A 144179-nucleotide genomic window follows, 5' to 3' on the forward strand; every position below is an offset into this window, starting at 1 on the left:
CTAAAATTGCTTAGATGCAAGGGAAAATTAAACATTATTGGAAAAAAGTATCAATATTCCTATCAGGTATTTTAGTTTGAGACAGAGCCAGCCAAATGCACATGCATAAAATCCCATATATTTATATCTAAAGCAAAAAGAACATTCAAGATTTATACACAGAAAAATAAAATATGAAACAAATAAATGTTTCATATTTTGAGGCACGAAAGCAATCAATGAAAACTTCCAGTAAGCTATATTCAGTACCTCTAAACCTCTCATTCCAAATGCCTCAATATTTTTTCTTTGCCATATTTCTAAATAATGAATGTGGTACTATATGTATTATCTAAGCTACTTTATAAGCTAATGCTCACCATTGTCCTTGTAACTAATATTCTACCTTTCTACTTACATACCAACCTCTACCTTGAACTTCTCATATTCAAATTGAATATTATCACCTCCATGAAAATTTTCCTGACTGCCCTCTGTCTATATCCTAATTCTTCATATTCTTAATGTATTTGTGGCTTTATTTTTCACTTCATTGTGCCTCCAAGTCACATTTTTGTTGAAATCATAAGATTTTCTTTGTCTGCCTTCATTTTATAAGTGTTTGCTGTTTCATCATTCATTACAAGTCTATCTTTCACCTGTGACGTTTTCAAGCATAAACAATATTTGTATTTTATGCATATGTAAGAATAAAAGAATAGCAGCCAGCTAAAGTATTAATATCTGTGGTTGGGTTCATTCATTAATTCATTGAATTGGTCTACCAAATAAACTTCAGTACTTTGTAATTCAAATGCAAATTTCATTAATCATAAAAATGGCACTATGTCATTAGCCAATCAGTTTGCTTATGAGTACTGGACACAGTAAACATTAAATTTGTCTGTTCCACTGTTCTATTTTACTTTCTTACTCTAGACAATGTATCTTACTTTTGTCTGTCTCCTTTCCAGCTTCTAGATGGTAAGGATTTATATGAGAAGCTATGAAATTTGCTGTTCCAAACTATATCCCATGAAAAGGTAAGATTGGCCCATATATGTATATTAACTATCATTGTTAATCATATTAATTATCCCAGTGGTAAAATAAGTGGCCACATAAACTCATTATAAAAATTATTTTATTTTCTATTAAAAATCTTTCTCCTGATTTATGTAATTAGCCAATGGATCATATTCATTGATAATGTTAACTATCATTGCTTTTCTACGTATTCATTTTAACTGGTTACAAATTGCACTTAATAAAGTGCACAAATCTTAGCATTATAATTCAATGAAATTTTACACATATAAAAAACCCTGTAAACTGTCATCCAGATGGACATATAGATCTTTCCCATCAGTCTATTATCTCTGCCTTCTAATTCCACACATATTAGACTTTTTTTTTTACTATGTCCCATTTCTCTTATCTTCCTTTCCCTCTGTGTTTATTTTTTTTAAGTTTTCATTTATTTATTATGAGGGAGAGAGTGAGGAGGGGAGAGGCAGAGAGAGAGAGAGAAGGAGAATCCCAAGCAGGCTCTGTGCTGCCAGCATAGAGCTCAATGTAGGGCTTGAACTCATGAACCATGAGATCATGACCTGAGCCATGAAATCAAGTCTGATACTTAAATGACTGAGCCACCCAGGCACCTCCCCTCTGTGTTTAGACATTTTTTATTGTTCAGTGTTGTGCTTACTACTCTTTATCCTCTGTAGTTAATCTGTTGTTGATTATATCCAATGAGTTCATAAAATTAAGAATATTATTTAATAGAATGTTTGAATAATTTTTGTAGATGTTAAACATCTGTTGAAATTCTCCATAAGTTAAGCTATTTGTGTCTCTCTTCCTCCCAGCAGCTATTCTCTGCTAGAACTCATTCCATTTTGTACCTTGACACCTCAGAATTCAGCTAAGTACTATGAAGTAAAGTTTTACACAGAATCGTGGGGCTCTTTAAATGTCTTTGCCTTTATTTGAGTGCCTTTCCCTACATATCTTTTCCTTCCTTCTCTTCTCAGTAAGGCTGGCACACTCTGCTTGGGATCCACATTTTTCTACTGCTGTTTGAAAATTGTCCCAAAGGAGAAGGCTGAGGTGAATGAGAGGGTCCTGTTGTATGTTTTCTTTCTCTCAAGTGTGAAAGCTTCCAAATGGTTGTTGTCCAATAGCTGTAAATTATTTGTTTTGTACATTTTGTGCAGCTTATATACATTAATGTTGGCCATTCTTAAGTCTAAATTGAATCATGCTAAGCATATGTTTTATGCACCTCTTCACTCTCTCATATATGTGTGTCAAGTACAGTTTGTTTATTCATCTCAAATTATGAATATGCCACAATTATTTCCACAGTTGTTATTATCAGATAATTTTTATCTAATTTTATAATACTGCCTAGGTTTAATTTATATTTTGGCTTTATTTTATATTTTCCTGTATATTATGATGAGGTTGATCATTTTTTATTTATGGGACATTACCTTACTCCCTTTGTGAAATGCTTAGTTAAGTCTCTTGCTCATTTTTCTCTTATACTATCTTTGTTCTCATAGATTGGCAAGAACTCATCACATGTCCTAGATATTTAGTGTTATTCAAACATCTTCTCAGTATCTACAACTTAATAGTGTCTTATAATAAACAGAATTTCTTAATTTTTAGGTAGTCTATTTTCTCAGTGTTTGAAGGGATTATAAGTCCTTTTTGTGTCCTATTTTTAAAATATTATATTTGCACACCATATATCTGATAAGGGGATAATCTCCAAAAACTATGAAGAACTTATACAATTCAATAACAAAATAAAACCAATATGATTAAAAAATTGGCAGAGGATCTGAATAGACATTTTTCCAAAGAGGACATACAGATAGCCAACAGGCACATGAAAAGTTGCTGAATTTACCAGTCATTATGTAAATGTAAATCAAACCTAATAAGATACCACTTCATATCTATTAGGATAGCTATTATCAAACAAAAAAACAAATTAAAAATAGCAAATGTTGTCAAGGATGTGGAGAAACTAGAATCTTTGCGTGCATTTGCTGGTGGGAATGTAAAATGATGTAGCACTATGGGAAAATTTTGGTTGTTTCTCAAATAGCTAAACATAGAATACCGTATGATTCAGCAATTTCACTCCTAGGTATATATCCAAAGGAATTGAAAGGAAGAACTTGAACATATATTTGCATGCCACTGTTCATTGCTGCATAATTCTCAATGGTTAAAAAGTGGAAACAACCTATGAATGAATACACAAAATGTGGTATATATAATATATAATGGGATATTAGCCTAATACATAGTACAACATGGATGAAGTTTGAAGACATTATGTTAAGTGAAGTAAATCAGACACAAAAAGACAAATATCCTATGATGCCACTTATATAAACTACATAAAAGGCAAATTCATAGAGATGGATTAGAGGTTACCACGGTTGTGGGGAGAAGGAATGTGGAGTAATTGCTTAATGATTAAAAAGTTTCTGAGAACACCATTTGAAAATAGACACTGGTGATGGTTGTAGAATATTGTGAATATAACTAATGCCACTAAATCGTCCAATTTAAAATGGTTAAAATGGTAAGCTTTATGTTATCCATATGTGACCACAATTAAAATACAAAAAAATATGTTGTCTGTGATATGCTGTATAATCACAATGAATCATCAAAATGAACCTCTATTTTCTAGAGCCACACCACTTAGGACAATGTCTTACTACCACTTTGTCTTTTTTCCTACTTAAGTCTTTTTCATTAGATTAGTTGCATCTTTCTTCACCAGCCAGACCTTGCTGATTCTAAATATCTGTCAGGCCACAGATCTTCAATAAAGGATTTTGATTCTCATTCTCCCTTTGTTTTCTTTAAACTGTATTATTCTTAATTTCAAAGTAGCCCTAAACTCTTCACTCAACTAACTTCTCCTCTCCTTGCTTATACCTGCTAATTTTTCTCTCCAACAAAATATGATCTTTGATTTATACTTATGAAAGCTAATATTAGTAAGAATACATATATATCTGCCACTTCTACAAGTTACTACTAAATGAAGGATGTGAGATATGAAACCAGATCTACCTGCTCCAAATCCTGTGCTCGTTTCAGGCTGTTTGATAGTCTCTAGAAAAATGTCTGAATATATCAAACTCTGTTCTTAATTGATTGACTTCATAATCTTTTCTTAAAATTAAGTAAACAAAATAACACTACCAAAGTTCTCTTCCTTATTTCACAAATTGTGTTTTTTTTTATTTTTTTATGGACCAAATACAAGCCTTGATTTTTCAACTATACTCTCCATTTAATTAGATGGTTTAAGTAACTTGTCATTCCAAAGTGTTTGCATGTTGGACTGGGAGCTTATTTTCCCAGTCCATCTCCTGACTTAACGTTTACCACTTCAAAAACCCACAGCCCTTCTCTGAACAACCCTGTGTCAGAATGAAATCAGATATTGGTTATTTCTAATATATTAAAATATGTATCAGTGATCACACTCTTCCAGTGTGGATGATTGGTGCTTTCAATGCTTGGTGAATTGAAGTCTTGTTTCATGGTTAAAAGAATTCCATGGATCAATGACCACATGGGAAAGCTTTGTGTCTTTATGTTCTCTATAGTCATATATTGGCTTATTTACTCTCTGGTGCTATCTGTGACATTGTGATTTAGAATTCATAGTTATTTTAATTTTTTATGTATATTTTGTCTTCAACCACAGTTCCTATCTCACCGCTCCCCAAACTCTTGGAATTTCCTGTGTTGAGAGTGTTAAAGCTGTTCAGAAGTAACAATGTTAACATTGTAACATTTGTTACATTGTAACTTTTGTTAACATTGTAACGATGTTACAGGAGAACCCACCACGAGAGTAGAGAGGTGGAACTTTCAGTAACAGATCTTCAGGGAGGGAGGGGGCTCTAGGTTGAATCAGGCTACAGCCAATGACTTAGTTAATCATAACTATGTAATAAAGACTCAATAAATGAACCCAAGAGGTTAGCTTTTTGATATTTTTGAAGAGCTTCCATTCTTGGGAAGCCAGAATGCTTCTACCTGCCACCAAGCCTCCAATGCTATCTCCAGATTGACACTGTCAGAATGGAGTTGAATTCTTGGACATTCTGCTGGTGTCTGAGAATTGCTTGGTTTTGTGTAGGTTACAAACCCTGAAACACTATACCACAACTATGTACCTCGATGTGAAAAAGAGTTTCTGTGTAAGAAATGGAGTTATCAGTCAAATATCCTTTTTTGTAAAATGGGAACTTAACTAAGTGATTTTTGGTTTTATATTCTTTGATTTTATGGTATTATTCCACAGCAAAGATCTCAGTAGTCTTTAGATTCATAATTATAATTTGTTTACATTAGTATTCTTATAAAAAAGGAAAGTAGAACTCTTATTTTCCAATGTCATTGAATGATTTAACCCAGGAAATTTGGCTAAATTCATTAACTTCTTGTACATAGTAAACCAATCTTTGTGTGACATTTAAAAGATATTTTTGAAGTGTTAATTCGATTTCAAATACTGAAATTTATATCAAACATATTTTTTTGAAATCAAGCATTATGCTCAAGGTTCCTTTGAACTTAATTATAAATGATATTAATTCAAACTCTAATAGTCTTAGTAAATGATTTATTGTAACATCTGATGCACTGTTTTCAGTGGTAGGATAATTTTCTAGTTCATTGCTGTCATTTGAAAATGACATAAAAGCTTGGTTTGCTTATAATATATCCTCTTATTAATAATGATACTGTTTGTTCTTCCTAGGTATTTCAATACCTAGTTATAAAATAATTAATAAAATTTTCTTTTTTATCACTACAGTTTAAAAACATTTTATAAATTTGGAGTCACTGCAGCAACTATTTGTATAAAAAGAATCATTTTTAATTGATATTTTTTGAAAAACCAAGATAACACATATAAAAAAAGATACATAGATAGATAAGATATATGGATATATAGATATTTAAATTAAGCATCTATTATGTATCTAACTATGTTCCATGTACTTCAAATATATAAGTGGACAAAATAAGATTCTTCACTTAAGGAGCTTAATTCTAACACATTAAAAATAAAAAGAATTTAATAGTTCTCATCCTTAAAAGTTCCCAGGGTTAGTGACAGTAAATTATTAAGTCATTTTAATATATGGAGCTAGAAGCTTATTTTACAACTCTTTTTATTACAACTTCCTTTGCAAGTCTTTATATATGTTAAGTCTGTCTTCAGATTTTCATGACCATTAGTGCTTTTCATTCTGCTTTTCAGTAGAAACTTGGTTTCTTATATATTAATCTTATATTTCTTATATTACAATGTAATATTTTATTATAATCCATATAACAGTATTATCTTATATTAAATCCAATCTGTACAAACTTCACAAAACTTCTTTCATGATACCTGTCTTAAATTGTATCCATGAAAAGTATGTGTCGTGAATATGCATGAGCAAGAATACAAGTTGCAGTTCTAAACACCTTTACACTCTTCCTTAAGATATGTACACTATACAGATTTTTAAAGCAATGTTAGAAAATATGCATACTTCTACCAATTGTGAATAATTACAACCAGAAAGTGGTTATGAAGCAATAGCTAACAGATAATTGCCTAAGAGATTTCATGTTTGAGATAATTGACCCTTTGGACATGCTTAGAATTCATTCATTTATTTATGTTCGGTTAACTTACTTTCCTAAAATTTGTTTTAATTAGAATATATGGAAACAAGATACCTAACTCTGCTTCTTGCAGAGATTTCTTTACCAAATCCCAAGTTTTCCTGAGCTATTCAGTCTTAATGGAAAGCCAATATGAGAATCTTAGATTATAAAAATTGTTTCTGAAACTGTTGCACATCTGTAGTTGCAGACATTAGCATTTAGATAAGAGCCCACATAATAAACGCCACTTTTGATTATGACTGGAAGAAGTTTGTTCATTCTGATAAACATATTTACTTTCTCTCATCACATAGAGAAAACTTACAAGGAAATATGTTTCCATTTAAGGGTTAGTCGCCAAGAGAGGCAGCAGCATTAACTCTTTGTTTAATGATAGTAACTACCAGAAATTAGGTAACAGTTTCATCTATGTCTTACTCCTTTTACCATTTTATTTTGTTTAACTTTCTTTTTAAAACATTTTAATGAGATATAATGGTCTTACAATAACCTGCACATTTAAAAATGTTTCAAATTTATAAACGTTCCTATATGTATACGCTTAAGAAAACATTACCACATTCAAGATTAAAGAATATATCCATCATCACCAGAGAGCTTCCTGGTTCCTATTTGTTATCCCTCTCCTTCTGCCATTAAGAGTGCTGCCATTCCCCTCCTCATCCTCAAATAACTGCCGATCTCTTTTACCACTGTACAGATTATTTTGAATTTTATACAATTTAATATTAATAGAATCATGTACTTTATAATCATTTTGTTGGTACACTTTCTTTCAGAATAATTATTTGAAGATTCACCAATATTGTAGCATATATCAATAATTAATACCTTCTTCCTGATGAGTAAGATTGCAACTGTATGGCTATACCTTAGTGTTTTCCTATTAACCTATTGGGGAATACTTGGATTTTTTTCTAGTTTTACACTATTACAAATAAGGCTAGTCTGACTATTATTACAAAAATCTTGGGGCATCTGGGTGGCTCAGTCTGTTAAGTGTCTGACTTCAGCTCAGGTCATGATCTCATAGTTCATGGGTTTGAGCCCCACTTCGGGTCTACACTGACAGCTCAGAGCCTGGAGCCTGCTTCAGATTATGTGTCTCCCTCTCTCTGCCCCTCCCCTTCTCTCTCACTCCGTCTCTCTCTCTCTCAAGAATAGATAAATTAAAAAAAAAAAAAACTTTAAAAGTCTTTGTATGAGCATATGTTTTTATTTCTCTTGGTTTTATATCTAAGCAGTAATGTTGTTTGTACTGGTATTACTGAATTTTGAATCACTTGTCTTTTATTTATTTTAATGTCTATTTATTTAGAGAGAGTGTGTGTGTGTGCAAGAAGTGGAGGGGCAGAGAGAGAGGGAGAGAGAGAGAATCCCCAAACAGGCTCCACACTTGGGGCAGAGCCTGATGCAGGACTCAGTCTCATGATTGCAAGATCATGACCTGATCCAAAGTCAAGAGTCAGAGGCTTAATGGACTGACCCATCCAGGCACCTTAAAGGCATTTTTTTTTTAAATGACATTTAAACTAGGCTTGAAAGATAAGAATGAGGGAATCATGTGATTGTTGAAAAAAAAAAAGACAGTATGAAGTACAGATGTCCTAGGCTGACAGTTTACATATCAAATTAATTCATTAAAATACCCCAAAATTGACTTTTTTTGCCTACCTAAACCACCATTTTATGATTCAACCTTACATGTTAAAGGGACTGTGAAAAGACCAATAAAGGTGAACAATGGTAAGTGAAGTGTTCAGAAATATAGGATTATGAAATAGATTATTTAGCACCTTGTAAATCCTGAGATGTGTGCTTGAGTTCACTCTGAGGGAATTGGGAAGCTATTAGAGGATTTGGAGGAAAGGAGTAACATCATATAATTTGGATTTTAAAAGGGTCACTGATACCACCATGTGAAATACAGGTTGGTAGAGGGATAAAGTGAAAGTAGGCCGACAAATTTTGTAAACTATAACAATAAAAATTCTTGGACTTTGGACCAGTGTCAGCACTGTAGACATGTTGAGAAGTATTTGGATTCTGTAAATATTTAGGAGGAATTGTCACCAATATTTTTGGACAGTATAATATGAATGTGAAAGAAAAGGGGAGTCAAGTAGGCCTCCAAAGTCTTCCACCTAAGCAAATTGAAGAATAGGAGCATTGGGAAATAGGGGGAAAACACAAGAGGACAAAGTTTAGTCTAGAAGCAGAAATCCAAGTTAAGACAATTCAGTTTTAGATAGTTTGGAGAAACCTCTTAGACAAATCTGTTAATCGTTTTAAGATAGCATCTGGATATATTATTCTAATTTAGGGGCTACATTTGGATGAGGTATGTAAATTAGGGACTCAGAAGCATATACAGAGCATTTAAATTCATAAAATTGTATGAAATCATCTGGGAAATGAACATACAAAGTAAACTGTACCAATACTATCAGCAGCAAATATATCTGGGTTTAACAGAATGGATTAAGTGCTCTAATTACCAGAAATAAAAAGAAAACACAATATCAGAATGAAGTATAATTTTATGCTGAAACAACCAGCTGAAGTTTCAGATCCTGATAGAGGCTCCAAAAGTTAGGGGCTGAATACGTGACATCCACATATGAATGTTAAATAGGTTGCTGGGTCCTCAGAGTAGAGGTAGTTGGAACTGACACTCTTGTATAAAGCTTGGTTTTCCAAAAAAGTTTCCATCTATGAAAAGAGAACTAGGAAAACTCTGTTCATATTTCCTGCAATATAACGAGTATATGCCATATGCCTCATCTCTTCACTGGGATAAGTTACACAGGAACAATAAAAATTCCATGCCCATAGATTATGAGATATTGGAAACTATAGGGCCTAGACAGAAAAAAAGGGGAACCTCCCTATTTGGACACTTGAAATTTCAAAGTACATAAATACTCCACTGGGCAAAGAAAATTGAACCCCATTAAAAGGCAGAGCTAGTATCCCTCTCAGGATCAAAGGGAAGATTTGCTTATAGTGCTGGAAGACAGAGATGGTGTGTCCTTACAGAATAAAAGATCAGCATGATCAGCATTCACTCAAATATGCTCATGTTCCCCCAAGTCAGTGTTCCTTTCCTGTAATGAAAACCTCTGTGTTTACAGGTATCATCAGGTTCTCTTTATTGAGTGAGGATTGAGGCTTGGACAGCCAGTGCAAAAATGTTGATAGTCTTGGCTACTGGTAATGCCGTGAATGAGAAATAGATCTTTGTCTGTGACTTTGTAGTTATATCTTATATCAACATCCATGAAACTATGGAAGGAAGGCTTATGTGTTACCTTACAGGGAGGGAACAATCTCATATTCCTCTCAATTCTTAACAATATTCTCACTCATTTTAAAATATATTCCGGTGCTCTTCTTTCTGCTTTCACTGTCTTCTGTGCTGTCACTTCTCTAAACCTAGGTTTATCAATAGTTAACTTCTCTTTGATCTTCAAAATTTACCTGAAGTATGATTTCCTGGAGAATAGTTCCCTGTCACCAATTTAATCTGCTTTCTTTATAACCCCGTAAAACCGCATTATCTTCCCCATCCCCCTTAGGCTCCTCTTGGCTAACTTTGACAGTTTCTCAAATTTGCCTTGCTTTTTTTCTTTTAAGTTATTGAGGTAAAATTGACATAGAACATTATATTAGTTTCAAGTGTACAACATAATGATTCAGTGTGTGTATGTATTATGAGATGATCACCACAATCAATCTAGTTAACATCTGTTCTCATAAATAGCTGTGTTAGCATTTTTTTTGAGAGAGACAGAGAGAAAGAGAGAGAGAGAGCGAGCGCAAGAGTGGGAAGGACAGTGAAAGAGAGTGAGAATCTTAAGCTCCACCCAGGGCATGATCTGAGCCTGGGCTCCACGCTGAGCGTGACCCTGAGATCATGACCTGAGCTGAAATCAAAAGTTGGATGATAACTGACTGAGCCATCCAGGAACCATAGCATCTTTCAAATATGCAATATAGTATATTAACTATAGTCACCACTCTGTGCACTACATCTCCATGACACTTATTTTTAATATCTTAATATTAGCTTCTTTTTGTCCCTACAAAGAAAGTTTTTTATTTCTTTTCCCATGGGTATTTGTCATCAAAGAGGTATAGATTTAGTGTCTCTAGAACCAAATCCATGTGGTCCAGCACATGAATCAATAAACAGGTTTTCACTGAATCAGTTAATGATACATCCTGGCCTACATTAGAATGGCCTGAGTATCTTTGCAGTTTTTTTCTCACACTCACTGAAATCATTTATTATTTATCACAAACAGCCAACTAATAGATTAACGGAATGATAGATTATTTAAATTTGACTTCTTACAAAACCTGGGTTCGTTGTCACATTGTCTTAGAAAAAAATGTTTTAACAAGGATAAAGTTACCCCCTTTTCATACATTTATTTTTTTTAATTTTTATTTATTTCTGAGAGAGAGAGAGAGAGAGACAGCGTGAGCAGGGGAGGGTCAGAGAGAGAGGGAGATACAGACTCTGAAACAGGCTCCAGGCTCTGAGCTGTCAGCACAGAGCCCGACGCGGGGCTCGAACCCACGAACCGCGAGATCATGACCTAAGCGAAAGTCGGACGCTTAACCGACTAAGCCACCCAGGCGCCCCTTCATACATTTATTATGATAGGAACTTTTTATTCCGTTTTCTGAAAGGTTTTTATTCCATTTTCTGAAAATTGTTAACTGGTTAGGACTTTTGCATTCCACTAAGCAAGCACCTAGAGATGATAGCCTTATTTTACCCCCTTATTTATCTTTATATTACGTAAATTTCTTCCATGGTGCAGCAGCTTGTATATTATAGGTTATAAATCTACCTTAACAGAAAATCCTCCTATCACCAGAAATATAGTTTACTCCTATGAAACAGCATGGCACAGCCTATCCTCATAGATTCCCTTGCCTTTCTTCTTGTATCAGTCTTGGATAATGACTTAAATGATACTTAGCAGTGTAGTACAGATTTCTGCCCCCAACACAGGTTACTGCCAATGCACAATACTAGATTTGGGGAGGAAGAATTATGTTTACTTTAATCATCCAATCAGATTGAACAACAACAAAATCCACAGTACAGATAAAACTTTGCTCTACATTTTAAAATAATTGAATAAAATAATAATGAAATACAACAGAACAAAATGCTGGGTATCAAAGTATGGCTTTTCACTGATCCTTCCCTTGGGTTCCTTTATGTGTTGGCCAGTTTTAAACATGGCTGTTTTCATATCTACTTTCTAGACTATATTCTTGTAAGAGTAACCATTTTTTCACATCCAGTTCTTGGTTGTTCAATTTTTGACAGTTCTAATTAGAATACTCTCATAGACACATTTAAGCTGTGCCAAGGCCAATTCAATTCCATTTAGTGATTAATTTTTCCAGCATCAGATAAAGATTCTCCATTGTTCTTTGTTGCAAAGACTGTACATACACACACACACACACACACACTTCAAGAATAAGTAAGATACATGAAACACTGTAAATATATATGCATATATATTTATACATAAATATACAATATATGTAAACATTACAGAAAACATTGTAGAAAAAAAATTTCTCCAAAAACACATCTACTACAGAATTTTAATTTTGTTGTATGCACATGGCTTTTTTTAAAAGATATTTTTAAATGTTTATTTAATTTTGGAGAGACAGACAGACAGACACGAACAGGGAAGGGGCAGAAAGAGAGGAAGACACAGAATCCAAAGCAGGATCCAGGCTCTGAGCTGTCAGCACAGAGCCCAACACAGGGCTTGAACTCACAAACTGTGAGATCATGACCTGAGCTGAAGTCAGACGTTCAACCAACTGAGCCACCTAGGTGACCTTCCACATGGCTTTGAAATAATCACATAACAATTTTCTTCTTTAAAGACCCACGTTATGACTCCATCATTTACTTTATTTCATGGTTCCTTGGGTGTTGAGTTATGACTCCTACTTTTTTACTTTGTAACAGGTTTTCCACACCAATTTCTGTAATTCCCATCAAGCTTTTAAAGATCATAAGGCCAAATTGCTGAGTTGTGAGCAGCCTATCATTCTTTCACACCTGCTATTTCTACAAAAGGAAGTTGTACCAGTCATTTGGTCTAGCTATAATAGATCAACTCTTCAGTTCCTTCCTCTCATATCACTTTCTTCAAAGACCTTTCCCCTGTGAAATTGATAACTGAGTTCTCTTTAAGTATCATACTATCTTACCTTAAGCTTGGTAAGAAAGCATATATAATATTTAAGTTATTTTTAATCATATTTTCTTTCATTAACAAAGTGAATGGTCAAGCACTTGGGTCTGCAGAGTTAGAAAGCTGGCTGGGATTCTCTATAGCTGTGGTAAAACTCTGGGATTTAGGGCAGGCTACCTTACCTATTTCTTCTTCAATTCCATCGTCTATAAAATGGTGACATTAAGGGCACTTGCCTTAAAATGTTTTTGTGATAAAAAAATGAAGTAATGCATATAAAGGATTATAATCCCTTGGCATAGAATTAACATTCAGTCAAATGACCTATTTTACTTTTGTGGTATCATGAAAACTTTACCATTTACAGATAAGAACTTCATAAATATCTCTGATGACTCCAAGGGTGACTTAGTGTACAGTAATCTCTAACTATGTTTACCAATCAGAAAGAAGTGTGTGTTGTGCATATTAAGGTTTTAAAATACAAGCAAGAACAAATTTGGTTACTTAGAGATTTTTTTAAATGAATCATTGGTAGGGTACAGCTGTGGTTTGAAGATTTTCAAACAATATACAGTAATTAGGATTTTATTCCACTTTCATTTACTGCAAATGAGACACACTAATTGATGGATTTCCCTTTGTGTACCAAAAGAAAGTCTCTCAGATACTTATTGAACACATCTAATGTGGTTTTAAAATTAAAGTAGAAAGACAAATATTTTAGCTTCAAGACAGATACCCCAAATATTTATCCTAGGGAACTAAGCCCTGTAAAATTAGATGTCTTATCATCTTGGCAGTAGGCATTAGCAAACACTTTACATTCCGCTAGAATTGACTCTCTTCCAATATACTACAATGGTGTTGGGTCCTAAACTTCTATCTCCTAAAATCTATAATTAGTACAATAAGCCAACTTTAAATTTGATTGAGTTCCTGCTAAATATTAAAATACCACAAATAGAAACTTTTTTATATAAGCATATACTTCTGACATTATGAAAACTTTAAGAAAAAAACATAATGTTCTGGTTAGATAAAGATAGATGAATCTAATTTTTTATTTAATCAATTTATATATATTATAAACTGAACATTCTTTGTCATTAAATTACATTAAATATGTCATCTGTCTATCATGTTAAACAGTTGGTAGTGTAAATCTATGTAGTTAATAATCACTTTATTTCATTAATGAAATAACTATTTTATGTAATAAATATCCTATTTTGTACATAAGAAAGCTAAGACTCAATCTGAAAGACCAGTAAGTGCTAGAGGATAAAATTGAAAGCCAGGTCTGTTGAACTCCAGAGTTCAAATGTCTCCATCAGCTGGCATGCACCTTCATCACTCATAAAACAACATAATGTAACTAAAACTGATGTAGTTTAGTAATTTTAGTTCACAAAAAATGTTTCAAATAAAATATCCTACAGTAATTTATTTTCCCTAGTTGATATGGGTACAGAGTATTACAAAATGTTTTATAAATCCACAAAACAGATTCAACTAAACTCAGAAGGCTAAGTATTATAACGACTTAAAAGTAGGGGCGCCTGGGTGGCTTAGTCGGTTAAGCATCCGACTTTCGCTTAGGTCATGATCTCGCGGTTCGTGGTTTCGGGCCCCGCGGCGGGCTCTCTGCTGACTGCCAACTCGGAGCCTGGAGCCTGTTNAGCTCACCTGCTCTTTAGACATAACTGATGTGATACCATATTTGTGTTGGAACTTGCTAATAGTAGGACAAGAAATATCTGAGCTTTCTGACTCACCTATCACTATTTTAAAGTGTAATTTATTTGGAATGAAGGAAAAAATAGGAAAATGAAAAATGAAATGACCTGTGTTTGTTTTGTTTTTATAATTGTTTTTTATAAATACCCCCAAGTATTTTAGAAGAAAAGTTGATCGTAGACAAATGTATAGAAATAATCAAATAAATATGGAAGCAAAGAAAGAAAAGAATCAGTGATACCTAACACTGAGATACCTAAAACTCCCTTGTTCACAATCATAAAATTATTTTAGAATTTTCTGTTTATTATTAAAATTTGAGTACCTCTACAATAAAAATATCATTATAGACTAAACCAACTTTCTTTGAATAGATTTGCTATCCTTGGGAATGCCAGTCATGACAAATACTACCATAGGTTAAAATACATAAAGCAAAGATTTTCAGAAATAAAAGAAATAGATCCTAAAGAATAATGAGATATTTTTAATATCTCTCTCTTAATATCTAATAAAACAAATTAACAAAAAATAGCAAATATATAGAAGGTTTGAACAATATGATTAATAATCAGTTGACAGGTATAGAATACTTAACCATCACAATATTCATTTTTAAAAATGCCCAGAGAAATTTTATTAAAAATACCAAATTCTGGGTTATGAGAAAAGTTCTAGCATTTTTGAATGCCTTAAATAATGCAAATTATATTCTCTGATACCAAGAGCAGCTAGGCTTGGTCTTTTAGCTTAAAATACTAAAGCAAAGAGAAGTCTTTCTCAGTGAATTCACAAAGGAGAACTAGTTTAGAACAAAATTTATAAACAAGAGTTATATGTTATGGAGAAAACATCAGAGCCATTGTTCAATCCATTAAGAATACCAGTAGATAGTTTCCTTGCCCTCCCACTAGCCTATTCTATGCATGCATATCATACATTAACTAAAATTTGAAAATATTTCTCTAAAGAAAATGGAGTACATCTCAGGAATGAGTCAGTTTTAGGTACTTAAGTCTGTCAGAGAAGTTGAGAGGACCTTGAGATAACCTTATCCCTTCACCGTAAACTGTGAGACATAAAATTAAAAATAAAATAGTGCCCAGGGTCATTTATTATAAATGACTTCCTCCCCTTCAACTAACACATTATATTAAATTCAGAAATACTACAGAATTCAGATTTATCCATCTAGAAGCTTAAAACTGGTTTAAAACTGTGATAAAGTCCACTTGCAGGAATTAACTATGTTAAACACACACACACACACACACACACACAACAAAAAGCAAGTATATGTTAAAGAATTATGCCTAAAGGTAATCATTACAATAATGCTAGAAATGAGAAATAGATATTTTAACAGTGAATTATTCACTTACCAAAAATAGTGTTTATGAAAAATAGTCACACTGGAGAGGATAATACATGACACCAATATGTTAGAATAGTTCTTTCTGTGCCAGAAATTATGCTAATATTCTTTATGATTCTATATTTCCCAAAATTTTATAAGGATAATTGACATATTTTGAAAAGGATTATTTTAATTTGTAAATAAAACATACTATAATCAGTCAAAATCAATGGACAATGTTAAGTAAAGTTGCATCAGATGGGAAATATTGAGACTCTCCAAGGCTACTCAGTGAAGACACAGAAAGCTGAAGGCTTTATTTTTGTACCAAAATTTTCAAAAGACATAAGTCAAAAGTAATGTGAGCATCACTAATGTTGAAAGGGATGATGATAAAGCACAGAGGATTTTTGTAGCAGTGAAACTATTCTGTATGATACTAAAATGATAAGTGTCACTATAAATTTGTCCAAACTCATAGTATGTATAACACCAAGAACAAAACCTAATATAAACTATGGATTTGGGGAGATAATGATATTTCAACACAGGTTCATCAATCACAACAAATGGTGAGGCTGTGAATGTGAGAAATCTCTGTACATTCCTGTCAATTTTGCTGTGAATCTAAAACTGCACTAATATATATATAAAAGAAAATGGTGATACATAAATGAAGGATATTAAGCAGGGTATCACAAATAGATCAATTTCAGACATAAGGCCATTGATAAGATCTAAGTTAGGGTGCCTGGGTGTCTCAGTCGGTTAAGCATCTGACTTCGGCTCAGGTCATAATCTCACGGTTTGTGGGTTCGAGCCCCTCGTCAGGCTCTGTGCTGACAGCTCAGAGCCTGGAGCCTGCTTCGGATTCTGTGTCTCCCTCTCTTTCTGGCCCTCCTCTGCTTATGCTGTCTCTCTCTCTCTCTCTCAGAAATAAGTAAAACATTAAAAAAAATTTTTTTAATTAAGAAAATGATATGAATCTAAGTATTTCAGAAGTCTGTTTTGGCTTTTGTTCATTTAATTGTGACATTATTGTTACTATGTCATACAAATTCTGATGAGTTATATTAATACTTTGTTACTACTGCAATCAAGTGCATGTAAAACAGCTTGATTGCTAGATGACAGTGTAAGTATCTTTGTTAACCAATAGCATTGGGGTGTTACTATATTCCTAATTTAATATGAAAAGCACAAAACTGGATGAAATGCAAATATGAGCCTTGTAATTGAACATACTGAACACAGGTCATGGAGAAAACATCTTTTATCTAGGACAAGCCTTATAGTTAAAAAAAAGATTTATGTTCAAAAAAAGAAAATTAAAAAAGACCTAGGTTCAGAAAGATTCATTGAGAAAATAAACTTGTTAGGCATTATATGATTTCTGCTTCAATACATATAATGATTATTTTATCAGTAACTTTAATATGTCTTCAGATATTATACCAATACCAAGTTCATAATAAGATACGACAAAAACCAAAACATAAGTGACGATTTTGTAGTCCTTCACATGAATATAATAAGGCAAAAATTCAATTTCAGAGTCAAAATGTAAGTACCCTACATAAATAAGTAGGGTACCTTACGTAAATAAATAAATTGAAAAGTCAAAAAGAAATAAAAATTAAAAGGTTTTTTTTAATATAGAGGAAAGGCCCTGCTAACAATAAATAAATACAGATTTATAAAAACAAGGACATGTTTTCTATGACAAGAGTAGAATTTAGGCAAATAAAATTTAAAGTGTGGAAATCATCGATGATATTTTAAGAAAAACTGAAGTACTTTTAACATAATTATCTTGAAGATTGAAGCAAAAATGTTAAGGCATTTATTGATTGATAATGTTCTTAATTTTCTTTTTTATCAAACTGAGAGAATATTTTGATTTCAACTCAAATTTTCCAATTTCAAATTCATTCCTGGGATGTCAGCCATAGAAACCTTCACTAATAATACTGGGAGTTTCTTGAAGTCATCAGGAAGAATACATATCAATATTTGAAAGATTTTGAAGGGGCTGGTTAAGGGGTTGGAGCGCTACTTAATCAATTTTGTCATTAAAAACCACTTATTATAGAATATCTAATAAGATAAATATGATTCAAAATAAGCAGAGGTCGGGGGAGGAGAGAAAATGGGAAAGCAGTCTGGAAACCCTCAGCTTGTCTCATCCCTGAAATGCGGGGTTTTGATACATCAGCACCAAACCATTTTGCACACCTAGGAAATTGATCTGAGGATTAACACAACAATCTGCATAACTTGAGCCACAGAACCCAGCTGGTATACAGTGTGGAGAGGTGAACTGGGGCAGAGAAAAGCCACAGAAGTTAGGGAGCTGTTATTGTGAAGAAAGGACAGAAAAAGGGGGAGAATGCTGCACACTGGAAGCGTGCAGGAAAAACACTCTCCCTGAAAGTAGCTGAAGAGGAAAAGAGAGAAAGAGTGGTAACACTTGCAGCTGACTGAATAAGAAATCTGTTCCCCAAAACCACTGATAAGAAGAAAGGAGAGGGTTTCAATACCATCAAGATTCTGAAGTTCCAGAGTTCAGTGCCTAGTGGTGCTCTGGTGAGGAAATAGGGTGAATTCCCAGGAACAGGCAGCAGGGTCTGAGGGGTCCATGTGCCACATGGGAAGAAGCACTACCCCTGTTTGGAGAACATTTCGTAGAAGCCATATGCCCTCCCCACAGGCAAAGTCCCAATGGACCCCAGAGAGCAGCCATGTTTGCTGGTATTCCAACAAAGATGCCAAAGTACAATGAAACCTGGCACTGGCTAGGTGTGATTTGCCATAATCTCTTAACCTCTGCCACTATGTGATCTTATGAACGTTTTTCTGGAGAAGCCAGCACCCGGTCATTTCTCAGTGAGACCTCCCCCAGAGAGTCAGCATGGGTCAAGTTGCAGGGGTCAAGCTGCAAGGGACACAATTCTATCTGAGATAAAGCTCTGGAGGAAGGTGCCACTTGATAAGCAGAAGGCTTGGACATGGACAGGGTAGAGGTGGGAAGTAGACAGAAACCTGAGACAAAGGAGGAGTACTTGGTAGTTGATGGGTGAGAACATAAGGTTCCTGTGCCAGAGACTAGGGAGCTGGGTGAAGGTGCTTCCACCTCTCCCACACACACATGTGTGCCACACTTATCCTACCCAGTAAGCTAAGCAGCACCACCTAGTGGAGAATGGAGCTGTTACACCAAATCTTACCCAACTACATCCTCCAAGTACATCACCTAGAAGACCAGCACAAGTCCATACACCTGCTTAGTGTACGAACTATAGAGTACTTCATAGTTTGAGTTCGAGGGGAAACTGGATATAACATAACATTCAGGTTTCATTCTGCTTGCTGGTCCATTTATTCATCTTTTTTTACTTCTGTTTTGTTTAAATTGTTTCTGCTTTTGTTTTTCTTTCTTTTTTTCTTGGATAAAGAGAAAATTTTATTTTTATATTCTTTTTTTACATATAAATTTCAATTGTTCATTGTTAGTGTACAGAGATGTAACTGATTTTTGTATGTTGATTTTGTATACTACAGCTTTACTGAATTAATTCATTATTTCTAACAGTATTTTTCATTTGAGTCTGAAGGGCTTTTTATATATACAATTGAGTCATCTGCAAAGAGAGACAAATATACTTCTTCCTTTACAATTCAGATGCCTTTTATTTATTTTTTTACCCAATTTCTCTAGCGATGACTACCAGTGCTATGTTCAATGGAACTTGCAGAAATAAGCAAACTTGTCTTAATGCTGATCTTAAAAGGAAAAACTTTTAACTTTTCCCCACTGAGTATGATATAGGTGAAGCTGTGGGCTTCTCATATATGGCATTTATTAGATTGAGGTACATTATTTTTATACCTAATTTGTTGAGAGTATTTAGTCATGAAAGATGTTGAATTCTGTCAGATACTTTCTGCATCCATCAAGATGATCATATAATTTTTATCCTTCACTTTGCTAGTGTGGTGTATAACGTTTATTGATTTATGTATGCTGAATAATACTGATCCTAGTGATAAATCTACTAGATCATGGTTTGTGATTCTTTTAATGCAGGGTCCATTCAGAAACATAAATCCCATCAATTATTATTTTTTAAGTTAATCTTAAAATTATTAATGACAATTGAATAAATGATACTTATGTAACTGAAAATGTAAAGAACACTAAGATGACATAGAGTTAGCAAGTGTAGGAGTCAGCTTCCACTCCTAGGGACAGTAAAAAAAAAAAAAGGGAGAAAACACTGGAATGATCATACTCAGAAGTTTGGAGGAGCCTCACAGAGCTGAGGCTAGAACAGCTGACAAGGTACAGAGCTCAGCTACTAATGATTTCCCCATGTTTAGGGGAGGAATCCTATTAGGACAAGGAAACCAAATTCTTTCGAGAATGTGCTGGCTGGCTAGGGCTGGTATCTCCTAGGGAGCATGAAATGGTTTTAATACAAAGTAGATTTAACTATTGTGATAGGTATAATCTGTCAGTGCCAGGGTGAAGAAACATTGCCAGAGTTATGCTTCCAGGAACAGAAAACAAACAGGAAGTCAACCAGAAGCAAACAAAAAAAAGAAGGTAATCTCTTCTTCACCTTTTCAGTTTCCTCTTATCTTCCCTATTGGCAAAGGCTAAGAGGACACAGCTGGCAAAGCAGAAAAGTGGTTTTCAGAGTTTCAGTTGCAAGCTCTCAAGATGAGTTAGAAAATTGTGTTTGGAAGCTATAATTTAATAACTAATATATCATAACCTTCTAAGTGACCTAATGCACACAAAAAAAACCCAGATAAAGTCCAAGAATCTGGTATGTCTGCATGCACTGAAATGGCAATTGCTTTCCTCTCCATCAGTGAGAGACTGAACACTGGAAATTTTGTCAGCACGCATTATAGCAAAGCGTGACAGATTGTGGAACTCAATCATCTCATCTACTCAAGGTCTGAGACTGAATCTCAACTTTACAAACCATAAGTAAATAATCCAAAGATAAAAATTTGAAAGATATGAGCTCTAGAGAATATCTCAAGTACAATTTAAATCAAAAGAATTAGTAAAATTGAATTTAGTAAGAGGTCATTTGTATTTGATGTGTTCTCCATGCTAATTCTGGAAGCTCTATTCTGAATTGTGTGGCAGTTGGTTAGGATTATAAACTGACCACATCAAGCTTACTCCATAATCAATAATTAACATATGGAATCATTCACATTTTCAAGCCTGGAAATTCTCAAGAACAAATTTGGTCTTCCCTACTTCTTTCAGGAAGGACATATATTGTGTCTCCATTTCAATTAATAACACACTTAACCCTTGGAAGGTTATGTAATTTGCCTGAGGTAGTAAATTAAAACATTAAGTTTTTTTCATAGATAATAAAAATTAAATCATTTTACTCATCCTTTTTCTTAACCAGCTTTAGTTTCCCTATTTTTTAATCAGATCAAGTATGTAAGTTATCAATTCATATTTCCATCCAAAAAATACACAGAATACTTACTATAGAATAGTATGCTAGAACCATCTCACAAGTGGCTTCCAACTTTAATGGCTATTGAATTTTCAGAAAATTTTCAGGACATGTTAAACTCGGCCATTATTAATGGCTAAATTATTTACACTTGCAATTAAATAAATTATAATAAAATTAAAGTAATAAACACTCAAAACTCACTACTTTATACCTCACTACATTTTATAATTATCTATGCCTTTGAAGTATTTATGTCTACTTTATATGTATGGTAGAATTATGGAAAAATGATATGCTCCTGCATAGCTCTTTCCAACTCTGTGTTTACTAATGTCAGGCTGATAGATGAACTCGGCTTAGGTGAGATAATTTACACCTCAGCCATTGGCAGAAACTATAAATCAGGGCTTGATTTATTGTCTTATTGACTGTCTAGAACAGAGGCCGACAAAAAAACTTTCTGTGGATCAGACCTTTCCCAGGGCCTCTTTTTGTATATAACTTTCTAGCACAGCCACACTCATTTACTTACATATTGGCTAGGGCTGCTTTGGAAATACAAAGAGTTAAATTAAAACTCTATGATATGCAAATACTTACTCTCTGGTCCTTTACAAAAAAAAATGTTTACCAACTTCTGGCACAAAGTTAACAAAGCAATGAAGAAAACATGAACAATGTAGATTAAAGAGAAAAAAAAGTGTGTCATGTCTATAGTGGTTATACAGCCCAATATAGATAGTCTAAAGCAGAAAAAATGAGGCAGTATTCTTCCAGTATTACTCAATTGAACAGAAAAAATGTCTCTCATCGTTAATGGATGAGTGAATTTCTACATATGTAGAAAGCTGAAAGACGTTTTAGTTTAATATAATTTCTATGATATTGAAAAATGGCTAAATAAGTAGATCATAACAGATCATGTAAGTTATGATCTGACAATAAATCTACTGAGAAAAGAGTCAGTTGATTGAACTACACTGATGTCAAATAAAGGTGGAGTTGCAACTAACACAGGTTGGTTAAGAGTAAGTTTAAGAGTAGGATGGTTAAGGGGTGCCTGGGTGGCTTAGTCGGTGAAACGTCCGACTTTCGCTTAGGTCATGATCTCGTGGTTCGTGGGTTCGAGCCGCGTGTCGGGCTCTGTGCTGACTGCCAGCTCAGAGCCTGGAGCCCGTTTCAGTCTGTGACTCCTTCTCTCTCTGACCCTCCCCTGCTCACGCTGTCTCTCTCTCTCTCTCTTAGAAATAAATAAAACATTAAAAAATTTTTTTTAAGAAAAAGAGTAGGATGGTTAAGATTGAGTATAGCAAAATCAGTGAAAACATTCTGTGGGAATCAATGGCTGTATGGAGTTTATGTTAAAAAGTATTGTATATTTTATTCATATTTATAAATTAAGTACTGAATATCCCTTAGATTAGTAAAATTTATAACAAATTTGTGTAAGTTTATATACACTATTTTTTTCCTCAGAGAGGAAACATTAACTAGTGCATCACTGTGTGAGATAAACATTTTTAAACCTTTCTTTTAAGACTATTGGCTACAAATTATAAAAATAAGAAACATGTTTAAGTAAATATTACCCATTAATTAAAAATTTATACACAATCTTTATACGAGGTTAATATGATATTCAAATACCAGCATTAAGGGCATCTCCTTGGGCTATCAATCATTTGAGAATGAAGCTATTCAGAAAAGATAGCATAAGGTAACCTTAAACACTTTTAAATCCAGAGAATCTTGAATAAACAGTGACCAAAATATTTCCATCCATTGACTTGGGTTATTAAAAATAATATCGTAAAACTTGATTTAATATGGAGATATCAAATTTAAATTTCAAAAGTGACACAGAGCACTTATAAGAATAATTTGCCACTCAAGAGTTTGGATCCACTCCAACCTAGGAAGACTCACAACCTTCTGGGAACTAAGCAGGACTAAGGAAAAATGAATTATCCAAAATGTATAACAAATCTTTGCCTATTTGCTCTAAAATTATATACCGGAAAACAAGACTCTCTGGTGAAATTCCTTTAGTTGCTCTTCCTAATGTTTAGAATAGTGTTTACTCCTTAATATGTGGGTCCTATATCTTTGTATTTCCCCCTTTATCCTAGCACTGCTAGCAACACTGGCTTCCTTGCTGTTTCTGGAAAATATCAGATATGCCTACTACCTAGGGGCGCTTACTCTTGCCTTTCTCTCATCTACATAATTTTGCCCTAGATTTTCATATTGTTATTCTTCATGTTACCCTGCTCAAATGTTACCTCCGAGGACTTTTTTCCTCAGAAGGAAAAGCTCCATAGATACTGCTAGTTTCCCTTATCTTTCTCTGTTCTATTTGTCTGACAATTTATTTGCATCATGCATAACAAACAGATATTATTTTATTTGTTAACTGTTCTCTATTTTTTTGTTCTCTCTAACTAGAATGTAAGCTCCACAGGAACTGAGCCTTTTATTTTGTTTTTCACAATATTCTTCATGCTTAATCAGTGCCTTGAAAGTAATAACTGCTGAACAATTTGTTGAAGCAAATTGTTGAAAAAGGAAAGAAGGAAGTTAGTTAGGAAGTTAGGAAGGTAGGAAGGAAGGAAGGAAAGAAGGAAGGAAATTTTTCTTTCCTCAAGTATAATCTGCAAATAGTTTGTAACCAAAAAATATATATTATTTTGGAGAGAATCCAAACACATTCTGACCCACCCTTATTAATCCTCATTTGCACATATATGTCTCTCAGGCTGGGCATCTTGTGATTTTTTTTTTACTCTTGAAGCAATTAAGATGTTTTTATAATCTCTGTTTTCAATGGGAAAATTAACTTCCTGTCTAAGTTGAAAGTTAAAACAAAAACAAACACCAAAAAAAAAAAAACCTCTCATTTATCTGCTAATCCTCATATATTAGATTAAAAAATACTCTAAAATAATTCCATATGATACAATAGATTACTATTTTTGAGTGCAGCCAACTATATTTTCCTGTTATTTTTTAGACTTATTCTCCTGAGACTTTTGTGGTATTGAATTTAAAACACAATACAGTGTCAATACAGACAGTGATTATTACTAAAAGAATAATTCAATGGCTTTAGATATTGAGATTTACCTACTTGAAAGCCAAAGTTTATACCCAAAGTTTAATCACTAAAGCCCTTCTGCTCCAGGGATTCTAATTTCTTGTCAACATCTGTGTTTCAGTTTATTATCTAGTGTCAGAAGGATGCCCATATCTGTGACAAATTTCACATTTAAATAATTATCCTAGATAGATTTCCATCCTTTTACATTAGATTAGAAAATGCAAAGATGTGGACATTGATTTATTTATCCCCCAGGTAGGTTTAATGTTAAATTTTTGTAACACAACCTAACAAATTTATATTGAGTTCCTAATATTAGGGGTTTTATTAGACACTGGAGTAGTATTATGGTGACTAAGGCACAAAACTAATAGCCAAATTTTATTGAATATTTACTACATGCCAGTTACCTTTCTAAGTGCTTTGCTTCTTCCTATTAATTGATGTGATCCTCACAAGGAAAGGAAGCTCCTTCTTGCTTCCTTCTAAATTTTCTAAATAAGCTAAAATAAACTAAATTTTCCTCTTCTTTTTTTTAAATTTTTTTAATGTTTTATTTATTTCTAGGAAAGAGAGAGAGAGAGACAGCGTGAGCAGGGGAGGGGCAGAGAGAGAGGGAGTCACAGACTCTGAAACAGCCTCCAGGCTCTGAGCTGGCAGTCAGCAAAGAGCCCGCCGCGGGGCTCGAACCTAGGAACCGCGAGATCATGACCTAAGCGAAAGTCAGACGCTTAACCGACTAAGCCACCCAGGCGCCCCTAAATTTACCTCTTCTAAGTTTTCAGTTATCTACCTCAAAATTCAATGTTATTCACCATCCAAATTATTCTCCTTATATTAAGTATCAGAAAAAACACAAATGAACACACTTCCTGCTTTCAACATTATATATTGTTGTTTTGCAGGAATTGCTCCCTTAACGTCTTCCAGATTATTAAAATCTGATGGTATCACTAACTAGTATTAAAATTCTGTTATTACCTTCATTAACCAAGCTGTGTAAGGAAATCAAGGCCTAAAGAGGAAGGTTAGAGTAATAGCTACAACTATATAGCACTTAATATGCTCTAACCACGATTCTCTATCTGTCACATATATTAACGCAGTGAATAAACTCATGTGAATCTCAAAGAAACTGTGTAAGGCAATTACTATCATTGTCATCCCCATTTTAGAGATGATGAAACGGGACTGCAGAGAAGCAAAGTAATTTGCCTGAGGTCACTCAACAAGCAAAGGGCAGAGCAGATTGTTGAAGACAGATAGTTTAGCTCCAGGATGAATTGCTTAAAGGAGTTTTTAAAAAATACAGATAATGAGAATTTATGATGGTAAGGCAGAAAGATACAAGAGTTTAGTGTTACACACACATTGACTTGAATCTCACTGAGGCACTTTTAAACCGTGAACTATCCAGCAAGTCAATTAAGCAAGACAAGTCTTAATATCTTCACATGTAAAAGAGTGATAATTGAAGGTTGTGTGAGAATTAGAAATCACATCTGATGATCCAATGTTTGACACAAATCAGGGTTGTACCCAGAGCTATTTTTATTAACAACTTTCCTTTTGGATACCTGAAGGCCTTAATGTTCCCGTAGTAAGACAATGTTATTTTATTTCTCTTGGCATTAGCCTGTGTTAAAGACAAGACAGTAGGCCCAAATCAAGTCACTTACATGCTAAGTCCCATATCACTGAACTGAGATTTAACTTTATTACAGTTGGACTCTCCCAAAAATGGAATATTAAACCAAGCACTCAGGAATGGCCTGATCATCCTTAGTAAGGTAATCTGCCTGATCTCAGCCATCCCTTTAAGGAAAGTAACCATGAAGTAACAGATCTGCTTTTTGCCTTGAATACAATGCTTGTTCCTGTTCCTTTCTGCCTATAAAGCTTCCTGCCTTGTGTACTTCTTTGGAGGACATTTTTATCTGAGGATTTGTTGCTGTCTGATTCAAAATTAATCAAATAAAGCTAATTAAGACCTTTAACATTTACTCAGTTGAATTTTATTTAACACTAATAAAGAGCTTTTGGCTAGAAAAAAGTTGATAAGCTCAAGTTCCTGCAGCTATTTAAAAGGCAAATAAATAGTTTCAGAATTATTTTTATATTTCTCCTCAGCCCTCTTCATTCTTTTTCAGGAGTGAGAAACACACTGTGATATCCTTTGTGAATATTATGAATAGTCATATTTTTCCATATTAGTGATGACTGTCACAAAAATATTTAGCAGAATCTAATCACCCTGTTACTTATATTTGTTATCAAATAAGTTTTTTGTAATAGACCTCTGTGGATTTTTCTTTAAAGAAGATTTATATTATAACACTATACAGGGCTTTTCTTTTTTATTTATCTTTAGCTATTTTTAAAAGATTAAAAACAAACAAGACTTTAAAAAATTTTTTTAATGTTTATTTGGGGGATAGAGAAAGATTATCAGCAGGGGAGGGACAGAGGGCGAGGGAGATGCAGAATCCTTAGAAGGCTCTAGCCTGTCAGCACACAGCCCAACTCAGGGCTTGAACCCATGAACCATGAAATCAAAGCTGAAGTAGGACACTTAACCAACTGAACCCCCAGGCACCGCAGGACTTTTTAATAATCAGTTATAAGTGAGAACACAGAGGTGGCATATTAGCTACCAATATTAATAGAGTTAAAAAATGTGAAGAACTCAGAATACTTTTTAATTATGAACCAATGTTTCTTTCTTTCTTTTTTTTTTTTTTTTGAGTTTTTGAGAGAGTGAGAGTGCACGTGTGGAAGGTAAAGTGAGGGAAAGGGAGAGAATCTTGTGCAGGCTCCTGACCAGTGCGGCTGGCTCAGGGCTTGATCTCACAACTGTGAGATCATGACCTGAGCCAAAATTCAGAATCTGACACTTAACCAAGTGAGCCACCTAGGTGATCCTATAAAAGCTTAACAACAGTTAAGCTTTGAGAAAACTTTGTAATTTTCTCTTTTTAGGTGTTGTTTCCCAATGTGAATAATATTGACATAGCCAGCCTTAGAACTCATTTGGAAAAATTCAAATTGATTAAGAGTCACAGCAATTACTTCGACTTTTGTACAAATATCTATTCTTGCCAACATGCAATTCCTTTTCACAGAATACTGAGAATTAACTCCAAGCAGTTTAAGCAGACAAGAGAGAAGGGGTGGGGAGAAGTGAAAGAGGGATTGAGAAATATTGGATAAGCTCAGTCATGGTGTTTAAAGGAGTGTGAAGCTATAGAAGAACCAAAAAAAAGAAGAGGAAAGAAAGAAAAAAGCATAGGGAGATGATGTCTGCTATGTATTTAATCCCAGTTAATTTAACAGAGAAAGTGTTCAGTTTTTTTGTCATCTTCTGTAGTGGTGGAAATTTAGAACATGTTTTGTGTCACATTTTCATTTCCCATAATTGCTTTCATATCTGAAGATAATGCAAAGTGAATTTCTCAACTTGTGTACCCAGCATGGGGTGGTATGCATCGTCCACCTCATTGCATTCAGATTGTTTGCCTCTACTTCACATAATGTGACATGATGAAATCAGTTATAATATAAGAAATATTAACAATATCTATCATAATATAGAATAGTTTTATATTGTCAAAGAAAAAATTTATTCATGACACTTGTAGAAGATTGGTAAGGCTGACTTTATTCAGGACTATGGTGATAGGTATAGAGACCATTGCAATGGGGTTTTGGAGTAAGAGAGAAAGACTGGGCTCAGCTATGAAAACAAGGGAAAATTATAACCAGGGTATAGGGTGGAGAAGGTTGGTGGATGGAAAATTACTAAGAGGAAACATCATGGGTGAGAGGGAATTCTGACTAAACTGACCTAACAGAATTCTTGGTGAGGGCATGCCAGGGTGATCAGATATCACCCTTGGGAGATAGTGGCGGGGAGGGATTTGTTCAGATATTGAGGATGATTAGATATGAAGGGTGAGAGATTCTGGCTAAACCAACTTGGCAGAATTCTTGCTAAAAGTGAACATGCCCAATGATAGGGCTTAAAAGAAAAAGAGCTCAGAGGAGCCTGACTAGATTTGGTCAAAGAAAGAATTTTGTCACCATAAGTGTTCCAAAATTTTTAGTTTGCTTTTTCTAGGGTAAAAACAAAAGAAAACAAAAAATACTTATCTTAGCATTAGCAATAAAATGCTATTAAAAATACACTGTATAACTTAAATTTCTTTTAAGTTTCTTTTAAATGTAAGATTATTAAGTGTAAGTCAATCTTTTTTACTCAGGGTCATGTTTTTGAATTTTCACCATTGCTCTGTTTAGCTGGACAATTTTCAAAAAATTTAGGATCAGCATAGTCTAATGACCTTGTCTGTTACTAATTGGCTCAGGTTAAATCTTATGTGTATTTCATTTAGATATTTTCTCCAAAACTTTGAACAATTCAGCCCAGCATAGATAAAATGAGTGCAAATACTTGTTCCAACTTCCAAATAAGTCAAGTACTTTTATAGATACTGGCTAATCAAAAGAAAGCTGGAAGAGTAATATTAATAGCTAACGAAGTATCCTCTGAATAAGAAATATTACTAGAGATAAAGAGGACCATTATAATGGTAAATTAGAGGTCAATTATCCAAGAAGCTAGATAACCTGAATCACACTATCAACCACTTTGACCTAATGGACATTTATAGGCTTCTCATACCATCATTAGCAGAAAACACATTCTTCTCAAGTGTAAACAGAATATTCACCATAATGGATCATATTCTGAAACATTAAAAAAATGCTAGTAAATTTAAAAGAATAGATATAACAAAAAGTATGCTCCTGGACTACAAAGGAATTAAACTAGAAATCTATAACGGAAAGGCATTTGAAAAATCTCCAAGTTTCTGAATGTCAAACACATTTCTAAATAATCTGAGTCCAAGTGGGAATACAAAGGAAACATATATATATTCATTATACATATATATTCATTATATATGTTGAACTAAATAAAAATGAAAATACAACATGCCAAATTTTGTAAGGGGCTGCTAAAACAGATCTTTGGGGGAAAGCTATAGTATTAAATGCATACATTAGAAAAAACATAAAATCAGTAACATCAGTTTCCACATTACAAAACTAGAGAAACTATAAGCAAAGGTATACTTTAATACCTCATTCCCACTAATCCATATGCTAGAATAATTTTATTTGCTATTTTTGCAAATCCCAACTCTGAACCTGTCCTGGACCAGCTCCCACCTAAAAATATACCTGTTATGTATCTCTGCTTGAAGACTAGAAGTTCTAATATACTATATTTGAAAGTAATCAACAGATCTACTGCTATTCATTTTTGAGGATTGTAAAATAGCTTCCTTATTATTAATTTTCTTGATACATTCCTGTATTCCCAATGGACATTTCACCCCTGTCTAAAGAACAAAAATAATATAATGTAATGATTTTACTTTCTTTTTTTTTTTTAATAGTTTATTGTCAAATTAGTTTCCACATAACACTCAGTGCTCATCCCCACAAGTGTCCTCAATGCCCATNCTGATTTTACTTTCTAGATATTTCTTAATATTTCTCGGTCTTCCCCAATAGCTTCCTTATCTCTCAAAGAACATTTTGGGCAGAAAAAATGTAGTAGTAATTTCCTGTCTAAATTCACTTAACACAGTGTTACCTCCAATTACTAGCTTCATGAAAACAGCTTGAAATACAATAACATTTTTCTGAAGATGGACAGCAAAAGCTTCTCAGCATGAAAGGTTCAGTGCACTTTGAACATTCATACACATATTAAATGATAATGAAAGTGTCACCTGACTTCAGAATTTTAAGTTACCATAGAAGGCAAGAAGGATGTTTCAATATGAGTTTGGCATGACAGCATATGATTTATTATAAAATGCTCAAGATATAAGTCAGTTTCCCTACTGTTGATGGAGGAATCAGAAGTATAAGATTAAAAATATGGAGTTTTCCTCAGGTTCATGACTGTATTTCTTTTTGCCCTTCCATCTTTCAAGCAGCCCCCTCAAGTCTAAATTTAGAAAAGCAGCTGGGTGATACTTTGTGTCAATAATCCCATTTTATCTATGNAGACAAATTTTGAAGTTTCAAAGTTTATTTACCAGATGTCAACTGAACTGTTTAACAAATCCAAATTCTGAGATCACAAAAATGAATTAAGATTTAGGGGTGGACAGTTTTCCACGAATTAATGATGACAATCACAAGCATTTTGACATATTCATAGATTTAATATGATGTTTGTAGCTGCCATTCAATAGAAGCTCACGTGCTGGGAAATCATGAGCCTCATGCTAGAACATGCACATTTTCTAAGATTAAGGCAAAGCTCTGGATTGTGTCTAATTCATCATTCTACCATCTGTTTAACGTGGATTTATCACTAGTTACTGGCTTGGAGTAAATAATCCTTAAAATCTCTATGCAGTCTGAACAGTGATCTGTAAAGTTTCATCCATAGAGCCTCGGCAGGACTCCCAAACTCATCCAGCAACATACTTGATACAAATTCAAAGCAAAAACAAAAAAAAAAGATTTATATCCAGCTGGGGCCAAATTGTAGCTTATTGCTTTAACTTGTCCTTCCACGAATCCAAATATTGAAAAGAGAACAGCTGCATGGGCAACGCTACACTTTCCTTATTAACCATGCTCAGTTAAAAACAGCCAGAAAGGAGGTTTTTATCTTAAAGGGATGTTTGTCTACAGCACTGAGGTTAATTTACTTAAACTGCAAACCCTGCTTATAGCAATGGATCCCTACTAGTCTGATAATAATATCTAAATTATTGTTGATATTCCCGGAGGGTATCATCCCTAATAGCCCAAACAGTTACAAAGTTCTAGGATGCTATAATTAAATTATATTTGTATTTTCCTCTATTATATTTTACTTTGTGGTATGCACACATGAAACGACAGGCTTTCACTTGTCATAAAGCCCATTTTATATATATATATGTCTATATTTGTCTATATTTGTATCTAAGACTATATCTTTCCTGTACATATTATATATAGGTGTTCAAATTATCTCTGAACATGTGAACTCATTTGTTTCTAGGCTAAGCAAAGTTGAAAAGCAAAGCAAAAACATTTACAGTAATAGAATTAATATACTTGATAATAGGGGCACCTGGGTGGCTCAATCAGTTGAGTGTCCAACCCTTGGTTTTAGTTCAGGTGCGCACTAAAGTAATATATATATGTATGTATGTATATTTGATGATAGACCTTTCATGGGACATACAGAGTGATAAAAATCAAACCGGGTAGTAAAAGGCATGGAAGAGATTATTTTTCAGAGGAGACATGATTAGATAGAAGTTAAATGTAAAAAGGCAAAACTGAAAGAGGTCAGGTTTGAAGTTTAGAAAATAATAAAAGAAATAGGTATATTGGTTAACCAAATTCTAGTAAATAAAAAGAGGAGATCACTTGGAATTAGAGGCGAGGAGAAGCAAATTTAATGACTCGTGTTTTACAGAATATAAAATATAATTGGTTTCTAAAGACACTGATGGACTCACATGTCATAGATATATCTTGAACAATTTAGGAAAGATATGAGGACTTAATATTTTATTATCTCAGGAAAGAACTTTTCAACCATTAAAAACCCCTTATTCCTTTTGATCTACCAGTTTGTCTGTCAAGGTACCCAGTCAAAGTCAGTTTATAGTGTATATGTTAAAAGGATATTTCTATTTCTATGTTAGGATTACTTTCATTGAATGCAGAGATAGTTTAGTAAATTGGGGAATTTCTTAGAAGGTTGCTGGTTTTTCTCAAAAGACATGCTCAATTAAGGAAACGACATTGGTTCCCAAAAATGGGAAAATATAAGTGGGAATAAATGCCCCAAATCTTTCATGATTGAGGATATAAAAAGTGAAATAAAGTGATGTATCACTTTTCAATTGGAGATTTTAAAATTTTGTGATACTTCTTGGAAGTGAGGGTCTTGAGAAACCTGCACTCTGATATAATATTTTGGGAGATATATTTTGATTCAACTCTCTGGAGGACACTTACTCTTAGAATCCAAAACGTACTGCTAAAATGTATCTTTTAGACAAACTAGCAAATTGTCAGGATATTTTAACGAGAGTTACATTGTATGCAAAAGAAAAAAACTGGAAGCAACAAAATAGTGGATTAGTAAAATAAATTTTGATAGGCTCATATCCTGGAATATCATACAATAAAAAGGAGTGGTTCCTTTTACTAATAATAAGAAAGGACAATGGAGGGAAAGAGATTAACTCCTTAATCACAAAAAATATTTGTTACTGTGATAACCCCCCAGACCTTGCTTTCTCCCCCAAATCTATAGCCTGTCTGAAGAGATTTCAAGCTCCCATTTTTCTGATCAGCATCTCACTCTTCTCTGTAATGTTCCCTTGACAACAATTAACCTTATTGGGACTTCAGTCCCATTGGCTCCATATCCCTTTAGTATCCACCACTTTACTTTTGTTTTTATTTCTTACCAAGTTTATATTTCAGAGCACATGATTACAAACATGCCTTCACAAATATCCTCAACCATATTCTCTCTCCCTTTCTCTCTTTTCTCATCTCCCTCCTTTTATTCACAGAATGAAATTCCAATTCTGGATAACATTTTCTATGCATTCTCCATGAATTTGCCTTACAGAATGATCTTTGTGAAGTAATTCTGACAACTAGGGTCCAGTGATTTTATTTTAAATTCATTATCTCAATAACATCAAACCTCTGTTGGTTGCCTGATATGCTAACTTTCCTATTGTATATCTATGTTATAAGTTCTCCTTTTTAGTTTCAAATTTCTAGTTACATATATTTTTCCAATAACCTCTCCTCTCATTTGATTAATAGAAACTATCAGATAGACTTATCCATACACATATTCCTTATCCATCATGTGCAAAAACACCAAAAACTAAACCCAAAACCAAAACCAAAAAACAAACAAAAACAACACCTCCTTGTTTCTTTTCTGTTTCTCTGTCTTCCCTCTTGTTCCAAGGGGAAAGGCCTTTGAGCCTGATCTCACCCACTCCTATCCTCTCAGCATCTTCCCTTGGTGAGCTTCTCGGTCCCCACACATAGCCAACCTCTTCTCCTATACACCAACATTCTTATAAACATGTCATCATGCTCTATTAAATCTCATCCTGGAAAACAAAATAGAAAGGCTTCATCCCACATATCTCCTGTTATTTAGTCATTAATTTGGCTTCCATTCCAGACACATTTTCCAATAAATTTCAAATAAAGTGGCAGTCTCCACTTTTGCAGATACATTTATTGCTTCAAAAAGCACAAACTGGTATTTTTTCACCTGTTTTCACTAATATTCTCTATTCCAGATACACAAAAACTTACACAGTGCTAAATGTCTATATATTTAGAATTTTCTGCAGCTTTTACTATTAGTGACCACTTTTTTTTCATTCTATTGAAAGTCCTCTTCATTTTCTTTATAGCATTTATTTATTTTTGAGAGAGAGAGAGACAAAGAGAGAGAGAGCAAAAGCACAAGAGGGGAGGGACAGAGAGAGAGAGGGAGACACAGACTCCAAAGCAGGCTCCAGGCTATGAGCTGTCAGTACAAAGCCCAATGTAGGGCTCAAACCCACAAACTGTGAGATCATGAACTGAGCCAAAGTTGGACTCTTAACTGACTGAGCCATNTCTTTCATCAGGTCTTAATCCTGTATGCTGAACTCTTCACAATTATCCTGGCAACAATTCCTTTTGCTTTGTCTAAAACTTTTCCTTTATGATTACTACAAATGCCATAGCTTGAAATAGTGTTAAAAACTAGTATTTCTCAAATGCATCTTTAGACTCTCTCTTACTTTAGTTCCATGATTTTTTTAATCCAAATATCCATTTAATATCTACTTCTACTTGGAACTGTGAAGAAAATCGCAAAGGTAATATATACAAAACAATGTTCCTAGTTTCTGCAATTGAAAATGGCAAGGGGGTACCTGAGTGGCTCAGTAGGATCAGTGTCCAACTTTCAGCTCAGATCATGTTCTTACGGTCATGAGTTCAAGTCTGCATGGGGTTCTGTGCTAGCAGTGCTAATCCTGCTTGGGATTCTCTCTCTTCCTATGGCCCTCTCCTGTTCTCTCTCTCTCTGTCTCTCTAAATAAATAAATAAATAAATAAATAAATAAACTAATTAATTAATTAATACAAACTTTAAAAAATGGCAGTACCAACCCTCCTGACTCAGCTCATAAATACATTCTTTTTCCTCCCACCTCTACTTCTTTATAAAGTTCTGTACCTTCTATCTCCAGCATATATTTTGATTCTGACCATTTCTACTGATTTCCGCTGACATTAACTTTAATCCAAGCCACTATTATCTATTATTCCTCCAAATTTATCATTGTTCTTAGAAGTTATTTTATACTTCAAGTTATTTTATATTTCCTTATAATCTGATTTATACATTTTTCCCAAAACAATAGGGCTAATCTCTTAAAATAAAAACAACAAAACAAAATAAAAACACACTAGAAAACTTTTCAGTTATACTTGTCATTGTTAAAATCCAAACCCTTTATCATACATTATAAAATCCTGCTTGCATCATGTGGCAACATGCTTTCCAACCTCATGTGATCCCACATCTCTCTTTACCTGCTTATACTCTAACTCTGAGAGATACTCTTTTCTTTCAACATGCCAAGATGTTTTAGAATTTAGGGCATTTGCATACAGCTTCCTCTACTGCTATTATTCTTTTTCCAGCTCTTCACAGAATTGTCTCATTTTTCTTGTTAAAGTCTCTGGTATTTAATCTGTTCTCACTTGCCAATAATATAAACTGTATTCATAATGGCCTAGTAAAATAAGTAAATGTATTGGCCAATGTACTGGAAGTCCAGATGGAATGCACACTTCAGATAATCCAATGAATCAGCTTTGTTTTTCTGTGATTTCCTAAGGGTTACTTCTGTGAGGTGGCTTTGACCTCATAGTGTTTATGAATGGCTACAGCATATCCAGTTTTCATAGCTACATGCAATAGTATCACACATAAGAGAAAGTTAATTTCCTGTTACTTTTTTTTTTAATTTGAGTGAGAGTGCGAGGCGGGTAAAGAGACACAGGGAGAAAAACTTAACCAGGATCCGTGCTCAGCCTGGAGCCTGAAGCAAGGCTTAATCCTAAGAACCTAGAATCATGACCAGGGCTGAAATTAAGTCGGTGGCTCATCTGATTGAGCTACCTAAGTGCCCCTTTTCTGCTACTTCAATGTTAAGATGCAGGTATTCTTAATATATTGAGAAAAACAACTTTATTCTCCCAAACTAGAGTTCCCAATCTTTCCTGAATCAGTGCTTACAGAACATGAAATACCAGAAACTGTTTAATTAGTCCTGTATCATCTGCCAATTTCTAGGTGCTGTTAATATCCCTCAAAACATATGAATTATCATTATGCAAATACAAGTCAGAGCAGTTTTAAAGTGAGAGAGTGACTACCATATCCTCTGCAAGGACCCAGTTCAAATATCATATTTCCAAGATAACATCTAAGATGATCCTATCTATCTAAAACAGCTTCCTTCAGTGACTTTCTGTCCCATCATTAATGATTTCCTTCTCTATACTTATCAGTCTGTAATTATATGACATATTATATTTTTAACTTGTTGATTGCCTATCTGCCCCATTGCTATAGAAGATGCTTGTTTATTTCCATAACTGGAAAACAATTCAACCTGTCAAAAAAAGACAAGTTCTTTGTTAATTTTTAATTTTCTTTAAATCACAGACTTTAAATATTGTAAACCATATATCTGCTAAGAGGTTAATAACCAAAATAGTAAGTAACTCATATAACTCAATGGCAAAAAGACAATCTGATTTTTAAATGGAAAAAGACTTGCATAGATATTTCTCTAGAGAAGACATACAAATTACTCACAGGCACAGTAATAAATGCCCAACATTTATAATCAACAAGGGAAATACCACTCAAAACCATAATGAGATATCACCTCAAACCTATGAAGATGGCTAATATAAAAAAATGTACGCGTTAGCAAGGATGTGGAGGAGAACAAACCTTGGTATGCTGTTGGCAGGACTGTAAGTTGGGACACCAGCTATGGAAAATAGTATGGCGTTTCCTCAAAAATTAAAAATAGAAATGCCATAAGGTCCAACAATCCCACATCTATATATTTAAGCAAAGGAATTAAAATCAAGATCTTCAAAACTCCTATATTTATTGCAGCACTATTCACAATAGCCAAAATATGACAACTTTAATGTCCGTCACTAAATGAATAAATAAATGTGGTATACACATACAATGGAGTATTATTCAGTCTTAGAAAAGAATGAAATCCTGACATTTGTGACCACATGGAGAGATCAGAGGATGTTACACTGAGAAAAACAAGCCAGTCATAGAAGGACAAATACTGCATGATATCACATATATGAGGAATATAGAATAATCAAACTCAATGAAGCAGAAGTAGAATGGTGGCTGATAGGAGCTATTGGAGGGGGGAATGAGGTGATAGTTGAAGGGTACAAAGTTACATTTATGCAAAAGAAACAAATTCTGGAGATGTACTATATAGCATAGTGGCTATAGCTAACAATACTGCTTTGTATACTTTAATTTTGCCAAGAAAGTGGTTACTCTGTTAACTATTCTTACCTAACAATATTAATTATAGTTACAATAATAATAATAGTGATAGGAGGAAATGTGGAGAGGTGATGGATATGTCTATGGCTTTGATGGTAGTGATAGTTTCATGGATATATACTTATCCCCAAACTCACAAGTTTTGTATACATTATATATATACAACCTTTTTTACATTTCAATCATATTTCAATAAAATGGGTTTTAAAATAAGACAAAAAAAGAACTCCAGTAACTTGCAACAATGTAGTAACACTAATGAAAGATTTAAACCCTGAAGATTTTTATGTAGCATAATACACTTATAAAATTAGAAGCAGCTAAACACACACACACACACAAACACACACACAGTTTCGCATTTGGGGGGGAAATGAAGCAAAGGAATGGTGAACATAGAATTTAAGTCATCATTTACCTCAGGTCAGGAAATAAAGATATGGGATTAGGAAGCCACATAATTAGATTAATATTGTCTCACACTTAGTTTTTCATCTTAATTGATAAAAGTAAGCCTTGGGAGTTTGACACTATTAAAAATAACTAAATAACTTATTATATAAATAAAAGCAGACTAGGAATGTATTAGGGGCCCATGAATCAGGATATCATGATTACGTAATGAATTCATATAATACAAAATAGAAAAAAAAGAAACAAAAGCGAGGCAAATGTTTTCAGAACAATTTCCAATTCCTAATGAATATGGGCTTCTAGGATATATATCATACAACTGTATGAAACGTTAAAACTTTTTTCTAAAACAACTATTTTTCCTCTATCTTAAAAGCAAGCTCTGAAAGAATACATTAAACAGGTGAATTTTAAAGTAGAATAGAAACCTTTAAAAGTTGTAATTAAATTTTGGGATAAGGTGATTTGCTGAGAGTTAGCATCTAAGGAGATTTCCAGATGTCTAATAGATGACTTTAATTTGCTGTTTTTCCTATAATCTCTGATTCTCTGAACTCTCAGTAAGTCTGACACTCATAATTATAGTGACTTGGGGCATAGAGGTGTAAAGGAGTAAGAGAATGAGTGAATGATTCTGTATTCAGCTCTCTATTTCTGATGCTCATGCATATGTAGCATCCTTTTATCTACAGGGGAAGTGGATCCTGAAGGTTCAGTTTATGACCATCATCAAGGTGAAGAGTTATCTACCACTGAGCAAAAGCACTGTAAGGAAGGTGCAGTTTGGGAATAATTCAGGACATTACATGGGCTGGCCTCCTTTACTCAAATACATTGAGGAAAGTGAGTTTAGAAGAAGGGAAGCAGACATCTGGATCACAGTGATGTAACCATTTATTTGCAGATGAAAGATGATTTAATTATTCCAGGAATTCCTATCTGTATTGATCAGTCATGAAAATAAAAAACTTCTACTATATACTTAGAATGCCTACAAACAGAACTTTATTCAAATGAGGACAAGCGAAGTATAATCCACATGATGGGAGTATTAAATCATGCAGCCTTAGAGAGGTAATTTTGGCTGCAAGTAGCACTTTTTCCTGAGACTGAGGAGTTGCCACAAAATAGGAGGGAATGGGTGATGAAAGTAATATGAAGAGGAAAATATAAATTTGAGATTCAGTAAACAACCAAAGATGAGAAGCCTTTTGAGTCATGTTCTTCTACATGCAATAATCCATCTGTCAGATTATATTTTTTGTCACTTAAAGGCCAGCATGTTTAGGAATCCCACTGCCTTCCCTAAATGCCCCGTAATCTGTAGTAATGCCAGGCAATTTGCCAAGGGCACTTACAGGTAGAGGACATCTGAAGAACACATTTGTGTTCCAAAGTAGCACACAGAAAATCACATCATCTCAAATGCTAACCAATATACAAATATAAGCCACAACCCTTAAGATGAAAAAATTAACTAAACTGTTGCTCAGCTCTGAGCAAGGAAGTGAGAAAATCTCTGCATAGTAAGACTGATAGGACATAAAAGGGAAAACCCAGAATAATTAGGTTTAAATCCAATAGCAGAAAATACCAGATTAGAATGAAATGTAGGTGGGGCGCCTGGATGGCTCAGTCGGTTGGGCATCTGACTTGGGCTCAGGTCATGATCTCATGGTTCATGGGTTCAAGCCCTGCGTTGGGGTTTGTACTGATAGCTCAGAGCCTAGAGCCTCTTTTGGATTTCTGTCTCCTTCTCTCTCTCTGCCCTCGCCCCCCGCCCCGACTTTTTCCCTCTCACTTGCTCTCTCTGTCTCTCTCTCTCTAAAAAATAAATAAACTTAAAAAAAGAATTAAATGTAAGAGAGTAAGACAGTGTGTAATATAATGAGCATAGAGGCTTTAGTTAAGAATAGATACACTAACTTTTCTACATAAAGTTTTCTTCTCCAAGAGACACCAAGTATTAGTATCAGGAGCACATTATGCTATAACCTATACATGATTTGTATATTTCTGAACACAGTCATCTATAGTCTTTCTAGTCCAGAATATTTTTAAGTACTTTTACAAACATCATTTCAAATGGATAGACTAAATGGATTCTGAGCTCTCTTCTCCAAGTGAGCAGAATGCTATCTATCAATGCAAGAATTATTGCAATTTGCAGTCACCCTTTTTATATGTACATGGATACTGGCAAGGTATGAATAAAAAAACACAAAAGCATAAGACATTGTTTTCGATCTCTATATTTATTATTCTTTGGGTAAAAATGTTGTTTTTGGTGATCCTTACCCATTCCAGAGAATACTATGCACCAGGCTTTGTGTTAGTCTGACTATACTAAGGAAGGGGGCAAAAAAAGAGGGATCTTTAACAGCATTGATTAAATAAGGCTTTTTCATGGAGGTCACAGGACAAATCTTCCTGAAAAACAGTAGTAATCTAAGCAAAGAAATCATGGTCATCATTTTCAATGGCACTATGCCAGGATGTCAAACACACCATCCTTTATTCACACCCTCTGTAGCCGTGCCCACATTGATCTGGCCTTAGCTACATGTGATCAATGAGGTCTTAGCAATGTAATGTAACCAAAAGTTTATATGCTCTGTTTGGAAGTTTCTATCCCCATCCCAATTCATATGTAATCCTTAAACTTTCTCTCTCTGCATGCAAACACCAAGGAAAGGTCATCTGAGGATGGAGAAAGAATGCAGCCATTTGCAAACCAGGAAACAAGAGCTCTCAGCAGAAACTGCGACTAGAACCTTGATCTTGGACTTCAGGCCTCCAGAACTATAAGAAATAAATTTGTTTAAGCCACTCAGTCTGCACTCTTTAGTTATGGCAGTCCAAACTGACAAAGACATGCACTTTCTCACGATTTCGAATGTGAAATCTGGTATCCTGTCAGACTATTATGGAAGTCTGGACTATCCTCCCGTATGGAGAGGCTTCATGGAGAAGACTGGGGTGTGAGATACCAAATGAAGAAAGAGGGCCATGTGGAAGAAAACTGAGAAACCAGTTCTCCTCACCCCCATTTACCTGCAACCATAGGAATGACCCAGCTGATACATGGAGCAAAGGAATCATCAAATTTACACAAAAGAAATGTAATAAACATTAAATCATTGTAGTTTTAAACCACAGAGTTTTATGGTGGTTTGTTTTGCATCAGTTGTTAACTGAAATAGGCAATTAGGTTGGAAAGAATGTTGTGTTGGAAACATGCTAACAGTTCAAGAGTGGTGAAAAAATGAGGTATAGGGGAAGAGAGAGATTCACTTCATAGAAACACTGTCAAGAAGACAGTTTACAATGGAATTGATAGAATATTTAGTATAAGAACATATTATTAAACAAATAAATATAACTTCTTTCTGAATAAATACATGGCTCTGTGAATTTGCTGTGTTAGATTACAGTGAGAAACCAGATATACATAGCCTCTGGCTTTCAAGGAAATGCACAGGACATTTGATTGAAATGTGACTCCAGACCTTCTTAACTTCTCCCTATGTAGAAAACTAGAAAGAGTGTCTCTCCATTTCTAAGAGGAAAAAGTTGGATAATCTACATTATCATATGTCACAGAGCAACCAAGTTGTATGAAATTTTAAGGAAAGACAAATACGTCAAAAGGAGACAGATATGAGCACTGGCTGACCTGCAGCCACAGGATGACAATGGAGCAGGAAGGAAGAATTCAGCCAGAAACTTTACCAGATTGCTCAAGGCCAAGTATGGGTTTCTGTGTGAGTGTAAACTCCTAGGAGCTGCACAGCTGCACACAAAAGGTAAGTACACACACACACACACACACACGCACACGCACACACGAAAGCCTATGCTGTTTCCTCTATATTACGTCACCTTATTTTGATAAATGTGAACAGAATCCTTAGTAAATAAGTGGACTCTTAAATTCAATTTCTAAATGTATAAAGCTGAAGTTTTATACAGTGACAATGTCATATATCAGCCATCTGTTTCTTTCCAGCAAGGCTTGGTATACGGACTAATAATATATTGAACATATAAGCATATATCCCTCTCCACTTTCTGCAGGTAGTCAGGGTACAGCACCAATCCCAACACTTGTTTGAAACAGAGAATGCAGACTTGATTTCAACTTCATTAAATCTCATAGGGTGTGGTCCAGATATAAATGGGCATATGCAAGAGAAGAGTAGTTTGGTGGTACAATGCATGGTGAGAATGTAGGATGGTTGTGACTGAAATTTGATTCTTTGCTATTTGTGGAGATTTGCATATCCCATTTATGAGCTGCGACATTCTTAATTCAGAACAGTTTATAGCTGACCAAACAATCTATAGTCTTGTTTTGACATCCAATGAACAGCTTTAATGTTTTAATACAGACTTTCATGCTTATTAGCAGACAGAATTCAGTTTTACAGACTCTGGAACTCCATTTCCCAAGCCATGAAGTTTGACTTAGGGCTACTTATAACAGAAGTAAATAGTATCTTTTTTGAATAATTCACACACACACACACACACACACACACACACACACACACACACACACAATGTTCTCTATTCTTATTCTCCCTAAGAAGAGAGAAATTATACATAAGTAAGTGAGAATGATACATATCAAGGGATCACTAAGAACTGGTACTATGCTGCTTCATTTAACAGACATTTCAAAAAAGGTCTCTTTCAGAGAAAAGAAAATCACCATATAACACATCTCCCTTTTTTTAGGGCTATTGAAAAAATGGATTTTAGAAGTTCTAAAAGCAAAACCAAATGATTCTTTTTTCAATTTTATTTCTGAGAGAGAGAGAGAGAGAGACAGCATGAGCAGGGGAGGGTCAGAGAGAGAGGGAGATACAGAATCTGAAACAGGCTCCAGGCTCCGAGCTAGCTGTCAGCACAGAGCCCAATGTGGGGCTCAAACCCAGGAACCATGAGATCATGATCTGGACCGAAGTCGGACGCCCAACCGACTGAGCCACCCAGGCGCCCCAAAACTAAATGATTCTTGACATGTAATGACTCATTGTAAGACATATATTATATATTATTACCAAAATAACTAAAATACTTTTGCCTTTAAGTTTAGAATATAATCTATGGCTAATATATGTATACTATTTTTAATATTTTCTATTTTTCTTTTTGCTATAATAAGTTTTGATTAAAGATTATGAAGCAAGTAATTGAACAACCTTACCAAAACCCAAAACCAGCCCACAATAAAGGTTTCATAAATCTTCAGATTGAAGACACACACAAAGCTTCACCTCCAGGTTTTGTATACTATACAAATAAAATATTATTTTATTTATGTTTCTAGTAACAGAAAAACAAAAAGGCACATTACATAAAGAGGTAGTAAAAAAGTTCATTATGGGGCATCTGGGTGACTCAGTTAAGCGCCAATTCTTGGTGTTGGCTCAGGTCATGACTTCATGGTTTGTGGGATCAAGCCCCACATCAGGCTTTGCACTGACAGTGCAGACCTGCTTGGGATTCTCTCCCTCCTTCTCTCTCTCTGCGTCTCCCTCACTTATATTATTGTCTCTCTCAAAACACATTAATAAACATTTTAAAAAAATAAAAGAGGTCATTGTGGAATTGCCCCTCCAGTTCATTAATGGAATTGTCACACAAAATCTAGAACAATCATTTGTATTTATAACTTGAATCTGAAATGTATAAATTTAAAATATAAAGCAAGTATAAGACCTTTATGTTGGAATTTTTTGGTTTCATGAATTTTGTCTCGGTATTTACAGATTTTTAGTTAATTGTTCTATTTAGATTTTCAAGTCTATAATGAATTTATTCATAAAGGAGATCTCAATTTTGTTAAAGCAAAAATGCAGGTCACTGTTGTTCTAATTACTTTGTGTTTTGAAGAGCAGATTCATGGCAATATAATTTTGACTTGGGATTACTGGAATATTAGATGGTAAATGAGCCCTAAATTTGTTTATTGCAAAAATCATAGTAGAAGGATATCTACATTGCTTTGAGTTTCCAATTCAGGTTCTCAAATTTGAGCCAAAACTATAATACGAGCAGCTGGTAAACAATCCTGGTATCTCTGGTGATTATCAAAATAATGGTGAATTTGTGAAATAACAGGATAAATTACCAAAAATATTGATGTTAATTCTCTCACAGCACAGATTATGTTGAAGCAATAAGTTAACCTAGTTAAGAAGGTTTGTAGTAGCCAATTGACTAAATTACTACTCATCAAGCAAAAAAAGAAAGAAAGAAAAAGTACCAATTTAGAATATGAAAACCATGGTTTGAATCCTGACTCAGAAATTAGTTAGTTGTTTAGGATGAAGATAATTTTATATATCTCAATTTTCTCACTTACAGTAGAGTATTTTAAAGATGATATGAAATAAAACAAGTAAAGGACTCTGCACAGATCCTGGATCTGTAGAGCTGAATTATTGTTAGCTTGTCTTGTTATTGTGGAAGGAAAACATTTTCTCCCATTCCACTGTTTCTGGGAAGAGATATTTCTCTCTCTCTATACCTCAGGCCACTGGACCTGTACTTAACAACTACCTACCTCTCACACTTGCTAGGTGGAAGACAAACTTTAATAAAAAATGCTTAACTGGATGTTGTTAACCCATCAAATATTCTAAATCTGTAATATTATTTCTATTGACCTTCCTCATAAACTTAAATTTCCCCCTCAGGTGGCAGATTTGGGATTAAGCAAACTTATTCTCGTATTTTAGCCACCACAAAACTTACTTTTATCTTTATTAGTAAGAAAAGTGATACTGCACTTCTTTTTTTTTTTTTTAATGTTTTATTTATTTGTAGGAGAGAGACAGAGTGAGCAGGGGAGGGTCAGAGAGAGAGAAAGTCACAGACTGAAACAGGCTCCAGACTCTGAGCTGGCTGTCAGCACAGAGCCCGACGCGGGGCTCGAACCCACGAACCGTGAGATCATGACCTAAGCGAAAGACGGACGCTTAACCAACTAAGCCACCCAGGCGCCCCTAACCTCTTTTATGATCTTTCTCATCATGTGATCTGTCTCAACTAACTTAGAAACATTTGAAGAGAGGGGTTATTTATTTATTATTGGGATCCATAAGACCCCAATGATTATTGCCTGTCACATAGCACAATTTTGAGGGAAAAGGGATAAGTCACATAAAAGGGTATAGAACAAGGCATGGCAGATATTAAAAGCTGGTTATTTTAATTCTTAACATTTTTCAAAAAATTTTCAAACATTCTAAATAGCTAATTGAAATACAAAGGAAATCAAAAGTGTTTTATGGCCCCATCTATCATTTTAACTAATAACACATTGTGTAAATGTAAATAGTTTCCCAAATCAGGGCATATGTTAGAGTGCATTCCAACATATTTTATTCTTAAAAAAAGATTGCAGTTGTGTAAACATCACCTTCTCTCAAAATCACCTTCACTAGGGCACACTGTACTAGAAAATGTATTAGTGGAACAAAAATTTCAGGATAGGATTGGAGACAGATATGATTTCAATAATAAAATAAATTGATGATTCCATTTTTAGTGCTTGCATATACAAGCAGATTCTAACAAATAATATATTTTATTGTCTTTTGAAGAACATAAAAATATTCACATTACCATTTTGATCCCCACCTCATCTATTAAGTTTTTTAAAGTATTAGAAGATTGGCATAAGCATTTAGATATTAAGTAGACAGGAGAAAGCAGGTTGTATTTGGAACAGTTTTGCAGTTCATTTTACCATAAAGATAGACCTCAGTGATATCCTTTTGATGACTCTAGACCATGATTCAAGAATAAGTATCATATTAATTATGCTAAATCTTGAATGTGTCCTAAATTGATGGAATGTATTAAATCATGTTAGTAAAATCATACATATCTTATCTGAGATTTATCACAAAATGCGTAATACAAAGTGGAACATTATACCCTTTAAAGCAGTTTCATATCGATGAACTAACATTTTCATCAAACAACTCTTCAGGTAAGTATAATATTATTATTAGTCTACAACAGAAGAATAGAGACAAGAGAAGTAAAGAAATACCCCTAATTTGATAAAAGATTAATAGTAAGATTTAACTGTGTTTCATTGCCATCTATGTATCCCAACAATTTTCTCTTTTTAGCACATAGAGGAAGTATCTTTTTTTTTTTTTTTGGTACAAAACACTGAAATTAAAAGACCAAGATGTTCCCAATGCAGAAGCTACCAGCAGTGGGCCCCCTGCTATCCCAGCCAAGCTGTCCCCAATGGTAAAATTTTCAATTATCAACCTAATAATAAAATAGTGCAATATTTGAACAATGATTAGAAAGCTTTGATGCTATTTCACATGGTTAGATTTCCTGATGATGCCAAGTATATTATTGATTATGCATTGCTGTTCAATAAATTCAGCTCTTTATTACATATCACATAAAAATCATGTCAGGTATAGTGAAAGCTCTTTAAGTTGTCTTGTAGTGTGCTTTACTTAATAAACTAGTAATATTAAAAAGGAAACCTTTTCACCAACCATTCAGTTTTGTGAACACAAGCCTAAGAACGCATTTTGGATTATCACTGTCATTTGTTTTTACTTTGACTGAAATGTTTAATCAGAATTTTAAAACATGTCAAATAGCATTTTGTGAGCTATTAGATCAACCAGATTACAAAATCAGGAGATTTTTAAGGGTACACATAATACTAGAAATGCTGACAAGAAAGAGAGTTGTTAAACATGTAGTTGTACATATGGGGCATCATTCTAGATGCATTATTGCCCTGACACTGACTTTTGTAAATTATTCTACATTAAAAACACATGAATCATATATTTGACCCTCTGAACTTGCACAATAAAAATTAGTGCAAAAAAGTGACTTCAGAGCAAAAGGTTTATAAGATGGTGGATTATTGGCTATCACACTATGGAGTGTGAATTTATGGTAGAGACACTAGCTCTAAAGCAAAGCTTTTGACAATAAATTAATGTTCTCTGCTGATGTTTAATCAGATCATATATTTCTTTTAATGCATATGCTCAAAATACATAAAATTTTACTAAAATTTCGTTCAATAACTGTGAAGTTAATATATATATAATATATATTTTATCCTTTATAAACCAATTCAAACCCATCACACTTAAAAATATTTAAGAGACATTACATCATCCATTATTCTAATGACAATTTTAAAGAAGAGATTATATCTTTACATTTAAGGAAGCAAAATATAAAAACTGTAATATAGAAATGGGGTGTCCCTTTAAGTATATTTTATATACTTTAGGTTTTTATCAATGAAATTATTAACTTTAAGAAGACACTAATGGAAATGTGTTTACCCATGCTTGTCCTTAAAACAAAAACATTGTTTAAGGCCATGTCTAAGTAGAAAATTTGAAGGGTGCCAGGGTGGCTCTGTTAGTTAAGTATCTGGCTCTTGATTTCAGCTCAGGTCATGATCTCATGATTTGTGAGTTTGAACGCTGCCTGGGATTCTGTCTGTCTGTCTCTCTCTCTCTCTGTCTCTCTCTCTCTCAAAATAAATAAATAAATAAGATTAACTTTAAAAGAAGAAAAATATTTTGAAAGAGTCATTTCATGCAATTTGCCAAAATGTGTTGAACTAGTCATGAAGCGTAGTGAACTCAGAAATTCTAAGACATAACGGTTTATGTGAGATATGCCTTAAAATCAAAATTATTTGGAATTACAAAGACTAATCAAAGGCAGATTGTGTTTCTGTATTAGGAAATTCTTCTAAGAGAAGATCAGAGTAAATCTATAGTATTTATGAGAAAGAGTTAATGTTGTCTGCCTAGCAAACAAATTTGGTCTGTAATCTTGGTTAATAACTTCAATATACCTTTCATTATATTTTTTACATGCCATGTGTCTATTTTTCTAAATATATCTGAGGAAACTATTAAATCATAACATTTAACAAATATTCTTCACATTTCTATAACAAAATTGTATCATTCATTTCTGTATCATAATGGCATTACATTTTATTGTGAATCATATTATGAAGAGATTAGGAAAGATTTTATGAATCTCAGAAGAAAACTAAAGTACTTATTACCCACATTCTTATATTTTATTACACAAGATGTGCAATCTTAAAAAAAGCCCTTATTCCTTTAAATCAAAATATTATTTGAAAAAGCCAAGAATTCAGGTATTAGAGGAATCATAAATATAAGTCCAATCTGGATACTTAGAGAATAAAGAAATTTCCCAAAGCTACCATATTTTATAGAAATATTACTTTTACCAAATAAAACAGAAGGAACAGTTGTCTACTGACAGTTATGTTCACATGGCTCTAGTCAGCAGGAATGTTATGAGTCCCTGATGCCCATGCAAATCATCAAAACATGTTTTCATTGAGAAGAGAGTAATTAGGGAACTATTTTTATAAAATAAGTCATGTTCCTGTGGAAAGGCATCATGAGTTAGAAATTTTTGCAATCTAGCTTATGTTTATTTTTCTTTTACCTTCACTTTAAGTCAGAGATTAATTTGGTTTATTCTGACACTTAATGAATATAAATGATGTAAAAGTGCCTACTGAGCATGTTATATTTTAGATGGAATTTTATTACAGGAAGTCGATGTACTTATGTGCAGAATTGCAATCAAAGGCTTAGGTGGGTTTCGTTTGTTTGTTTTTTCCTTCCAAATATCTCTTTATCTATCCTCCGTGTTGAATTCATCCTCATACTGGTAATAAGGTGACTTTGGCAAAACAAGGCCTTATCACATCCAGGTGAAGAATTTAGACTATGTCTACCTGGAGAATTTGAAAGGATCAAGAGACCCTCCCATCAAATTTCCCCTCATATTTCATTGGTCAGGATGAAATGTGCCCATTACTGAAATGATCCCCAACAGCATAAATGGGATTTACCCTAAGGCGTAATAAGACAGTGACTAGGTTTTCAGCTTCACCCCAGTACAAGGCTGCAGTGGGGAGAGTTGTAGACATGGACAGTTTAGATTGTATAAGAAAGAGAGAAGGAAAGGATGCCAAATAGGAAACTAACAGTTCCTATCATTTAAGCTACACAACATAGACTAAAAATATTTATATATACCAATTTCTATAGAGCATAAATATATCAATGATATTCATTAAAACCAATGTCAATTACTTACCACCAGTGATTTAGGGCCTAAATATCTATGATAAAGTCTTCATATGGCCCAATGAAATAAGCCATGTAGACAGGGTATTCTGTTCACAGAGAATATTCTCCTAGTACTCTTAATTTTTTTCAGTGTTCTAATTAATTAAAATTAAGAACTTCCCCAGAATATTATATAAATCACTATTCATATCAATTATTCACCAACCACTGAATGTTTAATCATGCTATAGTGGGGTGAAAACAATGTAAGTATCATCATTGAGCTTATAGTTTAGGTGTTACTAAGCTGAAAGAAATTTTTTGAAACTAGGCAGAGAAATTTGATTTGATTTAAGATGCCATGTAAATAGTCAAATAACCTTTGGAAGAATACTGAACATTGGTCAAGAGGTCTAGAGGCAATTATCAAGTACTTTAAACATTCATACACAAACATGAATTGTTCTGTGAACAATTATATAGTGTGGTGCACTAAAAAAGTGTCTTTAAGAATCTTTGAGGAATGGACATGTACTTTTTTGTAGTCAAAAATAAACTATATTTCTTCTTATTTTTTAAACAAGTAATACTGCCATCTTCACCGTCCTGTCTGTTCTGCTTTATTATCATTTGTCTCAAGCATGTTTTTTTCCATGTATTATTGGGGTGACTCTGGTGGATTAGGATGCTGTAACTTTTACCACCAAAGCTTGCTTCTAGAGAAAAAAAAGATTAATTTTCTCTCCTCCAGCATCCATACCAATTTCTAAAAATGGTTTCTGTTGGCTAAACTGTATTCTTATACCTGTAGCAGGGAAGGTGAAACAAGTTGACATGCAGTGGGAAAGCTGTTTTCAAAAGGAAGAGATGCTAAGGCAATGAAAGTAGATATCTATTGCATGATATTAGAAAGAAAAAGAGAAACATTTTTATTCATAGCTTAGGTACAAATGGTAAAAGAGAGGGAACTGCCTTGAATGTTAAGATTTATATTGTTGTGGGAATGAAAACAATAGAGGTTTCACTGATAAAAAAGGGAAGATATAATCTTCATTTATAATCCAGAACACTTAATTAAGTAGCTGGCAAATGTTCAAAACAGGACTTAAGTGAATGAGTGAATCTATAGGTGAGTGAAAAAAAGGTAAACTTATTGAAATGATCATTCAAATACTTGTGTGTCAAGCCTTATATTGAAAATACAGAGAATAAAATGGCTTCATGTGTATCTTCAAGGATTTGAACCCTATTGGAAAAGATATTATATACTCATATAATTATGATTAAAATCTCATGGATAATGATTACCATATGAAACATGACAACAGAGTACTCTGGAAAGCAAGATGATTTACTTCAGGTGGTCTGAAAGGGTTGAAAAAGAATCACAGATCACTTTCTTAAGTGAAATTGTGTTTACTTTGGGCTTTGATGATAGAGAGTACATTCACTAAGTATTGGTAGTATTTAAGAATGGGATATATTCCATACATGACTTAATATGGATCAATGCAATCAACAAATAGTGGCATTCTCTTATGTGATGAACATTATTAAGCACCTAAATATGTCATCCAAAATGTTCTGAGAACCAGGGTTATAGAGATGAATCAATATTACTAGTAAATATTATTACATTATCAAATATTTTAATAATGCATTATTAATAATATTATTAACTATTAAATATTACTTAGTGGAGAGGGTTAAATAAAGGAAGGATAAAAAAGGAGCAAACAATACATATCAATAAATATACAAACATTATGAATATTCATTTTCTACTATACAGGTAACAGATTAAGACAAAAAGTAGTATTTCCTTGCAGCATAATCAGTTCCATAAGCAACATGAGTGATATAATAGCACTTTATAACCAGAGACTCAGTTTAACTGTGGTAATATAAGTCCTGGTGCAAATCAAACTGGCCAAAGAAATTTAACTTGACAATTCATCATCCCTCTATAAATTAGGATATTAAAAATCGTGCCAGGAGAATTGACTGAAATAGTTCTTAATTTATGGATGTTAGCTTCATACATTTTTATTATCCACATTATTGTCAATAATACCACTTGGGATTTCAAATAAATGATATCATTAAACTAAATACATTATGTGAGGCTCTTTAGTGAGCTGATAATATAAATAGTTGTGTAGTGTAGCTACACATTTAGAAAAAATTATATGTTACTGCTGAAAGCTATATATGTAGTTACATTTATTGTCTTAATAAGCACAATGTATTATATTGACCTTATTGATATATTTAAACCTAGATGATGTGAAATATTTTAATAAGAAATAAGAAATCAAGATATTTGATTGCAAACATAGCAGAGAAATATTTTGTCAACTTTTGAAACAAAAATTACAATATTGCAGTGTCAAACTAAGTCTTCCTTTTTACTTGGGAAGTGGCTTTTGGGATTTAAGAGAAAATAGTAAACTAATTTTACATAGTGGTTTAAAATATTGGATTAAATATTGATATGCTTTTGTTTATAATGAGGGTTATTCATTTATGAACTATTCTGATAATATAGAAAACATCAATGTAATAAATCGATTTATCCACCCAATTAATTAAGATTTTTCAGATAAACCTTTTATTTAAATTTTTAAATTTATTATTATTATTTTTGAGAGAGAGAGACAAAGACAGAGTGTGAGTGGGGACAGGACAGAAAGAGAGGAAGGAAGACAGAGAATCTGAGGCAGGTTCCAGGCTCTGGGTTGTCAGCATATAGCCCGACGTGGGGCTTGGACCCACGAACTATGAGATCATGTCCTTAGCCGAAGCTGGACGCTTAACCAATGGAGCCACCCAGGCGCCCCTCAAATAAAGCTTTTAAAAAGAAATCTCAGAATAGTTAAAATTTTCATAGTTGTTTTTTCCCCAACATTGTTATTGTTCCGAGTGTATTCAAATACATGTAGAGCAAGATTTATCAGACACCAGCTGGGTTCCCTGTGCAATGGTCCAGAGTGGCTTAGAGGAAATTCTCCTGGTGTTAATTGGCAGTTTGTTTTTCAGGGGACCACTGTGGCTAATTGATGTTCCTGGAGCTGTAAGAAGGAGAGAAATGAGAGAGAAACAATAAACTTACCCACTCCGATTACTTAATTCTAGAAAATTGCTGAAACAAATAACAAATATATATAATCTCCAAAAATCATTGCCCTCTATTCCCACTCAATTTTACATTCACTTCAGTTAACATGGATTCTGCTCACAGAATTTTATACCCCAATGAAATCTGTTTCTAAACAAATATTTTTCTCTTTCAGAAAGATGACATTGGCATCCTGCTGTAATAGTCTGGGAAAATTAATATCCTACCCTGAAAGAGACACATTGTTATATTAGGAAAACCAACATGTGCTTATTCATTGTCAAGGTGACAGGTATTATTTTAATAGGATCACAGCTTTAGTCTAAATTCCCATATGTATTTAAATAACCCACCACATATCTGTCATTTGACTCAGAAGATTAACTTGATCTTGTAAGAATATCCTTCTCAGCTCCCTTCCATCTTGATCTAAACAGTTACTTTAAAAATATCTTCTATAGAAACATTTAATGATCTGTGTTTTAGTTAATATTTTAGTATTTCTTCTGAAAATACTGTTTTTGATTAATGGGGTGCTTTTGTTTCTGCCTTAAGGGGAAAATTCGGGTCAAGTATAACATGATTAATTGAAAATATTGGAATGTGTGGGATATTTTTTCTTGGCATTTCCAGTCCACTAACAGTGCTTCAACTCTCCACAATTGTATTGGTTGTGGGCTTTTTTTTTTCATTTTATTCTGTTATTTTATTTTAATTTATACCACTTTATTGAGGTATGATTGACATATAAAAAGCTGTACATAGGTAATGTATATACCTCGATGTGTTTGAAAACTTCTATTTGAACTTCTACAAATACACAATCTGCTGTGAAGTATGAGCTAAGCTCTTTCTTCATTCATTATTTCATTTATACATCTTATTTACTTGTTCTCTGTTTAGCCTGTATGTAAAACTGTAGATTCCTTTTAATCCCAAGTAAGTGGCAACACAAAAGAAGGCTAACATCATGTATCCTCTACAGATGTGTAGCTATTCTCAAGAATTTGTTCCTTAGCCATTTTATTTCTCACAGTGTTTTATATTTCATCTACTCTAGTTCCAACTTATGTCTTGCATATTGATAACAACCATATCAACAATTTCAGCCTTGTCAATCTCCTGAATTCCAGAATATATTCATTATCTGTGGCACAGTTAACAGCTGTCCAAGATATGAAACTTCACATTCTCAAAACAGATTTTCACTTCCTGACTTTTCTGCATCAGTGTTGTTTCTAGCTTTAAATACTGGCATCACCAACTACTAATTTCTATAGTTACTCAAATGAAATTTTGCTTTTTAATTTAGCACAAAATCCTATTGTTTCTAAATCGAAATGCCTCCTGAATAAACCACTGCTTTCTATTTTCCATGTTCAGTATTATTCATTTCAGTTTCTCTCTGTACAATTGAAATAATCTCTTTCCTGCATCTATTGTCCCCTTACTAATATACCTCAATTTTGAACCCCACAACACTGTCCTATTAGCCTACACACACACACACAGACACACACACACACACAAATCTGATCATGTTGTGCTTCATATTAAAACAAAACAAAACAAAAACTTTGGTTATCTATTTGCTACCAAATGAAGTTCCAACTCTATAACTGTATATTTAGACCCTGAGATCCTGGTATTTTCAACCTCATCCCCTCTACCATGCCATCTCTAATATCTTATGTTCTGAGCTCAATAGCCTTCTTGATAATCTTATAGTTTACATATGCTTACATACAAGAAGTCTTACTGAACATCTTCCTTATACTCAGAATGCTCTTTTATATTTACTAATATATGAAAATTCCACTCATAAAGTCCAAATTAAATCTTGCCTGGCCTGTGGAGCTTTTGCACTGTATATTTAGTCAGAAAAAAAATGTCAAAAATTATTTTGTGTTAATATTATATATGGTATATTAAAATTAATATAACACTGCAATGGTGGATGTCCATCTTTTTCTATCCCCTAACATGGAGATATTTATTATTATTTAATTGTGTACTGTGACAGTGATTCTTAAGTGTTTGTGTGTGTGTGTGTGTGTGTGTGTGTGTGTACTTGCAAAGAAGCCTCATAATATATTTTTGGTTTTGCTTTTTTTCAGCTTTGCCTTTCTGAAGCAAGTTTTTTGTTTTGCTGAGTAAATCTAATTGCTATTTGCCAGTATTTGTTGACTGCAGATTAAATGAGTGATTTATTACCTTAAATCAGCACTTCTTGATTGGGGGTTGATTTCTCTCTAGGGGACATTTGGCAATATCTTGAGACACTTTTGGCAGTCAGACTGGGTGGAGAGAGCTACTAGCATCTTGTGGGCAGAGGCCAGGAGTACTGCTAAATATCCTGTAAATAAGACAGCTCTACCAAAAAAAAATTATCTGGTCCAAAATATCAGTGCCAAATTTGAGAAACTCAGCTGTAAATCTCACACCTAATGTAGTTTAACATAATTGAAATTCAATACATATTTTTAGAATTGAATTAAAAACTAGCCTGGTGGCCAATCTTTGTAGAAAGAACTGGCAATATCAAGAAATAATGCATTCTTTCAAAGGCAAAGAAATGTTTCTTTTCTGATAAAAATTACTAAACATCATTCCATAATTATATATCTTTGTATATGTAATCTCCCACCTCATTCCATTTGAATTTACTTTTCCATATTATTTGTTCAACATATCTACAGGAACACCCATATGTAGGTTTTAGAGAAACCATCAAAATGTTGGAATTTTTTAAAGCATAGTTTTGTTGGTCTCAAATATACTGATTTTGTAAATAATAATGACATCTTTTTAAGTGTTATCAATCAATTCATCAACTTTGTTAATTTGTAGTTTATCTAATATATCCAGTTAAATAATAAATTGAATAATCCATCACGTAAAATTTCTTAATCTTGCTTGCCCAAGTACAGCACCATAGAACTAAAGAAATTAATATTAAAATGGTATTGTGTAGCATTGTGCAGCTACATTTATTACATTTCCAAGGCTTTAATATAAAAGTTTCTTTGTTTGTAAATCAAAAATAACTTTCTTACTCTATCAGATAAGTTTAATTAAAATTTCCAAATAAAATCTTGTCTCATAACTCCCTTCACTCTCCAAAGCAATGAAATTCCCAAATTACTAAATGAGTTCAACTTGTTTTAGATCTCATTCAGCTGAATGCCTGTCATTACCGCAATGATATCAGAAAATGACTTCTTGGGGGTTACTATTCACATTCATGGACCATACCTGAAGAAAAAAGATATATTATTGAATCACAACAACTATATGTTTTAAAGGAAAACTTGTACTTTTTTTATGGGTTGGATGTGGGGATGACGGTGTCTCAGCTTATCTGTTTAATGACAGATTTTGACCATGTGTGAGGGAGGAAAGTCAGGAATCTAATTGCCTGATATAAAAGGAGTAAGGAAAGAAAATGAGACAGGAGAGAAGGAGTTTTGTGCATGTAATGCTACCACTCAGATTGACCTATGCTATAGCCTTGAAGGAGGCTACACAGGAAGAATTAAAAAAGTATTATTCTGTACTTAATTGTCTGTATGGCAATGAAAACCCAAGGCAACACAGTTTTACAAATTCAGGGAGTTTGGCTAAATGATTATTATCTTAATGGAGTTACTTTGAACCATGTCAGGGCATGGAATGGATAGGGTGGCCTAAGTATAAAAGCAGACAAAACCTTATTTAAGGTTGAAGAAGCCAGTTCTCAAGTAGAGGAACTAAGGCCTAGACAGGAAGTGAGAGATGCTACATAATCTCGGACATTTAGTTTAGGAACTTAAATGTACAATTGAATAGAATACATATTCAGAAAGTGAGAGAACACCTAACTAATGATGTTTGATTCATGCCAAATAATAACAACTTCAATTATAATTTTATTTTATTTATAAAATTTTTTTTGTTGTGTTATGGGAATCTATTCCCTAATTCTATTGCCTAATCTGCAGTTACACATTTTAGGAGTCCTTTAGACAGAAATTAAAATTGTCATCTCTCTAAATAGATAGATTTGTTATATATTTGGCAAATTTAATATGAGAAAATATAATAAGTACATATGAGTGCATGAATTCATATATATGAAACTTGATTTTCTTTATATAAGCATTTTTTTCTATCACTGGGATAGTTAACATTTCTTTCTATGGTGTTCTCTCTCAATATGCGTTTCATAATGAATAAGCAATAATTGAATATTTTTTTGAAAATTATATATAAAATAATTTAGAACAGATAAATAATTAATTGTACATATTTATCAGATTTTCTCTTTCTATAAGCAAAACACTTGAAATGAGTTAAATACCTCCAAAAACTGTGAAAATTTTAAGAAGGTATTTCCATCTTCAGGATATTCCAATGCCTGTTGACATTCTAGTTCAAATCTTTTACTGTAAAATAGCACTGTTTTCCACTTAAAGGAAAGAATTTCATTTACTGCCTTGTCCAAATTTTAAAACTCTATCACTGTGGCACTGTAAAATAAGTATTAGTATAGTGCAGTGGTGAGCAAATTATTTGGTCATGAAAAATTATATTCATAATAAATTTTCTCTGGCACCTGGCTCAGTTGGTTGAGTGTCCAACTTAGCTCAGGTCATGATCTCATGGTTTGTGAATTCAAGTCCTGTCGCCAGCTCGTTGCTATCAGTGTAGAGTCTACTATGGATCCTCTGTCCCCTTCTCTTTCTGCTCCTCCCCTGGTCATATATCACTCCCAAAAATAAATTAAAAAAGCACTTAAAATAAAGTAAAAAATAAATTTATATAATTCCTTGAGGAAAATAAAAAATACTTTAAGCCAAATTGCCTAATTTATAGAAGACTCCAATAGAAAAAAATTGCCATGTTTAGCAGTGCTATCAACAATAGCTAAATTACGGAAATAGCCCATATATCATCAACTGATGAATGGATAAAGAAGATGTAGCTTATATACAATGGAATACTACTTGGCAATGAGGAAGAATGAAATCTTACCATTTGCTACAACATGTATGGAACTGTAAGGTATTATGCTAAGTGAAATAAGTTCGTCAGAGAGATATCATATATTTTCACTCATATGTGGAAATTGAGAGATTTAGCAGAGGATTATGGGGAAAAAGAAGGAGAAAAAAATAGTTTCAAATAGAAGATGAGGCAAACCATAAGAGACTCTTAAATACAAAAAACAAACTGAGGGTTGGTGGGGAGTCGAGAGGGGAAAATGAGTGATGGGCATTGAGGAGGGCACTTGTTGGGATGAGCACTGGGTGTTGTATGTAAGTGATGAATCATAGGAATCTACTCTCGAAGCCAAGAGCACAGTATATACACTGTATGTTAGCTAACATGATAATAAGTTATACTTAAAAAGAGCATTAATATTTGAGGTTGTTGTATTTGTATACTATGTTAGAATTCACCAGATATGGTAACATATATCATCTGATTAAATACTCAAAAAATAACTAAAATAAATAGATTTGCCTTTAGAATAAATCTTTTTTTGTCATCGTAAAAAATTAAATGTTCAACTCAGAATTGTCACAAAGTTTTAATGAAGGGACTAGGATAATGGTATGGGGAGATTAAGTAAATAACAGAGGGTGACAAATCACCCAGATACCAGCAACAAGGAAAACCCATTCTGGCCAATAGAGTCCACAAAGGAAGTGGGTGGGTAATATATTCGCAGACCAGTGAGAAATGGAATCCTGGAGAAGATCCCCTGTGACAGGAGATGTGATCATTGATGAATTCAGTCACTTCTAAAAAAGGTGGTTCAAAGAGAGGGAAAAGTAGAGAGTAAGTACCTAGACATTCTCCCATTTTTCATTAGTAGGAAATCTCTGATTTTTAGCTTGGTCCATTGCTGCCAGAAGTAAAAATGAAATATTCCTACATCCCTTGCAATGAGTTGGCCATATAACTAAGTTCTGACCAATGGGACAAAAGTAGAAGTGTTGAGGACAACTTCTGAGCTGTGTCCTTAAAGGAAATGAGCATGTCTTCTTTCATTTCTGAAAGGATGACATTTGATCTTCAGTAAAGACCAGTCTTTTTTTTTTTTTTTTTTTTATGTTTCATTTATTTTTGAGAGACGACGCAAGCAAGGGAAGGTCAGAGAGAGAGGGAAACACAGAACCTGAAGAGAGGCTCCAGTCTCTGAGCTAGCTGTCAGCACAGAGCCTGACGTGGGGCTCTAACCCACGAACCGTTAGACCATGACCTGAGCCGAAGTTGGACACTTAACCAACTGAGCCACCCAGGCGCCCCTCTTCTTTCATTTCTGGAATACTTCCTGCTCAATGCAATGTAAATACATGGCTGCCACTTGAGAGTTCTCTTTGTGGCAGAAATAAGTTGAGGATAGCTGAGCTAGTATCTTCCCTATGCCCCTCCAGATTGATTCTCCATCTTTCTTTGTCATGTTTGCTCCCTGAGAAGGCTGATATGTATGGGCTTCTTTAACCTTAATCCACTCACTTGCACTCTGGTTTGCAATTGGATTTAGGCAACTGGAAACCTACTTAGAATATTAGAGAAAGAAACAAGCAGCTCAAGCTGTTACCCCTGGCTCCCTCTCCTTGAATCATCTTGTGCTAACAGTGCCCCTCAACTAAAAATCTCAACTCCTCTAAATGTGGCCTATCCCACAAGACTATCTTCTTTTGGGTTTAGGTAACTCTTTCCCCAATTCTATCCCCACTGACCTGTGGTCATTAATGACTCTGCTGTTACTACCCTTGTGTTTTCAGTGTATCTCAACCACACACTTTAATAATAATCATTTTACAAATAAACTGTTTGCACGTTATCCTAACGTGAGCTATCCCTGTGTTTCCTGTTGGAACTCTAAAGAGAATCGTGGGCAGCAAATTAGAAGGATGCTGGGACCCATGCCATCATTACTTCCCCATATTCCCACTGTTTTGTTGGTTGGTTGGTTTCTTGTACTTTCCAAATATATAGCTTGCACTCAAATTCTTGTCTCAGGGTCTGTTTCTAGGGGAACAAAACCTAAGGAATTTTATCTATTTCTAGATTTTTTCCATTTACTTCAGTTGAATGATTTTCTCCCCTTCTGTCAGAACCACGTATCTTAATTATAATAAACTTGAAATAAGGCATGAGTATGGAAAGGGGCTCCTGCTGCTTTTTTCTTCTTTAAGATTTTATTGGCTCTTCTTGGCCTATGGTACTTCCATATAAACTTAACAAATATCATGTTTACTTACAATACAAATTTGCTTATATTTTGATATATAGCATTATATCAGTGGATTAATTTTGGAGAATTTGTGATATCATACCATTAAATTTGTCAAAACCAGTATAATCCTCCATTTATTATTTATTTTTATGTAGATAATTTATTTTTACACATTATTTATTATAAGTTTTTAATGTTATTTTAAATGACATTATTTTTCAATTTTATTTTTCGTCTGTTCTCTGTGTCTACAAGTACAATTCGTTTTCCTAAATTGATCTCACTCATTTACTCCTTAATTCTCATATTTTATCTGCACTCTCACATGGTATAACAATGGGAAAAAAAGAAATATTCCATCAGCTCAATTTTATAGCACATATACACATATCCCTATGTGAATTTCTTTATGCATGATTAATATCCTAATTTTATTCTTGTATTTTAGGAATAGTAGTGGCATGTTTGTTATTGTCTTTTTACCCCAAAAATCTATGTTGGCCTGCTCTTCCTGCTCATATGAACTTCTGCAAGTTAGCTAAATCTTGGATTGCTTCTGATTATCTCTTCCACATTTTTTTTGATAGATAACCCTTTATAAATGTAGCCCGAGCTTTCACAAATGCTGCATTTATCAACTCTTTTTATAAAAAAATCTTAGTAGATTAATTCTATAACTTCATTCATATATTTAGCCATTCCTTCAGCAAATATTTCCTGAGTGCCTATTCCGTGAGACACTGTTCTGGCCACCGGACTATAGGAAGGAATAAAAGTCAGTCTTATTTTATGGGACTTAAGTTTACCGAGGAAAGATAGATAGCAAATTAATTCTCCAACTCTCATTGCATCATCATAACTGACTCAACATATTTTGTGCATTTTCAGACTCACAACCAGTGCCGAGCTAACTGTAATTAGAGGTCTGACATTCTCTATGGTTGACTCATCTTACCACTGCCTGAACCCGTGTGGTCAGTTAGGCATTGGGTGTGCTATTCTATAACTCTTTATGTAAAACTTGAGCTACTGAGCTACTTAAGCAACCAGTTTCTATACTTGTTTTCTGTAATAAACTGTGAAATGAGCTGGTTCATTGTTCATTTTTCACATATTCAAACATAAAATGAGAATGTATTCTTTTGACAGCATTTGTTCATTTTTCTATATGGGAGAATGAACTGTTTCATTACTTATCATTAGCAGCCTATTTATATAATAGGGTGGTGAAAAAATAACGTCAAAACCAATTGGACTTGTAGGACAATTTTGGATTTATAGAGTGCAATTAATCAAGTATGTGATGACACTATGGTAATAATCCTGCTTGGTGAAAAGTACTGAAGAATCTGTAAAAGGTCAGAGGTGTGGTTTTGTATTTTCTTCTAAAGAAGAGTGTCTATTCAGCAAAATGAAATTGAATTCCTAATTACTCTGTTGGAATAAAAATTAACTCCTAAGACAAGCTACTGTTAAACAACTTGTAATCTTATCCACAATGCATGCTAAAAAGTTCTCTGAAGCAGTTGTGATTACTACTTAGTAATCAAATATATCTTCTGCACTGTAATTTGAGTTAATTCATGATGTTTAACAAACCATCAACATTTTAGAAAAGGATTTAATTTCACCATACCTTCCTATAATTTTACTAAGTCTTTAATATTTTACACGCACTTTTACAGGTTGTAATCATAAATTATTGGGAAGTTGGATCTTTGGCTTTTCAAATGAAATTTTATGAAATGGCAAGTCTGAAGACATAATGGGAGATTTAATTATATGTAATGCCTGAGTATTTCCCCTTCTGGTTGATATTTTCACAATGATAGAGACATCAAAGCAAATTAGATTTCTTCATTACCCAGTACAATGTATGATCTCCTTAACATACCATAATATTCAAGGCCATCATGCGTGTTAAACGTGGTGCACTCATTATTTAAAACGTTTTATTAAGGCTCTCATTTTGCTTCTCTTAAAAAAACATACTAGAGGGGTGCCTGGTTGGCTCAATGGGTTAAGCATCCAACTCTTGATTTCAGTTCAGGGCATGATCTCATGGTTTGTGGGATCAAGCCCCATGATGGACTCTATGCTGGCAGCACAGACACTGCTTAGGATTCTCACTCTCCCTCTCTCTGCCCCTCCTTTATCTCTCTAAAAATAAACAAACAAAGAAACAAACAAACAAAAAAAACCCTACTAGACCTACAAGAATAATTTCTAATGCTGCAGCAGAGATACTTGCTTCTTTATCTCAGATAAATTTTTCTTCATGTTATTAAAAAATTATTTTAATGGGAAATGGGAAGTTGTCTGATGAGATGATCTTAGTATGCCTCTGTAAGCCACAAAGAGGAGATGCTTGAAAGTCCTAGCGATGATAAAGAGCTGGAATTGGTCCTATAGACAATGCAATTAATAGATTAAAAGGACAGCAGGAATTATGAATTGTTTGTACTTTTGTTGAGGTATACCTGGCATTCAATAAACTTGACCCTGAACTGAAATTGTTTCAAATGTAAAGGGAACAATTTGGTGAATCTGACACATGTATACATATACCTGGAAACTATCACCACAATCAAGATAATGATCACATTCAACTCTAAAAGTTCCATGGTATCCATTTACAATCCCTTCCTCTTCACCATCTCAAACCCAAGCAATAATTCTATGTTATTCTAAATTATATTTCCTCCATACATTACATTATGCCTTTTCTAGACTTTTACATAAATAGATTCAAATAGCATGTACTCTCTCTTGTCTGGATTCTTTCACTTGGCATAATAATTTTGAGATTTGTTCAGGTTGTATCTTTCAATGCTTCATTACTTCTTATTTCTTAGTATCATTCTATTGTATGCCTATAGTACCATGTGGTTATCCATTCTTGTTGACAAAAATTTGAGTTTTTTCCCAGTTTGCATGTATTACAAAAAGCTACTATGAACATATGTATATGTCTTTCATTGAACATACAACATGTCTAAGCTTACATGTATTTATTAATATTGCCTAAAATATATACCAAAACATAAATTGACAGAACTAAATGGAGTATTAGAAAAATCCACTATCATTGTGGGGAATGACAACATATCCCACTCAATGAATGATAAGACAGGAGAAATAATGTAATATATATATAGAAGATTTGAACAAGCTGATTAACCAAAGTGACCCAACATTTCTATTTATCTACCTATGAATTATCTATCAATCTATCTATATCTATCTCACTATAATAAACTAAATTACTTATGTAGAACACTATGCCAAATACATATACAAAGAAAGACATTGGGTGGTACCATCTAATGACATGAGCCTAAAGCATTTAGGAAAGGGATGAAAGGAAGAAAGGAAAATGATGTAGAAGCAGAAGTGAGGAGCTGGCAGCAAAGACAATATCTACCCAGCTGCACACCCTGGCCTAGTGGCATGAATAGTGTGAGAGAGTAATAGTCACCATATCTGAGAGCTAAGGATGAAGAATGTCCTCAGGAAAGAGCTCATTCCTAAGAGCAACAAGAGAATAGAACAACAGAAAATAATTTGAGGGAAAAGGGGATTTGACTTACGAGGGTTGGGAAGTTATAAAAAAGACAGAGTGGGAGTATTGCAAGAGTTGAGAAATGGAATCAGATTAGAGCTTTATAGAACTGAGTGGGGAAGAGCCTGTGTGCTGAGGAATGTCTTAGATCTCTTACAGTCCTAAAGGTCCTTAGATACTGAGGTAAATGAAGTTAAAGGGAAAATCAGAACTTTCCATGATGAGGACAAAATGATGAAAATTAGTGGCTAATAGACAATAAGCATAGAGGTTTTGTCAGGAATAGGCAGAACTCCCAACTCTTGTCTCAAAATGTTGGTCTTATTTATTTTGAGCCACCTCTGGTAAAGCAAACTCCCTATTCTATGGTGCCCCCTTCCTGAACATCTACCCAACAAGAGCAAAATTAGAATAAGATAGTGTAAGGTCCAGCCAAGACTAGTGCAACCACCACTCAAATTTGCCTGGGTTTCAAAACCCATTTTTTAGATTAAAAAAAAAAATTAAGAGGAATCAGGTGCAGAACATTGTATAATTAGTTAAAGTAGTTTTTAATGAGAGATTGTTAGGGAGTTTACAAGAGTTTTAAATATAAGCTAAGAATCCAATTATCTAGAGAAGAAATGTTTAGGGGGGTGATATGGGCTGAACTGTGTCAACACAAAATATAATAGTCCTAACCCCAGTACCTCAGAATGTGACTGTATTTGGAAATAGGGCTTTTAAGGAGGCCTGTCTCAGGCTTTACGTCTCAGACTTGTAGCGTTCTAGACTATTAGGAAATAAGTTTTTGTTGTGTAGGCCACCCAATCTATGGTACTTTGTTATGGCAGCCCTAGAAAACTAATACAAGTAGTTAAAAAATGAATATAATTTGCTTTCCTGAAAATAGGTATCTTGACAACTACACAGGCTTAATAATTTTTGTTGTTGAAGTTGATGTTTTGGTTACAATCAGTGTAAATGAACTAAAAGTTTATGAATCTTTGTTGCCTTTGACTAAGACTATTCCTTGGTGGCTTTCTTCAGTCAGTGTTATAGATTGGGGAAGCTAGGTAGATTGATCACTTTCTCGGTCTCTTGCTACTACTAAAGACCTTTGAGCCTACGTAGTGAGGGAGGAGACAGGAAAATAGTGGTTCATAGTAATATTTTCTTAATTGATTTAGCTTACATGTTATGAAATCATTTGGGTATATATAATAATAGATTTATTATTTTTTCTTTTTAAAATATTTTTTTACAGTTTATTTATTTTTGAGACAGAGAGAGACAGAGCATGAGTAAGCGAGGGGCAAAGAGAGAGGGAGACACAGAATCTGAAACAGGCTCCAGGCGCTGAGCTGTCAGCACAGAGCCCAAAGCGGGGCTCTGAACCCACAAACCATGAGATCATGACGTGAGCCAAAATCAGATGCCCAACGGACTGAGCCACCCAGGCGCCTCTATTTTTTTCTTTTTTTAATTGAGTGACTCAGTGCTAGTATGGTAAATATACTAAAGACATCTATTACTTTAAAAAGGAGGCAATTATTGTAAGTGCATTAGGTAATTAAATAAAGCAAAGAGAAGGTATTACATTGAATATATGATGCATATTCTTATACAGTTACCAAAATATACATTGTCTATAGTTATGGATTGACCTTAGATCTTTATATTTGAAAGTACCATTTAAAACAGTATGAGATTATTATATACAATTTTGCATTATTTGTTTATAAAATTCAGTTTATTCTATTTATTCAAGAATTTTAAGTGCATATTGTAATAGGAGTTGAAATCAACATAATCAAATAAATATGAGAATCTTTTAATAAATTTCATAAAAGATCAGTAGTTACCATTGTTAATTAATCTAGTTGGTTGATAGCGTTCTTATAGTAATTTCAGAATCATTTTTGTGGGTAAGTTTAACACGTAGCCAACATTTGAGTTAAGAGCATCTTTCAGAAACTGCAATTTAGAAGTAATGAAATGTTGAAGACCTGCTACTTAATATGAAACATTGGTGAGTCAGATTTTTTTCACAGTTGATTCACATGGTGATGCTCTCAAAATAGGGCTCTTGGCTGGCATTTTTATTTTTAAAAATTAATGCATTTGAGTAAAGTGAAAGATTAAAGAAAAGCAACACTCAATTCTATATGAAAAGAAAGCATACAATTTTAGAAGAGTCATTGCAAATCCAGGTAACTCATTTTTTATTGTGTAATTCAAAATGTTCATTTCATCAATATTTAACAGGATATCTACGTATTCCCCTTTTGCTCCGAGCATTGAAAGATAATTTATGGGGCGCCTGGGTGGCTTAGTCGGTTAAGCGTCTGACTTTCGCTTAGGTCATGATCTCGCGGTTCGTGGGTTCGAGCCCCGCGTCGGGCTCTGTGCTGACTGCCAGCTCAGAGCCTGGAGCGTATTTCCGCGTCTGTTGTTTCCCTGTCTCTCTGCCCCTCCCCTCTTCACGCTGTCTCTCTCTCCTAGAAATAAATAAAAATATTTAAAAAAATATTTAAAAAAAAAAAAGAAAGATAACTTATGTGAAAATAACCATACTTCAAGCAGAAACATAAATAAATGATGTCTAAAAGAATACATATTAAAATATCCACATTTTAAAATATCGTCCAACAATTTTAAATTAGATGTATGTGGATGTTAATAGAAGATTCAATAATTTAATGGTATGGTTTTAATTATTTCTAAGAATGATAGATACATTTTCAATGTTTATTATAAAGTAAGAAAGCTGTAGAACATGTTTTCCACATGCAACCTGTTTGTTTAATCACATCTCTTTTAACAAAAAAATTGTCCATTTTTATTGAGATACAATTAATATGTCAATTTAATAGTAGTAACACACATATACTCATGCATGTATATACCAGTAAAGATACATATATATTTACTAATAGTTTTCATATTTTATTCATTTAATACTTACAAAACCTTATAAACTACCTTTTTGCTAACATCCCATTTCTGAGCCACAATAGATGAAGGACAAAGAGATAAATTAGGTTAATACGTGTCTTTTGCTTACAATAGGAGAAATCTGACACATATCTGAACAGTTCAATACTTACGAGTTAATGTAACTATAAATTTTATCTGCTGTTAATTTGAATAAATTCTTCTATTAACATTATATATATAACCTCTAATGATTTGCTTTCTGTTTCTTTCTGTGCATTATTCTGCCCATAATGTAAACAAAAACCATTTCATGCTTATCTAAGATATAGCCCTGCCCCTATCTCTGGCAGGATTTCAAACACAGAAGAAACAGACGTCAGGCAGTTCAGGCAGTTGACTGTCAGTAATTTACTCAGCTTTGTCACTCCAGTGACACAATATATTTATCCATTCACCTGCTGAAGAACATTTTGGTTTCTTCCAAGTTTTGATAATCATGTATATAGTTGCTATAGGCATCTGTGTGTACGTTTTTGTGTGGACATAAATTCTCAACTCCTTTGGGTAAATACCAAGTAACACAATTGCTGGATCATATAGCAGAGTATGTTTAATTTTGTTAAAAAAACCACCAAACTGTCCTCCAAAGTGGCTGTGCCATTTTGCATCCCTACCAGCAATGACTGAGAGTTGCTGTTGCTACATATCTCTATCAGCACATGAATATTTTCAATGTTCTTGATATTGGCCAATCTAATGTATAGAGTAATACTGCACTGATGTTTTAATTAGCATTCCCTTGATGATAAAAATATCATTTCATTTACCATCTGTATTTTTTTTAGTAAAGTATCTGTTAAGGCTTCTGGCCTGTTTATTATTTTTCATTTGCTTGTTTTTTTTTTTAATTTTTTGAGGTTTATTTATTTTTGAGAGAGAGAGAAAGAGCACAAACAGGGAAGGGGCAGAGAAAGAGGGACACACTGAATCTGAAGCAGTCTCCAGGCTCAGAGCTGTGAACACAGAGCTTGATGAGGGGCTCGAACCCACAAACTGCGATATCATGACTTGAACTGAAGTCAGATGCTCAACAGACTGAGCCCCCCAGGGGCCCCTGTTTGTTTATTTTCTTGTTGTTGAGTTTCAAGTGTTCTTTGTTTATTTTCAATACCAGACCTTTATCAGATATGCTTTTTTGCAAATATTTTATCCCAATCAGTGGCTTGTCTTCTTGGTTTTTTTGGTCTTTCACAGAGTAGAATTTTTAAATTTTATTGAAGTCCATCTTATCAATGATTCTTTTCATAATTGGTTGATTGTTTTTTTAAAAGAAACTTCTTTTAACATTTCTTGCAAGGATGATCTAACTAGCAACAAATTTTGGTTTGTTTGAGAAAGTATTTTTCTTTTGTTTTTAAAGGATGATTTTGCAGCATACCGAAACCTATGTTTATTTTTGTTTTGGGTTGTTTTCCCTTGAATATTAGATATTTCACTCCACTCTCTTGTATGCATGGCTTCTGAGGGATTGGATGTAATTCTAATCTTTATTTCTCCATAGGTAAGATTTTTTTCCCCCTCTTCCATCTTTTAAGATTTTTTTCTTTATCTTTTATTTTATGTAGTTTGAAAACAATATGCCTAGCTGTAGTTCTTTTGGGTAATGTTCCTGCTTAGTGTTCTCTGTGTATCCTGGATTTGTGGTTTGGTGTTTAACATTAATTTGGGAAATTCTCAGCCATTATTATTTAAAATTTTTCTTCTTTTCTCTCTTCTTGTGGGATTCCCATTAAGGAGACATTGCTCCCTTTGTAGTTTTCCCACACAGCCCTGGGATGCTGTTCTGGTTTTGTTTTTGTTTTCAGTCTGTTTTATTTGCTTTTGAGTTTTGAAGGCTCAGAGACTCTTTCCTCAGCTGTGCTTAGTCTACTATGCCTATCACAATCAATCTTCATTTATATCACGATTTTTATCTCTAGTATCTTTTTGATTCTCTCTTAGATTTCCCATCTCTCTGCTTTCATTTCTCATTTGTTCTTGCATGCTTTTATCTATTAGAGCCCTTATCATGTTAATGATAGTTGTTTTCAATTCCCTGGTCAGATAATTACAAAATTGCAGAATTTCTGGTTCTGAGGCTTGCTGTCTTTTCAATTTGTCTTTTTGCTGTTTAGTATGCCTTGTAATTTTTTCTTGATAGGCAGAAATGACATATCAGGTAAAAGTAATGTTATAAATAGGACTTTAGGATTGTGGTGATGAGGTGTGACTGGAGGGGAAACATTCTACAATGGTTAGGTTGCAGGTTTTTAGTGAGTCCTTGTCTCTCTTCTGTGAACATCTCAAGTGTTTCTTAGGTGTTGTGTGTGTGTGTGTGCATGCGTGCGCACACACGTGTGTGTTGAATAAGTGATAATTTATTAAAAAGGTTGATTTAAGTATCTGCGTTTGACTTCCACTCCTGGTTCAGCACTGAAGCAAGTAATCTATTTTAACAATATCAGAAGGATTTTGCAAGTCAGCATCGCTTTTGAATCTTCATCTGAAAACAATCCCAAATCTTAGACCCTTCCACCACAGGGAGATTGTCCCCCAGTGGTCCTCAGAGTCTTTGTAGGCAACAAACTGGTCCTTTGACTTTTTAAGATTCTTATGTCTCTGGGCTCAGCCTGCTTTTGGTGGGATAGAATATCCGGACTGGGTAGGTTTTGGTATTTCCCTTCCCCCAGGTCAGTTAGGCTCTGATAACACAACTGCTGGGAAAGGTATGGTTAAATGGCTTCTCCTGAGGGCAAGCCTCCTTAAAAAGAATGGAGTGCTCAGGTGTATTTCAAATTAGTTTCTTTTCCCCTCCCCCTAACCAGTAGCGTGGAGTGAGGTTGGAGGGAAGGATTTTTCTCCAGCATTTATTGTGAGCACCTGGTCTGGTTCCAGGAGATAAATCTCCGAATTGTGGAGGACCTTGTAGGACTGAGTTTCCCTTGCGTGTGTGTAATCTCTCAGAGCATGCAACAGTTCTTCAATTAGAGTTCAAGTTTTCCTGCACCGGCACTCGATCTCATGGAGGTTTCTGCTGGTGAGTCTGTGCTCCAGTAAGGTAAGGGGTTGCTTCCTGTATTCGCCTGTCTTTCCAGTCTTGGAAACAGTTTGCCTTGTGTATTCACCTCTTTTATGGATCCTAGACTGTTGACTTTTCAGCCTTCAGAGCTTTTTACTCGTTTGGATGAGGTGGTGACTTCTAGGCTTCTTATATGCAGATAGGAAACTGGAAAGCCCTACATAGGCTTTAACTTCTGGACTACTTGTATTATGTACTGTTCAGCTTTCCTTGTTGGTTCTCCATCAGTGCAATATTTGGTTTGGTGTTTTGGATTTTTTAAATCTCCTGATGACCGCATTATGTGGGCAGCTGAGTACAAACTGAGAGGTACATATCTATTGCTAACTGAAATATTGCACGTTTTACAGCAAGGTTTATGAGCAGCTTTGCTAATTTGAAGATTGTAAAAGGAAATTAAAGGCTTTAGTCTTATTTTCATGGTCATACCACAGACATTTTATCAAATATGAACACATGAGTTTGGAAATGAACCTGGCTTAAAATAATAAATTAAGCTAAATTAACCATGAAATAAAAACCATACAGAAATTAAAAACCCTTTCAAATGATTACTTAATTTAAGACTCATTGTGTATTGTTCTGTGTGCAGATTAATTTTATTGGCCATATCAACATGTTGTTTAATTTTTAGTTCAGATTTACAGTGTTGTAGGCATTTGCTAGGACAATTTGCCTTGTTTTAATTAGGTAATTATGCTACAGTCAACAGTGTTGTTGATATCAACAGAGAATTTTTGCAAACAAATTTCCAAACAAGGAAATCTTATTATTCCTGGAAAAGTTTTGCCCAATGCTCATCAAAAGTTATGCAAAGGTTTATTTCAATGATTTTGACTTGCACAAGAAGACTTAATAGAAGAGTTGAGTGCTTTTTTAGTATACGCGTTAAGTAATGACCACAATTGTTGCAGGATTCTTGCTCAGAGAGTCGTGACACCGAGACTTTTCTTTCCAGGAAGCANTGTTTCATTGGTTACAATTTCTACAACTGCTTGTAGCCTAATTATGTGGTTTAGCATATAAATGGGGGTGCGGTAGCCCCAAGACCCATCCTCGGCCCACGTAGCAGGGCCATAATAGCAGGGCCATAATAATGAATTATTCGTTCGGGAGGCCATTCATTTTCCTTCCAGTTGCCAATTTGCAAGGCACGCTGCTTTCTTTGAACTTTCCTATCTCCATATATTTGAACTCCCAGATGTTCTCCTTCTGCAAGTGGGAGTAGGAGGAAGGATGGGCGAATAGTTCCCAGCACACATGACCCTGACCAGCCTGAAGGGAGTACTGTATAGGCTGTTCTCCCACATATCCAATATAGTCCCCCTGGGGCCCGCCATTCAATGGCAGCATCTATGTTGTCCCAGGCCTCCCGGAGATGAGAGAAGTTGAACAAGGATTTGGCTCATGGTGATCTGGGGACCCCAACCATTGGGTTTCCCAGGTAGTTGAATTATAAAACCTTTGGCCCAGGCATGTTAAGTTTCCGACAGGGATGGTGAACTTTTTCCCCCATCGGGCAAGACAGTTCTTCCCAATGATTGAGGTTTTCAGGAGCCAAACCCCGGCTGTAGAACTGGGGTAATTCGTTCCATCATAAGGCTCGAGGAGATCTAATTCTCTGGCCTCCCATGACCATTGATCCCCCATGTTGGTCCCCCCACATACATAGCATGAGGAGATATTCAGAGTCTGGGCTATAGTCTCTGCCAGGGCCAGAAACAAATTCTTTGCTGTGACTGAAATGGGAAGGGGACTACTTCTTATTTCCTCATAAAAGGAGTGAAAAACTTGGTGGGACGTGGCTGGATGGGTGGCAGTGATCCTCTTAAAATATAGTACAGTCCCTGGGTCTCTGCCTCTTCCATAAATTCGAATACCAATTCGAATGCCCCATTGCCATATGTAGTCTTCTAAATTAATGATAGTGAAATTTACAGGTTACAGGCTTTTGATTGACAATCTGATCTAGCAGCCCCCTTTTGAAGGAGAGCTATTGCATCCTTTTTTTTCCAAGTGACCCATGAAACACAACTCCAACTAGGACATAGAAACTCAGGTGTATAGGCACATAAACCATTTTCCTCACACATGTATTTGTCATTGAGGCGATATTTTCGCTCCCAATCTAAGCCTCCACATGGTATATCAAGAGTTTTTGGACCCTCCATGACAAGTGCCCGTTTTTTCCGTATAACGGATGCTTCTGGATCTAGACCAATAACCGCACACACATCAACCAGTACTGACACTGGACGTTTGGGGTTTGTGATTCGTGTCTGGCTAACTAAGGCCCCCTCTTCCTGGTAAGATCGGACTTCTAACCAATCTTCATTTGGGGAGTACTGTGGGTCAAAGCAAGTGTATTGACTTTCCCCAATGGCAGACGGAATAGGTGGTCTTGTTATGTATGCATGTCCCTTGGACCTTTCCCTGGCATGAGAAATGGGTATGATACAATAGTATGGTCCAGGTGATTCCTTGGCCTGACCTGGTTATGCGAATGCACAGATTGCATGATGAAAAATTCAGGTTTACAAGCGGAGTCTAAAGTAAAAACAACCAATACCAACAAAACATCCTACCCACAAGAGAAAAGTGAGTGCTAACAGAAACCTTTTGCCACATTTCCAGCTGGCTGGGGCAACCTCTGCCAATCCAATAGCAAGGAGTAAAGCAAAAATTGCAATAATAGTGAGAGACAAGGGGTGACAGTGCATTACAGTAAGAGGCAGATGTAAGAAATAAGGACAGTCTATTTATTTCTCCGGACCGGCGATTCCTCCCACGCCACCAGGCGATGCCATGATCCCAACATCTGAGTCAGTACTCCCACTGCAATACCAGTGCGCTCACGGACATACAGAAAAAAGGGCTTGGCCATGTCTGGGAGCCCTAAACCAGGCGCATTAGTGAGTGCACGCTTTATTTCCTCGAAAGCCTTTTTCTGTACTGACTCCCATATCGGGTTCCCTTTCTCCCCCCTTTGTAGCCTCATAGAGGGGTTTTGCCAGGGCTGAAAAGTTAAGTATCCAGATCCAACAGAAACCTGCAGCCCCGAGAAACTCTCGAACTTGGCGACGGGTTGTGGGAGTCGGGATAGAGCAAACGGCCTGCTTTCTCTCTGGGCCGATCTGACGCTGCCCCAGAGATAAGTGGAAGCCAAGATATTTAACCCTTTCTTGACAGATCTGGGCCTTTTTTCTTGAGACCTTGTAGCCGGCTTTCCATAGGAGGGTAAGGAGCTGCCGAGTCCCTTCCATGCAACCCTCCCGGGACTTCCCAGCTAATAGCAAGTCATCCACGTACTGAAGCAGGACACAGTCATATTGATCTGCTGGGAAGGCTTCTAAGTCAGAGGCTAATGCAGTGCCAAAAATGGTTGGGGAGTTTTTGAACCCTTGAGGTAACCTAGTCCAGGTTAATTGGCCCCTGTCACCATTTTTAGGGTCCTCCCATTGGAAGGCAAAAATCAATTGGCTCTGAGGGGCCAGGCGGATGCAGAAAAAGGCATCCTTAAGGTCCAAACAGGTGAAGAAAGTGGCTTCAGCAGGAATGAGCCCCAAAAGTGTATAGGGGTTCGGGACCACTGGGTGTATGGTGACAGTCACCTGGTTTACTGCTTTCAGGTTCTGAACTGGCCGGTAATCATCTGTGCCTGGTTTTTGAACAGACAAGAGGGGTGTGTTCCAGGGGGACTAATACGGCCTGAGGATCCCATACTCTGAAAGTCTTTCCAGGGGCTTTTGGATCCCGACCTGTGCCTTGCGAGGGACGAAGTACTGTCTCTGGCGGGTGGGCTCTACCCCAGGCTTTAGTTCAACAACCACAGGGGGTATGTTTCGCGCCAGTCCTGGTGGGTTATCTTCAGCCCACACCCCTGGGACCTTAAAAGGAAGCTCAGGCACCAATTGCGGTTTTTCCTTGAGGCTATAGAGACGCCATTCCTCCTCCTGGGGAATGGTGAGAGTCATTAATTTTTGCTTCTAGTTTTCGGAGGGTCAGAGCAGCCCATCCCTGGGAGTTGAGAGTGATTTGGGCCTGTAGTTTTCCTAGTAGGTCACGGCCCATTAGAGCCACGGGACAGTCAGGGAGGTAGAGAAATTCATGGATGACTTCGTGGCCACCTAAACTGCATCGTCGAGGCACCGGGAAGGGACGACGTATCTGATTGCCTGTGGCCCCCACAATGGTGGCTTGTCTCCGTGAGAGGGGGCCCACGGGTTGGGTCACTGCTGAGTGTTGTGCTCTAGTATCTACCATAAAGTCAGTGGGTCGGCCCCCCACCTTCATTCTGACCATGGGCTCCCGGGGGCCTAGCAAAATAGAGCCCGGTCTGTCCTAGTCCTCCTCACAGTTGTCCATGGCAGCTCGCCCCACAGAATCATTCTTGGGGGCCCCATGAGGCTGCGGGGCCAGTCGGTACCGGCCCTGGACCATATGGCCCCCTTTTTTTTCTGCTTAGGACCTTGCTGAGAATCATCTGGTCGCTGGGGGCACTCACCTTCCCAGTGGCCCTCCTGATGGCACAAAGCACACTGATTCCTGCCTAGTTTCCATCTAGGGTGAGACCCTCCTCCTCACTGCTCTCCTTTCTGGATTTGGCCCTTTCCCTGCGGGTCTTTCTTCTGGGGGAGTCTTGACTGCTCCGCCAAAGCAGCAGCTAATAAATCTGCCTGTTTTTGCATCTTTCGGCGTTCTTCCTTCCGTGCTGCCTGGTCACGGTTAATGAACACCTGGGTCGCTACTTCTAGCAACTCTGACTGATATTCATGCCAGTGAAACCTTCTAGTTTTTACAGCTTGCGCCGAATATCTCCCTGGGCCTGGCCTACGAAAGCCACATTAATCATCCACTCATCCGCTGGTTGGCGGGGTTTCTTCAGGTTCTCCTGATTGTATGGGCTTTTTAACCTCTGGCCGGTATTTGGAGGAAGCTGTGAGTCGAGCCAGGATTACTTTACAGCTCTGTTCAGTACAGACTTTTAGCCAAGGAGGTCGGGACAGGACCAGGTCTTGCCAACAGTCAATATAAGGAAATTGGTCAGGGTGGCCTGGGTCCCCTGCAATGACTCTGAACACTCGGCCAACTAGTTCCTTATCAAGTGAGCCCTGAGAGGGCCAGCTCACCCCAAAGGATGGCCAGTCAATTTCACAGAATGTCCGGAGCTTTTCAGGAGTTAATTTTACACCATAATTTCCTGAATATCCCTTTTTGAAATTCTTCAACATACACTTTAGGGGAGTCAGTTTACTCTGCTTTCCACCCATTTCCTCCCCCTAACAGACGACTTTCTCGCACAAGAAGGGGAAGACCAGGGAAGGAGGGGGACCAGTTTGGAAAGGACGCACACCCGCCTTGTCCGTTTCCGGCCGCTCTCCTCTCGGAGATATTTCAGGCTCCTCTTAGCATTGGAGGGTTCAGTTTCAATCCCTGACCAGGATCAGACTCCCAAGGAAGTCTGACGCCGCCTTAAGCCGTATGAGGTCGCCACGGAACTGCGGATCGGGACTCAACACTCGCTTCGGCCCTTGGTCAGGTTGGAACCTTCCCGTTGTCCGTCTCAGTCACACACATTCACACAATGACTCCAGCCCATCGCCCTACATCCAGCGCCTTAGAATTGCAGCTTCGTTCCTCTTCCCTTGTGGACTTACTAGTGCAACTCTGGGAGGTGATCAGGCTCCCCTTCTGCCTCTTAGGGGCAGGTCCACCAAAACGAACCCGGGTTCTTACCAGTCAGATGGGCGGCGCTCCTTAAGCTGGTTCCGGGACTCAGGTTCCGTTAGCGCACACAGGGCCCTTGCCCTGGTCCGCCGGGATAGGCTAGTGCCCTACGGATCAAGAGGTCTGCTGGCGCCAGGTGAGGTCGCTTTTTCCTGGTGGCAAGGGAGGTGGCAATCCACCGTCTCCGAGTCCCGGGCGAGGCCCCCAGGCAACGTTGCAGGATTCTCGCTCAGAGAGTCGTGACACCGAGACTTTTCTTTCCAGGAAGCAACTTTATTCATGCCAGCACCGCTCAGTTGGGTTCGTACCCAAAAGAACTGAGCAGCCCACCTCATATGGCATAGTTTTTTTTTATACATTTTCTATTTCTTTGTCTCCCATATATGGTAACACACATAAACATTCAGTCTAAGTTGTTTCAGTTTACAGGAACATGGGGGATGTAGGCAGCTGGACTCATATCTAGGTGACCTTGAAGTCTTCTCTCTTCTTCATTTTTTTTCTTTCTCCTTAGGGAGGGGTTCCTACACACAATCAAGTGCATTGAAGACTCAACTAGTATTTCTTTGATATTAACTATAATCTAGCTTCACCTGGTTAAATACCTTACTGTTAACTTTACTAAGTACGTATTTTCTTTAAATAAGGACAAATACAAATTCAAAATAATCTTAATTCTTTTTGTTGGAAGTAAGGAAGGAGACTCCCTTTTCTTAGAGCACTTACTTTAGAAAACTTTCAGTTGTTAGTTATCTCATCTCCTTGATGTTTGACATCTTTTAAAAGTGAATTAAGCCTCTCACCTGCTTTAAGACCCAGGAATGCCATTCTCTAGGACCTGGGAACACTCTCTTTGATGTAGCACCTCTGTCTTCCAGTTTCTGTGGGGGAGTAGGAGCATAATGCCAGTGGGTGCCAAGTTGCAGAACTGCCTCTTGTACTAGATCTATGAGAAATTTATTGTTTCCTTGGTATAAAACCAATTAAGTGACATAGTCACCCTAATTACCAAGTACATTTATAGTAAGTTGTCTTGATAAATGGTGCTATCAAGCTCTCTTACCTGAGGACTGGTTATTGTTTATCTTGAGAATGTGTATGTAATGGGTTGTATCTTATTGACCATAAAAAAGGGTGATACTTCTTTCTGTCTTGAAAATCTTTTAGCAGGGGCACCTGGGTGGCTTGGTTGGTTGAGCCTCCCACTTTAGCTCAGGTCATGAACCTATGGGCTCTGAGCTGTCCGGAGCAGAGCCTTGCCTCAGATCCTCCCTTCCCCTCTCTCTCCCCACTCCCCTCACTCGTGCTCTGCCTCTCAGAACTGAATAAAAATTTTAAAAACCTCTTTTAGAAAATTACCAGGGATGCAAATCACAATCTGGTTTAATGTTTATTCAATAATTAGTTTCTTTTATGTTTGTGGAAAGCTTTTCTGAGATGAGATTTTGGTTTTGATTATTTTCCCCCAACAAATAAGACAACTACATTATTCTTAGCAGATGTAATCAAAAAGAAATTGGAGCATGAGTAGGAGAGAGCTCTTAAAGTCAGCATGTGAAGTAAATGGCATTTTTTAAAAACAATGATATTAATCTTAAGATATTAAGACCTATGCAACTAGTTCTTTTAGGTTTTGAAGTATCAGAACTTCAAAGAATCATAACCCACACAAGTACAGATTTTTAAAAACATCTTCAAATGTAGCCTGGGGCAGCTTTTAGGTTTTTGTATTTTACAAAATGCTAAGTCACATTGATTTTTGGAAAATAGTTCTTGATCTTGAGCTCATAATTTGAGTGCTTTCAAATTTTTTAATAATACAAAGCTTAAATTTTCAAATAAACATTTTGATATAGTATTTGCAGTTTGCATACATGTATACAGTAGTATGTAGAAATTAGCTTTATAGCAACGATTTACATAATATCAAGGTAGCAGTTACTGAAAAGATCTATGTAAAAGCTGCATCTTAGGAAATACTTAAAATGTTATCCATTAGCATGCTTGTCTCTTTGTAAATCCTTCAATTTTGTATTGCTTTTTTTATATCTTGTATTTAAGTTTATTTATTTTGAGAGAGAGAAAGAGATAGCAGAAGCACAAGTGGGGGAGAGGCAGAGAGGAGAGAGAATCTGAAGCAGGCTGCAACCTGTCTGCACAGAGCCCGATACAGGGCTGGAACTCATGAACTATGAGGTCAAGACATGGAGGCTTAACCAACTGTGCCACCCAGGCACCTTTAATATATCCTGTAGTTAGAGATAAAATCTAATTTAGCAAACTCCTACTGTGTACGTAATATATACTGAGAAAAGTACATTGATGATTTTAATATCATTTTTTCATTTAAAATGCAGACTCTTATTGTGTTTTAAAATTATCCTTAAAAAAAATTTTTTAATGCTTTTGTTTATATTCGAGAGACAGAGTGTGAGCAGGGGAAGGGCAGAAAGAGAAAGAGGGAGACACAGAACCTGAAGCAGGCTCCAGGCTCTGAGCTGTCAGTACAGAACCCCACTTGGGCTCAAACTCCTGAGCCACGACATCATGGTCTGAGCTGACATCAGATGCCCAACAAACTGAGCCACCCAGGCGTCCCTAAAATTATCCTTTTAAAACACCATTTTAGTGATTGTTTTATATCTCCTTCTGTACTAATTTAATTCTTCCAGTTTGGGTCATATTGCAGAATAAGAAATCAGGGCATTTCTTTACTGTTTTTCTTGGATAGAATATGTTACATTTCTATGATTCAGCTTTTTGCCTGTGAAATGAGGATAAGACTACCTACTTCATAATTTTGTTTACAACATTAAATGAAATAATGCACAGGGCACGGTTCCTGGAAACGTGTTAAGTAAATGCCAGCTGTATGTTACAAGTGTAAGTAGTAGGAAATCTGGATTAAATAACCCTAGCCTTAATTTAACATAAGAGTAACAACATGCTATGTATATAGATGCATGAAGAGAAAATGTAACATCTTATTAAATGAAGTAATAGTAAAACATACAAACTAATATCTGAAGATATAGAAAAAAATCTACCAAATTAGAAGAATCAAATAAAGCTTTTGTTAGAGGTATCATTTTTGGGTCTTAGAAGATGAATAAGAAGGCCAGGAGAAGTCTGAGGAGATCAGGAGTAAGTCAGCAGGAAGAAAGGTAAGAATTACATTTAAAAAAGTTTAATGTTTTATTTACTTATGAGAGAGAGACAGAGAGACCGAGGCCGAGACAGCATGAGCAGGAGAGGGTCAGAGAGAGAGAGAGATACAGAATCTAAAACAGTCTCCAGGCTCTGAGCTAGCTGTCAGCACAGAGCTCGACACGGGCTTGAACCCACGAACTGTGAGATAATGACCTGAGCCAAAGTTGTAGGCTTAACCAACTGAGCCACCCAGGTGCCCCAAGAATTACATTTTTAAGGAGAACAGTAAGTGATGCTACAGAATAAATGACTCTGAGATTGGAAAGATGTATCTAATCACTACATCAACACAGAAACAAACTCCTGTCCAATTACTTCCCTAATTACAAACATAGTAAGACTCAACTTGAGCTCCATTTGCAAAGGAAATGAACCTCTCCCCCATTTTCTTGGGTGCTGATTGAGCACGTTATAGGAACAATGGACGAGAGAGGTAAGGAATCCTACTCTATTTCAGGATCATGTCTGTTTATTTGAAACCTACAACTGCAGAAGTATAAAATTACTGTCTACCAGATTATTGTCTATATCTGTGAAGTTGTCCTGGACAGGGATTAGAATTTTAAGATAACAGAGTGGTAGGGATTGGTTACCAACTTGGTGTATGGAAAAAAATCTCTTACATAGATACACTCTGATTCTGTATATTCATCCGACTCTAAGAAATCGGTTTCATTATCAGCCCTGACACCAGGCCCCTCAAGGGATACCTATCATTAAGATCATTACTTACCTCCCAATTACCATCTCCCATCTATCTCAACAGAAATGATAGCTAGCAGTGCAGGTGATGACCCTGTACCTGGTTTCCTTCAGATGGTGAGGCTAGAGTGAGAACACTGGTATAGCATGGTAATGGTATGAGGACTGTATTTTTTTTTTTAATGTAGTAGAAAATAACATTTAAAGAATCTGAGTTATCCTCTGTGCTCTTGTTGAGAGAAAAACATTTTTCAACAGGAGTTAGATGGCATATTTCAATAGTGGAGCAAGAAATATTGGGATTAGGTTTGAATCAGAAATTCAGAATGAATTAAAAATAGATTTGAAGGTGTTATGCTGAAGCTGTCCTTTAAAAGCTACTTTCTTGCCTGTGGGGATAGCCATGCAAAGAAGTCAAACTGTGGAGCTGGACAGGTGAGTGGTATAAGTCATAACAGCTGAAAGGAAATAATAAATTATCACAAAATAAAATCACCTTTATCTAAACCATTAGCCATAAATTCAAACATTTTACATAGAAGAGGAAAATAAGTAATATGACTCAAATACAGCAAAATATCCCCTGGAAAGGGTATTGGGAGTGACTGGTAGGTGTCCAGGTTTGAGAAATTTTTCCAAGAGATCTTCAGAAGTCTGGCATCAAGAGTGGAAGGAGAAGAAATGGCTTAATGGCTGGTACTGGAAATATAAGGTCACTCATTCATTCATTTAGTTATTTTGGTATTCTTGATAGAATTCTTCATATAAATGTGTTGTAAGTACTTGCATGAAAAAGTGCTGGAGTAAGACTAAAAGTTGAATTAGAATAAGGCATAACTACACCAAACAAAACACCTATTTATGACCTCATTTTTAAGCACTTTGGGGAAGCAATGGAAAAGGGAGATTATAAACATGTAAATGTTGTTGGGGAAATTATTTTATATGAAGAATTATATGCCTGTCCCATTAATGCTGTATCTTGGTGTTGAAATACGTGGAAATAATGAATTATCTTTGGAAATAGTGAATTATCTTTGAAAATATAGTATTCAAATTTGTAAATTCTACAAAGAAATCTCAGTCTAGATAGTTTTACTGTTCTTAATAAACAGGTTATAGGTGTCATTGGGGATTTTCAAATAGAGAAAATTGAGTCTACAAATAGCTTTCATTAGAGAGCTTGCCACTTTCCCCCCTAGCATGTTATGAAAATTTTCTAACCTACTTTAGCAAAGCTGAAAGAAACGTAGACCCATGTAACCTCACACAGCTTTTATAATTAATATCTTGCTATGCTTGCTTTATCCATAACTATCCATCTGTTTGTCTCTCTGTTCTGAGTCATTTCAAAGTAGGTTATAGATGTTAGTATAAGTTTACCATTCCCTACCCCACCCCATCAAATTCTTTGTTATGCATACCACTAAACTAGAATTGAGAACCTTCTAAGAATAAAGGCACACTATTATCCTCATATGGAATTAGTACTTTTTTAGTAACTGCTTATTTTGTTAATGGCTGATGCATTAATTCAATTGTTTTTTTGTTTTGTTTTGTTTTGTTTTTGTCTTTTTGGTTTGCTTTGCTTTTGAGTGCCCACCATGGAACAGGAACTTGTCTAGATCTGAGGGTACAGCTGGTAACATAACTGACAAAATTCCTGGTCTTTTTGGCTTCTGTTGAGAATTTTATAAGTATTCCCTGATCCAAAATGATGTTGTAAAATATAAATGATAAGCTAGTAGCAATTTTAAGCCTAAGTATAAAGACTACTCACCTCGTGTAAACAGAACTCTAACTGGATAAATTCTCCATGATTTTACACATATAATCTTAGATGTTAGAAAAATATATATGTTAATGTTGAAAGAAGGTGTGAGATCTAAACCTTTAGTACAACCATTTCTTTTCTCATCTATTGGAGGTATCATTTTATACTGCTTCATGCATGGTATGATTTATTGTGAAGGAAATGAACTGCAAGAGAAAATGCAAAAACTACAAAGACATGATATATAACTCTACATAGATGCCTTCAGCATAGTGATTTCAGTGAATTTTTTAACACAGTGTGATTTTGAATACTATTTCCTGATCAGTCTTTGGAAGGAAGTAGATGTGCCCTATGTGGGATAAAATTGTAATAAATAGAACACACTCAAGATAAATATCCCATGGTATATGAGTCCCGAAATTGTTTCCTTCATGGAGTAATTCATGCTATAATAGCAAACCTTAAACTTGCTGAAGAAACATATTTTTATACCATGATAATGATATGAACAGACATGTTTTCCAAAAATTAGTATCATTTTGGTATGAAGACAATAGAAAGCACACGCTTGAAAGCAAGGACATAATTCTAGTAGCAGTGTAACACAGCTATCAATCATAAAAACCTAGCTATCTGAACTAGGACATGATAGTAGGCAAAGAAAGGACTAAATGTGAATGAGAATAGTGAAAGAAAATGAGATAAGAGTTAGTAAATTAAACATAGAGCACAAGAAACAGGTAGCCAGTGATTTTTCTTGTACAGGACAAAATGTCTAAGAGGGTAAAGATACTGTTTTCAGAAATAAAGCTGATTAAGTGTGGAGATGATGAAAAACTCGGTGAATATTTTGAACTCCCATACAATTCTCTTTAGAAGTCACATTAGAGAATACCAACTTATTTTTGCACAAAAAATTTATTGGCTCTATATTTTATGAATAGTTTGTATTTCCTTATTTTCATTTTTCTATATTTGAAATGTGATATCTGATTCTACATATCCAGATATGTAGAGATGAGAGATAGTAAGGAAAGTTGTCAAGGAGGCCACATGGAAATAATAGTTAACACCGGAAATGGAAGAAACTTTTCCATCATGAGTCTTCATAAAAAGATTGATCCTATAACCCATCACACAAGTCCTAGAGACTTAGTTTCTTATTCCAGCCCCCCTCACCTCCCCATCCCCCGCGACCCAAAGAGGCTGAGATGATAACTTGAATGCAGATCATTTGCGAAGATTCCATGTGAAAGAAATGAGGCGACATTAACAGGGAGATGGGAAGGAGGGAAAGCCATTATAATTGTGTGTTTATTGCAGAACTCTCCAAAGTAGAAAATGGAGGCTCAATTAAAAATTTTAGACCTTTTGATAAGCTTACAGAATGCTGTCCAGAACTGTCTCCTGAAGGATGGAAAGTGAAAGCGTATCATTAACTTTATTGTATTCCCAAGGCTTGCTTCCATGTGCCAAGAACATTCTTAGAGTGTCAAACTAAATGTTGGTTAAAAAAAAAAAAAAAGTAGAGGCGCCTGGGTGGCTCAGTCGGTTAAGCATCCGACTTCAGCTCAGGTCATGATCTCACGGTTCGTGGGGTCAAGCCCCACATTGGGCTCTGTGCTGACAGTTAGCTCGGAGCCTGGAGCCTTCTTCAGATTCTGTGTCTCCCTCTCTCTCTGACCCTCCCCTGCTCATGCTGTCTCTATCTCTCAAAAATAATAAAATATTTTTTAAAAGTAGAGAAACAGAAGTGTATGCGTTTTGAAAATAGTATGCTGTCTACACAGGGTAAGTTTGAGCTCACATGGAGCTAGCCTCTATCACCTGTGGCTGCAACTAAAATAAAAAATAAAATCAGCCAGGTAGAATGTGGAGTACTACTTTTCAGATCTTCTTGTATGTCAGTCATAGGTAAAGAACCGAAGCTATGAAGTTAAATTCATCTAATTTAACTTTTAGTTAAAAAGTAAATTAATACTAAAATGGACTTTTAATATGAAGGTAAATATGGAAAGTATCAAACCCATGTAAAATTAAAGGTACAACTGAAGGCAATGGTAACAAAAACCTGGCCGGATTTCCTTCTTGTTAATGGTTTGCCGGGAGTCGCACCGGCTTCTCTGGATGGCAGTCACAACAAGGAAATGGCAGCGTTTGCACAGCTCCTGCCATGAGAAATGAAAAGTGGTATCTCCTTCTGCTACTACTGGCTCATGTTAGAAATGAGCCTGCTGGTATTGACCAGGCCTCACAATATTCCATATCAGACCCATATTCTGAACACAGATACCTCATAAAGAAACGCATATTCCTGCCTTTGCAAGAGAGATTTTATTTTATTATTATTATTATTTTTTATTTATTTTTATTTATTTCTAGGAGAGAGAGAGAGAGAGAGACAGCGCGAGCAGGGGAGGGTCAGAGAGAGAGGGAGTCACAGACTGAAACAGGCTCCAGGCTCTGAGCCGGCAGTCAGCACAGAGCCCGACGCGGGGCCCGAACCCACGAACCTCGAGATCACGACCTAAGCGAAAGTCGGAGGCTCAACCGACTAAGCCACCCAGGCGCCCCGCAAGAGAGATTTTAGATGAAAGCACTATGGATGATTGTCAAAAGGCTCTTCCTATGGGCCTTGCAGACCCAAGACTTAGATAATAAAGGGGGTTAAGAACACAAGAGTTACAATTGAGCCTGGTCCCGAGACAAAGAGCCTATTTTGGAGTTAAGGGCAGAACATAGTTACTATATATAACTTTGCTAATTGGTGAAGCATAGCAGTCCCTTCCTCAAGGCCTACATTCCACAAACACCCTCCCTTACACTGGCAGCTGCGATGAGGACAGATAAGAGTAGCTAAAACATAAGCCCAGGTGCAAAGACTGACACATTTAGGGCCCCCATGATAGTTTCCACACACAAACCAGTTCAGAAACATTCATCCTCTTGAGAGCCAGACAGAATGACTCCTAGCTTATCTATATACAACTTAACCTATATATTATCCTGTTTTTCACTAAGAGCATCCTGTTAATTCCTTGGTTGTAAATTCACTATGACTGGGATAATTCTGCAGAATATCAAAAACTTATTATCGCAAAAGGCCTCCCATTGTAGAAATTCCTTTCTCTGACTTCATGTTGTTGCTGAACCTTTAAATAAAGACACCAAAACCGACAGGACAGAGATGCCCGCCTGGTGATCAGAAAAAATCTCGGGGGGGCTCTCTCTCTCTCTCTCTCTCCCGCCCCCGACACCGTCCATCCTTCAGGGACCCCTGGACCTGTCGGAGAAGGCCTTCGACAATGGTTGAATGATATTCTAGTGTGTGTGTATGTGGGGGTGGGGGAGCAGGGAGAAGGTGGGGGTGGAGGGTGTGCACACACGTGTTTAGTATTACATTCTCTTTTTCTATTCATCCATTAAAGGGCATTTAGTGGTTTACATATCTTGGCTATTGTGAATAAAGTCTCAATATGTATGGAGGTACAGATATTTCTAGAGATAATGATTTAATTTGCTTCAAATATATACCAGGGAGTGATTGCTAGATTACATGGTAGTTTAATTTTTATTATTTTTGAGGAAACTCTATACTGTTTTCCATATGGCTCTACCATTTTACATTCCCACCACACTGCAGAGGGGTGCAATTTTCTCTACATCCTTGCCAACATTTGCTATCTCTTGTCTTTTTGATAATAGCCATCCCAGCCAATGTGAAGTGATATCTCACTGTGGTTTTTAGTTTCATTTCCCTGATTAGTGATACTGTGCACCTTTTTATGAATCTATTGGCCATTTGTATGTTTTCTTTGGAAACATGTTAATTCTGGTCCTTCACCCATTTTTAATTGGATTATTTGCTTTTCTGTTACTGAGTTGGATGGGTTCTTTTTTTAATTGGGATATTAACCCCATTATACATGATTTGCAAATATTTTCTCTCATTATGTAGGTTACATTTTCCATTTATTGATTTCGTTTCTGTGCAGAAGCTTTGTAATTTGATGTAGTCCCTCGTTTATTTTAGCTTTCTTCTAGAAGTTTTATGGTTTCAAAGACTTATGTTTAAGTCTTTGATACATTACAAGTTAATTTTTGTGAGTGGCATAAGGTAGAGGTCTAGTTTCATTCTTTTATATATGGATATCTACTTTCCCCAACACCATTTATTTAAGAGACTGCCTTTTCCCCATTTTGTGTTCTTGGTATGCTTAAAAAATAATTGAACATATAAATGTGGGTTTATGTTTGAGTTCTCTATTTTGTTCCACTGGTATGTGCTTCTTTTTATGTCAATACTATACTGTCTTGATTACTACAGCTTTGTAATCAATATACCTTGAATCAAGATGTTGAATTTATTCCCTTTGTTCAACTTTGTTCCCTTTGTTCAACTTTGTTCCCTTTCTCCCTGTTGCTTTGGCTGTTTGAGGTTTTCTGTTGTTCCATAAAAACTTTAGGATAGTTCTTTTTGTTCTATTTTGGTGAAAAATGTCATTAGAATTTCAATCAAAATTCCATTGAATCTGTAACTCACTTTGGGTAGTATGGACATATTCACAACATTGATTTTTCCAATCCAAGAACATAAGATATTTCATCAAAGTAGTCTTCTAGATTCCAGGATAGGGATCTTGGTTAATTTTATTTTTGGTATTGTATTGTTTTGATGATTGTATATGGGATTGCTTTAATTTCTTTTTCAGATAGTTTTGTTAGTATTTTAGAAATGCAACTTATTTCTGCATGTTGTTTTGTATCTTTCAACTTTACTGAATTCACATATTCTAACAGTTTTTAGTTGAAGTCCTTAGATTTTTCTATATATAAGATCCTGTCATTTGCAAACAGATAATTTTACTTTTTCCTTTGTAATTTGGATACCTTTTATTTCTTTTTCTTGCCTCATTGGTATGGCTAGAACTTCCAGTACTAAGTTGCATAAAAATGGTAAGAGTGGGCATTCTTGTCTTATTCCTGATTGTAGTGGAAAAACTTTTAAAATATCATCATGGGCATAGAGGAGGACACTTATGGGGATGAGCACTGAGTGTTATGTGGAAACTAATTTGACAATAAACTATTTGTAATAAAATAAAATAAAATAAAATAAAATATCATCATTGAATATGATGTTACCTATGGGCTTTTATTGTGCTAAGGAATATTCTTTCTATATCTAATTTGTTGAGAGTTTTTAGCATTAAATGATGGATTTTGCCAAATGCTTTTTCTCCTCTATTGAGATGATCATATGATTTTTTATCCTTCATCCTGTTAATGTGGTATAGCACATTTATTGATTTGAATATGTCGAGACATCCTTGCATCTGAGGAATGAATCCCACTTGATAATGGTAAATGGTCCTTTTAATGTGTTTAATTTGGCTTTCTAGTATTTTGTTGAGGATTTTTGCATCTATGTTCATCAGAGATACTGACCTGTTATATTTTTGTACCCTTTGTCTAGCTTTGGTATAGGGTAATGCTGGCTTCATAAAATGAGTTTGGAGGCATTTCTCTCTGTTTAGTTTTTTGGAAGAGTTTGAGAAGGATCAGCATTGGTCCTTTTTTAAATATTTGGTAGAATTCACCTGTGAAACCATCTGGTCTTGGGCCTTTATTTATTAAAAGAGTCTTATTAATTCAATCTGTTGATTTTTTTTTTTTTTCCTGGTGTGTTCAGATTTTCTATTTCATAATTCAGTTTTGGTAAGTTGTGTGTTTTTAGGAATCTTTCTAAATCTTTGTAAATTAGATAATTTATTTGTATATAGTCTCTGATCCGGTGTAGTTTTAGGATATGAGCTAATGTCTCCTCTTATAATTTTATTTTAGGTCATCTGTCATTTTAATCTAGTAAATATTTGGTAATTTTGTTTTTTCTAAAATCCATCTTTTGGTTTCATCTTCTCTGTTGTCTTCATAGTTTATTCTTATTGTGAATCTTCTTTCAGGTAAAGTATCCATATTCCTAATTTTGGAACAATGGAATATACACAGCACTTCAAAGCAAAGTAATTTAAAAAGTTAGGAATGCCCTTTCTCCCCTCAGTCTCCTGTTCATGCATGGATGTAATGTGGACAGAATGGCCAGAGAATCAGCCATGTTCTTAAATGATGAGACTTAGGAATGAGAACCCCAAATGGAGGAGTAAAATCATACAAGGAGGCTTCTCTGATTATAGAACCACTGTGGTATTCATGGATTTATTAACTCCTGGGACCTTTATGTGAGGAAGAAACAAAGTTTTGTCTTAACCAGTTTCTTTTTTTTTTAAATGTTTGTTTGTTTTTGAGAGAGAGAGAGAGAGATAGAGAGAGAGAGCAAGAGTAGGGGAGGAGAAGTGAGAGAGGGAGACAGAATCGAAAGTAGGGTCCAGGCTCTGAGCTGTCAGCCCAGAGCCCAATGTCGGGCTCAAACCCATGAACCGTGAGATCATGACCTGAGGCAAAGTCAGAAGCTTAACTGACTGAGCCAAGCAGGTGCCCCTGTCTTAATCTGTTTCTTGGAAGTTACTCTTAACTAAGAGAAATCTGGTCCTAATCAAACATGGTCCAAGAATGAGTCTTCACATATGTTAAAAATTGAAAGGGTGCGGTGGGTGAGGTATATGGAGACAAAGAGTAGCCAGAGATAATGTAGTAGTACTATATAAATATAGTATATAAATATATTATAATTTATAAAATGTAATTATATAAATATAATATTTATAATATTATAAATATATATAAATATAAATTTATGGATTCTGAATCCAAATCTGCATGCTTATTACTAAAAGAATTCATACAGCAAAAAAGCTTGTTTATTAGAATTTGATAAGAAATTATATTATGGTTGTCAAACCCTTCCTGTAAAGTGAAAATTATCTTTGGAAACAATTTAGTTTTGACAAATGTCGTTAGGAAAATATTTTGACTGCTGTCACCTCTTCCTTACCTTCTTCATAGTATCAGAAATGCAATTAATTTATATATTTGACTTATAAGCAAAAGAATTATTTAGCTCTTATTTTCTCGGAATTTTTGTTCTCGTGTTCTGACATCTTCTAAGTTTATAATTACATTTTTGTATTCTTCAGATAGTTTCATTTCTTTGAAGGCATACAATTACTGCTTTTCCCAAAGGCGTTAAATTAAGCACTCTTGATATTGTTGTTGATCAGTTTTCAAGTACAGTATTGAATCATATTAGTAATAATTTTTATGAGAATTTGGTTTTCATAAATCTGGAGTATGATATTGGCTGAATAGCTGTTTTGGGCTTGGGCTTCCAAATCTCTTTTTGGGGGAGGATGTAAGTTTTATTTGTTTTATATATTTAATTTTTTTGAGACTGGTAGAGAACATACATATACATTTCCATTTTGCATCTTGAAATATTCTCATGTAATAGACACCTTACTCTAGAAATATCAGTGATGAACCTTAAGCAATAAATGACTTACACTAATGAGTCAAATTTTATGGTAACTACTAGGAACAGGTTGCAGGTGACCCAGGACCACAGCAGGAAGCAGCCAGAGGAAAACCAGAATGATTTGTCAGGTATTATAACACACCTACATAAATATTATTATTTCTACAATATGACCTGTATCATAGAACAAAGAGCAATTATTCTCATTGGAGATTCACTGGAAAAATTTAAGCTCCCAAGTTTGAGAATAGCATATTTTTCCAGGAAGCTCTTCTTATTTATTTCCTTAGATCTTCGATGAGCAGTTCAAGTTCAGCATATATTAAAAACATTGACTTCTGATTTCAGTTCTAACAGTAAAGAGCATGGCAGTCATCTACTGATCTTTAGGATAAAAAAGCAGAACAAAAGTAACAAAGAAAATTTTTTGTGGGGGGGAGAAAATTTTGGGGGGAAAGAAATTTGGGGGGGGAAGAAAAATGTTTTTTGGGGGGGGAATTTTTTTGGACTCATCAGAACTGAATTTGCAGAGCAAACCTCCATTCTGAAATTTGGAGAGGGAGGCTGATTCAGAGAGCCCTAGTCAAGGAGACCCCCTTAACCTGGAACAAAAGTTCTTGAAGCCAGAAGTCAGGAGAAAACTGTCAATGGTAATTCTCAGAAGTTGCTGGAGGCTGAATGTGGACTAGTACAAGAGTGAAGGACTTTTATAGGACATAGTCCTTGTGGGAGAGGGTAATACTTCAGTGTGTTTTATCTCCAGGATATTCACCAAGTTCTCATGGTTGAGTATCTGAGAAAGATCAGCTCATGGTTCAAGCTGATAGGGGAAGGAGCAGAATAATTGTGGTAAATTCTGTGCACAGCATTAACCTTAACAAAGCCCTGCTCTTCACAGAAAACTTGGTCTCTGGGTGCCTGGGGGGCTCAGTCCAATGAGTGTCAGACTCTGGGTTTCAGTTTGGGACATGGTCTCACGGTTGGTGAATTTGAGTCCTATGTCAGGCTCCTTGCTGACAGGATGGAGGCAAATTGTCTCTCTGTTCTCTCTCTGCTCCTCCTCTGCTCCTGTGCGTGCTCTCTCTCTGTCTCTGTCTCTCTCTCTCTCTCAAAATAAATAAACTTTAGGGAAAAAAACCTTTGTCTTACCTAAGTAGAAAAAAAAAAAATCTCCCTACCAGTCCAGAAACAAACTCACTAAGAAGACTGGGATTTAATGGTGTGACTAGACAACGCTTCCTCTCCTGCACACCTTACTACACCACCAACAGGGCTCCAGTATAATCTAGTGAATTGTTGAAAGAGTTGCAAGATGCAAACTCTCTGAGGAGGCGTACTTAGGAAAATTACAAGTTAAAAGGAAGAGCAAAAACAAGGATGCTTGAAGCCTCTGGCACCGACAGCTACAGCAAACACTAAACGCAGCCTAATTTCTAATAAAATAGGTCTTGTGTTTAGACTTTGATCTGAAACCTAAAACTTCTAGAAGAAAACTTTGTGACATTTTTGACAAGGACTTTAATTTTTTAGATCAGGTTCAAAAAATACAAAAGGGAAAATAATTTATAAAAAGGAAGTTTTAACTTGCTAGGTATACATTTAAAAAATGTTAAAGACCATTCCACAGATTATTAGAAAGTATTTTTGAAATTTATATTTAACAAAGGAACTGTATCCTGAATATGACACGCTCACTTTCTTTAAGTTTATTTGCTTTGAGAGTGAGAGAGCACACTCAGGGGCAGAAAGAGAGGGAGAGAGAGAATCTTAAACAGCCTCCTTGCTGTCAGCGTGCAACCTGTTGTGGGGCTCAAACCCATGAATTGTGAGAAGATGACCTGAGCTGAACCCAGGAGTCTGACACTTAACCAACTGGGCCACCCAGGAGCCCCCTTAATAGGACACTTGTAAAAGTGAGAGACAACTACATACAAAGATGGACAAACGATTTTAACCATCATTTTACCAAGATTATATATAGTCAGCAGGCTCACAAAGTTGCTAATAATCTTTGGTCATTAGAGAAATGTAAATTAAAATCACATTGTGTTGCCACTGTAAACTAAATGCAGTAGCTAATGATACCAACTGTTGAAGATGTGGAGTGTCTAGAATTCTCTTGCCATCTCTTTGGAAACAACTTAAAAGTGTTGCAGCATCTTTGAGAACAATTTGACAGTTTCTTAAAATAACACCTACAGTTACCTTATAGCCCAGTCCTCTAATTTCTGTTTAATATGCAGGAAAAAACAAAACAAAACATGTAATCATACAAGGTTTTTTATGTTTTTGTTTTTGTTTTTTACAAATAGTTTATTGTCAAATTGGTTTCCATATAACAGCCAGTGCTCATCCCCACAGTATACAAGGTTTTTTTATGTGAATGTACATATCAACATTACTCATAATAGCCAAATAGTAGAAAGAACCCAATTGTTGATCAGCGGGAGATAAACAAAATACAGTGTATTTATGTGAAATTGTATAATAAAAAGGAAGAAATTAGAAACACCCTCAACAACAGAGATGAACCCCAGAGATATGCTAGGTGAAAGAAGCCAGACAAAGACTATATCTGATTCCATTTCTGTGAAATTCTAGAATACGTGAAATTACAGCAACAGAAAGATCAGTAGTTTCCTCTGTTGTGGGTCAAGAGTGGGAAGTAAGTGAGAAACTAAGAGCAAGAAAATATAGGGATGGCTTGATCTGATGGAAATACTCTGAAGTGTGTGTGTGTGTGTGTGTATGTGTGGGCATTGTCATGAGGAAGAGAAAAGCAGGTCCTGACATCCAGATGCTATTAGACTGGTGTTGTCAGCCAGGAATTGGTGGGACTATGAGCCAGCCTACCACTTACAGCTGGCTATTGGTGTACTTCTGTTAAACAGTTTTGCAGACCTGACAACATTACATTGAGAAAGGTTTCTTTGTGCCCCTGAAGGCCCAAGATAAAAACAAGGCCACTCAGTAATCCTGGCTGAAATATTCAAAATACAAACATTGTTTAAGATACAAATAACCAAACATTTCCTAGTCCTAAAATGAATGACTGCTCAGTTAACCTCCTCAGTCAGACTAGCCTTCCCTTCTATTGTCTAAGATTAAAGATACACAAGCCTGGAATTAGCCCTGCTTCTTGACAGCCTCCAAAACCATATTTCCATAAACCCAACACAAAGTAAACTAGCACGAGCTCTAACTTCCTCTTCCTGAGACATCCTATGGTTCCCTAAGTGTGTGAAACACAGCTTCTTCAACTATAGGTGTATTTCTGGTGGTTTTGGCTTGAAGGCATTTATGGTTGCCCATCTACAAACATTTACCAAAACTCATCAGACTATATACCTAAATGATAAATGATACTTAAAAATGATTTTTATAGAAGAGTTGATGCTTCTTTTAGGAAGTTCCTGTAGTATACAACCAAATTATTCCAGGAACAAGAATTGTTTTGAGTGCTTAGTCAACTTAAGTACAGAGCCCAGTTGAGTTTTGGTTTCCCTTAAATAAGTCTGTTAGACGGTGCCTCCAATGTGACCCTATGTTTCCTACTGAAAATAATATTGCCTTAAAATATGTTTATAATCTGTCTTTTGCTCTCCAATCATTCTTTGCTTGCATGTTTGCTCCTTATTCATGTGTAGGATGGGGAGTATTAGCTCCCCAATTATCAACCAGCACAACATGCTGATTAGAAAAATCTGTTTGTTTACCTTGATGACTCAACAGAGTTTTGGCAGAATTTATCCAAGGGATACAGGAATGCTGATTCATAGGGGCACATGTACCCCAATGTTTCTAGCAGTGCTTTCAACAATACCCAAATTATGCAAAGAGCTTAAATGTCCATCAACTGATGAATGGATAAAGAAGATATGGTTTATATGTATAGTTGAATACTGCTTGGCAATGAGAAAGAATAGAATCATTCCATTTGCAGCAACGTGGATGGAACTGGAAGGTACTATACTGACTGAAATAAGTCAGAGGACAGATGTCACATATTTTCACTCATATGGGGATCTTGAGAAACTTGAGAAACTTAACAGAAGACCATGGGGGAAGGGAAGGGGAAAAAGTAGTTACAACAGAGAGGGAGGGAGGTAAACTATAAGAGGCTCTTAAATACAGAAAACAAATTGAGGGTGGATGGAGGGTTGAGGAAGAGGGGAAAATGGGTGATGGGCATTGAGGAGGACACTTGCTGGGATGAGCACTAGGTGTTGTATGTAAGCAATGAACCACCAGAATCTGCCCCAAAAACGAAGAGCACATTTTACATGCCATGCATTAGCCAATTTGATGATAAATTGTATTTAAAACAAAAAGAAGGGAACCACAAAGTCAGAATTTACTGTTAATTTGAAATTTCTTTTACATCTGATTTATTAGTTTCTTACCTATAGACTAAAGGATCTACCTACTAGAGTCTATTAGTTAAACTTTGTACACATAGGCTTGTTTTTCCATTATCTACGAATTGAAAGACTGGTCTTTTAATTCAGAAGCTTAATTAGGATGAATAAGATTTATGATGTAATGGTGTACCATTTCATTGGTGGACTCAACAAAGTGAAAATTTTGAGGCATTGGTACAAAGGGCAGATACTATTTACTGATGATTTCTACAGAAGAGATGATGCAACTTTTAGGAAGTTCCTGTAGTAAACAACCAAGTATTGTCTCAGGCAAGAGTCTCCTAGAACGTTGAAGCTTTGTTAAAGAAGACAAAATAGTGAGGTCATATTCATACAGTTAGTAAGCTGGGCTAGAGAAGATATAGTTTCAATTCTCAAAGTCCAAACTGTGTTGGGCAAAGGCAAATACATGGATTCTGTCCTCAGGTTAAAATTGGTGTATATTTTTTCCTCCAATAATTTCTCTCTTTTCCAATCTGTGTTTACTGAAAATGAATTAATAACTTCTAAGATAATACTTAGGACAAAAAGAGACTGTAGGGACTCCCTGTTACCAACTTAAATTTTTTAAAAAACTTCTGTTGGGGTACCTGGTTGGCTCAGACCATAGAGCTTGTGAGTCTTGATCTCAGGATTGTAAATTTGAGTGAAGATTACTTAATGATCTTAAAAAAACAAAACAAACAAACAAACAAAAAAAAAAAACAAGGAGCACCTGTGTGGCTTGGTTGGTTGAACATCCAACTCTTGACTTCAGCTTCAGTCATTAGAGCCCTGTGTTGGGCTATTCCCTCCTACCTGGAGCCTGCATCGCATCCTCTGCCTCACTCTTTCTGGCCCTCTCCTGCTCAGGCTCATTCTCTTTCACACATTCTCACTCAATATTAAAATAAAATATTAAAAAAATAAAATAACATAAAAATAGAAATAAAAACACTTGTCTTCTATCTAAATACTTATCAAAAACTAATAATGACTTAGACATCATTGAAGCCATACTCCCCAGTGGCTAATCTCCTCTCTGTTCTCGCCCTTTTCCATTCATGTTTCCTATTCTCCTTGTATACATGCTACACTTTGAATAATTTGTTCTTCACCTCTTATTTCTATGTTCTTCTTTGTACGCACAGTGTGCACGTTTTCATGATTGAAGTTCAATATTCATCCTAGAATTTCTATAAATATACTAGCCTACAAGTTTTCCCACATATCCTTCCTTGGTAAGAAAAGCCCCCTTAATCGGTGTAAATGTGACTTTCCTTTTAATTTACACTTTCTCAAAAGCAGGTTATATAATGTTTCTCCCCACCCCCACCTAAGCAATGCCATTTATGATTTTGCTACTCAAACCTCAGATTGATAAGAAGGTAGCAGCATTAGCCTAACCAGAGAGCTTATTAGGAATGCAGAATCAGGCTCTACCCCTGATCTACAGAATCAGAGTCTGCCATTTAGCGAGCCCTCCTGGTGATTTGTAAGCACGTTAAAGTTTAGGAAGCACTAGCTTAAGTTATTTGCAACATCTCTGAGGCAGTCTTTCTAATGGTATTAATAGTGAATTGGAATTAAATCCTCTTTATGAATTAATAATTGGCTTCAGGCACCGTGGCTTCTTGTATGCTCTCTTAGCTTCTCAAAATACAGTGTCTACCAGGAATTTTCGTTACTTCAAAGTTAGCAAAGCTCTTTTCTCCCTCAAGCCGTATGTGGTAAGGAAATGATTTAGGAAACACTTAAACTCAGGTGGGCTTTGTTAATTTCGAGGCTATAATTACACTGCAGAGAAAATTCTTAATTTGACTGACAAGGATCATGAGAATTTCAGAAATTCCTAAGTTATTTTAATTTTAATAAGCATTAGTAAGGGAGAGGATACAATGAAACCTATATAAGAGTCTGGCAGGAAAGATCTTTCTTCAGGGTAATTTCAATTGAGATCTGAACAGTAAAAGAAAATTCTCCACATAAAATGGAATACAGGAAATGGGAGAAGAGCACATCTGGCAGAAAAAGAAGCAATGAATGCTGTTCAGTATGCTCAAGAAACAAAACGGTTGAAGTATGAATATTGGGAAGAATATGATAGAATCTGATAAATCTGATGAGTAATGGTTGTTTCTTAAACTCCTGTGCATTTCTTTATGCTAAAAAAAACACAAGCAGTCTTTTCTATTAGAATGCAGTATATCTGACCAAAATAATGACATTTTTTGTCTAGACAGTTGGAATGGCAGAAAAATGAAGAAAAACCCATTATAATTAGTTGCAAAGTAGAATCATTGTGACTGACTTTTGGGAAATTATAAAAGGAGATTGTTTTAGAATAACCAGCTCTAGTTTCTAGTCTCCATATTTGGTTCTTCTGCTAACTTTTTTTCTTTCTTTCTAGTTCTTTGAAGTATAAATTAGGAGTTTTGAGATTTTTTTTCTTTATATGTACTTATTGCTGTAAACTACCCTCTCAAAATAGCTTTTGTAACATCCCATAGATTTTGGTATTTTCTGTTTCGTTTGTTCAAGATATTTCTTTATTTTGCTTTTTTTTTTCTTTGACCCATTAGTTGTTCAGGAGTTTAATTTCCACATATTTGTTTAATTTCCACATATTTGTAGTTTTACCTATTTTTGTCTTGTTAATTTCTAGTTTCATTACCCTTGTGGTCAGGAAAGATACTTGGCAGGATTGCATTCTTTGTATATTTGCTAAGATTTGTTTTCTGTCCTATCATATTATCTATCCTGGAGAGTGTTTCTGAAGACCACGATTCTGCTGCTAGTGAACAAAATATTCTGTTTATGTCTGTTGGATCCATTTGGTCTAAAGTATGGTTCAAGTGCAATGTTCCCTTGTTAATTTTCTCTCAGGATGATCTATCCATTGCTGAACATGGGGTATGGAAATCCACTATTGTATTGCTGTCTTCCTCCCTTCATATATGTTAGTATTTGCTTCGTGTAGTATGCACTCTGACGTTCGCTGCATATATATTTACAATTGTTATATATTTCTTGATAAACTGACTCTTTGGCATTATATAACAAACCTCTTTGTTTCTTGTCAGTGTTCTTGGATTAAAGTCCGTTTTGTCTGGGGTAGGTATAGCTCTTTTTCTTTTGGTTTCTACTTTCGTGTAATATCTTTCCATCCCTTTATTTTGAGCTATGTGTGTCCTTAAATCTAAAATGAATCTCTTGTAGGCAGCATATAGCTGGGTCTTTTTTTTTTTTTTTAAGCCATCCAGACACCTGTACCTTTTAATTGTTGAGTTCAGTCAGTTTAAATTTAGAGTAATTACTAAATGTAAGATGTTACTAATGCCATCTTATAATTGCTTTCTGGTTGTTTTGTGTTTATGTTGTTTCTTTTTCTTTCTGTTTCTGTCCACATTTGTAAATTAGTGGTATGCTCTACTTCCCTTTCTCTTGTGACTCTACTCTAGATTTTTGCTTTGTGCTTACCATGAGGATTACATATAATGTCCAAGATAAAATAGATCATTTTAGGCTGTTAACAGTTTAATCTTAATTGCCCAAAAGAGCTCCTCCCTTTTTACACGACTCATTAACAAATTATAATTGCTATAGTTATTTTGAATACTCTATACCTTTAAACTTTATACTGTAGTTAAACAGTTAACGCACCATCCTTGTACAGAGTTAGTTTTCTAAATCTGACAATATATTTGCCTGAAGAACTCCTTTCAGCATTTCTTGAAAGGGAGAGGTGTAGCGGTAATGGACTGCATCAGGTTTTGTTTGTCTGTGTAAGTCTTGATAACTCCTTCATATCTGATTAATAGCCTGGCTATATAGGGTATTTTTGGCTGGCAATTTTTATCTTCCAATACTTTGAAGATGCCCTTTCACTCTCTCCTGGCCATTCCGCTAATGGAGATTCAATTATAGGCACTTTGCTTCTCTCCCCCCGGCTCCACCTGCTGCCTTTAGGATTCTCTTTGTCTTCAATGTGTTACGCTTTCATTATACTGTGTCTTAAAGAGGAGCCTTTGGCATTGGGATTACAGGATAATTTCTTAGCCTTTGAATTTGGATGTCCAGATCTCTTCCCAGGTTTGGGAAGTTCTCAGTTATTTCTTTAAACAAACTTTCTGCTTTGTATTGTTCTCTTTCTGGAATGCTTATTCTTCTAATATTTGTACATTTTATTAAATCCCACATTTCTCACAGGCTTTCTTTGTTTTTTCATTTTTTATATTTTGCTCCCTTCTGACTGATTGGGTTATTTCAAAATTCCTGTCCTCTTGATCATTTGTGTTTTCATTTGCTTTAATGCCAATCATTTTTATTGCATTTTAAAAAAATTTTGTTCACTGAATTTTTCAACTCCAGAATTTCTGTTTGGTTCTTTTCAAGATTTTTATTTGTTAAATTTCTCATTTTGTTCATATATATTTCTACTGATTCATTGAAAAATCTTTCCATGTCTTCTTGTTTTAATTGATTTCTATCTCCATGAACTCTTTGTAAACTTAGTGTTTTTACTCATTATTTAAAAATATGTATTATTGAAAAACATGGGAATAAATAAATTCATTTTGATCACATTTTATTTTTATGCATAATAAACTAAATGTATTTACTCTATTAGTGAGATATAGTTAGATTACATCTATCTTTTTCTATTACAGATCCACACTGCATCTAACACGCTCTTACCTGTTATATGGGACACATATTCAGATATAATAGATATTTCCAACTTGCTATTCATGGTGTCTGTACCTATTTCACACATAGTAGGCATACTCTGTGCTATACTAATCAAAATGGAACACCGAACACGATCATGGATTGATTTTGTTCAATAGCATATGAATATTTATTCTTATGAATTTCATTGATATATTAAATATAACTGGAATAAAATCCCTAAAGTATTTTATATCACTTAAAACATTGAACTTAAAATTCTTTAGGGAAGAGAACTAAGAAAACTCAAAGGTTTGAGGGAAGTGAAAAAGGAGGGCTAATTCAACCCAGACAATAGGCGTCAGTATAAAATTGATTTATTTACTTCTATACCAATGTAGTTTTTTATAAATATATTACTTATTAGTTAAATTAATGTGTTTTTTTAATTTCTATTTTTGAAAAGGATGATGAAATTGGAATATTTACGTGAATTCCTTGTTCCTATTCATTCTTTCTGACAACTTTGGTTAGTGATACAATTTTCATATTGACAGGTTTATAGTATTACCATTTTATTTCATAAAAATATTGCCAAAATCATTTAAGTCTAAAGTGAAGAATTAAATATTTTCGTCACCTCAGAAATGCCTAGAATTCAGCCTCTTAAAGCTTGTGAGAACTATATTTTTGCTCAATTACTTTGATTAAAATTATGCACTGATATATTTATGCTTGGTGTACAGTTTGCCTGGGTAGTCAATTCTTTAGTCACAGTAGTTTTCTTGAATTTTTCTTTGATCAATGTAGAAAATATGATGCAGGACTAATGATTAGCATTTATTATCAAAATTTCTTATTATATTGATATAATATAATAAAAATATTAATGGTACAACTATTATATTCTCTTTTGATAATACTCAAAGATGCCTATTTTGTTTGGGGTTCCTGTTGTTTTATAAGGATACATATTGTGGTTTATAAGGATACATATCATTATTTTTATTTCCCTAGAACATAGGGTGTCATTTCAGTCTTTACAACATGCTTTTTTAGTTTGAATAGATATTTGTTTGCTCTTTGGATTTTGTTTCACTTCAGTGAGTTTACATGTCTTCCTTTGTTGGTTTTCCATAACTATTGTCTTTGTGTCTCTGTCTCTCTATTGGCTTTTCTCAGTATATTTCCAATGTCACCTTTATCCCCCTTGGAGCAGTGTCTGTGCATTTTTGTGTTATTTTCTCTGATTTTTATTACTCTAAAATATTTACTTTGTATGTCTCATTTTGTCCCTGTCCATCATTTTTCATCTTTATCTCATGCACCTACCTGAGCCAGTGTAGTTTGCTTTGAGTTCTTTTGATTATTTTTTTGACATTTGTGCGTTTATGACTATAAGACCATGAGTTTTAAAGTTTTAGTCATAATTTGATTTATCATAATATTGGTTTCTGATGAATGTTCTCATGTATCATTTGTTGTTTTGTTTCACTTCATTTTGGTTATAATAATCTTACATGGTACCTATTCTTGTTTATTTTGGGTTGCCAGTTTTGGAGACAGCAGTGTTGTTCTTGTTGCAGAAGTTTTATGTGGAGGAAGGATCAAAGAGTACTCTGTATATCAAGGATTCTTTCCAGTTCAAAGTAAATTTCCTATGTTTTGGACTCAACTACAGAATGGCTTATATTTCTTGGATAGTTACAGGATATTTGGCAGAAGTCAGGAAGGAAAAGATGTATGACCATGTCCCAGTTTTCTGCTGAAATTAAATTTTCTGAATCTCAGATGAATTTTCTTAAAGGCAAAGACATCTATATAAGGTATCACTACCTTTTCTGATAAATATACTGCAAATGAAAAATGGCTAAAATATGAAGTTGATTTTCCTCTTACATTAACTTGAAATTGGTATAATTGATTTACATGATGATTTCTCCAGATATACAAAGACATGGCTGTTAAACTCTGGTTTTCACTCTCTTCAAAGCACAGCTTTGGTTTCATAATGCTGTCTCTAACACACTGGCAAAGGTGGGCATACAGAATTCTAACATAGAGGATATTATGTGCTGAGTATTGAAGTGATACATATTCACTTCCATCCTTATTCAAAGGAAGTTGCTTGTGGGCAGGTGACTCTCTTCTAAGCAATTATACCAATATTGGGTCTCCTTCCAACTCACAATGTTTCCTTATTAACATGTGTAGTCCAGTATGCACTGTAAGTTTATTAGGGGGGATCTTGTTTATTATGTATAATGGAAGAGCAAATGAAGAATAGTATACAGGAGGTTTTGTATTGGAAGGTTTTACCGCATCATTTATCATTAAAAACATCCTTTAAAATGTTTTATTTTTGAAGGAGAAAGAGACAGAGTGTGAACAGGAGAGGGGTAGGGACAGAGAGAGAGGGAGACACAGAATCCAAAGCAGGCTCCAGGCTCTGAGTTGTCAGCATAGAGTCTGATGCAGGGATTGAACTCACAAATCATGAGATCATGCCCTGAGCTGAAGTCAGCTGACTGAGCCACCCAGGCGCCCCAAGCAGTGTCATTTATCATTTATACAAATATTCCACTATCTAGAACTAAGTATTCAGTGATACATATTTATTTAAAATTAAAAAAGCTATAAAGTCTATTCGTATTTCCAGAAGTGTTTTTTTTTCTTCACAGCTATCCTTTATCTGCCAGCTAGCTTTTATCTGCCACATTTATTAAAGATCTTAAATGTTTAAAAAATATTAAGCATCGAGGCAAGATTCCTAGCAATATCACATGTCTTTTGTTAAGCATAGGCTTTCTTCTTTCCGTTACTTTGAATAGGTAGTAACATTGTGAGGCCATCTATGACTCATTTGCCTGGACACATTGTGCCAATATGTATATTTTTAATCTCTGTGCCATGCTCTGTTTTGTGATTTCTCCCCAGAATGTAGCTAAAAACATTTTTATTCTTGGATCTCTATGAGTTTTTGACTATTATCCAACTCTAGGGATGGGACTATTATCCAACTCTAAGGCTTACAGCATCAATATACTAGGTATCTACTTGTCACTGGGGTGCCTGGCTGGCTCCTTTGTTAGAACATGTGACTCTTGATCTTGGGGCCATGAGTTCAAGCCCCACATTAGGTGTGGAGCCTACTTAAAAAAAAAAAAAGGAATCTACTTGTAACTCACATGTGTTTCTCCATCCACCTCTTATCTCTCCACTAAGAAAGCCCTATCTAACCTGGAGAGGTAGGTAATCATGATCTGGCTTCTTATATATTTGGGTCAAATTCCTTCATATTTTCTCTAGGGCATACACACACACACACACACACACACACAGAAAAAGATTACTTACTTTGTCAATTTTCTTCTGAAGTCGACTTTTCTAGAGCAAGGATCAGAGACAATTCTAGATTATTAAGATTGGAAAGATGAAGATGGAAAGGAAAGCATGAAACTGGCTGAGGGTGGAATTGGAGAATGGGGAAGAGAAAAATGATATTAATGTTTCAAAAGTTACACTGTTTCCTTTCTGTATTGCTTACATGCCCAGTTTTACATTTGGGCAAAGAAAATTTATGTGTCATTCAGATGCCATTTAAAGCTAACCCGCCCTGTAACTTTAAGTTAGGTATTAGATAATTTCTTCTCCATATTCATAGTGTGTTTGCATATACCTGAGGTCACCATATGCATGACTAATAGATTTACTTGTTCATTTAAAGGCAAACCTCTAAGAAGAAGTATTACTGGATGTGACCTTCTTTCTCTAATAAGTTGTTGATTTTTATATAAATTATGATTTTAAGATAATACCTAGTAATTAAATTCTATGACTCTGCCTTTTTATGTATACTAGTGGGATTTAAAAATTTTTATCAACAAATGCTAAAAAACCTATATTTACCTTTCCTCCCTAGTTTCTGCTGAGTATACTTCATTTAAGATTTAAATCTATCTTTAATATAACCATTAAAAATTAAACTTTATTATATTTGAGCTATTATATTCTACTAGATAGGTTAATTACAGTAACTGTGATTATCTTAATATAGTGGGGTTTGTGTTGACAGAACTTTTAGAATGAAAGTTCGAATCAAAAGGACCTTTTTTTCCTAACACTTTGGACAGTACCTATAGAAAGCCAAGAGAGAAAAGGGGGTACAGTTTGCCCAGGCAATATAGGTAATAGAAAAACTCATAGTGATAGTCTCAGTTTAGAGCAATGAAAAACAGAATACTGCCTTGTTTATAATAAGGCCCTCTGAATAATTCTGGACTTCTAAGACCACACACAATTGCCCAAGGATCAATAAGGAACAGCCAGCCGATGATTGCACTGGAGAAAGTTTGCCAATGGAGAAAGAAAACTCAATTACACAATTACTTTGTTAGATCAAAGCCAGAAGTAAAATGTTAACGGAAAAACTCATTAGCTGTGAATATGGACCAGACAAAACTGAGAATAAAATTGGAATTTCCTCATTTCTGCCCCTACTCAGTTTTCCCAGGTTACACTACCAGAGGAAAAAAAAAGGTGATTACTTAATATGACTGAGACTATTTTTGTTGGTTTGAATGGAAGCTCAAAACTATAATATGAATTATAGAATTTTTAAAAGTTATATTGCTTGCACATCTAAAATGTGAAAGCCATATGTGTGCATTTACACAAAAGTCCATCTTCTGGTTGTCTGTCATCTCCGTTAACTAGTGAATTAAGTTCAGCCTTTGAAAACATGACAGGGGTTGGTGCAATGATCTCTAGAAAAATAAAAGCTGATTCCAGCTGGGCTTTCTCCACGACAGTTTCATTGATTTTTTTGCTGACAGAAGGGTTTTCTACATATTCCATGATCTCTCCAGTCCTCTTGAAAAATTTGATCTCCATTTAAATTAGCTTGAATTAGATTTTGCTTTCTAAGAACCAAAATAATCCAATCCTGCATACTTGCTGGAGTCTTTAGTGATCTCATGTTATTTTTGTTCCTTAGCCTTGATTCTTTACCCTCCCCCATCTTGTTTGTTCTTTTCTGTGTATCAATATCTTTAAAAGAATGAAATTCAACTTCAGTTGTGTATTAAAAAAAACACAAGAAACAAAAATGGGAAAAATATGTGTAACTATTGACTTCTGCTTCCAGCTACAATGGAATTGTTTGTATTAATACATAAGGATACTCCCAATTGAAGAATTATAATGACTTGATATTAAAACACACACACACACACACACACACACACACACACTAAAACAGTACTATGATAGCTCCAGACAGCAAATAGGTTCATCTTTTTCTCCTGGCTTTTAAGGGATTTTGGTAAAGTCAGAATATAAATACTTTCCTTGAGAGTGTATATTTGCAATATCCTATATAATATATTCCATCTATAGATTTTATAAATAGGTTTTATACAGTGCTATTCATATTACTTTCAAGTACACTGTTGTGCATATATCTATATAAACTTTGGATAAGAAAACTAAATCCATCAAAAGAGAGATCTGTCTCTCCTCTTTAGTTACTGAAGCTCAGTTTTTAGTTTGCTTCGTTGCTACTCTAAATAATTATTGTATTTGCCAGCCTCCCTTTGGAACTATATGTAGCCATGTAACTAAGTTCTAACATCTTTAGCAGTAAGTGTTGTATGTCACTTATTTTAAGGATGTTTGAAGGGAAGTGGTTCACCTTGGAGTTCTCCACTTAGGCCTTTACTCATTTCTTCTTTTTGCGATAAGAAAATTTGACATTGTGGCTAGAGTTCTGGATCATGGATTTACCTTGACAATAAATAAGGGATAAGGGTATTATTGCCTAATGGAAAGGCTAACAAAACAATTTGTAAGTGCAGACATTGAAGTTGCCATTTCAGCCAGGAGCACTTACTAAGCAGGAATCGCTAATTTTGTTCATACCCCATTATAAGAGTCCAAGAACTATATCAGTCTTGCTCCTAGGTAATTACCCAAATGATCTGAAAACTTACGCATCCACAAAAACCTAAGTTTTAGGTTTAAGTTTTAATGTTTAGAGCAGCTTCGTTTGTAATCATCCCAAACTGGAAACAACCAAGCTACCCTTTAACAAGTGCATTGATGAACACAGTGTGGTACATCCATACAATGGAATATTATCCAACCATAGGAATAAATGAGTTATCAAGCCACACACACACACACACACAAAAACACAGGTAAATCTCTAATCCATATTGTTAAAGAAGGCAGTTTGAAGTGTCTATGGTCTATATGATTCCAAATATAAGATGTCCTAGAAAAAGTAAAACTGTAGAGATGATAAGAAAAGATCAGTGGTTTACAGGTCAGAGGGAGGATTAAATAGGTGAGGCCCAGGAAACTTTTTTGGATGGTGAAACTCTTATATATATTTTAATAGTTGATACATTATGCATTTGTCAAAACCCATATCTTTTTCAGCACAAAGAGTGAACATTAATGATCTAAATTTTAAATTGATTTGGAAGGTCCATATTTCAGGATGGAATACAGAATGAGACAAAAAGATAAAAGTATTACAAATACATGAAAGAGCTTCTTTGAAGGGGATGGGGGTCATATGCTGACCTAAGTAATTTTGGAATAGAGTAGATTCTATAAGGACTAAATGTAAAATATGTTACATGTAAGAAGCACTTTACTCTAGTTGGTAAAGTTATTTGCCATAGGATATAGATTAACAATTTTAATTTTGCCATATATGTACACTAGAATTAAACAAGTAGATGGAAAGTGAATTGGGGGAGTCTAGTTTCTCACGTTAGAGTGGGGATTTACACATACATACGGAAAGAGAGTAGAGTGACTCATGGCAGTGGATTAGAGTTGAAGGTAGAAGGATGAACTCATTCATCTTAAACATAGATTTTACATATGTAAATTACATACTTACATTTATATTTATAAAAATTATAAATTATACATACAAGCACTAGCCTATACACTTATTTTTTCCTTGCTATATCAGCTGAGTGGGCCTAAGAGCAACAATAATCCAGTAGCAAAGATCATACATAGCACCTAGAACCCAGATTTTGGTTTCTAATACCATGTTCCAATAAAAAAGAACCACAACTCTTAGGAGGAATAGCTGATTCTAGAATAGAAATAGGGCAGGAAATGTGTAATATGAACCTGAAGTATTTCACAACACCAGAAAATAGTAGTGTTCAAAAGAAAAAAGCCTAGAAACATAAAAATCCCTCTCCCCCACAATAATGAGAGTATGTCAAAGGACACAGAAGATCACTAGAAAAGTACCCACTATCCAAATATGGAGCAATTTGATCAAGAAATAATTAGCATTAAAATACCCATGAGTTGATTAAAGTGAAATTAATGATTAAATAAATGAGGTGAAAGAAACAAATCTTTCATGCAGAAGAATTTGAAGTTATTTATGTTAACCATTTTATCTTCAAGGAAGTAGAACATAATTCTCCATTAAGTGGGGACATTCTTCCAAAGCCATGGGGTCCTTCAGTAGTGTAACCAAAGTTAACATCAACAATGGAAGTTAGGTTATTACTTTATAACTTTGATACAGTGAAATGAAATAGCACTGTATTCTGTGGTCAAGAACATATAATTACAGTCTAAACATAAGACACAGCCCCACTGAAGGACATTCTGAAAAATACCTGGCTATTAGTCCAAACTACCTTAGCAAACTATCCAGGTCATCAGTAATAAGAAAAATTCTCAGCAGTTGTCATAGTCAAAAGGAGTCTAAGGACAATGACTATTACACATCATGTGATATCCTAAATGGGATTCTAAAGAGAAAAAGAACTTTAGATAAACACTATGGAAATTTGAATAATGTATGGAAATTAATGTGGTTCAATATTGATCCATTAATTCTAATGAATGTAGCATTCTCACATTAGGTATTAATAAGGGAGACTGGTATGGAATAAATGTCAATTCTATGTATTATGTTCATATTTTTTCTATTATTCTAAAAGCTCTCCAGAATAAACTGTGTGTGCATATATATGTGATATCCTGGGAAGGCCTAAAATCTCCATAGAAAACTCCATTTCTATTTATTCTTTATACCTCTAAATACATTTCGTCAGGAAACTAACCCCCATCTTTTTCCTGGGAAACAACTATTCTAAATTCCATAGACTATTGAACAACTCTCAAATGATTACTGTTTTGGATATGATAGATAATTGCTAACAGTAGATATTATAAGATGGTTCAAATGTTAAGGCTCTTGATAATGTCTTTTGGTAAATTCTGTATTAGATGGACCTTATCAGCAAGAGGAAATCATGAGGGCAGGAAGAGTTCTGTGTAATTAAGCTTCCTGAATAAATCTTAATCCAGTCAAAAGGATAATTGTGCAGAAGGTCAATGAATTCTAGGCTCTCCCAGACATTAGTATCTCTAACAAAATTATTAATACAGATACAGTAGGTGAAAATATTGACTTCTGTCTTCATTGTTTTACCACACTAGCTTGATCACATTAGTGGGAAATGAAATAGACCAAAGAAATCCAGAAATGCTTGGAATCAAAAAGGCTTAAAAATATGTACATTCTTTTGTCTCTAGCAAAAGTCTTTACCAATTTCCTCTCCAGATTTTTGATGAAATGAGCAAATTACACCATAATTGTGTTTCTTATATGTCTAAGTACAATTTCTACCCCAACTTCACTCATTTTCATGAGTGGGGCAAGGAGGTGAGGAATTTGGTCTGTTGATAGGATACTTCAAAATGAGGTCATCCCAGTAAAAGCCTCGCTCAGACCCTAACTCAACTTGGTCATATTTCTGGTATGTTTTGTTTCCTTTCAAATCTGTGGTTTAAAGAATGAAAATTATTCCACTGTTTTGTCCTTTTATTCTATTTTTCTTTTCTTTTTTTTTTTTTTTTTTTTAAAATTCCTCTCAGCATCCAGAGTCAGCTTAACTATTGAATCTTTTCCCACTTCCCCCTAAATGTACCTCACTGAGCAATAGAAACAGAGATAAGGGATTCAGATAATGGGGTTTTCAGACATGCATTTTAAAGTAATTATGTTTAATATTTGAGGAAATGAGAACAAGAATTCTGTTAGAAATGCATATACATATAACTGACATACTCCCACAAATAATAAAAGACTGACAACTCCAAAGAAAACTTGGCATGGGACTTGAATAGCAATTTCACATAGGATTATAGCCAAAAGTCATTAATTTGTTAAAAAGTTCCCAGCTTCATTAGTCATCAGGGAAATGAACATTAAAATAACAATTAGATACCTCTAAATGCATACCAGAATGTCAAAAATTGAAGAGCAACCAATAGCAAGTGACAGTAAGAAGTGGAGCAGTGGGAACTTGTTTGCAAAGCTGATGTGTATAAAAGTTTTTATATGCAACATACTTTGAAAAAACTTTGGCAATATGCATGCAGTAGGACCCAACAATTTCACCTCTAAATGTGTAGCCCAAAAATAGGCATATATGCAGATGGTATGTACAAGAATGTTTACAGCAGCATGTTTCTAAAAACCAAAACCTGACGGGGACCTGGGTGGCTCAGTCAGTTATCGTTCTACTCTTTATTTCAGCCCAGGTCATGACGTCTACATGGAGCGTGGAGTCTGCTGGGGGTTCTCCCTCTCCTTCCCTCTTCCTCCCTCCCTCCATATGTGTGTGTGTGTGTGTGTGTGTGTGTGTGTGTGTGTGTGTGTGTATCTCCCTCCCCCTTTCCTCCTCTCCCTTTACCTTTCCCTCTCTCCCTCACCCTTTCCCTCCCTCTCTCTCCCCCTCCCTATCTACCTCTCCCCCTCCTCCTCTCCTTCTCTCCCTCTCCCCTCTCCATTTCCTTCCCTCCCTCTCCCTCTCCCTTTCCCTCTCCCCTTCTCTCTCCCTCTTCCTCTCTCTTTCCCTTTCTCTCTCTCCCCCTCTCTCTGCCCCTCTCCCCCTCTCTCTGCCCCTCTCCCCCTGAATTATACCCTCTCTCTCAAAATAAATAAACATTTTTTAAAAAGTCAAAATGTGAAAACAATCTAAATGGCTGTGAAGAGTAGAATAGATTGATAATTTGAGATCTCCTCATGGAATGTAATACAACCTAGCAACAAGATATAAAAACTGTACCTCTGAACAGCAGCTTGGATTTGATTCACAAATTAAGTTGTATAAGAGAAGTTGGACACAAAAAAATACACAACGAAGATTCAATTTATTTAACAAAACACAAGCAAATATATATGGGGTTATGAATTACTACTTTTGGGAAGCGAAAAGGGATAGTAACTGGAATAAGTGTTTTGGAGATTGCTGCAATACCGGTAACAGTTTAGTGACTTGAGTAGTGGTAACATTTCATGCAGAAGAATCAAACTTTAAGATGAGTTATCTGAAATTAGCCAGTTAGAGGAACAAAAATTTTAAAAAAAAACACGATAAACAAAAATCAGGGACGCCTAGGTGGCTCAGTAGGTTAAGTGTCTGAGTCCTGATTTCTTCAGCTCAGGTCATGATCTCATGGAGGTGAAACTGAGCCCTGTATCTGCATCAGGCTCTGCCCTCACAGTAAGGAGGCTGCTTGGCTTTCTTTCTCTCTCTTTCTCTCTTTCTGCCCCTTCCCCTGTGCTCGCTCGCGCTCTCTCTCTCTCTCTCTCAAAATAAACAAAACAAAAACAACAAAAACAAACAAAACAAAAAACTAAATAAGAGTGAAAGGAATATATGGGACCTAATACACTCCATTAAGAAGATAATGCAGTATGGGAGTCCCAGAAGTAGTAGTGGAAAAGGCAGAAACCTGTGTAAGGAAATTACACATGAAGACTTCTGAAATCTTGGGAGGGGATATGGATATACAGATTCATGATGATCATTTAAGTGATATAAAAGGGATCTGAAGAAGTGAAACACATAAATAGTAGAATAGTGGATGCAAGAGGCTGAGGAGGGAGAAATAAGATATTGGTGAAAGACGGCAAAGTTTTATGCAGGACAACAATGTCTGGATATCTACTGTAGAACATGATGACTAGAATTCATAATTATTGTACACTTATATTTTGCTAAGAGTAGATCTCCAGTATTAACACCAAAAAAAAAAAAAAAGTGAGAAGCTGGTAATGCTAATTAGCTTAATTGTGGTAATCATTTCACAGTGTATATCAAATAATCACATTTCACACCTTACATATATAGTTTTTACCTCCATAAATTTGGGGAAATTAAATATAACAATAAAATTGTCCTGATGTTGCATCCAATGCAGGACAGACTGATTTTCTTTAGCGTTTGGTTCTTACCCAAGTTTAACAGGCCATTTCTTTACTCTGTTTATTGCTAAATGCAAAAAAGTTTAATAATATAAAAAAGTACCAGACAATAATTCAGTCCTAATAAGTATTCAATATTTTTTTTCATATTTACATCAGGTCTCTTAAAAGAAGTTAAAACTATATATAACAATTCACTTTAAGAACACTTTGTGATTTAATTTTTCTCCTTTCTAGAGGTAAATACAAATTTTATAGTTTCCCCCATTACATGTTTAGTTCAAATATATATACTTTTATTTTTTATTTTAAACTAATGCTTTATAGTTTTAAAATTATATAAGTATTATAGTTACTTATCTATCTTGCTATTTTCTCTTAATATGAAGATTTTAAAGTTTTATTGATAATAGAACAGGTAGCTCGTTAATTTATCATGCATGCAATATTTTATGGTATAAATGGACCACAGCTTATTTTTCTGTTTTCCATCTGATGAAACAGGTTTCTTTTAGTGTTTTTGTTATAAAGAAGAGTTCAATCTCTGTGCTTCTCCTCTCTCCTGTTGCATGTGTCTGAGAAATTATCCAGGGTACTTATCTAGAATTGGGATTCCCAAATCATATGCATAGTAATTGTGAAAAAAAATCAATATTGTCAGATAAGGTTATAAATATTTGTGATTAATGTGCATCTCACTAGTACAGGATGCATTTCAGTATAATGCATATAATTACCAAGATTGATTATTGTTAGAAACTCTAAAATTTTCTACTATAATGAATGTGAAATGCAAATTTCTCATTTTAATTTGCATTATCTACATCAGTATTGTAGTTGAGAATCTTTTTGCATCTTATAGCCTACATGGTTTTCTGCTAATTTCCAGTTTCAAACCCTTTACCATTAGTCTTGTTCTTTTCGATTTTAGAAATGTGTGTATTTGTATGTGTGTGTGTGTGTGTGTAAATACAATAGAAATCATATATGTAATTCATATGTATAGGAGAGTAATTATATAATTTTTACTGAAGGGAAATTGTCTATATAGTATGTAAGTGAAATAAAATACTACAGTTCAGTTATAGCCAGTGACCTAGATATGTATTTAGAGACAACGGTAGATCACAGCAAAAGTGAATCGATTAGAAAAGGAAGGAGATAATAATACATTCCCATATCTAAGTAAAAGCAAATAAATACACAAATTACATTGTATTTTTTCAAGAATGGGAATGAGAGTAAAAAGAATAAAATTATAAAACCACACATGTCAATAGAGGGATTGTAATTAAGACTATGAGTTATATTTTCTAACCGTTCTAGATGTTCCCCTCACTGAGAGAGCCCCAGGTTTTACCTGAGCACACTACCATTTAGTATTCAGTACATTAACAACAGTCCTTTGTAAACACATTTGCCTGTGTAACTAAGTGCCTACACTAAAATGTTAACAGACTTGTATAGACCTCAAGAAATTTTCTACACAATAGAACTGATTTACCTGGGAGGCACCCCTGTTTGTACAAAAGCCTTTCCTTTTTTCACAATTTGCAAACTGATTGTGCCCAAGGGAGTAGATACTTGGGCTATGATACTACCTTGAGGATGGAAGGGATTGTCTCATCTCTTTTTACTTAGGGAACAAATTGGGGTTTGGAGGTGGAAGAGGGAAGAAGTGGTTCTATGGGTAGCATGATAGTAGTAAGTTAAACACTCACTGATGGAGTTGCCAAAGTGGTTACACCTAGTCTAATACCCAAGCACAGAAAGAATGTCAAGGATCTGTGCTAGTGAGTAAATAACATTTCAAAGTAAACTTTTCATTTAGTACGTTATATATATATTGAAGATAAAAAACTAATATAAAACTGCTTTTAGAGGAAACATCTTGAAAAAAAGCAAGAAAACTACAGTGACAAGAGGCAGGGGCAATGTCCAAAGGAAGCTAATTTTTAAATTAAGAACCATGAGTTGAGTACCTACCACTTTTGTCAAAATAAAGGTTTAGGAATTTTAATATAAAGATACCCAAATGAATGCAGTATAAAATTTTCTTTAATTTTACTTGGCCAAATGAACAAATCCATAAATAATTCTTTATTAGGATGTAGGATAGCTTGGGTAAAAGAAGCATTGCCTTTTCACTGTTCTTGCAATTAAACCAAACCAGTCTTTATATTCTTCACTATAGAATGAGACTCAAGTCAACTGTCTAAATGAAATGTGACTCACAGCTCTCCACGTAGAACCTGAGACATTTCTTTAATTTTTTTTTTAAGGTTTTTTTTTCTCGTTTTATTTTTTATTATTATTTTTTTTTACAAATAGTTTATTGTCAAATTAGTTTCCACATAACACTCAGTNTCGTGGGGCTCGAACCCACGAACTGTGAGATCATGACCTTAGCGAAAGTCGGACGCTTAACCAACTAAGCCACCCAGGCGCCCCAGAACCTGAGACATTTCTAACCTGCCCTTACCTTTTGAGAGTGTCAATGAAATAGACATTGAGAATAAGTTTGACCCAGAGTCATTAGTAGTTCTACTTAGTTTCCTTTTAGTGCTATTTTAGACTATTTATTTTTTAAAAACTCTCTTTTTAACTTGTTTAAGACATTTTTTACAAGGTGGGATTGCATTTATATTCAATTAAGGAAATTAGATAATATTGCCCCCAAATAAAACTATTACCTTACATTACTTACTAGGACTTACTTTCTTTCTATATTTCCCTTTCAACTACCAGAATAAAGTTATCTACAATGTATTTATTTCAGACCTGCCCAGTTATCTTCAACCTACTATAGAATTTTTCTATTCTTAACCATCCATTGAATCAACTCCCACAAAATTTATCAAAATATCTAGGTTTAACAAACTTAACAGATTCTAGTAGAGCCACTTACCTTTGTAATTGAAATAAAAATCTTTACATGAGAAATAGAAATGACATCAAAAGTCATCATTATGACTTCTATAAGTGTGAAATTGTGGCTCAGAAATATTCAAATCCAAATATCATGAATCCCATTTTCATGATTTGTTAAACCTGAAAGAACAAGGTGCAGAAGTGAAGGAGTATTAAAAATTTACTCCAGGCAACTCTTCTTGCTCATGGATTCTGTCCCTGTGCTTTAATAAAATCATCTTTTGCACCAAAAACAACAACAAAAAATTAGCTCAAGTCCCCAGAGGTACTTACTATTATTATGTTTGAGCCAGGGAATAAAATATGTAGTAGAGGATCAGAGTAAATCAGATACAGAAGCAAAGGATGGCAACCTAAATTATTTCTACTTACTCTGACCTCAGAGATTCAAATCTATTCCACTTATTGATCAGCAATCTTGAAGGGACTCCTAAGTAAAGGTAGGAAACAGACAAGGAAGCAATAAGTTAAGTTAAAACAGTTATGCTTTCTAAATTTTGCTCTATTTTGTGGATAATTATTTAAAACTATGTATTTTAATTTTGTTTTAATTTTACTTTACAATGGAAAATTCAAAATAATTTAAAAAAGCTATTTTAGTGTTCTTATGTTAATTTTTTTCATGTAACAATCTGTCATCTTCTTGAGTAAAATTTGGATTTCAAATAGTTACTACTGCTATTGCCATTTTGTTAAAAATTTTCTTGTGAGTTTTTAATACCTTTGTGTATTTTTTTTCTCTCCTTGTGAGATGATGCTTTTTTTTTTTTTTTTATAACAGTGGCATGTTTGCATATTTGAGTCCTTTCTATTTGTCTTTTGTGTCCCCACTACAGGGTTTTTGCTTTGTGAGCACCATTAGGCTTATATAAAATATCCTATAGTTATGGCAACCTCTTTTAAGATGATAACAACTTACCTTCATATAACAGCAAATCTCTTCAATATTACACTCTCACCTCACATTTCTTTTTATATTGCAATCCATTAGCAGATTGTTGTAGTTATTATAATACTTTCATTTTTTATCCTTCATACTAGACTTATAAGTGATTTACCTAAGCATCCTTTTGTTTCCCCTTGAAGAACTCCCCATAATATTTCTTTTACTACCTTTATAGTGATAAGTAACTTCTTCAGCTTTTGTTTTTCTGGAAAACTCCTTTTCTTTCCTTTAATTCTGATGGACAGCTTTGCCAAGCAGAGTTTTGTTTTTGTTTTGGCTGGCAGCTTTATTTCTTTCAACACTTCGAATATATCATACCACTCCTATTTGGTCTTCAAAGTTTCTGCTGAAAATCTGCTTATAGTCTTATGAGGTCTCCCTTTCATATATCAGGTTGCTTTTCTTTAAGGATCTCTCCATGTCTTTATCATTTGATAAGTTAATTATAATGTGTTTCGATGCAGTCTCTTAGAATTCATGTTATGTTGTGCTCTCTGGCCTTCCTGGATCTAGATGTCTGTCTCTTAAGTTGGGGGCATTTTTCAGCTAGTATTTCTTTAAATAAGCTTCTTCCCTTTTCTCTCTTTCTTTTCCTGTTGGGGCCCCTAAAATATTTATATTTGCCCAATTGATGGTATCTCCTATGTCTTGTAAGCTATCTTCTCTCTTATTCAGCCTTTGATTAGATGTATCCCATTGCCCTGTCTTTGAGTTTGCAGATCTCTCTTCATTTTATCTAGTCTGCTGTTGAATCTCTTTTGATTTTTTTCAGTTCAATTACTGCATTTTCAGCTCTATCATTTGTTTGTTACCTTTTTCTATTTTCTGTTGAGATTCTTACTTTGTTCATGCGTCCTTCTTCGTGCTCATCTGATCTTGGTGAATATCTTGATGTCCATTATTTTGAACTCTGTCAGGCAAATCACTTATCATTCTTTCACCAAATACATTTCTAGATATTTATCATGTTCTTTTGTTTGGAATATATTCCTCTGTTTCTTTTTCCATGACCATGTCATTTTTCATATTCTATAAAACAGCTACCCTCCGAATCTTGGCAGAGTGGATTCACATAGGATATAAATCTCCCCAGTCGGCCTGGCCTAAGCTCCTACTTGTCTTAGAAACTTTATTATTGTCCACTTAGTTTGTTTTTTGTGGCTACCAGAAGTAGAAAGCATGCTAAAACCTGTCAATGTCCCAAAGAGGAAGGTTGCACTCAGCACCTAAATGCAGACTAATTAGAATCTGGACCCTTAGGTCCAGATCTGCCCTTAGGGCAGCAGCTTGGAAAGTATGTAGTTAAGCCCTTTCCAGAAAGAAGCAGAGATGGGCTTTTTTCCCCCGTTTCCACTGAGCTGAGCCTTTGGCAATAGCTGGTTAAGAATGGACTCTTTGTGGGGCGCCTGGTTGGCTCAGTCGGTTAAGTGTCAGACTTCGGCTCAGATCATGATTGCATGGATCTTGGGTTTGAGCCCAGCATCGGGCTCTCTGCTGACACCCAGCTCAGAGCCTGGAGCCTATTTCAGATTCTGTATCTCCCTCTCTCTCTGACCCTCCCCTGCTCTCTCGCTTGCTCACTGTCTCTCTCTCTCAGAAATAAATGTTAAAAAATTAAAAAAAAAAAGAATGGACTCTTTGTCTGTTACTATTTTGTGAGACTCATGAATGGAAGCACCTTGGCTGTGAGAGCCAGGCAATCCAGGTACCACATCCCTTGGATAGCTGCCATAATAGAGGAGGCACAAATGTGTGTGCAAGCTTTTTGCAGGGAGGGCAACATGGAGTGGGCTGGAAAGAGAAGGAAGGGAGGGTGGTCTAGCAGGCTTCCCCACTTTCTAGGGAGGTTTGCAGCCAGACCCTAGATGCCTGCTAAATTAGAACACTGGACCTTCGTCAGCAGCTTTAAATTTTTTTTAAAGGCATGCATATTCATCCCTTTCAGGGAAAGACTAGAAGATGGGTTGTCTTTGCCTGTTCTGTGTGCACAGAGCCCTGGGGAAATAGCCCTGGTGAGTCCTCCTGAGCTCATTGACAACTACTGTATATGTTTATTTGCTCTAGTCTTGTGGGTCTAGTGGACGCAAGCCCCGGTGGCTTTCAAAAATAGGCATGGAGGGGGAGGGCTTGTTCCTCCAGTGAGAGTCTTAAAGTTTTGGATGCTAGTTTGGGATCTAAATCTTTTGCTTTTCAGGAAGAAGCTGAGAGTTACAGGTTCCTGACTGATTATATAGCACTGTGGAAAGAGTGTATCTCAGCTCTTCTACCTGTCTCAGTAGGTAGTTTCTTATTCAGCCTATATGTAGGAGGCATCCATCTAGTATTTGGGTCTCTTTCAGGGGGAATTGCTCAGCGTACAACTCTACATGCAATGTAGTGCAGGGGGCTGCTCAGCAGCTTCCTATGGTCCCATCTTGTCCCCCAAGCTTTAATTCACTAATTAAAAAAATATATGATATATTCTATTGTATCAATAATCATCATTTATTTATCAGCTTCTTGAATAAAGAATTACTTTGTCTCTTCTTTTTAGCTGTATTATAAATAATGTTCACGTAGACATCATTGCATAGATTTCTTTGTAGTATTAACTGAGTTTATCTGTAGGATACATTTCTGGAAATAGAATTACTGGAAAACTGCATTCAAATTTTGATATATGTACTCAAATTTACAAAGAAACCTTTAGCACCTTACATGCTTCCCTTTATCGTATGGGAGTATTTGTTTTTCATCACTCATACCAATACTATGTTTATATCAGTTAACAGTGTATTTAAGCTTTACAATAACCCTGTGAGGGAAGGGTAGAGTATTATCACCTCTTTTATAGAGGGATTACTGAGGCAGATAGAAAATAAGTAATTTGCCCAAAGTTATGTAATCTCTTGTAAGGGGGTTCTAGTCTCCACTTAACCTCAATATTCTATAGCATTTTAGTTTATGTATTTGTTTTGTGTAATTTTAAGACACCAAAATATTTACCAGTGTTTTCTTTTGAAACATGTATGTGTTCCTATTTCTAAAAAGCTTTTTTCAAATCTATCTCTAACACTATCCCCAAACTCCTGCACACCAGCTAACAAACTCTCAGACTTCAAAAATGACCTTAAGTTTTAAATCTTCTGAAAAGCTTACCTTGGATTTCCTTGTTCCTCTGCTACCATGGTATTTCTGTTGCTTCTGTCTTTTCTTGCTTAGTCATTTCATGGGTACAAATTATATTTTTTCATTTATTCCCTATTAAACTGTGACTTCCTTGAAGGCATTCCCAGCTTAGAAGCCCAATAAAGCATTAAGAGTTTCTTTGTTGTTGTTGAATGAAAGAGAATACTTGCCCTTGAGCAGCTCATTGGTAATTTGTGATAATAGATATGCAAACATTTATACATGTGGGCCTATTAAAATTCTACCTATTATGCCAGTCCTCAAGATGTCCTTTATTAATCTTTCTGGGACTTACTTTATTTTTTTATACTATGTTCTTTTATTTATTTATTTACTTTAAGAGAGAACACGAGCAAGGGAGGAAGTGGGTAGGGGGAGTGAGAGAATCCCAAGCAGGCTCTGCACTGTCAGTGCGGATGTGGTAGAGCCCCTGCCTAAGGAATGTGGTGAAGACAAGGGAAGGCAACCTGGCTGTGTATGTGTGGGCAACATTCCTCAGGACTCTGTAACATAGACCGCCCATTCAGACTGTATGTTACCATATATGGGAGACAAAGGAGCAAAAATTGTAGAAAAGGCACCCCTCACCCCTGCTGCACTCAGGACTCAGCCTTTTGGGTCTTACCCCGCTGATCATGCTGGCACAAATAAAGCTGCTTCCTGGAAAGAAAAGTCCTGGTGTCCCTACTCTCTGTGTGTGACTCACCACTACATGGAGATGATGCAGGTCTCAAAGTCAGGAACTATGAGATCATGACCTAAGCCAAAACCAAGAGTTAGAGGCTTAACTCACTGAGCCACCCTTGAGACCCTGGAACTTATTTTAGATTAATTTCTCTTTCCAGGTATTCCCGTGGGGTGGTATTTAAACAATTATCATATATTTATTACTTTTGAATACCTCTCTAGACTTCCAAATCTAGCACATAGCAGACTGAGTAACAGAAGAAATAGAATAGGTTATATCCCTTTACCAAAAAGTTTCTCAACCTTTCCTTAAGTTACGATCTTTTTATTACTATAAAACAGTCTTGGGTTTTTAATATTATATAAGGTTTCAAAGTAATAAATAGCATAACTGACTCAGTTTCTCTGTATCAAATCCTCCTATACATTGTCACCAGATTTTTTACTTACAACATCCATTTGTGTTTCTCATCTCATAATATCCACTCACAGGAATCCTCGCTTCTCTTTGGCCACATTCTCAGTCATGGGTATGCTGTAATTCATATGGACTCCTAACTCAAAGGATTCCATAATAGTTGTTGTCTTACTTGTTTGTTTATTAAGGACATGGTTTTTGTATGAAAACAGAGATGATTGCCTCCTCTTCTGAGAGTATCTTAGAATTGGGTGTGGTGATAAAATAGACTCTAAACTCCAAATCTTCTGCCAGCTGCTCAGGGTTACAGAGCTCCATTGTTCTTTCAGTATGGAAATTTGCTGCTTCTTTATATACGAGCTAAGGTCAGAAGATAGAGGACACAACCATTTCTTCTCACAGGAACCCAAGCTCCATGATTTTCTCCAGAAATTCCAGGAAGCCCAAACAAAGTGGACCTGAACCAGAAGGGCTAGTCCAGGTGACAACCATGAGTCTGTCAGGGATTCCCTGTGGCAGGCCCCATGCTCTCTTCCCTTTGCTTCACGTGTATTTGTGCTCTGGAGTTTTCTTTTTTTCTGCCCAGTGTAGGCATATCTTTTATTATTATTATTATTATTATTGTGCTGGATGTTATTGCACTTTATAGACAATACTTTTCTTTTTTCTTTTACAAATCTCAGGTTTGTGGCAACTCTGCATCTAGCAAGTCTGTTGTCGGTTGGCACAATTTTTCCAATAGCATCTGTTCTCTTTGTGTCCCTGTGTGACATTGTGGTAATTCTCACAATAGTTTAAACTTTTGCATTATTATTTGTAATGGAGATCTGTGGTCAGTGATTATGATTTGCGGAAAGCTCAGATGATAGCATTTTTTACCAACAAATTATTTTTTAATTAAGGTATATACATTGTTTTCATAGACATAGTGCTATTGCATACTTAGCTGACTTCCATATAATGTAAACATTCAAAAAATTTCCTTGATTTTCTTTATTGTAATATTTGTATTATTGCATGGTCTAGAACCTGAGATAGCTCTGAAGATTTCCAGGTGCTGCTTAGAAGTCCTCTGATCCAAGTAATCAGCAACTGTCATCATCTAGATGACTAAATCAAGCTTCTAAGGTCTGATCTTCAGTAATCTAAAGCACTATTTTCATATTCTAAGAAGTTTATATAACCTTCCAGAGAAGCTCTGAGGCCTTTGGGCTGGCTAATTATAGGACTGGAATACCACCATCACAAAGCTAATAGGAATGCCTTATCTGATATTTATAAAACAAAATCATGAATATTAAAAGGTAGAAAATATGAATAGAGAGTCTCAATTTTAAAAAGTGGCTGTAACAATAGTTTAATGTGTCTAACATTATAGAAATGGGCCATTATGTTTCAGATAAGTGTTATAGTAAAGCAAGTATTTCATGGGTCAATATATAAATTATTTTAAGAAACTTTATACTTATGAAAGCATTAAGTTCAAGGCAAAATATGTGAGATATTAAGAAATACAGAAGAAAGGTCGAGCTACAAAGCTTCTTAAGCAAAGCTGTGTATTAATTGGGATTTATACATCAGTGAGGAGACAGGTCTGATGAGGAAAATAGGTCAATGTCAGAATATTAGAGAGAGAGAGAGAGAGAGAGAGACCACTGAGTCAGCATGGAGTGATTTCTGATGTGCCCTAGAGTGCAGGTATGTTTATAATGATTCTTGAAAAATCTCAGGAGACATTCATGCATGGAAAAGAAGACCCAAGGCTATTTTTCCATTGTTTAATGTTCAGTTTGGTAAATTCACATATCTTATTGAGGAAGATTTTGAAAGCCAATTTTTCTTGAGCATTTAAACTTTGACCATGTGCTTGATTAAACTGTCTTTAACATTTTAAACTGGAATTATAAAGCGAAATATCTAGTAGGATAGTGAATAATAGTTTCCGTGTTGTCTTAGAATTGCAGTGAAAGCATTGTAGCTAGAAATAATAGGCACTCAACATCCCAATATATCCAAGATAAATACTAAGAAAATGAATTCAGCAGATATACCACATCAACACTTAACTAATTTTTCACACAGTTACTATTGCTTTTCTAGGTGTACACACACACACACACACACACACACACACACACACACACACACACAGGATTTTAAGGGGAAGTCTTAGAAACAGAGATTCATTTTCCTAGTGGGAGACTGTCTTGTTTTCTTCTCTTCCCCTAGATGGGACATGCAGGGCATTGTCTCTTCCCACTGCTTTAGAAGTAAGCAAGAGAGTAGCTTCAAAGTAATCATCTCTGATGAGTTAGAGTGCCTAGAAGATGGGAGAAATAGATACAGTCTTTTTAATAGATTTTTACTAGACTTTGGGCTATCCTTTGTGCAAATTTTTGCCAGGTACTTATTGATGTGGATGGAAATGGCAGAAAGAAGCCATGGACAACAGGGCACTGGAAACCCTTGAATTATGTGGTCTAAGTCAATATTTTGAGAAGTAGACAGGCTTGCTCTCTCCTTTGGGTACCCTAGCCAAGAAAGCTGTCTGGAAGGAAATATTAAGCCAACTGGGAGAAACTACAGAGTATCCCACAGGGAAGAGGAGCCGAGGGGTGATTGGAGGAGGTCAGACTGGAGTGTGAAGTGATGAAAAGGTAAAAGATATAGAGCCCTGCCTTCAAGTTGCTCATGTATTAAGGTGCAAGAAGCTTTTCTTTCTTTGGTTTCCCCTTTTTTTCCCCTTTAAGACATAATACAAATTGTAATTGAGCATATGAGAGCTGGGTCTGCTCCATACATGTGATATCTTACTTAAGGATCCAAAACCTGAAAAGTTTCAATTCTATTCTAGATTTAACTTGGAAAGAAGAAAGAGGAGGAGTCAGCAAGGTAGAGGGTTATAGCAGGTAGCTGTCATTGTGTTATAAAGTATCTTGAAACCAGAGCCTTAGCATTTGGTTTAATACTGATGACTATGGGAAATCATAAAGAGATTTAATCTGTTGAGACGGAGCCCCCAAACAATGAGAGAAAGTTTATCTATGCTTAATTGAGTCAGATATGAGCTGTTGGGGATCAGTATTTAAGAAGGTTAGAAGTATTCGGGATTAGGGATACCAGATGATGAGGTTCTGAACAGAAACTGATTACAAAGTACAAGGAAAAACCAAATCAAATTTAGGCCAAAGTTATCACCTAATCCAATTGTTACCACTAACCTGAATCATTAAGTCTGCATTATTTTTAGGATTATAGGGTGATACCGTAACATGAACCAAAATCAAAACATAGGAAACTTATATTTACTGTTGAAAGAAACATAGTTTAGCATTCTGATATTCTGATACTCAGTTTCTCTTTGAGGGTTATATTTCTCTAACCAGTACTTAGAAGCATCACTAAAAATATCCCTAAACTAGATAATTTTGTCTTCCAGTTGTCCTAATTCAGGATTTTATCATCTGGAACCATTTCAACTATATTGTTCTTGGTATCCCAGATTCTTAGTTTCTTTCTACCTGCAGTTTCCTCCCTTACATACATCATGAGAATCTTAAAATATATTTTTCTCCTGTTAACTCAAAACCCTGGAATAGTATGCTGTTTCATAGTTAAACACCAAATCTAACAACTTACTTCAGAATCAATTCCACACCTACATGACACTAGCCAACTGAGAGCCATCCTTCTTTTTTGTCTTCCAAATTCATAACTTGTCATCTAAGGCTGAAGTTTGTCATAACTTTAGAATCTCTTAACTGTTTTAAACTTCAGTTCATAAGGTTGTTCATAAAGAACTTGGTAGTGTCTCACAACCATGAATAGGTCTATACCACCTACTGTAAGCTTTTTCATGACCTTCAAACTCTGAAGATTTTTAAGGTTCATTGGTTTTGTGGCTTAGTTGATTGTTTTCTTCCTTCCCTTCCTTCCCTTCTTTCTTATATGAATTTATTTCTGATAGACTTGAAATGGCTTGCTCTCTGTCCAGAGACTGATTTGTAGACATTGTCTGTTGGTTCAAATGTACGTATCTTGGCTTTTTCCTGGAAAGTCTTTCAGCAAGTCAGGCACCACAGTCCATAAGACTTTTCTTTCTAGTCAGTAAAGTTTCGGTTTCCTTGAAGAGGAGCTAGGAGTTGGACCTCAAATGGAATTTTGTTACAGTAATTCTGGGAGAACAAAGACATTCTTGTTATCTCCCCATCCCTACTTTTCTGGAACTCACTTCATTAGTCATCCCTGTTCTTTCTTTAACTCTACCTGTCTGCTATGTTTCTGAATACTTTCATATATTTCTCATAATAAAATACATTTCCTCCTTGTAACCTTCTCTAGTTCTTAATCTAACTCATTGATTCTCTTCATAGAGATACATAACATCTCTGTCTGGACCTCTTTTTACTATCTACATGTACTGTAGACATCGTTCATTCACTTCCATGTGTGAAGTCTATCAGCACTACAGTTTTAGGAGTTTCTTTTCATCAGCTTATTTATACTCATATGTAGTAATCTCCTCTCAATATATTCTTCAAAATACTGGCTAAACTCATTGCCAAGACACTTTCCTTCCCTCTTAAGCATCATTAAACAATGCTATGATATTAAATGGCTTTTAATTGTTATCTTTATGAGATAGAAATAGATATAACAGTAATTCTCACAAGAATATTGGAACTAAATACTCTTATTCCTTAGTAAAAACTCATCTTGAAATTTTCCAATGGGCTTTGAATGAGTATCCAGCAAGTAATTTGGCTTTTCATCTTGGCATAGTAAAACAACTTTCCCTTGAAAATATGGAATATGTTTCATATTTTTGCCCATTCTGAGCTAATTATATATGTGAATTAGATTGTGATAATTGTTCGGCAAAGACTAATACCAACTATTAAAAAATAATTAGACTATTAAGAATAATTAAAAGGCAAGAACCCTTTCCTGAGGCCTTTTAATGTTGTCATGATCAGATATTTAAACGTAAATAGAGTTATTTAATTCCAAGTAAGAAAATTCTTAAAATATGCAAATAGAAAGAAATCATCATAGGATAAAATTAGAGTAGCAATGGCTTGCTTTAAAACACTAAAACTTAATAGTTTAAAAAATTGTCACATTCTTGCATTTGATTATCCTGTCTTTAAGATTGTTATAAAGTAGTATCATCGTTTTACAAATGGATAAAGTTTCAAACTAAGATGTTTTGCAATATTGTGATTAAAAAGTGGCTAATCTGCATTTCCCTGATGATTACTGTGTAAACATGTTTTCATGTACCTGTTGACCATTTGTATGCCATCTTTGAAGAAATATTTATTCAGGTCTGTTGCCCATTTTTGATCAGGCTGTTTTCTCACTAGCAACTTATAGGAGTCCCTGTATACTTTGAATATTAACCCCTTATCAGATAAACGGTTTGGAAATATTTTCTCCAATTTTGTAAGTTCTTTTTTCACCATATTTTTAAATTTGTTTTGTTTCTGTTTTTCTGCCTGTGCAGAAGCTGTTAAGTTTGATGTAGCCCCACTGTCTATTTTTGTTTTTATTGCCTGTGCTCGTAACGTTATATCTAGGAAATTATTATTTAGACCAGTATCATGAAGATTTTGTCTTTATGTTTTCTTCTCAAGTTTATAAAATCAGGTCTTAGATTTAAATCTTTAATCCATTTTGAGTTGGTGTGTAAGGTGTAGAATATGGTCTAATTTCATTATTTTCCATGTGACTATTCAGATTTTCTAGCACTATTTCTTGAAGAAACTATCCTTTCCTCAAGAGAGTAGTAGAATGGTGGTTGTCAAGGGCTTGGGAGAGAGGGAAATGCAAAGTTGTTGTTCAGTGTTCAAGTTTTAGTTGTACAAGATGGATAAGTTCTTGAGATCTGCTATACAACATTGCACCTACACTATAGTGTGCAATTAAACATTTTGAGAGAGTAGACCTCATGGTACATATTCTGACTACAGTAAAATAGGAAGTGACTGAAGCACTTTCAAAACCAAGCTTCTTGGAATCTAAATGTAAAGCTCTTCTTAAATTGAAGGCTACAATTCAATGTATAGTAGGGATAAGCATATACTTAGCTCTTAACATGAAGTACGTACAGTTGATTTAGCCATACCTCAGATCACATCATATTATTATATTGCCTTTTAAAATGTTATCCATTTTTTTGTTTTATCCTTATACCCCACTCCTCTCCATAGACAGCCATTCATAAATTTAATATCTATCAATTTTCTGTTTTCTTATTAAAATACATATCTTCTCTATGTGTATTTTATTTTACATAATAACATTTCACATATTTTACATTTTATTCTGCTTTTTCCAAAAATTCCCATGTTAAGACCTACGCTTATTCCTATGTGCAAAAACAACATATTGGTTCCAATGTGAATTGTGCATATGTTTCATACCATTATCCATTCTCTCAGTGATGCATGCCCAGGTTACTTACAGTTGTCAACCACTACCAAAAATATGCTACACAGAATATTCTGGTATACATTTACAATGCATCTGTTTGAAAGTTTTTGAGAATATGTACTTAAGAACGTAGTTCCTGGTCTTAGGTGATGCAGATACTGTTGTCATTAAGAATGGCTCAGTTACTTTGCAGAAGGTCTATATTAGTCTCTAGTGTCAGTAGCAGGGCAAAAATGTTCCCATTAAGATTCCCACCAATATCTGGACTTGATAAGCTTTTCCTTATATGTGTCTATGAATTCTAGCTCCGAAATAACTTCCTTATGAATAAGGAAACAAGAGACCATGACATATAGTTTTTAGTAAATTTACAAAGATATATCTAAACTTTAAGAAAAAATTAAATGCTGAAATTAGATTTACTGAGCTTTTAGATCTCTGATTTTTATTCAATAGAGGGACTAGACTCCATTACAGACAGATAAAAATTGGATCAAAGCTCAGCTACATTAGTAAATGGCAAATGGCCAATAATCCTCTCCCTTAATACACGCCAAATAGGGCTTCTGGAAAAGTGTGTTGGAAATATTTATTTTAATGCAAAAAAGATCCTCCTACTCAGCAGCTTCCATACTTCACATAACATTTCACATCAACTTCAAGATTTGTTCTTAAAAAACTTGCATGGGCAGGAACACAGGCAAAATTTCTATAAATTTTTCAAAATTTCTTCAAAGATCTATTCAGGAAGGAATATATAAACAATAAATATATACATTATATATATTGTAAGTAGATATTTACATATACATCTATATACATATAGATATTTTATGTACATAGATGTATATATGCATCTCTCTTATAGATGTATAGATGTATGGAGATCTATATCTATATGTATCTATATAGGTGCATATTTTAGGAAGAATCCTATGTACACACCTATGTATACATGTATGTATATGTACACATCTATGTATACACATCTATATCTCTCTCTATATAAATGTATGTATATACTCAGATATGATACATGATGTAATTCCAGTTAGTAGTAGCTATTATAGTGAAAAGGTACGAATAAAAGGATGAGAAAGGATGAGTCCAAATGTCTGATCTTAAATTGGATTGTATAGGGATGGAATTTGAGCAAAAAATTTCAAAGCAAAGAGTGATCCTTGCAGCACCTGGATCTAGAATGCTCCAGGAAAAGGAGACCATAAAAACAAATATCTTATAAAGGTGTCATATGTGAATGTTCTACAAATAATGAAGCCAGTGCTACTAGAGTGCAGCGAGAAAGGAGGTATGCCATACTAAGAAGTTTCATTTTACTTTTTTGTTAAGGGAAGCCAATGAAGGGCTTTAAGATGGAAGTAATATTTATATTTTATAAGAATTACTCTGTGATATGAAATGAAAATAGACTCTAGGTGGATGAAATAGAAGCAGGGAGATCCTTAGGAAACTATGTTAATGTTTCAGGTGAATCATGATGTCTGCTTCTAGCTACTTACTGGGGGAGTGGTGGAGATGATAAATGGTTGCATTTGGGGTATATTGGGAAGGCAGCACCATCATGATTTGCTGATAAACTGTAAATGACGTAAAAGAGCAAAAAGGAATTCAAGGATGAGTAACAGGCATTTGGCCTAAATAACTTTAAGAAGAAAAGTGTCATTTACTGAGGTGAAAACACTAGCATATAAGAGGGTTGAGGGAAGGAAATAATTAGTTTGACTTTGTATATTTCTTTTCAGATATATGTATCCAAGTGAAGGTTTTCCTGTAGGCACTTGGCTGTTGTATTTCCAAAGATTAGTCTAGAGGTATTAATGGAAAGTCATAACTTTTCGGACTGTAGACTAAATGAGACCATGTAGAGAATGAAAATGTAAATAAGAGGCCCAAAGATTGAGCCTTAACAACAACATTTGAAGAGTATAATGAGACTGCACCAAAGATACTGAAGGACTACAATAAAAGTAAGAAAATGTGAAACAAAAGATGTTCCAAAAACTCATTAAGGAAAGTATTTCAAGTAAGAAGGAATGATCAACTATGTCAGTCACTGAGAATCTGCCATTGGAATTGACAGAAGTTACCGATCACCTTGGCAGTTATGGTTTCAGGAATAAAAGTCTGAAGCACATGGGTTTCAGTCAGAATGGAAGAAGGGATGCACTGACAGGACACAGGCATTTCTTTTTAGGAAGTTTGCTTTGTAGGGAGCATAAAACTAGAGTTGGATTTGGAGTGGAGCCAAGGGAATGCTTTTTGTTTGTTTGTTTTTGGTTTCTCCTCTCTGGGGTGAGAAATATCTCAGCATGTGTGATAATGTGAGTGATTCAGTTGTAGAGAGAAAAACTGTGAAATAGAAGAGAGAGAACATATGTGAAAATTGCTTAAATCTTAGAGTTGAAGAGAAATGTAATTAAATTCATTATAGGCCCAATTTTTCAACATTCTCCTTCACCACACTTTTTTTGTTTTAATTGCCTCTCCTGTAAGGGCCAAGAATTTTCCCCTGTCTCTTGAATTTGTGCTGGGCCATGTGACTTGCTTTAATCTGTAAAATAAGACAGAAATGACAGAGACTAGCTACCACAAAAGGCCTCTGTGTTTTACTTGCTCTTCTAAACCTCTGCCATCCCCCAGAAAAGATATGCCATTGGGGCGGTACTGTAGCCTCAGTCTGGGCCTCCAAATCAACTGAAGTGAAGCAGATCTGAGTCTAAACCTCAGGAACCAAGTCTTAATGAATTTGCTTCAAGCCAACCTGAGATCAGTGGTACTATAGCATATCCTAGATTCATGAATGAAAATAAGAAAACTGTTGTCTTTAACCACTTAATTTTAGAGTTATTTATGATACCACAAAAGCTGATTGAGACAGTATCTATCATACAAGTAGAAATAGAAAAATTGGTCTTTGGAAAAAGCAGGAACAATTTGCCATAGTAACAGAAAGGAAGACAGATCTTGGGAGTTTTGATAGGTGAAGGTGGATTCATAGGCTAGTTGATAGGCATATGTAGAACTTTTCTCTGGAGGCCTCTATTTTCTTGCTCAAATAAGCAGCCAAGAATGAAGAAGAAAAGTAGCATTTGAAGAGGGGAGAAGGCATAATAAATTAACCTGTTAAATGAAAGAGTTATTTTTTTAATTGAAGTATATTTGACACATATAATAGTATGACAATATAAACATGATTTGATACATTTATATATTATTGTCATTGTAGCAATAGCACTTCTATCATATCATGTAATTATTTTTTTTTTGTGGTTGAAATAATTAAGACCTAGTCTCTTACCAAGCTTTATGTTTATAATACAATATTATTGTCCATATTCATTATACTGTGCATTAGATCTCTAGGACTTATCTACCACTTGTTGTAAATCTGTATCCCTAAACAGTGTCTCTCCTATTCCCTATCTCCCAGCCCCTGGTCACCACAGGTTTACTCTTCTTTTTTTTTCTTTTTTAATGAGTCTGGCTTTTTCAAGGGATGCAATGCAGAATTTGCCTTTCTTGGTGTGACTTCTCTCACTTAGCATACTGTTCTTAAGTTCCATCTATGTTGTTGCAAATGGCAGGATGTCCTTCTTATACACAATATATATTCTCCTTCTTATATACAATATTCCGTTGTATATGTACCATACATTCTTTATCCATTCATTCACTGATGGACATTTAGGTTATTTTTATATCTTGGTTATTGTGAATAATGCTGTATAAATGTAGCAATACATATATCACTTTAATATCCTGTTTTTGTTTCCTTTGGGCATATATCCAGAAATGGAATGAAATTGATGGATCATACGGTAGATCTGTTCTTAGTTTTTGAAGAAAGTTTACATTGTTTTCCATAGTGACTAAGATAATTCTCATTCCCACTAACAGCGTGCAAGTATTCCTTTTTCTCAACATCCTCACCAACACTTACCTTTTTTCTTGATGAAAACAGGTATGGGGTAATATCTCATTGTGGTTGTGATATGCATATCCCTGATGATTAGGGATGTTGAGCCACTTGGATATGATATACATGTTGGCCATTTGGATATCTTCTTGGGAAAATGCCTATTTAGTTCCTCTGCTCATTTTTATTTATTTTTTAAAGGTTTTTATTTATTTCTGAGAGAGAGAGAGACAGACAGACAGACAGACCGTGTGAGCAGGGGAGGGTCAGAGAGAGAGACATACAAAATCTGAATCAGGCTCCAGGCTCTGACCTAGCTGTCAGCACAGAGCCGGATGCGGGGCTCGAACCCATGAACCGTGCGATCATGCGCTGAGCCGAAGTCTGAGTCTCAACCGATGCAGCCACCCAAGTGTTCCCCTCTGCTCATTTTTAAATCAGACTTTTGTTGTTATTGAGTTGTATGAGTTCTTTATGTATCTTAATTATTTCCTTATCCAGTATATACTTTGCAAAATTTTTCTTCTATTCTTTTCAGTTTTGTTTTTGTTTTTGTTTTGTTTTGTTTTTTGCTGTGCAGAAAATTTTCAGTTTGATGTAGTCCCTCTTGTTGATTTTTGCTTATGTCCCTTGTATTTTGGTGTCATAACCAAAATATCATTGCCATGAGTGATGTCCAGGAGATTCTTTGTTTTATTCTAAGAATTTTGTGGTGTCAGGTCTTCTGTTTAACTCTTTGTTCCATTTTGAGTTAATTGTGGTAAGTGGTATGATATAGGAGTCCAGTTTTATTGTTATGCACGTTTACCCAGATTTCCCAACACTGTTGAAGAGACCATCCTATACCCATTGGATGTTCTTGGATCCATTGTCAGATATTCGTTAACCACAAATGCAGAAGTTAAATTCCGGGCTCTTGATTTTGTTCCATCAGTCTATGTGTTTATTTTTATGCCAGTAACATACTGTTTTAAATACCATAGCTTCATAGTATAGTTTAAAATCAGAAAATATGATGCCTCCAGCCTTGTTTTTCTTTTTATTGGAATTACTTTGGCTATTTAGGGTCTTTTGTGGTTCTATACAAATTTTCAAACTGCTTTTTCTATTTCTGTGAAGAATGTCATTATAATTTTGATAAGGGCTATATTGAATCTATCAATGAGTTTGGGTAGTATGGACATATTAACAATATTCTGATTTATGAATATGGGATGCCTTTTTATTTATGTCATCTTTGATTTCTTTCAAAAAAATCTTACAGTTTTCATTTTATAGTTCTTTCATTTCCTTTGTTAAATTTATTCCTATATATTTATTTTTCTAAGGTCAGGGAGAAAATAAGAATGCCTATTCTCACTACTCCTGTTCAATATGGTACTAGAAGTCCTAGCTAGAAAATTAAACAAGACAGAGAAATAAAAGGCATTTAAATTAGACAGGAAGAATTAAAATGGTCTTTATTTATAGATAATATGATTTTGTATATGAAAAATCCCAAAGACTTGACCAAAAAACTAATGGAACTAATCAATGGGTTCAGTAAAGTTGTAGAATATAAAATCAACCTATAGAAATCAGTCGCATTTCTATACACTAATAATGAAACATCTGAAAAAGAAATAAAGAAAATGCTCCAATTTACAGTAGCATTAAAAACTATAAAATGCCTCAAAAGTGTGATTGGCTAGAAAATGTGCTCATGTTTCTGAGAAATGCTGAGGGTACAGTTCATGGTTCTGGTCATGAATTTAAAAGAAGTTATGTATTTCTTTTTGTTTATCTCCAGCTTCTCTGGTGTAGTACAAGGAAGTATCAGAAGTATTAGGTTTTCCGTATCATTACTTTACAGGAGGAGAGAATCAGATATGAGGGCCTCTGCAAAGGAAAATTTATGATAGCCCATGGAGTATAAGCCAAGTAATCAGGGGATTGAAGATAAGAGTGATTTTTTTGCCCAAGTGTCTATGTATATAATTAATATACTGGCGAAACCATTGGGATCAAACAGTAGCTGGCCTCAGAATACTAGACAAAAAAGTGTCAAAGATAGGAAGTGCTAATCAGAATGGAGGCTTAACAATGACATTTTAGAGAGACCACAGTTATTGCAAGTGACAAAGTGTAGGGTAGGGTATGAATAAAGGGGTTGATAGTAGAGGAGCATAGAGAACAAGATTATTAGTTGTAAAAGGTGAGCAAGATTAGATATATCATGAGAGAGAGAGAAACAAAACAAAACAGAAAACAGAGCAGTGAGTTGAATGCTAAAATTAATTAATGAATAGGGGGAAGTGACCAGGTTTATTAATACCTGACAAGGAAAGGTAGCTGATCATATAAATTTAAGACCTATGCTTCAAAGCAGCTGAGGATTAGAGGAAGAGAAAGAATAATGGTCTGGCAGTGGATATGAGGAAACACAGTGTAAACCCTTTTCAAAGTCCTGGTAGTATATGTGTCATAAGAAGACAACAGCCATCATTGAAGATGGTGCAGTAGAAGCATCATCTTCGTGAGATTTCATAGAGCAGAAGCTGAAGGGAAAGTTCAGACCTATAAACTGTAGCAATGTTGCAGATGCACAAAAAAAAAAAAGTATAGGACAAGATATGTTTTGGAGGAATGGGGGTCATGGAAGGAAGGGGGATTACATTAGATAATGGGATATTCAGAGCTGAATAGAGAAAAGATTCTAAGTGATGCGGATTGAGGATTTCCTTTGGAGACTAAAGAAGATAAGGAGATAGGCATGCTAGAATGCTTGCTGGATGTGACCTTTGATATCCTGCCTGAACAGGGACTTGTTACTCATTAGACTTCAGGCTCTCACCAATATGGCAAAAACTCAACTGTGAGGGAGGAGTAACAAATGAAAGGGGGACAGACACATTCATTCTAACACATGATCCCCTTTTTGAATTGATGAATAAGTACTTTTATTAATATAACTTGATAATGATGTAAGATTTGTGTCCCAGTAACAAATAGATGAAATTTTATTTTTTATTCTTATAAAATATATTCTTATAAAATATTTAGATGTGATTCAAGATAGCAAATTTCACACTAAGTTATCAGTTAACGTTGCCAATAAAAGTAAGTTATGAGTTTGAGTCTCTAAAATACAGTTTCAATAGATTAGGAGTTTATAACTCATTATTCCTATAAAAAAACCTTACATTAACCTAAATATTAAAATTGATCAAATTACTTTGTAACTCAATAAATGGTCATTATTTCATGTCTATTCATAATGTGCCCATTCTGCTATTTAATATAAAAACAATGATAAAAGGTCACAAGGCATTGATGAAGGAGAAATTATTTCCTTTTGAAAGTATTTATGTTATCAAGACTACTCAGAGGACACTTAATTGCTATTTATAATACCTTGAAAATGATGCAGAAAAACCTATGTAACTTTTTCAGAATGCCAGGACTTTTAAAACTGAGGAAATTTGTTGTGGAAAATAAATGTTGTTGGTTTTCCAATATACTTAGGATACTGTTCAGAGAATGACTTTATTATTAAGAATGTCTAAGCAAATAAAGTTCTTCAACAAAATAAATGCCTAATAAACAATCTGGGAATTTTCAGTGGTAATTAGCAGAGCTTAAAATGAGATATGCAAATAAGGGATGCTCCTATAAATTGGGTGTCTTATTTTCTCTCTTCTGAATCCAAAAGTGCAGACAAATAATGAACTATAAAAATTAGAAGCAAAATAATCACATTTTAGAACTATCTTCCATTTTAAAAATCACACTTTAAATACCATCCATTCATTAAGAACAGAACTTCTGAGTTTGCTTTGCCATACCTAAATTTGCTTTCACTTAACATACTATAATGTCAGCCATTCAGCCACATTTATAGCTCCAACGACAGAGAGGCAAGTGTCCCCAATATTAAGGAAGTAAATGAGATAGCAAAATCTTGATGCATGCTAGAATATGTTTGTATAATGTCTTAGGTTAGTAGTTAACAAATATTTGAAGAGCAAATTAATAAATTGTGGGATTAAAATCTCCTTAAAATCTTCAAAAAATAGTTGATGGTTTTGGAAGAAATGTTAGAATGATCAGCTGTTGAGTGACATCACTAAGAAGAACAACAGTTTGAGGTGAGATAGATCTTGGATCAATTCTTGGTTATTTTACCTGACCTACACTCATCATTATAAAAGGCAGAAACTTTCTTGTGGTATTGCAGTGAACCATAATGGATAATATTTCTGATGCAGGCACGTCTGCTTGTGGCCTTGAATAATAATTTAATAAATAATAACAACTACAGTTTGGTTGGTTTGATCAGGGAGATATTCATAGAAGCTCTGTTTTTTAATAACAGGATGATGACATATTAGTCATACTTTTTCAGAGAAACAGAAGAAATAAAGTGTGTGGGGATGGGTGGGTGTGTATATGAAAAGAGATATATTGTAAGAAATTGGCTCACATGATTATGGAGGCTGATAAGACCAATTGTACAGTGTGGGCCAACAGCCTACAGACCCAGGACAACAAAAGGCATACAGATGAAACCCAAAGGAAATCTTCTGAATTCATTTTCTTACTCAGAGGAGGACTGTTTTTTTTGTTTTACTTAAACCTTCAACTGATTAGATGAGGCCCACCCACATTATGGATGGCAATTTGCTTTACTCTCCTGATTAAAATGTTAATCTTGTCCAAAAACACCCTGACAGAAACACTTAGGATGATGTTTAACCAAATATCTGGGCGCCTTGTGGCCTATTCATGTTGACATGAAATTAACCCTCACAGTTTGCATCAGCCACATTATAAAATTGATAATCACATTTGCTTCACTGTAAGTAGAACTAAAGAAGCAAGTATTCAGGGCGGTAAACAAGCGAGTGTACAAAAATTGCTACACAACATGGTTCAGTTTGGGTAATTGTTTATTCTTCAGCATATAATCCCCAAATAATTATTTATGGTTTCATGGGGAGAAAACATTAGAAATTTACTTTTACTACCAATATTTAGTGAGTCTCCCCTGTATGTATAACAGTTTTAGATACTTGGCATACAGTATTAAGAAATCTGGAAAATATTCTTCCTACCTCTTATTATAGTTAGGAATGTCAATAAGGAACATATTCCTATATGCTATAACGGCCATGTAGGCCAGTTATAGAAGAAGGAATAAAAATTCTAGAAAAACAAAATAAAAAGTTCAATAAAAAATATTATAGAGAAACAGAATGACAGCCTCTGACAACATTTTTCATGTATGGGGCAAAGGAGAAAGAAAAGTCAGAGAAGGCCCGAGGTGATAAACTCCACGATTACAAGTACAAAGTTGAAATTGATGGCTACAGCTCCTGTTGACACGAACATAAAGGGTATTGTTCACTGTTACAGGGTAGAATATTGTAATTTTAAGTGAAAAGAAAACCCCCTAACTCTCATGAAAAAATCAATGTAATACCATTTACCTTTGCATAGACAGACTAAGGAACACTTATTACCTGATGATATGAATGATTTTTAAAGGCTAGAATCACAATACTTTTGTTATATAGTACCAAATTTATTAATAGAAAATGAAAAGTCAAAGCATTTTAAATCCTATATCTCAAAACAATTTTTGGAAAAATATCATGTAGAAATTTCTTTCAATGTATACTAGTGCTTAACATTTGAAACAAAAATAGCTTGTTTTATTGCATAATTCTCCTATCTGCTTTAATGTTGATTTTCTCCCTTTATATTACAACTGAACATTTAAATAAATGTATCTATGGGGGCGCCTAGGTGGCTTAGTCGGTTAAGCTTCCGACTTTCGCTTAGGTCATGATCTCGCGGTTCATGGGCTCGAGCCCCGCGTCGGGCTCTGTGCTGACCGCCAGCTCAGAGCATGGAGCCTGTTTCAGTCTGTGACTCCCTCTCTCTCTGACCCTCCCCTGCTCACGCTGTCTCTCTCTCTCCTAGAAATAAATAAAACATTAAAAAAAAATTTAAAAAAATGTACTATGAAGGGCGCCTGGGTGGCTCAGTTGGTAAAGTGCCTGACTTCAGCTTAGGTCATGATCTCATGGTTTGTGGATTTGAGCCTCATGTTGGGCTCTGTGCTGACATCTCAGAGCCTGGAGCCTGCTGTGGATTCCATATCTCCCTCCTTCCTTGTCCCTCCCCTGCTTGTGCACTAGCTCACTCATGCTCGCTCTCTCTCTCTCTCTGTCAAAAATTAAAAAATGTAAAAAATGTATATAGATGAATTAATTAATCGATAGACCTATTCTTTAGAACTTAAGTGGCAGTGATTTCAGTGCTACTTGACCTTGGAGTGTGTTGGTTCTGTTTTTCTTTACCTGTTCTACAACTGAATCAATAACTGTCCAATCACTGGGGAAAAGTAGTCCATTTCATTCTCTAGCTTTGATTTATTTATGACAATTTAGTTGGCCTACAGCATCTATTCATCTGGGCATTAGCTGCTAAGAATTCTTGCCTCTAGGACATTATTTTTCCCCCAATATCATGAGAATATAAACCAAAAGGTAAAAAGTGGAACTAAAAATATATAGGTAAGCTACATATTTCCTTTGATGCCAAGTTTTTGTTTGTTTACTTCCTGGCTAGTGAAAAGAGCAATGGGGAAGGAAACACAGTTTTATTTTCAATATAATATTAATTCCTAATTGTCCTGTCAGTTTGCTTAATCATTATCTCTGGCAGAAAATAGGATGTAAACATTTCTACATGTCTTAGTTGTATTGACATTATTAGTAACGCTATTTTTTAAATGTTTAGAAATACAGAAAATAGCAGAGAACATACAAATGTCTTTTGATGTAGTCTCAAATCTTTCATATCATAACCCCCTTAATATTTAAAATGTCTTTACTCATTTGAAATAAAAGTATTGAAGAAAACTTCATAAAGTGGAACCAACTTCTGTAGTAACATAAAATATATGAAAAATTAATTTAAAAAGAATTGTCATATGTATACCACCCAAATATTTGACTTAGAGCCAGTGCAATTGTAACAAAATAGCCTGTTTAAGAGAGGGAAGATTAAAACTCCTTAATCTCACAAATCCCAATAATACTTTTTAAAAAAAGGATAAACTGTTGAAAGGGAGGTAGAAATATTGACTAAATACTTATTCACTAGGATTTTTTTTTAATTTTTTTTAATTTCATGCAAAAATATTTGATAACTAAGAAGAAAAATAATTGTGTATAGGGGCGCCTGGGTGGCTTAGTCGGTTAAGGGTTCGACTTTCGCTTAGGTCATGATCTCACGGTTCCTGGGTTCTGGGCTGACTGCCAGCTCAGAGCCTGAAGCCTGTTTCAGTCTGTGACTTCCTCTCTTTCTGACCCTCCCCTGCTCATGCTGTCTCTCTCTCTCTCTCCTAGAAATAAATAAAAAAAAATTAAAAAAAATAATTGTGTATATACACATGATTTTATTTATTAGAAATTATATCAAACATAAGATTCTATAGATTGAATGATTCCAGGTTTTAAAGAAAAATGTCTATTATTATAACATTTAAAAATGAGAGCTTGTGATGTAAAATGTTAATTTAAACTAAGGAAAATTAATTATATTTAAATTAACATAATGTAAAATGTATTTTTAAGATTTCTGATAAAGTACAGATAAGATATAAAAAGGGATAGTGGTAGATGATAAGTATACTTATAATTCAAGCCATCAATAACTGTATGACTATAAATGAAAGACCTAATCTTACTGTATAATAAAACTAATATTTTATTACAACTCAATTTTTAAAAAAGCTAAAGGAAATAAATACAAATGAATACCAATGAGAAACAGGAAGAAAGAGGGAAGTTGGTTAGAAGAAAAATAAGACAGGAGACTCTGGGATATAACTTAAAAATGTTAGTCACAGTATATTATAAATAAAGGATAAGAAAATGTGTCCATTAAGCAGTCTGCCCAAATAGGATTATTTACTATTCCTAACTTTTTCCTGTCCTGTCTGGTTTCATATGGGTGTAATAAGTGCCATTTCCATTAGTCTAATTGAAGATTCTAATTGGATCTTTATGGTCTTTAACACATCCTCAACTAAAAATTAAAAAAAAAAAAATCTGCAAGTTACCCTCTAAATGAAATGGTTTCATTTTATATTGTGTGCCTCTTGAAGAAATTTGTTTCTCTTGCCATAAATGCTTTTAAAATAGTCAGGAGCTGGGAAAGATCATGTCCTAGAGCAAAAGCAAACCCAAAGAGCAACACTGTTAACTTTACTGTTTCATTTAAATATCTTCTTTTTAAATGCTAGTTCAAAAACAATGAAAAAAAAATGGTTCCATGAATGTTTCTAAACTGTGGTTGGCAATAACAGTCTAGAGATCAGCAAGCTGATGTTCTCAGTCCTGGTTTCCTCCACTGTAAGCAGTGCTCACAATTCCTCTCTTGCAGGATTGGTGTGATCAACAGAGAGTGAAGTACACATTGGACACGGAGCACAGACCTGGCACATAGTTTACAAACAACACATGATGTTATTCGTAAAGGCACATCTTTTCCCTACCACTGTCACCACTAGAAAATAGAAAACAATAGCTATTATCTACTGTCTCCTAAATCACATGGACCGTCTGTTTTGTTCAGGAAAATATGTTGTGTTTAAGAAAATCTCCATAGAATTAAAGTCCACTTGTTAATTATAAGTGATTTTTTACAATATATGGTTGGGACATTTGACAGTGTGGGTAAAGGGTTAACCCTTTCTCATGCTGCATGAAGAAAGAGAACTTTGTTTCTGTTCCCCTGGAAACCTAATATAGGTAAAAATGAAAACTGAATTGCTAGGCAACATTGTTTATGGTTAAAAAATCACTCCTGGTTTTGTGTATTAAATCTGATCTGGGAAAAATTTTAAAAATGTGATAGGTATAAACTATTTTATTCATCCCTGTGATTGCACTGACTATTGAAACTGATGACTTTTAAGAGGATGCTGAGAGCTAGAGCTATAGATGTTACAGATTGGTGCGTATAAGATGCTAGTAGGTCTACTGTAAAAACTCTGGGAAAAGAAGAATGTCTGACATTGTCCTCTTGGAAAGGAATGTTTCTTGTCCTAGTAATTTCTGATTAGACTGATGTTAATATAGTCTTTGCCTCTCTTTTGAGTCTGAATAATTAGTAGTCTAAAAAAACTTCATGGTAACCATTGTAGGTAGATTGCTATCTACTATTTGGATAAAATAAACCCAAAATATTCCCCTTAGATTTAATTTAGTTTTAGTTGTTCAGTATAGGCCCATTAGGGGTACATTTAAAGGATTATCATTTATGCTATCTGAAATTTTCAGCTATAAATTGCACTCAGGTTTATTCCAGAAATGATTGTAAAAGCCTTAGGTTAAAATGTGGGAATCAGCCTCATTCTGGATAGTTTCTCAAGTGCTTATCAAAAAAAAAAAAAAAAAGATTTCTGTTTGTGTATCAGAAGTAATATTACTTTCATTGCCTACATATTAAATATATAAAAAGCAAAGTAGCTTATAGATTTATCAGTTTCACAGGATGGTAGGAAAATGTGTATGTTGAGCCTATTATAACTTATATGGCATGTTCATTTTTTTTAACATTCCCTGAAAAGGTGCATGAAGTCCAATATACTGTGCCAAGGGCTAACAAATTTAAAAAGACAAGAAGACTGCACCGTAAATGAAGTTGGCGAGTTGTAATTAATCTAAAATCAGAGTGTAAAAAAATTACATATCCCAATATATGATAGTACACTAAAAGCTAAATACATACATAATTACAACAAATATAAAATTCAGATAAGGTAGATCCTAAGCCTGCCCCTCAGCATCCATGCCTTTTTATGGCCCCTTCCCACGTTGACTCTGCTGGTGAGTGGTTGGTGGTGGTTGCTTTGGCCAATGGAACATTGGCAAACTGGTGGAAGCTGATTTAAGAAGTCCTTCTGCACTGGGGCTTGCCCTGTTAGATCTCTGCTGCCACCATGTGATGGAATCTGGTCTAGCATCCTTCAGAATCAAAGATTACACAGCGAGAGGTCTATAAGAAGCTATTGTTTCTGCCTGCCTCTGTGGAACTAGAGTGGATGTTAGCCAATCATCCAGATCTTGTCCACATTTCCCCTCTTAATACAGAGGCGTACAAGTAAAATGATACTGAAAATATATTTTCCATTTTAGTCAGATATCCCAATGTACTGTACTCTAGAGTCCAATTTTATCTGTATTTACCTCGTTTTAACTAGATTTAACTTTGATGTAAAACGAAAGAATGCTTCCACTTAACATGACACAACTTGTATTACTGGAAACCCATTAACCTCTCTAAACAAACTCCATAGTGGTTCTTCCTCCATCTGAGAGTGATGTATTGTGATTACACTATCCTTTTGATATCTGTAATTTAAGTATAGATGTGTAAGATTAACCATGATTAGTACATCTATGTAAGAGAGGAGGAAAATGGAAAAAATCAGTGTATGTTTATATGGAAGAATTGAAAACTTACTCATAACTACCACAATTGTCAGGTTCAGTCATGGGAATATGGGATAGCAATATATCCTATAAATACTGACTTTTGCAATTGTTGGTGTATAGCTGGTGATGGTCTAGAAATGCAAAATAGAGGATCATAAAAGGAATCTTCAAGCGCATCCTGAGAAGCAAGCTGCTCAGTTACCAGAGAAATAACAGGTGGTAGTTTATGCTGAGTAGTCTCCAGGATGCTTGCGTCTCTGCAGGTCTGAAGAAAGCAAAACCTGGATGTGAAATCAAGGAACTTGAGGATAAGCCGGAACCCAGAACTCTGCATATGTCTGAGGTTCCATCGTTAGTGGGAGCCACCATGTGCTTACTGAGATCCTCCGCCAGGACATATCCCTCAGGTTGTAGGGACTACAATTCACTGACAGCCCTCAGCTACCAGCCTTCTCTGGGGATCTCCTTAAGCTGAAGAAAGCCACCCGACCAAAGTCATGCTCTGATCTGGGAACAGACTTCTTTTGATGATCTCTCTGTATTGTTAGAAATGTCTGGCCCCTTCACTGCAACTCAGAACAGTTCTGAAAAGACTAGCTTCTAACTAGCCAATCCTCAAGGGTTGGCTGGGCATTTTGACAATGTATCTCAGCCTACCTTTTTGCTTTGCATAATCTTGCTTCTTTCCCTGCTTGCTAACCTCCATCCTAGAGTCTGTTTCCTGAGGTCTGAATCATTAACAGAAGAGAGATCTGATAAATTATTGTTAAATGAAATATTGTAGCTGGATCACCTGCTGATAATAGAAATCCATGACTATGAGTGGGGGAGCTCTGGCAATGTTGTGGCACAGAATTTATTTAAACAACTTTCATACATCATGAACTAGTATAATAAACCAAAAGAAGTGCATGCACTACCACATGGCTTAGACAACTGTGGTTTATCACCTGTTGTCTAGTAACAATTTTTACTGAAACACAACCATGTTTTATCTATGACTACTTCCATCCTACAACAGCAGATTGCAGTAGGTGCTATAGAAACTGTATTGTTCACAAAGCTAAAACTGTTTATTATCTGGCACTTTACAGAAAACTTTGCTGAACCCTGCACTAATGAATGAAATGTAGCAGGCGTTTGAAAAATATGATGGAAATAATAATTATAAGGATAGTAAAATTGGACACTGGTTATTGGGGTTAATTGATGCTTGAGAGAGAGAATGTACAGCTCTAATCAGTTAAAGCTATGTGAGAGCCAGAGAGACTTTTTGGCAGTATCTAAAGATACCAATTCCCTGCTGATGGAGAGCTGAGAAAGTCCAGGACCAGGACCAAAACTAATTATAAAGAGTAGCTGAGTGCCAGACAACATTAACTTCTTACTTTAAGCAGATCTGCTCTACCAAAATCAAGGCTGTGACTGGAAAACATTGGGACCATCACAATGTGATGGAGATGTCTGGGTTGATGTGCTTATGATCTTGAATTCCTACATGCCCCCTCATCCTCTCAGCCTGCAGAAGGATTTACTCTTCCCTTCAAAAGACTTTAAGGTGATTGTGTAAGGCTATCTTACACAATGCCTTCTAAAATCTACTCTTACCTTCCTTTCTAACTAGTATGTTAATAATAGAATTAACTCACAATATAACTTTGTGGAGAATTTACTTCCTTGGCCTGAGGAAGGTAAAGGGTAATCATTATCCCCTGAAAACTATAGCACCTCATTAACATATACCAGAAGGAGCCAAGTTAGTGAATCTAAAATTGTTTTCTGAGTGTATGTAGTAGATTAAGGAAAATAAAGTTGTGTGGGAGATACACAATAAAGGAGAGTTTATTGATATGGCCTCATTCTCTCAGGGTATCAGAATCCAATACTCTGACAAAGACCCTGTGGGACTGCAAAGACCCCCACAAGTTAGCCTTCTAGAAACATGAAGATACCAATGTTCAGTTAAATGAAATTCCAAAGAATTGGGCATGCTAGAGTAGATATGCTATGTAAGTCCAGAAAACCACGAGATGACCTATGGAAATGCTGTAAGATATCCTCCCCAAGACCCACCATGAAAATAAAAAGGTAGTGAAAAGAGAAAGAAACTTGCTAGTGAAAGTGACACTTACAATCTTGGTGGGAGCTTTCCTTTGTTGCTCATGGCTAAGAGAGGAGATACTTTTGTGAAAGGAATCACTGTAGCAATGGGGGTAAGATTCAAAAATAATAGAGACCAGGTAGCACTCAATCATCAGAAGCAAGGAGGCATAGTGATTTTATGAATGGCAAGGCTGAAGGGGCAGCTGGCCTCCAGGGAACTTTGAAGACAGCTAATGGAACACAGTGTCCTCAGAGGTAAATTAAGTAGGAAGCAAACAGGGTTCATACTCAGTCTATAAATCCAGAAGGAATCAAGCATGCATGACTGCTCAATTTCTTGAACTGAGTCAGTTTCCCAATCTGGAACCCAGTAACTAAAAGAGTGTCCACATTTTCAGAAAGTAGATCCTTGCAACACTAGGTTGAGCATATACATTAATGATCCCTCCAGTTATTTCCCCATAGGGATCTAAGAAATTTATTTGCATAAATGTGCATAGGAAAAAAGAATATTCAAACATTTCTGAGGACTTATGGGTACAGGTTACAACTTGTTTGATACCAAAAGCCCCAGAGTTTCATGGTAGCCTTGCTATAGAAGGGAAACACATGCAAGTCACAAAATAACATCTTGTCTCAGGCCTGGCTCATTAGAAGTTCACGGAGTCTCGGGTTCCATCTGGTCATTCATTGGGTCCTTGACCATATAATTGGAATGGGTATACTTGGTAATCGGTAGATCCCCCTGTGCACTGCACCTACAAATAGCCACATTTTGACCTCACTGTGGTCTAGGGGTGTGCATATCATTGATGTGTTTTGCTGTCTTAAGGATAGAATCTCAGTATAGACCATACCAGCTCCAAGAAGGGTAGTTTGGGAAGGAAATTCAGTATTCCCAGCTACTTAGAGGAACATCCTTAGCAGGGAAGAGCATGGTCTCTAGTTTGGTACATTGTTTTGATAAAAGCAGAAAAAGAGCAATACCATACAGGGTCCTTTAGAGCGAAAGTAGAGGGCTCTCTTATTGTCCTCTAAGGAGCATAGTGATACATAAGAGAAAGACAGACTGTGGAGTGGTTTTGCAGGTTCCTAGCTCTATTAACTCTGGGTGAAGATTGTTAAAATACTTCCTGTAATATATGGCACTGACATGTTTATTTTAGCTAGATAGTACATTTCAGTGTATGGTAAAAAGAAAAGTCTCCCATCCTCAACTATTATATTTGGAATTATCCATTCTGTTCTTGAAACTTTACTTCACCAACTCGGTTCTAGGAATTATATATCACTTTCCGACAAAAAAATCTTAAGATTCTGAATGAATTTTTATTCAATGTATATATTAATTCTGATAAAAGTTTGTATCAGTAGGAGAGTAAGTCCTGTCCAAGAACATAATTTGTATCTCCAGTTTGTTGAGCTGGCACAGAAAATAGGACCTTTTGAGTACCACTGAGGATACTGTGAATTGGTATTAATATTAAGACAATTTGGTAATATCAGTCAAGAATATTTGAAGATATGAAAATGATATATAGAATCTCTAAGATATATGCACAAAAGACATAGAAAAGGAATTTTTATATAAGAATAAAATATTGAAAACTATCTACTTTTACATGATAAGGGAACATATAATTGTTGTGACTCAAACACAGACATATTTACCAATGAAAACTTAATTAAACTCTATGAATTGTTATTAATTCACTATTATAAAAGAAAATACTGGAAAGTGTTTGCAAAGTATATAATCAATAAAAGACTTATATTTAAAAGTATGTAAAGAATTCTCAAAAATTTAACAGTAAGAAATTCAATTGGAGAATAAACAAAGATTATTAACACACTTTCACTAAGGAGAATATATTGATAAGCACATGAAAAGATGTTCAGTTTAATTAAAGAAATTCAAATAAAACTCATAAGATCTCACTGTACACCTATCAAAATCACTAAAATAAACAGTCACAAATGCAAGTGAGGATGTACACAAACTTGATTACTCACACACTTATGCCAGAGAAATGAAAACGTACACATGAATAGCTGTACATGAATATGTAGACGGTTCCTCTAAAATAGCCCCAAACTGAAAACAGTTCAAATGTCTTTCAGCAAATGAATGGTAAAACAAACTATGCTCTATTCATATCACAGAATGCTACTCAGCAATAACAACTAACCATATACACATGTAACCATTTAGGCAAATCTCTAGAGAACCATAGTCAAAAAGCAAATCCTAAAGATCATATATTATAGAATATTTTTGAAATGGGAAATTGTAGAAATGGATAACAGATTAGAGATTCTCAGGGACATTGGGAGGGTGATCTGGGAGGGAGGTGTGTATGGCTATAAAACGGCAATAGGAGGGACCCTTGAGGAGATAGAATTGTTCTATATCTTGACTGATTCCATGTCAATATTTTGGTTGTGATAATGTGCTATAATTTGCAAGATGCTGTCATTGAGAGAAACGAGGTAAAGGGATCTTTCTATATTACTTCTTACAGCTGCATGTGAATATGCACTAAACTCAAATTTTTAAAAAAGTTTTAAATAAAAGCAAAATAAACTCTACCTATCCAAATCGGATTTTACATAAAATATGAATTTTTTATCTTCCATAAAATTTGAAACACTTCACCTTCAGTCTTTTTAGGCAAATGTGGGTAGATTTAAATAGCAGTTGCCCTTTTATGTAAGATACATGCTCTCCAGGTTGCTAGGGTAACAACTATTCCTGACGTTTCCTATGCTTAGACCCTTCATTTATTTACACAGTTTTAGCCTAAACATTAATTCCGTTCAACTCAACATGCCAGATGGGACTTCTGATATCAAAGTAGAGATTTAAGTATAAATTTTCATTTTCCTTTGCGTCAGTAATTAGGAAAGCTAGCCACCATTAGGACCATTCTATAGCTGTCATTTCACCTAACCCATTCCACCTGACTGCAACTTTCCAGGTTTCCTAAGAGATCTACAGCTCTAATTCTTGTCTTATTTCCTGGAACATTAAATTTAAGTAATATTTCAAGAACACAGCCTTGCTTTGCAAGGCAACATGGGGAAGGACCAGGGCTGGTCAGGGTAAGAGGGGCATAAGGCAACAGCATGAACTAGAGCCTTTACTCGGATTTTTGAGCAAAGGAGTGAGTGTAAGTACACTGAGTAAGTTTAGGATTGGAGAGTTTGAGTAATTTCATCAGGTTCTAGGTTATAACAGTGGTCCCTAGTTATCTAGTACCTGGTCCTAGAGCAATTTAGGGCAGGGAAGATAGTAGCCTGGTGTGTGAGAATGTGATAAATGAGATGGTTTTGGGTGTGGTTTCTAGATCAGTTGGTTTGTATATCAAAGGTGTGCTCTGAGGAGAACCCTTTGGTACAACCAGCCCTGGGAAGGGCAGTCTCCAGGATCAGGGCCTGTAATACTAGAGTATCAAGAATACAGAACTTGAGAAAATATGGTCAATAGACTCTGCCTCAGTAATGTCTATTTTAAGACCCTTTGAGAAAACAAAATATTTAACATACATTCTTTTGATTAGTGAAGTAAATACTTTCAGAAATATTCTTTCCTGTGAATCTTTGGGTAATGTTTCCTCTGAGTGATTTCATCATTGTCACTGTCTTTTTTGTTGTTGTTGTTATTGTTGTTTGTTTGTTGATACTTGTTTTTTGGTTAGTTGACTGATCTCCCCACATCAAGCATTGTATAACCCATCGAGGAATTAGGCTTTTCAAGAAAGTTAATGTTCTCTTACGGTTCTTCAGTTGTCTTATTTCTGACCTAAAGCTAGAGATTGTGAATGGCAGCACCCAATTCATGTTTTCTGGTAGTTTTTTTTTTTTTTTTATCTAAGGTGAGATCTGCTTCTGCCCCTACTCTGCGGCTTTCTGCTCAGAAAGAAGGGGGGGAAGTCTAGATACAGTGTTTGTAGTATGAAACATGCTTTGTGTAAAATTTAAAGCCTCAATGTATAAGTGAAAATTTCTGTCGATGAGAGGGATCTTTATGTCTCACAAGTAAGTCTCTTGCTACTTGTTTCCATATAGGATTTCTTCATTTCACCGTATTACCACCATCTCATACAATGAAAGTTATTATCTTGTGTATGGATGTAAAAAGAGGAAGGACTATGGTGATTAAACAGAGGAATGTTAGGGAGACCACTTTCTTGACAAAGTGCAGGAGATTCTCTTTTACCTAAGAAAGATGATACATGGAAAGGTTTTTATCTCTCCTTCTATTTTGAATGACAGGCTTGCTGGATANCCACTATGTAATTTGCCTGATATCTTCTGTTTTAAATTTCAACATATACAGTTACTATATGAAAAAATATATCAGTTTTGCTAAAGAGGTTTTTTTTTTAATTTAAAAATCTTACCTATTTGTCTATGTTTTAATGTTTTTCAGTATCTCCAGTGGAAGGGCACCTGGATAGCTAAATTGGTTAAGCCTCTGACTCTTGATTTCAGCTCAGGCCATGATCTCACAGTCACGAGATAGAGCCCTTGAACAGGTGGCTGGGGTCTCTGCCATGACAATGAGGGGAGTTCTTGGGATTCTCTCTGGCCACTCACACACATGCATGCTCTCTCTCTCTCTCTCTCTCTCTCAAAATAAATAAATAAACGTTAAAAAAATATATATCTAATAGAGTAAATATATCTTCCAGTTTGCACAAAATAGTCCTAATTTACATCTATTGCTCTAGCCCATATGGTTCAGAATTTGTCTCTGAAATATAGTGTCTCAGTTTAGGCATTATAGAGTAACCCTATCTATGATCAAAAAGTCTTTCACATACAAATAAATAAATATAATTCTATGTTAGCTAAGAATTTTTGGCCTTCTAATCTTAGGCTATCATTAAAACCTTCAAAACTTTGGTGCCTACCTATATATAAATCACTCTAGCAAGATAATTAAACATTGTATAAAAACATTTGTACTAGGCATAGTTGTATGCAAATAAAAGGTGGTATATGAACTTATGTGAA

This window comes from Crocuta crocuta, unplaced genomic scaffold (genome assembly GCF_008692635.1).
Source record: "Crocuta crocuta isolate KB4526 unplaced genomic scaffold, BGI_CrCroc_1.0 scaffold479, whole genome shotgun sequence".
Classification (NCBI taxonomy): Eukaryota; Metazoa; Chordata; class Mammalia; order Carnivora; family Hyaenidae; genus Crocuta; species Crocuta crocuta.